This window comes from Camelus bactrianus, chromosome 35 (assembly GCF_048773025.1).
Source record: "Camelus bactrianus isolate YW-2024 breed Bactrian camel chromosome 35, ASM4877302v1, whole genome shotgun sequence".
NCBI classification, from domain to species: Eukaryota; Metazoa; Chordata; class Mammalia; order Artiodactyla; family Camelidae; genus Camelus; species Camelus bactrianus.
Genome location: NC_133573.1, coordinates 29,753,460 through 29,897,638, shown reverse-complemented (window position 1 = coordinate 29,897,638; position 144,179 = coordinate 29,753,460). Strand labels below are relative to the sequence as shown.

Sequence of the window (144,179 nt, the reverse complement as noted above, 5' to 3'; positions counted from 1 at the left end):
CCTCCCTCCCAGCCCTCAGCTTCACCCGTGGTCCCTCTCCAGAACCCTGCCTCAGTCAGAGCAGCTCAACCCCCTGGGCCGGTTGAGGTTAGCTCCCGCCAATGTCCTGCTTTCTAGCTCTCAAAGCACTGGGTTTTTTTGTTTTGTTTTGTTTTTTTGTTTGTTTGCTTTTTTGGGGGGTGCACTGAACAGGGCCAAGAGCTGCTTTTCCTCCTTAATTGGCCCCTGGGCCTCGAAGGGTGCATCGTGGGTTCTGGGTAAACGTCTGAGGAACATTTGGGAGGAGAAAAGGGCTTCACTTTGTTTTCCCAGTTTTTAGGTAAGGGCCTAAGCGCAAGCAACTCCACCGTGTGGGTCACTTTAAAGGGAAGTAACGAAAGTCCGTGTATTCAGTATTTCAGTGAACGGGGGGCAGGGGGGCAGGGAAGGGAACAGCTGGAAAACATGGTAAGATTTCAATAGAAACAAGAAATTCGAGTTCCTACAAAAGCGACCGCAGCTGCTACGGGCGGCAGTGGTGGTGGCCGGGCAGACTTTTTTGGTTAGTTTATTTTTTTTTGAACCGTATTTGGGATGGCGGCGTTGAATCTTCCTAATTTCAGTATCAGGAAGCGGGACTTCCCCGCCACTGGGCAGCTGGGCCGCTGGGGTTGTCCTCTGGGCCACTAAGGACACGGTGCATGAAGATCATCGACTTTACGTGCAGCCAAACAACGTAACCTGAGAAAAAGGACGTTGATTTGGTGCCTAAAGCTCTGAGCTCCAGGCCCAATTTGTCATCACTTGGCTCTCAGATTTGGAAGAAATTATGTGAAGTCTCTAAAATAAAATGTCTTAATTCAGACAAAGAAGAGACTAGATGTCCTGTGAGGGTCTCCCCCAGACCCACATCCTTCCTGGCTTTCTATGCAAATACGTAGACAGCCCAGGTACCACAGCGATCAAAAATCAGAGTGGGGGGGAAAGGACAAAAATTAACACAGCGTATAGAGAGCTATTGCCAAGCCAAAAGAAAAAAAAGACAATTCAACAGATATTGGGGGAAACTGTCAACAATTACCACACCGAGAAATTAATAAAAGATCTGAAACGGCCAACCAACAGTGGAAACGGGTTTAATCTCAATAGTGATGAAAGATACTGGAATGCAAAGGAAGGCGACAGGCCGACGTTCACTTACTAAGTTGGAAAATATGTTTTAACAGCCTGACGTGAACTGTTCCAGCACACTGCTGGTTGCACAGCCTCAGAGTCTTCTGAGAGGTCAGTTTGGCAGTGTTTTTTTTCAGCGGAGCTACAGGGGATGAAGCCCAGCCCGGTCCTCGCACGTGGTGGGCCAGGTTCCCTCAAGGCCCTTGGGCACCCGCCCCCATCCGAGCGGAGCCCTCCAAGTCTGTGCACCCTGCCTGGCGCGTCCTCCCTCCTCCTGAGCCAGTGGAGGCTGCGGGGAGTCAGGCTGCCGAGAACCCACAGGGCCACATCCCACCACCACGTCTCCACTGCCGCCGGGGCCGGGCCGGGCCGGGCCGGGCTGGGCCGGGCTTCCTGCAGAGAGTCCCAGGGCACCCGCGCTCTGCACACCTCCTCCATCCTGTCAGCTGCCGCCTGTCAGCGCAGAGGCCAGCGTCACCCCACCTGTAAACGCCTGCTTGAAGGCAGAGACGGATAGAGCCTGGAATCTTCCTCCCTGAGACCCCTCACCACTAGGCTCCCCCTGGGCCGCAGACAGGAGAGGCCCCTCCACCCCAGGGGGCTGGGCGGGGACGCGCTCCAGCAGTCAGGGCGCAAGGCCATCGGCGTGTTTCTGAGTGTGCACCTGCGTCCCTGTGGCCTTTGGGTTCCCAGATCCCCGAAGGGCCTTCCTGGCCTCACAGCGCTGTCTCTCCATCAGCTGTGCGAGCCTCTTCCTCCTCCAAAGGCCAGGCTTCCCGACTCAACGCCGACCGAGACAGCCACGCGGCTGCGAGTCACGGCCTGAAGCCAGGGCAGCGGGGGCCGGCCAGGTGCCCCTCAGCCAAAGTCCTGCTCCTCTGTCGGGCCCTTGGGATAAGAAGGCCCCTAGCCAACCACTGCAGTGGGCCACAGAACAGGCGCCACACAAAGCATCAGAGACCATAGCTCCTAATCCCAGGGTTATTATTGTGGACAAATAACTAAATTTTTAAAAGCAGTTTTTCCCCTTTTCTAAAGCAGAGTAAACTTATGTTTCTCCTTTGATGAAGTTCATAAGGGTTGAACTGATCTAGGTCATTACAAGGCAATTTGAAAGTTGCCACACCCAACAATACAAACCAACCTGGCTTCCTGATAATACAGAAAAGCAGGGGTCCGAGTGGCATCTGGGTAGGAACGCAGAGTCGCGCATCCGACTGTCCAGGTGACGTCCCAGCTTTGTCACTGCCCGCCGTGCAACTGTAAAGAAGCTAACGGAACTTCCGGCCTCAGCTTCCCCCGCTGTAAACGGGGTGACAGAACGTGTCTCCGAGGGCTGCTGGGATGACTTAGAGCGAGTCTGCGCCCGCTCACGGCAGCGTCCAGCAGGCGCAGCCCTCGCGGTGTCAGCGGTGGCCAGCCCTGCCCGTTGGTATCAGGGCACCGCGCTGCCCGTAAGTGTAACACAAAGCACAAGTCGCATTTATCACCGCAAAGTGAGGAGAAATACGGCTGCCACTTTGATTTCACAGTAACTGGTGAGGAAACAGACATTATTCAGATAGAGAATAAAAGCCACCAGACGGGTTTTTTTACCGTACGTTACTTCAACGCCCTGGTACATGGAATGTCAAACACGTAAGATACTCCATCTTCATCTGATGCAAAACAGGAGTAAACCGCACAATATCTGAGTGTAGCTTGTAAGTTACGGAAGAAATCGTGAAACCGTAGTCTCGCTGAGTCTCCAGGAGAACTTCTGGAGGTAAGCGGTGCAGGTCAGGTTAACAGACGAGAGAGCCGAGATCCCCGGAGGGTGTTTTGCCCCAAGATGAACACAGCTGTTCCCCAGACTCACTTCTCCCCAGAAACTTCCAAGATCAGTGCAGTGTTTGGACTGAGAGCACTCACGGAGGAAAAGCCGGCATCTCAAGTTACAGGGTTTACGTCAGACTAAGGAGGACACCATCCCTGTGTGTGTGTGTGTGTGTGTGTGTGTGTGTGTGTGTGTGTGTGTGTGTGTGTGTGTGTGTGTGTGTGTGTGTGTCGGTCGAGTGGAGCAGTGGGGGGCTGGATTATTTTTAAGTAACACTGCCATGGAATGATTTTTATACGCTTCCGTGGTAAATGATGGGTTGATTCTACACAATTAACCATTAGCAGGGAGCAAGCTGTGAACAGTAACATAAGTAACAATTCATTGCTTTTCTACTCTCATCGGGGGTGGGGGTGCGTGTCTCATGCACCTTCCCTGCCGCACCCCAGCCCCTTACTCACTGAGGAGGTGGGAGCAGCTGCCCCGCCCCCAGCTCTCAGGTTTGCGGAGGCGAGGGACAGGGGTCCGAGCTGTCCCAATCAGAGAGGAGACCTGTGGGAGTGACCCTCGTTACAAGATGCCCCCAGGGACACGCTCTATTGCTGTCATCCTATCAAGCCCCCTCTCCCTATTTTTTTGCTAGTCTGGAAACCTACTTCCAGACCAAGCAGGCAGCCTGAATGGAAGTAGTGAGAAAATTAATCAGCAAAATCTTCTGAAATCGGGCACCTGCTCTTCTTTACCCCCAGGTGCTGGCAGGGAGCAGTGACTACTTCCCGTGAACAGCTGGCTCAGCGACCTACTGCACGCTGGGAAGAGGGGGTTCAAGAAGAAACAGCCTGGGTCTGGTCTCAAAAGCTTCTTCATCAAGGATGTCTGTGCTGTATTTTTTTTTTTTTTGAAAGGGAAATACTGCAGAAGAAATTCACGTACAGTCTTGATCTACCAAATGCATTCTGCAAAGATGTCTATGCTCTGCAGGAGAGCACAAAGGAATACGCAGCTTCTGGTTTGTCCTGAGCACCTGCAGATGTGACTGGGATATGCAGCTAGCTTGTCAGAGCAGCAGGCAACTGGGGTCCGGAGGCTGGACGAGGCCCAAGCCACCCTCGAAGAACAGACTCCCCCATCTCCCCAGGGAGGGGACGACCAGGGTGCAGCAATGAGGAAGGACAGCCGCCGGGCGGGGAGGCTGGGCGCAGAGACGCTGTGCTGTCACTGGGCCAGCTGGGCCCCTGGGCTCCAGGGCACACCCTGGGACCCTACCAGGAGCACATGTGGGGCCGGGGCTGCTAGTGCTGGAGAGGAAGCTGGACCAGTAATGGGGCCTCCCCAGGCCTGGTGTTTCAACACACCCACGGGCTTGCAAGGACACAGCCCCAGGCAGGAGGGCCAACACACAGCATTGACAGTGCAGCTACAGCATCGTCCCAGAGCGTGGCGTGACATTGGATGGAGAGACTGCGTCTGGATGCCATCGTGCTCTGCCTGGTTTTCCTTTGGAATATTGCAAATGAGAATGAGGACATAGCAATTCTCCTACCTGCAATGCAATAAAAACAGAAAACAACTTTCACCAAGGTGACACTTTCTTGTTGTTTTGGATTGTAGTAGACAGACAGTTAGACGCAGGTCTAGGAGCCAAGGGCAGCGCTCCGTCAAGCCACGACGGAGTTTGGATGCCTTGGTTTTACGTGCTGTCCTTTTAAATCTGTGCCAGATAATCCTTGTGAGTCCCTAGCTGGCTCAGGGTTGCTGTCTTGGTCCCAACAGGCTGCTCCAACAGAACGCCGCAGACTGGGGCTTATGAGTGACAGACACTATTTCTTCCAGCTCTGGAGCCTGGACGCCCAGCAGCGTCGCTGTCTGGTGAGAGCCCGTCATGGTTCACAGATGCCATGTTCTCCCTGTGTCCTCACGCAGAGGGAGGGGCGGGGGTCTCTCTGGGGTCCCATTCAGGAGGCTCCACCCTCTTGACCTCATCACCTCCCAAAGCCCCACGTGCTGACACCGTCACGTTAGGGGTTACGTTTCACCATATGAATTCTGGGGGGGACACAAGCATTCAGTACATGGCGGGCAGTGACGACGTCAGATTTTCCACCACCCCCAAATGGCCAAGAAGGAAGAGCAGTCACAGCCCGCACGAGCATATCCCCGCGTGACAGTGGTGGCCCTGCAGGTCTCTGAAGACGCAGACCACCAGCCCGCTGATTCCAGGGCCCGGGGACGTCAGTGATAGTGGACTCAGAAACAGGTGTCCTGTACCCTGACTTTTTTTTTCTGGTCCAACAAAGGAGACACATTTTTATATAAAAGAACACGTCGATGGGGAGGACTTGTCAGGTGAAGGAACCATTCTCAGGAAAAGCGCCGTCCCAAGCCATGGGGAAGGCCCCCTATATACTCCAGGGGGCAAAAAGGATGTCAAGGGGACTGGGCTCCCGGCCGGGGTCCCTCTGCCCTCTTCGTGGTGGGAGGGCGCAGCTGGTGCTGTTATGGCAGCCGGGGCCGAGGAGACGCCCCTCGGGCAGCCGGGCACACGCAGTCTCATTTATTCCCCGGAAATATCAATGGAACCAAACGCTTTCAAACAGGGCTTTCCAAAGCTCGTCAGGAAAACGGCGAGTCTCCGGGCTCTCTGTATTTTATATGTCCGGCTCATGAAGCGTCAGGATGATGCACGGCAGTGAGGTCACTGGATGGCAGATGTGCCCGCGGGGACGGCAACTGCGCGTGGTCACCGGGGGCCGCTGTCTGCAGCCCCTGCACAGCTAAGCAGGGGACTGGAACCCTTCCCAGACGGCTGTGAAGGCGCTGCTCTGCCATTAGGGAAAGATAGACACCCCCTCATTCGCAGAACAGCACCCTGACATTCTTAAAGACCTGGGGCCTGTCCCCCACCCTGGGGAGGGGGCATCTTTCCTGGAAGCACCAACCGCCTTCACATGCCTCATCCGGACAAGGGAGGTGCCCGGGCCTCCTGTGCCACTTCCCATGAGCGGATGTGAACGATCAGGTACCTTAAGTGACACTGGCGCTGGCCTTCAGGATGTGGGGGATCAGGGAGCAGGGCTGCCACCACCAGCCCCGGTACTGCAAATGAAACACAGATCGGTGTCTGTGTGGGGTCAGAAGCCTCACGAGAGTCTGTTCTTTTTCTGCCAAGCCCCTCACGGAAGGGTCCGAACCGGCGTGATGTGCACTGACAAGAACCCCCCCTCATCCTTCATGGGCAAGAACTGCGACAGCGCCTTGCTGGAGCACGTGAGGCTGCGTGCAGTGGAAAGAAGGGGACAGGAACCGCCCCTCGTTCCTGGGTCAACTGTAAAGTCAGACAGAGAAGCCAGAGGCTGAGGGACTTTTGAGACCCCAGTGCCATTTGAGATGTGGTCACTCAAATCCAGGGAACGCTGGTGAACACAGACAAGGATGTCCGGCGCAGACTGCCCATGGCTGCCCCCAAGTCTACGGTATAAAGGAAGGGCCCTCAGTGGACCTGCCTCCCAAGGGTCCCCGTCTCTGCCTGTGCGCCCACCCCACAGTGCACACACTCCAGCCTCTCCCCCCAGGGAGCCATGGGCGCCCCCAACATTCTTGTTCTTTCTTAAAAACTCGACTTTATGACAACATAACTCAAATACCATGAAATACATTCATTTAAAGTATATGACTCAGTGGCTGCTGGCAGGATTATCGCTGTTTCCAATTTACAGAGGAGGAAACCGGGCCAGGGAGGTCAGAGCCCTGCTCCACGCTGCACAGAGGTCCAGGTGCGGGGACCACATCTGTGCAGCTGGAGTCGGGCCCCTGCCGGTCGGGGCTGATCCTCAGCTGTCTGGGTCCCGCCAGCCTCCTGCCCGCTCTCCCCGAGCATCTCCCACCTTCCCTGGGTGGCTCCCACTCGCAGTATCTTGTGATTCCTTGGCCCTGGCGGGTTGGGGACAGTAAGGCAGGAGCACTCATGCTCAAAGACAAGGAGAAGCTGTTTCTACAAGGTGAGGGTCATTTAATCAGATGCTATTAAATTAGTAAAACCCTACGTGCTGGACGCTGACAATCCAATTAAACGCACAGAGTGCAGTTCATTACATAACGGAGTGGGCTGACTCTCAGGCAGGCGCGTGTTGGGTGCCCACCAGCTGGCCAACCACTTGTCTGCCAGATCACGTGACTGGGGATTAAATGTTTCCTCACACAAAACCCCGAACGCCTTCCAGCTCGGCGGGTCTCCCGTGGGCACGCTGACCTCGGCACGCTCTGCTGCAGGCTGTTGATAAAGTTATGATTGCCCCCTGCCCAGCTGTGACCTGGCCAGCCTGGAGGCGGACATGCCTGCTTGTCCCAGACACGTCCGGTCAGACACCACGGGGAGCTTCCCGGGAGGTCCTCGCTCCTCTGGGGGGCGCTCCTGCGGCGTTTCAGACACCTGACGGCGCAGGCCTGTGGGCCAGACGCAGGGCTTGCAGGCGTGCTCCCCGGAGGAGCTCCGCACGCGCACACGCACACGGAGACGTGTCCCAGGACACTCGCCGCGGCCCGACTTGTCCTGGAGGGAAGCCGCGTCCCCGGGCAGGAGGATGGGTCCTCGCAGACGGTGCCTTTCTACAACAGAATTTTCTGTTTGTTAAAATGAGTGAATTGGAGCTAAAGGGTCAGAATAGATAAACCATAGAAAATACGGAATAAACAGCGTAAGCTGCAGAATGCTGTGGGCTCATGCTGTGTGGGTAAATTTTAACGCCCTGTTTATGAATATGCGCCCTCACATAATGCAGAAACGCCACAGCAGTACTGGCGCTGAATAAACACCCAACCGTGGTAGGCGTTCTCTTTCAGAAAAGATCACATGGAAGAATTGGAGACGCAGAGATGGGAGATTTAAACTGTAATTATACTGGTCTATTTCTTTAAAACAATAAGAGCTAAGGTAATGATGCAAACTGCTGCTTTTAATGATGCGAGGCATTGAGTCTTCATTCCATTTTCTCCATGGCTTTTCATGAGGCTTGAAATAGTTCGTGATGGAGAAAGAGCTTCCTGTGACCGAAGTATCAGGCATTCAGTGCAGTAAGACTCATGCCTGCGCGGAAGGTACAGGCAGCCAAAAAAATAAATGGATAAAAGGGGCATCACACGGAACACCGTCCGGCCGGCGCCAGCAGCCGCACGGGTGGAGCCGGGGCTCAGCACGAAGCCTGTCTTTGATCTGAGCAGACTGTCTGTGACAACCTTTCTCTCGAGGAAAACTTACTCCCCAAATAACGCCTTTCCTGACTTTTCCTCTTTGCAAATATGACGTGCATACGATCCAGCATGCCAAAGTGGAAAAGGGCAGAAATACAAAGTGCCAGTGGGCTTGGAGAGACGTCCTCCCTGGGGGTGCCTGGCTGCAAACCTTCGGCTTTTATTGCTCGTTTAGAATTAATTTGGCTGGTTATGTAAGAAAGAAGAAATCACAGGTGGCTCCGCGCTCCTGCCAGGTTTGCGAGAGATTGAAGTCTTGGCTTGAGGATGTCACCTTCCACAGCAGGGCGCGACGGCAGATTCAGCTGGTGGCACCCGATTCAGGGTTTCCTGCTCGCGTTTTCTCCCCTAGCTGTTTTAAAAATTGCTTGAAATGCCGCTTTTTCAATTCACTTCAGGTTTAGATAAATTTGGCAAAAGTCAGAGAAACAGTCAGTAGCCAAACAAATGGGAATGGTTTAAGCCACTGATCCTAAGCTCCCAGTGGGTAAGGACGAAGCCTTCGTCTGTTTCCCAAAATGTTCAGGAAGTATTCTTTGATGCTGATTAGCACGACTCCAAGGATCCGTTTAGTTCCTGCAGTGACAGCTTTGCTCATGACGGAGAATCCGTCCAATGTCCCTTCTTGACGTTCCCTGGGCCTGCCTGGAGTGCTCCGACACTTGTCCAGCACAGCGCTCCTGTCACGGGGGCAGTGTACGTTACTAGTGATGGTCAGAGGCCCAGCCTCCGACACAGACGGAGGCTGTGACCTTGTGAAGAGGTCAGCGGGACACACAGGCCTGAGACGATACCAGCCGTTGTTTAAACAACAGTTCTGAACGAGGCGCACGGCAGGCACGTCCGGCTCCTCGGGCCACGTCTCAGCCCACGGGTGGCTCTGACTCAGCTGTGGTGCCGAGGACGGCGTCCCGCCTGAGTACATGAGGCAGGTCCCTGCTCGGTGCGTGAGCGGCTTCTCCAGTGTCCTGGGACACGTCGGTCCCCCGCGGACACAGAGCAGATGTCAGAGGGGCTCGCTTCCCGAGAGCCCTCAGCCGGCGGCGGGCGCGCGCCGGGCCCGGCGCCTCAGGAGGGCGACTCGGGGGCCGCCCTGCACTTCGGGGTGGTTTTGCTTGGCTGGGCTCTGTCTGGCTCTGACCCTGGGGCTTGGTGTTTTATTGTCAGTTTCATTTTTTTCAGAAAATGTTCTCCCTCCTTTCCTCTTCTTGCTGGAATGTGACTTGCACGTGCCTCTCTGTCCTGCACTCTGCGCATTTTTTCTTGACCTGTCTTCAGCTCACTAGCTTCTCCTCACCTTTCCTCAGCTGCTGTTACTAATTGTGGTTATTGTGCTTTTTTGTTCTAGAATCTGCCTCTGGTTCTTTGCTGGTAGTTCCTCGTTCTCTGACTCCTCTTTTCGCTCCTTAAACACATGAATCATGTCTGCTGACAGCTTCACCTGAGTCCCGCTTCTGTTGTTCACTGTTTCACTTCATTTTTGTTTTCTGCTCTGTTATTTCTGATTGAGTGCTAGACATTGTGTATGAAAAATATGAAAGCCTATCTGCTGCCCAGAATGCTGTTTTATTCTCTAGAAAGAATGCACGCTGCTGTCTCTCCTGAGGCCTCGCTGCTCGCCGTGCACACGGCCACCTTCTCACTGAGTGTCCGAATGGTCTCCCCTTTGTGTGTACGTATTCCTGGGGTCTGTGTCCAAACTTCCTGTGCTTACATACACCATATTGGATTAGGACCATCCTAGTGGCCTCAACTTAACTTAATCTTCTCTTTAAAGACCCTACCTTCCAATGCAGTCGCACCCTGAAGTGCAAGGTGTTGGCGTTTCAACATGTAAAGCTGGTGGGGGGGGCACCATTCAGCCCTGCCCACAGCACTAACCTGCCGTTATCAGAGGGAGAGGTTTCTCACTTGAAATGCAAAGGGACTATTAATCTCATCACCCTCAGTGATTGAATTCCATTTTACTAAAACAACTTATGTGTATGTACACAAAAGCCAAAAATAGTGTTTGAAGAAAAAAATATTGTAATCTCTGTATATTTGTGTATATAAACTCTCAGATTTCCTGTGTTCATACACATTCCATCTATGTAAAAACATAATTCAATTAAATTTTTGGCAAGATTGACAAATTTGCATAGAGAAAATGAATTCCACTGAGGCAATCTAATTCATTTCTGAACTTTGTGCAATATTTAAATAAAAATACTTATTTGTCATGAAATTATTCTATTTGCTATTATCTTTCTTCCATTTAAATGGTTATTAAAGGTTGATTCATTGATTGGTATTTTGCTCCTATCCAGCTGTACTGATTATCACAAACCATTGGACAAATAAGAAGGATGTTTATCAGATTTTCCTCACAAAGCCATCAGAGAGCGGGCTCCCCCCACCGCCCGCACACCGCTCCCTGACCTGCTCGCTCTCCTCCAGTTCAGAAATGGGGCGCCTAGAGCCGCATAGCTAAGAGGTGTCTATCGGAGGGGCCCCAGATCGAGGTGTGGAGAGGACGAGGCCCCAGCGGGGCAGGAGCTTAGAGGCCAACACGGGGTGGGGGCAGGGGCATGAGCACCCCACTCCCTCCTCCTCCTGCTCTGAGACCCCCGCTGCCGTCCCCCGCCCCGGGGCTCCCCAGAGCCAGAGCCGGAGGCCCATTCCTGCAGGCCACGCGGCTGAGTTTCTGGGGCGCCATGCAGGGCGGAGGAGCATCAGAGTGTCGCTGGCGGCAGGCGTCACCCTGACGTCTCACACCAGGTGTAAGTTCCATGAGCCCTGGTCCGTCTCTACCAGGTGGTACAGTGCTCTCCACGCTCACTCCAGCCTACGAGAATGTGCCATGTGGTGGCTTGCTCACTGGCCTTCTCCTGGTTCGAGACCCTCGAGGGGAGGCCAGGCCTTCTGCGCCCCTGACCTCAGGGGGTTCGGGTCTAAGTCTGATGGCAGAGGGAGTGCCCTCGGATGGCTCCTGCAGTGCTGGGGGCCAGATACTGGCAGACTCAAGAAGAGGGGCTGGAAAAGACCACAGCACAGAGCGGACATCTGAATAGTCCTAAGGGGAAGGAACTGTTTGTTTAAGAACCAAAGTCTGAAAACAAGCTTTAAGAGCGCTGACAGAAAAGTGCCGGAGGTCATCTGTACACAGAATCGCATTTCTGTCGAACGCGCCTTTAGGGGTCACGTGTGCTGTATTTACACAGCCCTCCACTCAGGACACTCACTCTTTTCATTCTGTGCCCCGTGTTCCGGATGATCCCCTGGGCCCCTGCCCACCCGAGGGTGCGCTAGTCCACTTCCTGTCTTCTCTGCAGGGATCCACGTGTCTCCTGTGATGAACTTCATTGTGATTCATTAAACCTGCTCATAAAAAGGCCCTGGTATCCCCTGGGGCGAGTTCATTAAAAGAATCTCTTTGGTTCAATTATGAACCATTTTCCCTGCATCTGAAGGCGGCTCCTGAGAGGCACCACAGCAAGGAGGCCTCACAAGGCAGATTTGGGAAGCAGGCAGCCAAAAATCAGGGCCTGCACGGTAACTTCTGAATAAAAACTCCGCCGTGGGAGAGGCAGCGCCATATGGCTGGCTGGTGGTGCGCTACACTTGGCGCCAAGCACTTTCCAAGGACGGATGCGCACAGACGGTAATTACCCCTTGCGCATTGTGCTGGGAGGTGCTACCGGAGGCCCTGCCTGAGCGGGGGGTGCGGCTCCCGTAGACAGGAGACAACCTGTGTTGTCACCCACTGCAGGGCTGCTGACACGTGTCCTGAAAACCAGCTTGGAAGAGAAAAATTTAGATCTAAGACATTCCTCCTGTGTCCCCTGTTCTTCCAAAAGTAGAGGAAATCCTCCTCTGAGACAGAGACTTCATCCCTGTTTCCAGCTCTCGGTTTCTCCTTGCAGAGTAACTGAGCCGGGGCCACTGCCCCGGTTACTTCCCGATGACTTCAATAGGAATATCAACACTGACACATTTGTGAGAGCCACGCGCAGACACGGCAGGAAGAGAGAGCTGGTTTTCAGAACGCACTTCACGGGAAGTGCTGGGGTGACATTTGTGTGCCATTTCTGCAGCTTGTCTCCACTGCAAAGATATGTTATCCCCGGCAGTATTTTCACACTCAGGGAAACACGCGCCATTTGCCCCGTGTCCAGCGTGCCACGTTTCTGAATCGGAAGGTTATTTCTTCATCTGATCCTGCGGCCGTGGCTGCCTGCACACTGGCGGGGTGCTGCCAGGGGCTGAAGTCTGCAGAGCAAAGGGAGGGGACAGGCTGTTCCGGAGTCACAGCTGAGACCCTGGGGCCCTCGGAGGAACAGAGCGGAGGACGGCGCAGGAGGGATCGGTCCTCCTCCCTCCCTCTGCTGCTGCTCCCCTCCTGCTCTTGGGCCCCAGTGCAATCTCGGGGGGCCCTGGGGACCCTGCCCATGCGCTGAGCTCTGCTGTCCTGCCGAGCCTCGTCCTCTGCTCTGTCCTGGCGCCCCCACCGTCCCCGCTCAGAGCTGCCCAGGGTAGTGCATCCGCCTGGCTTCTGACCTAGAAGAGGGCACACCGGAGGCGTGGGAGGTTTGGGGAGTAAGTTAGGCTGCTGTCGTAAGCACGTACTCTCACTTTATTTTTCTTTCCCAAAATTGTGTGGACTGTTCGAGGTTCTTTTACTTTCCATATCAGTTTTAGAAAAAACGTGCCTATATTTGCACAGCCTGCATTACAGTGGGCGGGGACTGTGACAGGAACTGCACACACCAGTCTGGGGCCAAATGGCACCTCTGCTGGGTGGGACCCTCCAGTCCTTGAATGCAGCGTGGCTTTCCACTTAGTTAGGTCTTCTTTGACTTGTAACACAAGTTTTGATTACACACAGCTCCTCTGTTTTTACAGACAGCTTGAAATTCAGGAAATCCTCAGCAGCAGCCTTGGAGTTGTGTCCAGTGGGGTGCTGGGACCAGCTCACAACAGCTCACGAAGCCCAATGGTGCACATTTCTCTCCGGTTTGCACCATCACTGACCCTGGAAATTGGCCATGGACAGGGGACAAATGCTACAAAGTGGGTATAGCCGTCGTTACCCATCTCCCCCTCTTCAAGTCAAACCTTAACCACAGCCCTACTGATTGCTAAATACAGTCCTGTTGGCTAAAATAGACCTTTGGATGTTCACACACGTTGGGCTATTTGGTCATTTAGGCGGTAATTCTGGTCCCAACAGAGAGTCTAGAAATGGAGAGAGTCACTCATTTGGAGACAGAGGATGAGCTGCGCCTCCCTTCCTCCTCCCACAGCCTGTGAGCACCCGGTCCAGACAGAACAGTGCAGTGGGCGCAGTCCCACTGATTCGGAACCTGCCCGCCTGCCTCCACTCAGTCTCAGGATGCTTCCTTGGTCTCTGACTTCAATCAATCTCTTTATTCATTTGTATTTTAATATTCTACTTATTACAGCATTAATGCCGTAATTCCGAAATACATTCAGAGCTTTCAAAACATGGGGGAAAACAACGTAACAGATGGCCCTGTGCTCTGATGGCAGGGACCGCGACGGCAATGGTGAACGTCTGCACGGGTCGTCCTCCCCGTGTGCTAGGATCTGGCTATTTAACCACCTTGTCTTCTCCTTTATCGCTGGTTTTCCCCCAGAATGTGAGCTTATTTTTTCACTTAACCACAATTTGTGAATATTTTTCTTTGTCATAAAAACACGTGGTATGCGAACCCTGGGAGACTTCCTCATAGCTGCAGACACATAAAATCACGGGCAAGGAGCAGTGAACAAACATGCCCTGCGGGTTTGAGCATAAAGTAAGAGGACGTTCAGTTAAAATGTAGCAGAAAAGACCATCACAAGATTTTGGCGAAGAATTCCCAAGGCTATGATTATGGTTAAAACACAAGGAATATCTTAAATTTTTACAGGTGAGGGCAGAATAAGGAGTCTGCGTCGGACTAAGGGAACCGTAGCGTCTGCTTGGTGGTGACTGTTATGACGGACAATTATCATGATGGATCAGGACGCGATCAGTCTGTCCTGGACGTTTCCAGTGCGATCCAGTCTGGGGGCCGGAGAGGGAACCAGACAGCCTTCCGAGGCCCCTCCAAGCCTGTGATTCTGTGATCAGTCTGAAAAACTGATGCTCTAAATTGTAATCATTCCCCCTTCAGGGCCGACAGCACGATAAAGGCCGCTGTGGAGAATCACGAGCTGCAAACACGCCCGCGGTCACTGAGACACGGCGGTCTCCTGTGAGCCCGCGTCTGTGCTGAAGCAGCTTGGCTCAGGTCGCGTCCTCTGCGGCGCCCACGCCGGCCTCCCGCTAACGGACCAGCAGGGCTCTTCTTGGTCTTTTTTTCCTTCCTTTTTCTTAACTGGACAAGGTGCTCTCTGTCAAACCTCCCATTTCACGTGAGCCCAAGGAAGGTCTATAGTCACCCCTAGTTTCTAAGTAGGAGCCTGAGCCCCGAGGGCGTAAACAGCGAGCAAGTCGGGGAGCCAGGCCAGGTCTGTCGCGGGCCCGCGCCCACCTCCCAGCACCCCCCTGCCCCGCATGGGGCCTGTACACCGGCGGCAGAAATCAACAGTGCTGTCCCCTTCTGGATGGACACAGTGCCCTGCGGCACCACCCTCCCGGCCTGGCCTGTCCCCCCTTTCAGCCTCTGCTCACTCCTGGCCTGGAGGCCGACCCCGGTCGCTGGGAGCACGGCAGGTGAGGCGCCCCGGTGGCGTCGCTTCTCCCCCGACTCCGAGCCTCGCAGAGCTCTCGTTATCAGGCCGCTGCACAAACGCAGAGACACTGCCGCAGAAATCTAGAAAGTGAATGAAATCCAGCCACGGCACCTGCATGTTCCCGCCTTCTCCGCAGTGACTCAGAGTTCCAGGTTGTCCCGAAACTGGAACAATGCCATTATTAGCTGACAGTCTCAGAGATAAAAATGAAAGACAGAAACCCTCACTTGGGTCCGCGGGGGACAAGCACACTCTGCCCCTGCCAATCTCAATGAGAGAGTCTGTATCAGACCCGCGATCCTATCACGGAGTCGGCGCACCGCACTCGGCCCGCAGTCTCCGGGCGGGCTGCGGCGGGCGGAGACGTGGTTAAGGACAAGGCATCACAAGGCAGGCTAGTGACGTCAGGAAGGAGGTGGACAATGGCTTGCTCTCTGGATGAAGGACAGATGTAGGCCCTTGTCAGACCTGGGCCCAGTCACTGAAATTGCAAGTCTGCACACAGAAGTGTGTCGTGGAAATGCTGTTCCGGTACAAATGACACGTTACAAGTAAACCAGCAGGTTGAAGAGGCACCTTAAATAAACCTGATCAGGGTTAATGATTTTTTTCTTCTCTAAAAGGCCACTTAAAAAACCAGATTAGTCCTATCTTACTTTATGTGGCCGTATGAACAGGGAGCTCTTTGCTGCAAGCTGTTGACAAGGTTGTGACACCTCTCAGCAGACGGGCGCTTTGGGAAGCCCAGCCAGGCTCCAGATTCACCTCCAGTGTAACTGCCCTGAGCAGTCAGGTCCGCCCCCAGCCCAGGAATTCAAGTTCACAAATGGCTAAAATGCAGGAGTGGGTGGAGAGAAGGACCAATGATTTGCTCCAGGAAAAAAAAAATAGAATTTTAAATGCACCATGACTTTCTGATAAGCAAAGGCAGTAAATACTACTGAACAATTAAAAGGAATGCTTATTTGGAATCAATCCAGCCTAGAAAATGAAAGGCACTGCAGACGTGACAAAGCCCCTTGCTTTCTATCAAGGGCAGTGGAAGGAGGAACAGGGGGCCGCTCAGCGCGAAGGCGGGCGGTTTCTGGAACTGCACAAACGGCCCCGAGCTACATGGACCAAATTCTAGGAAACCGGGCTCGTGAGACCTCTGGGCTCTTGCCTCCATCCCCTCCCCCTGCAGACGCCGCTGCCCGCATCAGCACCCTCGATTTCAGAGGGCCACGGTGCCAGTCTTTATTTGCTCATTTACAAAAATGTTTCCAGGGTGAATCCCTGTATTTAAAAAAAAAAAAGTGGCAGGGCAAGGAATCGAGGCTCGGAGGAGACTTGTTAAGCAGTTTTCTCGATCGCACGGCAGGCGGTGGGAGCAGGGCTGGGCCCAGAGAGAACCGGACGCCAGTCTCGCTCTGTCGGGAAGGGCCGTGGGCCACTGACGGTGGGCCCGGCGCCCGGGCGACTTCTGCCTCTGACGTGAGACACACAGGGCGGGGGCGTCGAGTGGAGACGGAGCACAGCGCCCCCGAAAGCTCAGCACAGAAACGGGCTCGTCTGAGCCCAGTCGCCGAAAGCTGGCGTCACTGTCCTCACCCCGTCCCACAGCCCAGCGAGGCAGATGCATCGCAGGGAGTCCCGTTAGTGAAGACGCGGAGCTGAGGTGGAGTAATCGCCCTGCACAGGACGCAGGGGCCCTCGGGGTAAACGAGCCAGGGCTTCTCGCCCTCAGCGACCTGGGCGGCCCCCCGGCCAGGCCTGGTGCAGGGTTCCGCCCTCGCTGTCGGGGACCCCCAACACCTTTCCAACGAAGGACGCCCCATCTTCACTTCGCATTGAGCCCTGTCATGTCACAGGCTGTGCTGGCGGGCACAGAAGTGCTTACTGGGGATGAGTGTGTGGCTGTGGGTACCACCAGCCCGGCCCCTGGGAGGTGAGTTTGAGAAGCTCTGGATGAGGGTGGCGGGGTTAACAAATGAAATTCAACAACGCACAGACCTGCTCACGCTAAGACGTCCTTCTTGTCCACCTGAGATCCGAGAGCAGCTGGGTGCTCTGTGTTTACCCGGCACCCCTACTCGAGGCCTCCCGCCGTTCTATTATCCCGGGAAATCAGCACAATTCCTGAGGTTTATCCAGTCTGGGCCTTGTGCCAGATGCCTCGTAAGTGTCCTGTGTCACCAGCTCATCAAGGCTGTGGACTCTTACAAGGGGCTGCTGTCATCACACTTTTCAGGGACGAAAGGGAGGCACAAACAGGTGGGCAACTCGGGGAGGATCTCATGGCAAGTAAGAGAAGGTGCCGGATCTGCACCCGGCCGTCTGGCCTCCGAGCCCAGCTCCTCCGTCTCCGTGGCCAGCGAGGACCTTTGCAGAGGTGACGGGGTTGGATAGAAGCTGACCCGGAGCAGACGCAACCCTGGCCAGTCCACGGGCATACCGGCCTCTGCCGGGACCTGACAATGACCCAGAATGAGCTCAAGAGACAGATCATGGTTCCCTTGTGATGGCTGTGCCGGTGTCATGAAAAGGGCTGGTGCCTTGAAAGGAGACAAGTGTGTATACAGGATGCATCATTCTCAACATAGCTGACTCAAGAGCAGCTCAGCGGGGATCACTGAGGGTAGCAGAAGCTCAGGGAGATTCCTTCAAGTGCTTTCCGAATACCTCAGGCTCAGGAAAACCCAGCCTTTTGTGCCAATGGGTTTTTAACTTTTAGGCTGAAAGCCACGTTCATTTGAAAAGAACTGTAGCCCACGTATGCCAGTCACTCACACATAACTCACTGATACAGTTTGTCAGCTGCTGTTCCTATACATGTTCTGAGCATTTTCTGCTGCAAATCATGTACAAAATTCTTACATATTTTACAGTGCAAAGTATCTGTGCTAATCTCCCAAGGGAACTACTACGTCACTGTTCTCTGTATCTTTTTGCTGCGGTCCGCGCAGTGTCGGCTGCGGGGTGCGCTGTCGGGCGAGCTGTGACTGTCCCTGGTCTCCCAGCCCTGCTCCCTGACCCGTGGGCCGAGCGTCCCAGCGTGGCTCCGGCTGTCTCGTGTTTGTGCTCACCCTCTTCCCGGACGTACCCCCAACTCCGCCCAACGTCTGTACAAATGCGACCCCGACCAGAGCCTAACCTAGGTTAGTACTTGTGACACCATTGGAACTATGGTTTCAATAACGAGTCCTGGAGTTCACTTGAGCTCTCGCACATTTCTTCTGTGTTTTAAGATGATAAAATGATAACTTTATAGAATAGATTTATGGTTTTAGTGAATTGGATATGTTTTTTCTGATTATTTAAATGTGGGTATTCATGACTTAATATTTAAAGAATGTGAACTGTTTAACAGAGCATAAGACTAGTTAATCAGGTGTTTACAAAGCACGTCGCCAGCCGAGCCGGCCTCACAGGTTGCAGCTTAACCCTCTTGGTTAACAAGCCTGTCAGTGTGTCCAGAACCGTCGTGGATTTGTCGGGGGACGCAGTGTGACAGGCGATGAGTCTGAGGGAGGCCAGGCCAGAGAGGACACTGGTGCTGAATGGTTTCTGAAAATGCTCACTGTGGAGAACTGGTGTTTCAAGGAAGACTCATAACGTTCTACCAAATGGAGTTTAGAGGTCAAGGTGACTTGGGAAACGCGGGCGCTCGGGCTTCCGTCAGGGACACGCGAGGCAGCGCAGCAGGGCCAGGACGCTGTCCGGGGGGACGGGAGGCGAGTCACCAGTGCCAGGCAGGATTTCCTCGCAGCCACATAGAGAAAAGGCAAAAAGGAGGCGTGGGCAAAATGACCTCTAACAATGTATTTTACCCCAAGTCTTACCGCCTTAACCTGTAATCGATACAGAAACATTCTTTGCTTCCTGGCTTCGCATGCAGAGCTCTGGCGTCCATCTGCCCGCTCGCGACCCCCGTGGGACCAGGCCCCGCTGGGGAGGCTGTGACTCCGCCGGCTCACACGGGTGGTGCCTGAGCGTCTCCGCGTTCCCCACGCGCTCATCTGGGTGATTTGGGAAACACCGGCGTCTCACTAGCCGCTCCTGCACACTGAGCTCATTTTACCTTGCAGTCCGCCTGACACCTTTCGACAGCCCCCTCCCCTCTTGAGCTCAGGGTTGCCAGGCTGCCTTCAGCGCCTCAGGGTCCCGGGGTGCCGTCTTCCCCATCGACTCCTCACTCCCTGCCGTTCTCTGGGGGGCTGTCAGGAGCTGCAGTGGGGGGACCTGGCCCTGCCCCGCCAGCTCCTGTCCTGCGTTCCCCTGAGAGGATGCACCTGGGGGAAGGGTGGACGCCCTCAGGACAGGTGGGAGTCTTCCGTGTGGACGTCCCAGGGCGGCACCTCCTCCAGGGGTGAGGCTGACCGGCTCCACGCCGAGTAGTCGAGGCTGCGTCCCGGAGGAAGGGGGTGCACCCAGCTCTGTCTCGGAGGTTTGCGTACTGTCAGTAAGACACCCCCAAAGCAACGGGCTAAACAGAACTAATCCAGTGCAATTAAAGAAAAAATCAGGGAGAGACTCACCTCACAGATCCAGCGATCTGAGCACTAAGAGCTGCTGGGAGAAACCTTGTGACAGAACCCTCCGGAAACTGCCTGAAGATTCCTTCTCAGACATGCTCTTCGTTTGCATGTACGCATAACCGAACCACTCTGGGGTGCACCTAAAACTCACTCTATCGTCAATCAGCTGTTCTCCAATAGAACAAGTGTGAATGCTCTCTGACCTAGAGGAATGACAGTGAGGCTCCTAACCCAGGGAAAAGGAAGCGCTGAGGAAACTGGTTTGAAACCAGAGATGCAGTTCTCAGGTGGCGAGCGGGCAGAGGGGAAGGTTGAAAACGGGGTTACTCCGAGCTGCGAATGATCCTGATTTAGTCATTTTCTGCTTAAAAGGGCACTTCGGCCTTTTTCCAGACCCACATGTGTTTCCTGATGGAAGGTGGCCCGGGCGCATGGCTACCAGGCTAGATCCACCAGACGCTGATGGAGCCCCGAGCCCAGCAGGGGAGGCGATGCCACCAGTTTTCACGGACCCCATGGTCTATTTTATCGGGCACTGCGCCTGCAGGTGTATAATGCATAAATTATGCAAAACAGTTCCAGCCTGGTTAATGAGCTTGCCCGAAGGCTAATTTAAAAAGTGCTTAGCTAGGGCCTTCTATTTATTTTCCCTTTATGCACAGCAGCATTTCAGTTACTAGCATTAATCAGGCTGAAGGGTCACCTGTATTAAAACATCAAGGACTTCTTTACACAGAAAGTGGCGTGCCCGGGCGCCGGTTAGGGTTAGGATGGGCCATGGCACAAAAGGGCTTCCTGCGACACGCGTGTCTTCGTCAGGGGTCTCTCCTACTTGGGATGGGTTCCCGGGGACAGAGAGTCGTGGGTCTGGGGCGTTGCCTTCTCCTGGTGGACAGCAGTCAGTGCCCGCGAGGTCTGTCAACACAGCGAACACCACCTGTTCACTCAAGTAAACCATCTTGATGTTCGACGCCCAGAGCCTGATTTCTAGCCTGGCTGGGAGAATTATTCATGCTGCCTTGGAGAAGTCACTTAGCTGTGTCACCGTCAACTATAAAATGGGGACACCAGCATGTGCCACTCCCACTTTGGGTGAGAATCAAATGAGGACAGATACCAAGCTCCAGGCTGACAGGTGGTCACACGTAACCAACCATTCAGGGCAGTAATACAGCAACTGAGTTGTTTGATCTAGAAGTTCAAACACCCGTCCATGGGGCTGACTACCATAAACACCTCATCAAAAAAATTAAGCACCACAAATGCCCAGTGGGCACAAGCGAAGATGCTTGACATCACTGATCATCAGGAAAATGCACATCCAAACCTCAGGGGACACCCCACACTCACAGGATGCTACCCAAAAACCCAGAACATGAAAGCATTGGTGAGGATGTGAAGAAATTAGAACCCTGGGCACTGCTGGTGGGAATATAAACTGGTGCAGCCACTATGGAAAACAGCATGCAGGTTCCTCAAAAAATTAAACATAGAATTATCACATGATCCAGCAATTCCACGTTTGGGTGTTTAACCAAAAGAACTGAAGGCAGGGTTTTGAACAGATATTTGAACACCCATCTTCAAAGCAGCACTATTTACAACTGTCAAAGGTGGTAGCAAAGCCAGGGTCCCGTGGCTGCCGGGGGCCTGGGGCAGGGAGGATGGGGGTCAGAGTTTAATGGGGAGAGAGCTGCAGCTGGGGAAGATCAAGGAGTTCTGGAGAGGGACAGTGGTGATGGTCGCACAACCACGTGAATGGCCCTAGTGCCACTGAGTGTACGCTTAAAAATGGGTAAGGTGGTAAATTTTGTGATGAGTATTTTGCTACAATTAAAAAACATAAAATAGAATAAAACTTATCCATGTTTCAAAAGGCTGAGGTCGCGGGGAGCTTCTCTTGTTCTGTTTTCTGTGACAGCCCGCTGCTCATTCCCGTGTGTCTTCATCCACCCACCTCGTCAGTGAAGCTGTACTGAGCGCCTGTGTTACAGCAGATGCTGTGGCTGGTGTGGGTAAAGAGACAAGGGTGTCGCATCTCCCCCCCCTCAAAGCCTAGAAAGAAGAGGGTAATCGTAGGACTGATGAGCCCAGAATCATGGGACAAGTGCAACTCACAGAAGCACGTGCAAGATACCGAGACAGTAAAAAGAGAAACAGGGATGAGATGAAGAAAGGCAATACAGAAAAAGGCATCTTCCAGAAAAACCAACACAGGACCACAGGCATCTCATTTTTTGCTATATTTAAAAAACCAAAACAAAACTGGACTTATCCTTTCTGCCATATGGTTTAAAATTTCTACTAAGAAAGGATCACTGACTTGCTAAGGATGCCTAACCTAGTTCCTACAGTATTTTGTGCATGAAGACGCTGGCCTGAAAGCTGAAGGGCAGAGTAAGACTTCACATGATTAAATTAGTGGCCAACATGGGTCACTAGGTTTCCAGAAGTGCCTGTTTCTTTACATTACACTGCCTTTTCCAAGGCAGCCAGACGTAAATCTGTGACCAGGGGGCCAGTACTTCCTGATGCCACGTGATCTCACGTTTGTACAGACAGCCTGTCATAAACCTTGCAAATCATAGGTGGTGTCGGGCCCCCCTCTTATGAGGGGGTAGGTACATTTTCTGACTTCTGAGAGGACAAATGACTTCATTCCGGTGAGAAGAGACAGTCATGATCTGTGCTGCTGACATGAAGATCCAGTCCACTTACTTGGCTCTAAATTCGCTCATTCATTCCTTTAACAAAGAGTCACCACACACTCGGGGTCAGACGCTGGTAAATGCAGCCGGGACACTAATGAAAGGACAGACATAATTTTGTCCCCAAGAACCTTACCACCTGGTGAAAGTAAATTCTATCTTTTGAATTGGCTACTCGGGGTGATCACAGGATCTGGAAGAGGCGGCAAACCAGCCGCCTTCAGGACGCGCGGGACAGATGTGGCTAGAGAAAGCTCACCCCTTTTTTTTTTTTTTTAAAAGATCTATTCCTAAGGGTTGTCCTGAAGCTTAGGGACAGAAGCAAGATTTAGGAAGGGCTTCTAAGAGATATTTTAAGGAAAATTATATTTAAAAGAAATTTTGTTTAATATTATGCATGAAACACGTTGATAAAAACTGAAAAATGTATATTGGATTTCATTTATTTTTAAACTTTTATGGAGAGGATCCTAAACATTTTGCTTTATCCAGTCTTCAACTTTTTATGTAAAAGGTAACATTTTACCTTCATGTTTTAAAGGATATTGAGGTAGAATGTATTGTACTGACCTGATGACAATGTGCAGAGTGTAAGTTGTTTTGTTTAATAAGTGACCTCTCAGGCTTGCTGGTCATCAGTGTCACCTGGGAGGGCTTCTTGTCTTGTGTTTTTCATCTACAGATTTCTGCCTCTCATGCCCCAAGTCTTCCGAATTAAGAGTCTCGGGGTGGTGCCCTTGTTGGGGACATGAGAATCTACGTTTCTTAAGAGAAATAAATGAGATGAGAGTAAAGGAACCTCCTCCGGGGATTCGGATGGAAACCCACCCTCAGAAACTGTCCGTTTAGATGATAAGACTTCTGCCAAGCACCGCTGTCGCCCAGGTCTTAGCTAAAGATGAAGCAGAGCCCCTCTTCTAAGCTGATCGGCGGACCTGGCAGACGGAGGCCGTCTCCGCAGACGGGCGCACGTCCGGAGAACCGAGTCTTCTTTCTCTCCGTGACTCACGGTTCAGTAAGTGGCGTCTCTCCCCCATTTACACTGGTGGGAGGACCATTTAAGTGGTGAGGATGAATTTTACAAAGCTAGGGTTTCTCAAGGTTTTAAACAGAACCATCTGAAAAGAAAATCGCCACTTCGGGCAATATTCCCCCCAAATCAAATCCTCACACGTGAAGAACGTGTGTGTTGCCATATCCTCGCACTTTAAACGTTGGCTGTTGTGCTATTTTTGTTTGAAGTCGCAAGAGAAGGAAAATACGAATACTGAAGCCTGAGCAGACCCGCTCCGGGGGCCCCTGCGAGGCGCCCTCCGGTCAGGCCCCAGGCAGGGCTCTGGCCATGGGGGGCTCAGCCCAGCTCTAGCAAGAACCTTGGTGGGTCAGCTTAGTGCAGCTCTCCCGCCGCCCACGTCTGACCGGATTCCTCGTCCTCCACCCCAGGCTGTCTCATCGCCGGCCGCCACCAGCCTTCTGCGAGAACCCTGTTGAGTTGTTCCAGCCGGAACCCCCAGCCTTGACGCCGCACTCCACCCGCTGACCCCACCCTGCCCCTTGTCTCTGAGCCCCAGCTTGTCCTCATTCCCCCGGCAGTGGAGCCCGAAGTCTCCCCCTGACGGCAGACCCCCACTGCAGTGGGCCCTTCCCGAATAAAGACTTTCCCACTGTCAGAATGAGTTTCTGGACAACACTCAAGCAGAATCTCACACTTGGTCGAGGGCTTAAGTGTTCCTGACACCTGGCACCTTTAGAGCTGGGAGACGAGGGAGCCACGTGGGTGGAGAGATGACGCTGAGGGAAAGGTGATGGGTTTAGTTTGGGACACACTGAGTTTGAATGTCCAGCAACGTGGCATCTGAGAATATCTGAAAATCTGGATACAATCCAAGGGAGAGGGCGACACAAGAAAGGGAGATTTGACAGCCGTCTGCCCAGAGACCTGCGCCAAGGTGCTGCTGTGGCCGAGCGTGTCCGAGGAGGAGCCTGGGGGTCCTCACCTTCCAGTCAAAGACCGCCAGGACACCCGGTGGTCAAAGGAGCTGCAGCGGTGGGGGCATCTCAGGGAGAGGCTGTCAGAAGGACTCCTGGACTGGGCTTAGGCAGCTTTGGGGATGTTGGAGGGGGTGGGGTCCAGTCTGGACTGGGTACTGTCGGGAGGCGGGGACAGTTCGATGACTGGGGATCGTGATAAATCTTGTCCAGGAGCCGAGAGGAAGCAGCAAGACTAGAGCTACAACTAGGAAAGAAGCAGCAGCCTCCGCTGTTTGCCGGGAAGGTGGAACATGCGGTCATTTTTGCGGCTTGTATTATGCTCCTGTTCTGTGTGTTCAGAAATAATGAAATGGAGATCTTGTTTTTGTCTTGCTGCGTCCTGGTCTTGGAGTGGCCTTGACTGATGGTGACACTCAGGGCAACAGTCACACCCCCGGGGAGGATGCCAAGGCCCAGCTCAGGGTCCAGGCCCAGGCTGGCTGGGCTGGTTTGCTTTCCCAGGGGGCGGAGAGAGAGGGGTCAAGACAGCATGTTGGTTCCCCCCACCTTGTCACTTGAAGCAAAGAAAGAGAAAGAGAGAGCAGAATGAGAAGACCTGAGCCTGCAACAGCCTTCCCCATGTCACACCCCGAAACTCGTGCACCCCTCTGCGGGGAGCAGCCACGCCACCCGCGCCAGCGGGGTTATCTGCAACGGCCGTCTCGTACAATGTGTGTCGTCTGCTACCTGTGACTCCTGCAGAAGGCCCTGTAAATCCATTTTATTTAATTAATTGCAGGAGGTTTGTAGTCAAGCAGCACCTACTAAGACTCCTTCACTCTGTTACTGGCTTGATCCGTTATCAAGACTTGAGTCATACTTACGCAGCTGCAGCAATGTGATAAAATCATCTCTCTTTTAAAGAAATTTTCCATCTGTCCCCAAGTGACCGATTTCTCTCGGTCCATCCTGACCTTGTTGGTTCCTGTTAAAATTGGATTTTAACACTCTTTCCTCTTGCTCAGACGCTCAGGGGACTCCGCCAGGCCATCCACAGTGGAAGAGGGGGCCCCGATGCCTTCAAGAGCACTTTCCAGACCTGGTTTTCTCAGCAGATTTTTCAAGTTCCTACAGAAGCCATGGTTACTGCTCCTTTCTCCTGGGGCTGATCCTATGCATTTGCATGGGGTGGGAATCTGGCTCTTCGGCAAAGTTGCCCACTGTTTCCTCGCTTGCATGTCAGCTTGTTTTGATCTTGACCCCCGCCCTCCCCTTGTCTGCTCTGCTGCACCCTACCCCCTCATCTCGGCATCCAAACACGCCTCCTCTCAGCCCTCCCGGGACACCCTGCCCCGGGGCTCGCAGGGTCTGGGAGAAGCCTGGACACTCCAGCCTCCCTGTCTCCTTGGGAACCCCACGACTCTCCAGGGTGAGCTCAGAGACAGACATCAGGAGAGGGCGACCTGGCCCAGAGCGGGCTGCAGCCTTCTTGGCTGTGTCCCACCCGCCTCCCGGCCCTTTTTCCCCTGGGAAAAGCCTTCCGGGGAGTGTGCAATCTGTGGGTGTTTTCACATCAGGACTTTGCACCGATTTCTTTGATGGCCCCATTAGTTATGCTCATGTGGATCTAGCATTTGAAGTGTGAGGACAGTAAGCACATGGTTGCCATAATGAGGCCATTGTTGCTCCATTTCTTTAGGGCAAGAAAGAGCCTGTGGACCGCTGGTCCAATGCCAGCAGCAGCCCTGCAAAGCCCCTCCCTCATCTGGGTCCCTGTACAAGAAAACGGAGACCCGGAGCGGGCTGGAGCCATCCTCAACTCAGCGGGAAGATTTCTTTGGAATCTGGGCAGTTTGGGAGCCTAACAGATGCACATGAGGCCCCTGTCATTAAGTCAGGCCCTTCCTGCAGGGCCTGCAGATGGAGCCCAAGGGCTCCCCGGGGACAGAGTTGGTGCAGCACACGTGTGTCACCTGCTACGCCAGAATTACACGGAATCAGTCAGTGGCTGACGTGGCTCATAAAGGACTTACACATGCAGGGCACGACCTCCCCGCTGCCTGAGTGCAAGCCAGTCGGTTCACTTTAACATTGTGGCCATGTGCTTTGGAACTTTGAGCTTTTCTGCAGTAAACTGGCCCATAAATGAAAACATACGGATGGGAGAGACCCCAGGTGCTTTAAATCAACAGAGATCTGGCTAATCCCTGGATTTTGATATATTTGACACAAGCAAAGTTCATTTAACCTGGGGCCAGCCTCGCACCTGATGCTAGCAGGCTAAGCAACCTTCAGTCGCCTGAGACTCCAGCTAAGCGTGCCCCACCACCGCCCTTGGGGTGTCCACAACCACGCCATCCCTTCGCCTGGCCTACTTCCTAGAACGCCACAAACACCCTAGGCTTCCAGGTTTCCTGTCTTCAGGTTTTCAGCTGGGAAGTTCAAATACGGATCAGGCAAACGGAAAAACGAAAAGCGTCCACTGTGTGTAAGAGGAACATTTTAGGTTTCTATGAATCCGTACTAACAAAGACACACAATTTATTCTAATACAGTCGGGTGCTTATTTATGACACGGACATTCCTGGAGGTAGACTGAACGCAGGTCTGTTCTACACGCTCAGCTTCACCCAGTGGAAACCCTGCAGTCACTTGGGAACTGGTCTTATCTAAGAGACAAATGAAGCTGATGAAAAGCAGTGACAGCAGAGACCGCCGGCTTTTTCCTCGCCAACTCAGCGCTTTTTTTTCCTGTTTCCTTTCATGTTTGGGTTTTTCTTTTCATGTATAATAGCTACAGTTAAATTTTATTCTGTAACACCACCGTTTGAAAGCATCTCAACAGACACCAAGTCTCAAGGAGATCACTTGATATTTAAAAGTGGGGAACCTAGATTCATAATCAGAAAATCTTTTTGTAGCTGAGCCCTGTGAAATACATACATAATCCACGTAACAAGTTCAGAATACAGAAAATGTTTCTTAAGTTAGAAATATATTCTGTAAATGTTACAGTTTATTCTTTCCCTTTCATTTTACCGTTAAGATTGCTTTAAAGTAATACAAACTGCAAAATAGAGTTTAGGTGAAAAAAACCTAAGTGAATATAATTAGTCTATTAATTTTTTCTTAAGCAATAGAAAATGCTTTCTCAAGACCGTGCCAGGCAAGAAAATCATCACAGTACATCTAAGTGAAAATTACTTTAGGCGAAAAAACTATGCATATTCTTTATAGATGAATATGCAAAAGAATCACACAAATACTTCACAAAAATCCCTTAGAGCAGGTTTTATGGAAATGTTATTTTTTAATTATGAGAACAACTGTAGTACATTGCCCAAACAGTAATGGAAGTTCATGTCACCACCTGCAAAGATCCTGACTTCACCTTTCTGCAATCGGAAAGAAGTTGCTGTAATTAATTTACAAATATCTGCGTTATCCTCTAAGGCACAGCCACTTCAAACTTTACGTCTTGTGACTTCCTTTCTCTTTAGGGCTGAATCTCAGCACTTTCCTTTTAAGTAAGTCGTTTGGAAGAAAAAAGAAAGTATTGCACCGTGAATCCCATGACTCTTAACATTCTTTCATTATTTCAAGTAATTTGAGGAAACCCTCCCAAATCTTCCCTTCTCCTGCCCTGGGTTGACCACTGACTCTGTTCTCCGTGGGCCCCTCCCGCACGGGTAATCTGGAAGGGCGGGGCGGAGGGCGGGGCGGGGCGGAGGGCGGGGCGGGGCGGGGCGGGGCGAGGGAGGACGAAGGAGACCTCGCGGCCCAGCGCCCCCAGGGCGCCCAGCAAGCCATCTGCACGGGGTGGGCGCGGGGCGGGCAGCGCACACGGCCGCGGCCTCCCGCTCCCTCCCGGGCCGGGCCTCAGCCACCCTTTCCCTGCCCTGCCCGGGTGACGCCCCGGCCGGACCCTCGCGGGCTCCTGGAGACGCAGGCAGGACCACACGCGCGCACATGGCACCGCCGGCATCTGCGAGCGCACGTCTCATCTCTACAGGGGGGAACCGTGGTCTGGGGGAGCTTAGGAAGGGGGAGCTGAAGCCGAACCCGCCAGACAACAGAAAGCATCTTCTCCCACGTCTCGGAGCCTCAAGCACCCCCCTACACCACTGGGCCTCAAATAGTACAACTCGGAGGGGCCGAGGGAGTGAGGGGCGGGCGCACCCTCGGCGGCTGGCTTCCTCCCCTCCTCAGGCAGCTTTCCGGTCACCCGTCACCCGGGACACTGCGCAGCCCTGCAGGGAGGCCCCCACGTGAGACAGATCCAGTGGGACGTGGACTTCCCTGGGGCCAGGGTGACCCTCCCAGTAAGAGAATAAACACTCATGGCCTAAATTCCCACTTCAGAGACAGCAGCTTAGCTTAGGGTCTGACCTTTGACATACATCATAGCAATACTTACCGGACCAGTCCCCTAAGGCAAAAGAAATTAGAACAAAAATGAACAAATGGAACCTAATTAAAACTAAAAAAGCTTTTGCACAGCAAAGCAAACTGATAAAATTTTCAACTGATTAAAAAGAGATAACCTATGGTATGGGAGAAAATCTTGCAAATGATGCAATATTTGAATTAATATCCAAAATATACAAACAGCTCATAGAAATACATAAACAATCCATCCCTAAAATGGGCAGAAGACTTCAAAAGGCATTTTTCCAAAGAGAACATACAGATGGCTAATAGGCATGTGAAATATGCTCAACATCACTAATTATTAGAGAAACACAGATCAAAATCACAGTGAGGTATCACCTCATGCCTGTCCGAACAGTATCAGCAGAAAGTCTGCAAGTAACAAGGACTGGCGAGGATGTGGAGAAAAGGGAATCCTCGAACACTGTTGATGGAAATGTAAAGTGCAGCCACTATGGAAAACAGTAGGGAAGTTCCTTAAAAAAAAAAAACAAAAATAGAATTACCATATGATCCAGCAATCCCACTCCTATGTATATACATTCAGGAAAAACAAAATTTCCTATTTGAAAAGATGCATATGCCCCACTGTTCACAGCAGCGCTATTCACAACAGCCAAGACACGGAAGCACCCCAAGTGCCCATCAACAGACACTGGACAAACAAGATGTTATAAATATATAAATGGAATACTACTCAGCCATAAAAAAGAAATTCTGCCATTTGCAGCAATGCGGAAGGACCTAGAGAATGTTATGCTTAGTGAAATAAAACAGAAAAAGAGAAATACTATATGATATCACTTATATGTGAAATCTAAAAAACAGTACAAATGGATGTATATGCAAAATAGAAACAGACTTACAGACACAGAAAACAAACTTGTGGTTACCAAAAGGGAGAGGGGAGGGGGAGGGAAAATTTAGGAAAATGGGATTAACAGATACAAACTACTACATATAAAATAGATAAGCAACAAGGATATACTGTACAGCACAGGAAATCATACCCGGTATCTGGTAATAACTTATAACGGAATATAATCTGAAAAAACTGGAATCACTATGCTGTACAGCAGAAAGTAACACAATAACTATAATTTTTTGGAAAAGTCTTTCAAAGCCTGAAATTTGATTCTCATCCCACCCATGTGGATTTTCCACATCTTCCCGACAGGAGCCCTGTCCGTGCATCTTCCTGGTTCCTGGCCCTCTGCTCAGCACAGCTGAGAGCCTGGAGCTGCTGACCCCCATTCGCCTTGAATGAGCTTCTCAATCCTACTTGTCATTCAAGGATCGATCACCCTGCACTCTGGCAAACACTCCATCTTCCTGGAATCTTCAACAACCCCAGCCTGAACTCCTCTCTCGTCTTACATACATTGGTGTTTATTTTATGCACAATTTAGCATTGTATGTGGAAACATGAAGGGGTCCATGACAAAAATATGAGGGCATCTCACTTACTCCTCTGGGTTCGGCTGTTGGTGTATGAACTGCCTAAGGCACACGCTGAAATTGAAAAAGCAATTCGATTTCTTCCTATTTCCTGTGCACATAAAATGTGGCAGACGCCTAATAAATATTTTATTAGAAAAGAAGAAAATGAATGGATGGATGAATGAATGAATGTGAGCCCTGTGCCTAGGTACTCTGATTAATTAATTAAATCCAGTTCTTGTCTCAAGGAATTTGCATTATGAAAGGGAAGATAAACTCTTTGCAATTTTCTTTAATGCAGAACAGAATGGCCACAATATCATAAATAATCTGGGGGCTGACACTTGAGAAAGACTAATTATGATGGCCTCAGAAAAGGCTTCATAAATAAGGCAGGACTTGAGTTCACTTTGAAAGGAGTTAAAAGGTGCAGTAGTCTCAAAGAAGCTTCCAGAAGAACATCCTGGGAGGATAAGTGTGGGACAGAGCGAAGTGTGGGTCTGGGCGCCCCTGCGCTTGTGAGTCTGGGTCTCGGTCCCCTGTCCTCACCCTCACGGGGCGCCCAGGGGCAGAAGCTGCCGCACATGTACTCGGCTCCATGCACACGGGGACTCTGACCCGAGAGCCAGGGGACGGGCTTCGGGAGCATTTGGGAGAGCTGGGGACAGTCTGGAACAGCAACTGAGGGCACGCAGCCCGGGGGGTCCTGGCAGGACTAGAAGGCCTGACATGGGGCTGGGGCCGCCAGGCCCAGGACGAGCTCCAGGCCTCCATCAGTGCACGGCCGGGGACGCCGGGGCTGGGCCGCAGGCTAACTTTGCGGATGCATGCAGAGCCGGTCTAAGGTGACATAGCCCTCTAGTGACAGAGGGGGCACTAGAACTCCATCTCCAAAATCCCCTGTTAGCCTAGGTACGCCCCTGCCCCTGGTGAGGCGCCACCTGGGAGTGACAGGAGTTCGGGGTAGAAAGAGGGATTACGGCATGGTGCACAGTTCTGAGACAGGATCTCACAGCTGGTGATGCTAAAACGGTCTCCAGATGTAATCCGTATGAATTTGACAAATATTAATTTAGAAAAAACTAAGTGCCAGGTATTCTGGAGGATATAAAGCAAGTTTGCAAGAACTTGGCCCCACGGAGTAGGGAGTGGGCTTGGGGGCCAGGGAGAGCTGGCTGGGAGGGAAACGGCAAAGCTTTCAAACCAGTTGGGCTCATCCAGTGACAGGGGGTCAGAGTGAGGACGGAGGGGCACCCTGGGGCAGGCAGGCCTTCGAGACCTGCCGCGGGTGTGGACCGAGGCGGTCGGAACGGGCACGTGGAGACATGACCAGTCTGTTGCGGGGGGAGAACAGAAGTTCAAGACGGGAGCACAGCTGACTCGTCAAACACTTCTCCAGTGATGCTCCTAGTGGTACTCGCTGGTGAACGAGGAGTGTGGCCAGACGTCCCGTCCACCAGCCCAGGGAGCAGGTTACTTTTATGCATGGCTGAACAGAGCTACTTAGCTGACTCCAGGTCTGAGTTGTGAAAACCCAAATACAAGCTCGTATGCAAACACCAACACGGGTTCCCGACAAAGGTGTCTTTCTAACTGACGGGACGGGGCTTTCTTCCCACCTCCAGGTCCTTTCTCCCTTCCCTCCAGCCTCTTCCAGGGTGGACATCTTTGGCAGGGTGAAATTCTGAAGAACCAGAGGTCTCCAGGGATGTACAGGGCTGGTGTTTTCGATACTTGTGCTGCCCCTGCAGCATGGGGTCAGGATGAGGACCAGAGACGCTGGGGTGGACTCCAAGGGCCCTGGGAGAACAGAGGGGCACCCCTCGAACTCTGAAACGACTAATGGGTGATCAATGTGGGAAAGTGAAGGACAACCGTGGCGATGATCTCAGTGCTAGGTATGCACACGATGGTCCAGCAGGAAGGTTTTCTTGCTGGTAATGGAAGTGCTTACGTGCCTTCCCAGATGCTTACGGATGTTTTGAGTAAGTTCTAAGATACAGTGGGGTGATTTGGAGCATTACTGGCCAGCGAGCCAAGAAAACTCAGCAGTGGTCCAGGAAAGGCCAGGATTACCCCTCTGCTCCCAGTCATGACTGCCTCAGACAAAGGTAGTGCTCGAGTGGGAATAAAGTCTACAACTCCTTAACCCTACCTGCCTCTGAGAGTTGGAAAAGCCCCCCATGGAAGGAGGGCTGTTAATCACTCGGGATCAAAGAGCCACCTCCAGGCAGGGCTCCTGTTAAAACCAGGCCTTCTGACTCCTGGCCAGTGTGTTTCCCTGGGCCGCCATTCATGACTCGCCCACGAGGCACAAATCCCATCACGTCACGTGTCCTCTGAGTGAAGCACCGTGAACCAGGAGAAATGAATTAAGCACCACCAGTGTCTAGCCATCATTCACAAAAAAAACCACCATTCAGATTTGGGGTTCTCTGGTGACCATGAACGTATCTCACTGCCAATTATCCTGGGTGATAATTTTCTTCCTGCATGTGCAACGGTTCCTCCTAGACTCGCTTTACAATCTGGTGGACGTTAAGTCGCTATTACAGCAGGGCTCCCTCCACTTCATTTTATTTTACTGCCACAGTTATGGGCTCGACATTGTAGTTACATTTAATTTCACTCACGCTCAGGGTCTGTTTTGGTCACCTGTTGCCTTCCTCCAGCTTCGCAAATCGGCTTCTCTGTCGAGGGCCAAGCGCAAACAGCCCGGAGCCCAAGCGGGAGGCTTGAGGTCGCATTTCCAAGGAGGCGGCTTTCTGCTGTTTTAATAGAGCCCTGACACCCAGGCCTGGTAACGGTGAAGGAGTCAGATTCACACTACCTTTCCTGCTCCTTTTTCTCTGCTCCCTGACAGCCCAGCATCGACGCCGTTGTGTTAACGGCGTGTCTATAACGTGTAAACTTGATGCTTTGACATCTGTCCTTAAAAAGCTGGATACTAAAAGGTCACCAGAAATGAAGGGTAAGTCCTGGGCTTCCTAGTTGCACGGAGACGCACGCGCCACCTGCTGCAGGCCTGTTGTAAGAGGCGTGCGCCCAGCTCAGCGTGGAAAGCCCCGGCATTGCCAGGCCACCTCCAGACCACGTTCACAGAAAGAGCCATACCGGGCTGGCCTGGTGGCCGTCTTGTCCCAGCAGACTGATAGATTCTGCACTGCGAACCGCAGGTCAGCGAAACAGAAAACTAACTCCCAGAGTATCACTTTCTCCAATCAGAGGTCTTGTTTAAAGCAAGCCTTTCCAGAAGCACACAGAAAGAAGATTTATAATCAGAGCACAGTAAACGAGGCATTTACGTCTTGTTGGCAGGAGCGGGGAGCGAGGCACCGAGTCTCCATAGAGAGACTCACTGCACAGGAAACAGAAGCAGCACATGCGTGGAGAGGTGGCCTGGGGCATGGAGAGGCGGCCTGGGGCGTCGTGCTGGGCCCTGTGTGTCAGCAGACACCAGACCAGTTCCTCCCCCTTGTCTGACAAAATCTGGTTTGGGACCAACAGCTGACCCAGAACATGCTGCAAACGTGGGAGGTCATGGCGTGGCTGGTCAAGTGAGAGAAATGTGAGTTCACTGCCCCTCTGCCAACTGTCACACCTTCCCTCCCTCGCAGTGGAAAACTTCCGTTTCCTCTGTCCACTCAGCACCACCTGGCAGTTCTGGATGCTGCCTGCGCCCACCGGCCCCTAACACTGACCCCTCAGGGGACATTCAGTCCACTGCGACAGCAAACATCACGTGGCCTCTGGGATGCTCCAGCTCACGCTCGGGGGAGAATGAGAGTGAGAAGACAAAAACAGTTATCTTGGGATAAGTGTAAAAGTGATTTTGACTGGACAGGCCTCTGGAATGTGTCCTGGGGATCCTCAGGGGTCCGGGGACTGGCCCTGGGGAAGCACCATTCCAGTCAAGTCCCAGATTGATCAGCAAGTCACAGAGCAAAAGACTCAACACCAGGGTGCCCACCTCCAAGTCCCACCTCTAATCGGGGCGCCTTCCCGGCCAGCACTCCGGGGGGAAGACCAGGAAAGAGGCCGGCAAACTCAGCTGATTTGCCACCTCACGACAAACTGGAATTCAAAGACGGAGTTTCTGAATCTCAGTCCTACCTCCTAGAGTTACAAGGATTATTTGTAAACTGTAAGTTGACAAAGTGCTTTAACAAGACTGCCAAGTATTATTATTTATAGTGTCCTAAAGGTTCCTTCCAGCTCGTCAGTGTAACTGGACAAACTCCACCGGGAGGGGCTGAGCAGAGGGAGGGCGCGGCCCTGCAGGCTGCACTGGGGGGGCCCCGGCTGCAACTCCCCCAGCCTCAGAGACCCTGGGTAAGTGCCCGGGCAAAAAGAGCCCATGTCTGTGCCCCAGCTGGCCCTGCAGGGGAGAAACAGGCCGCGGTTTGGCACCCGGGAGGGCAGAGGAGGGCAGACCATCAGGTGTGATCGTGGAACTCGGGAGCAGGAAGTTTTGGTTTCAGGAAAATTGGGGAAAGTGAGGTTTTGTTGGTGTGAAGCAAAATTACTCAGTGTGTTATTCCAACGTCAACTCGGGAAAGGATGGGGAGACCCAGTCAGGAGAGACGGCAGGCAAGGTGAGGGTCTGCTGGTTTAGGGAGGTCCTGGTGTGGCCTCACCACGTGTCCCCCGGCGCCGCGGGGTCAGTGTAAGCGCAGCTCGGCAGGCAGCAGCCAGCTGGGCGGGGCAGGACCCCCCCCCCCCCCGCCCCGGGCCATGCTGGGCGGGGCAGACTCCCCCGGCCCACACGTGGGCCACTGTCAAAGCACTTGGACCCCTTTGCTGTAACTGTCTTTGGCTGGGGAGCTGGCTGCCTCTTCTCCTTTCAGGACGTCTGCTTTGCCAAAATATAGTGACTAACCCACCCCACCTACTGGTGCAGGAGACAGTCCTCCAGGAAGGAGAGAGTGAGAACATATTTCGGACACAGTCAAGCTAAATGGAGCTGCAGGGATCACTTTTAAATGTGCTGTGTTGTATGTGAAATACCCAATAGAAGATGTCACTTCAAAGTTTCACACCCCAAACATGTCGGGACTCTTACTATGTTGTCACGGCAGCTAACATTTAGGTCCAGCTACTGACAGATACGTGATGTCACCGGTGATCTTGTCAGCTCCCATCTGTGGCATGTTAACAGTTTACCTTCCACTGGCACACACTGTCTCTGTCACAAGGTCTCCTGAAAAGTGGGGCAGCTGTGTGAGTCATGGAAGATAAATATATCCTGAAGTGACTATTGTTTCCAGCCCCTGAATCATGGCAAAGGACATTTCCAGTGCAAACAGATGATCTAAGTCTGTGCGCTGTCAATAACGCACCTGCAAGCCGTGTGATTTCCCAGCAGTCAGATGAAGTCTGCAAACAACCTTGTATACGAGATCCAAACAGTCCACATCCTATGAAAACAACATTCACCTGTGTTCTGAACCAGACCAATGTTCGTTTTTTTAAGGGAATATACCTTCTTTTAGTTCGCGATAGCCTGTATTATTGTAAACTTCCATACACAAAATGCACTAGTAAAAATTCTTTTGGTATACCAGCAACCTGCATTACACAAAACCGATTGAGAAAATAGATTAAAAATTAAACATTTATGGCCCGAGGAACTGCTGAACAGACGATGCTGAGAACATCTGTAACCATAAAACCTACAGTCTTGAAATCTGAATTTGCTGGTCGTCCTTACTTAATTACTGCGCACAGTACCTTGCTGGGGCCTGATAGGGCAATGGCTGGGCTGTGGGAAGTGTTATCCCCTCAGGGGTTTTCCTGTGCAAACTCTAGAGGGGGAAATCTCGTTCCAATACCCACGTGACTCCCAGGACGCTCACACGGAGTCAGGTACACCACGCAAGGATCACCGACTGCAGGGTAGAGAGAAGAACCACGGTGCTGACCTCCTGCGTGGTGTCGGCGGTGTCCACTGGCTTCCCATTTCCAAGCCTGTGAACGAAGTGTAAGCACTGTTTGTACTCAGGAGAGCAATGCAGCTTGTAGATCTGTGGCTCGACGGTAGAGCAAGGCTCTTCCTCCCCGAGCCCAGCCCATCTGCTCAGAAGGCGAGCGTCTAGTACCTAGAAACCATGTTTCGGTCATTGGTGTGCCCTCCACGTGCTTGGCAGGGTAGGGGGCAGACCCCCAACACATGCTCACAAGGGCCTGTGCAAGAGCACACAGCTTTTGCTTGATTCTATCCGTATATTTATGGTTTCACTTCTGAGTGGTAAATGCAAAATATTCAAGGTTTGAAACTACCAAGTTCACCAAAGTTCTTAATCACAGACAATGTACGTCTTCCGCACGCACGTTTCCAGGTGGCTGTGTGTAGTGGGTTTCTGGGCTCAGTGGGAAGAAGAAACCATGACCATCTTGCTGCAGAACAAGAACCAGAAAAGCAGGTTTTAGTTCCAGTTCTGGCACCAAATACCTGTGTTATCTCAAGGTCTCAACCGTAGTTCATTTCAGTCATCTTTGGATGGAAATACTTCTCTCACAGCGTGGTGTCATGAGGATGAAACAAGACAACAGGTATGAAAGCATTTTCAAAAGTTTCATGTAGACTGCACGCATTTGTAACATCTTTATTATCTGCATAAAGAAATACTTTCATGTTGCCCTGAATTATGCATGAATTATAGGAAATGCATCTGACGAAACAAATCTTATCCTGAGGTTGGAAATGACAGTAAAATCGTTCTCCTAGATTTGTTTCCAGAAACAAACAGAACTCTGCAAATAATATTCATACACTAAATAATCACCTGCCACATCAGCGCAGGAACACAGGAACAGCAGTGACTCTGTCTCCAGTGCAAAGACAACAATGACCATCATGAAATGACAGCGGGTGAGTTACTGGACTCTTACGTAGAGATGCACACAGCACGCTATTAAGTGCCTTTACATTTATTCCCTCACTCCGTCATGGAAACCACACGAGACTGTACGAGATACTATTTGGAGTTACAGTGCTTCTTCTCATTCTCATTCGTCAGAAAAGCGGCACCCTAATCACGGCACTTGATGGAGTCATTCTTGATGAAGCAGGGAGTTCCAATTTGATATAATTGGCTCATTGACCCATCTTGCCCTGTAAAGGAGAGGTGCCTTTCAGAACAGGTCCAGGGATGCTGCAGGCTGCGGTAATTCAGAGTCAACTACAGATGGTTTGAGTTGGGCCTTTTCCGCACATTCATGAAATCTGGAGATTCAAGGAAAGCAGGGAGACTTTGTGAGGATGGCGGCCGTGGCCAACATGCCTGAAAAGACCGTGTGTGATGCCATCTCACCTCCGGTTAGCAGAGAGCTAACCACAGCAGGATGATCGCTGTCGCCCACGCAGAGGCCCTTATTCTTAGCCCACGTTTATGGCAAACTGGACGGCATCGTGTACGGTGAGTGTTATGTTGGACTCTCTCCCCAGTAGTCATCCACTGGATCCACCAAGGGGAAAGCGAATGTTCTCTGAGACCAGCGCTGGCCCATGAGCAAACTCGGCACCACGTGGGGACCTGCAGGCCCTGGCCCGGCCCAGCTCCACCAAATCAGGATTGTTCAGGAAGTTCTCCAGGTGATTCTGATGTGACATCAAGTTCAAGCAATCTACTTGAGGTGACAGAAGTGACCAGTGTTGTTACTCCATTCCTCCCATAGGAATGCACAGGATGTGTGGCCTTTCTTCTTTGTGCAAAAATCCAAGGAGTGCAGGCAGGGAAGAAGAGAGGAGAGGTCAATAAAAACCCAGGTCCCTCAGAAATGAAGCTTCTCCTTCTTAGAACATGCGACAGCCTTGGAGGCGCCTCGGGGGAGCCAGGTTTCCGCCCACAGTGTCTGATGCAGGAGGCCAGGCTCCGAGAATCTGCATTTCTGACAAGGCCTCACGTGACGCTGGTCCAGGGCGCACACTTTGAGGATCCAAGTGTCTTGGAGGAAGATGAAACTTTTAACTCAGTTCTTCTTAGCTTTAGGATTGGGGAGCACACTTACACCAACAAACACCACATGTGCTAAACAGTCTTGTCAGGTGGGAAGAAATGTCAGGTGGGAAGAAACGTCTGGTGGAAAAGGAGCAGCGATTTGGAAGGTGGGAGAGGAACAGCAGACAGAGTCACAGGAGGCAGGCGTGTGTGGGGAGGGAGAGAGCGGAGGTGAGGAGAGCTCTTCCCCAAGGAAGAGCATTAAAAGAAAAACAAAGAAAACGCAAAACCTCTGAAGTGCTGGAGAAGCACAGGTTTGGGGTTGGAGTCAGCGGAAACGTGAAGTCTGTTCACCGGGGAGTCAGCTGTTAGAAACGCTGGCTGGAGCCATGGCCTGAAGGTTCAGGTCTCCCGCCAACCTCACCTGTTGAAGCCCTAACCCCCCAGTGGGATGGTGTTCGGAGGTGCAGCCCTTGGGAGGTGATAAGGTTCAAATGAGGTCATGAGGGCGGGGCCCCCATGAAAGGATTAGTGTCCTTACAAGAAGAGGAAGAGCCCTGAGCTCCCCTTCCCTCAGCCCTGTGAGGATGCAGCGAGGACGCAGCAAGGACACAGCCATCTGTGACCCAGGAAGCGGGTCCTCACCAGACACTGCCGGTGCTTTGATCTCAGACTTCAGCCTCCAGAGCCGTGAGAAATACTGTCTGTGTCTCCAGTCTGTGGGGTTTTGTTGTAGCTGCCCGAATGGACGAAGGTAACTGATTTATTAACCATTATTCACAGTCAGCCTGCTAATTCTTAATCTTTATAAGTTGAGAATAAAATTATTGTGTTATCTTCCACTTTAAAAAAATTAAATGTTTAGATAGTGCCAGAGTGCACATAAAAATGTATATTCTTATATGCATTTTTTTTTCTATAAAGCCTCCACAATTAAAGAGATTTAGGCCATTTAAACTGTTTTCATGTATTGATATTTATTTTCTATCAGGTCCTTAAATTCACACAGATTTTTATTTAGCAGAAAGCAGACGTAAGTGACCACATTTTTCAATAAAATCTATTTCTTTGACTGTTAAGATATAATGAAAACACAAATTTAGTGTGCATTTTAGGGCCCTTTGGAAACACTCACCCAAAATGTCCTCATCACTGGCCCTGCACCTTTTAAGAGCATCCATAACTTGCATTAGTTCATGACACTTTTTAATAGATGGGTTTAAGTCAATTACCATATTATGCTAAAATTGAAAAAAGTGTATATTTCTGTCCTGATAAAGGAACAATCTGGATGCGCCATGTTTCCACATCAGCCTCAGTATCAAAGGTGGGGTCTCTGAGATGAATCAGAGCCACAAAAGGAAGGAATTGCTGAGAAAATGGAGGTGACGCCTACAAATAATGAGGAGGATGGTCATTTAATGAGAAGAAGCACTTGAACTACTGAAAAAAATGCCTGTGTTTCAAAGCAAAGGGTTCAATCTGGTGTATACAGACCGAGGTTTTACTACCATATTTTGGGGGCATTTAAACATGGCCATGGCTGCTGGTGAGCCATCAGGGGCTGGGGGCCTCACGGCTGGTCCTGGGGATGGGCACTCTGCCAGAATGACAGGCCGCGAGCCCTCTGCTCTGCAGTCTGGGGCAGGGCGCTCACTCACAGTGCTGCCCGAGGGTGCGTGTACACACAGCACCCCGCAGCGCGGGATGAGGGTGATGGCGACAGCACTGGCAATCAGTGCACCTTTAGGGGTTACGGGCACGTGCTTGGGTTTGGGTCACATCACACCACCAAGCACAGAGCTGTGGAAAGGGTGACGTGCGCTCAGGCCTAAGGCCTCAGTCCGCCTGCGACCTGGCGCTGAGGGTTAACTTTGACTTGGCTTTAGACCCCGGGTCCTGCATGGAGTCTCAGCTCTGCAGTTTATGGTGCCAGTGACCTTGGGGAGTCTTACAGGGGAGGAAAGACTTCCCTCTCCCTATGGGTCTATGAAATAAACTGGAAACAGTTCATTAACAAGAGAAATGGTATGCACATTTATCCATCTTTAGCATTACGTGCCTAGGGGCTTCACAGGGCAAAACAGGCAAATAGCTGAATACCCAAACGGCGGTAGAATGTGGGAGCTTACGTACCACCCTAACGGGCGAAGGGGAGGCGGGCGGCAGCTCCTAGGGGAGAGGGCAGAGTCTTAGGGAGATGAGTGGGCTCTTAGAGGACGGATGGGAGGATGGCAGTTTGTGACAGTCTGGGCATGGCATCCACTTCTAGGCTCCTCTCCTGAGGCAAGAGCCAGTCTCCCTGGTGGTGCAGCCCCCAGGAGGGGGCCTGTAACACCCCCGTCCCCGCGGGGGGCTCCGTGTTCAGGCAGGTGCGGGGACTTCAGAGCACGTGCTCCTGCATCCCTGCCTTCAGCTCAAGAAAACCAGCTCCGAAGCGCATGTGGTTGGGTGGCAGACCCCAAACCCCCTCACGCACTTATCTCCTCCTCACTCTCCTCACCTCACAAATGGCCACTGGGTTAAATGACCTGAAGATCCCTTCCTGCTCTAAAATAAACATTTTAAAGAAACCATTCAACCAAATAATGAGAGTAAGTTCACAGCCTTTCAACTTTTCATAGATGCAAATGGGAGCCTGTCACAGAAGAAAAAAACAACCAATAACTAAATGGCCATTCAATATAAAAATTATTTCCAGGCTATTATTTTTTTAGAAGCAATAGAAGCCTGAACAAAGAGGGTGCACACTTCTCTTCTGTACTTTTTTCTATGAAATAGACGGCAAATATTAAGTAAAAGTTTCCTATGTATTTTAGAAATGAATGTGAAAATATCTTCACAAAAAGAACATCCACTCCCAGGCTGCGGCCTTGTGAGAACTGTCTGTGCCAGCTGGGCCTCAGCTGGTTCACTTTGCAGCTGATCATCTACCAGGCGTTTGTGATGGGGATGTGAACCCGCCAGGAGTGCTGGGCTCCTGGCCGGCGCTCTGCAGTAAGGGAGCCTTCAGTCACTGCTGGTGTAGAGACGCAGAGAGAAGGCTCTGTCCGTGTTTGGAATAGAAAGATGACGTGGAAAATCCCTGGGGGAGAAACAAGCATTTGGGGACATTAAGGAAGCATTTCAGTGGTGACCTTTAGCCAGTAGAGCCGTGACCACAAAAAACAAGAAGCCTGCTCTGCCTGTGGTAAGCGGAGACTTGCTCCGCACTGGCACAGCGCTACTGGAGCAATTACTCCATGATGCATTAGCCCACACTCGCCAGGGTGACTAAGATAACGCCACTTTGTTATTTCATATGGGTTTTCCTAATTGCAAAACTCCTTATGATTTATTGTGCAGCCTGTGATTAGACGAGGCTGAACCAATCGATACTCTATTAATTGCAGCCACTGTTTTACATGCAGCCTAAAAATATCTGAACTCAGAAAGTTGTTAAGTTATCTCAGCCAGTGGCCAAAATTAGACACATTTTTCATAAGCAGGAGAGGCTCATTTCATCTAAAGAGGAAGCCATTATGCCAAGAAGAACTGAATGCTGTTTATAGAAAAGCAGACAGATTACTCTGGGTTAAAGAGAAAATCATTCAATTTGTTGATCACACCCTGTGTTTGAGTAGCAGGGAGAGACACTGTGAGACCAGCATTCGCTCCCAGTGGATAATATTTCAGAAACAATCAGCAGAGCCCACCCACTTTTCCTGAAGATGTCATTCAGCGGAACACCAGTGTCTACCAGGGTGTCCCTGCAACTGGGCGCACGCGCCAGGCGGGCCTGCTAAATCAGCCCTCGCTGGGCAGGGGCAACCTGGGTCTTAGGAATTTCAAAACAAACTGCTTTTAAGACAAATTACTCCCCCTAACGAGGACAACTGGAGCAGTCAAGGCCTTGGTGGCTGCTTGGTAATGTTCGACTTGCTGCATGAATGCGAGCTGCACTGAGTCTCTGGGAAACCTGTGAGGGAGACCTTGTACCCTGAAACACGTCTCTTTGGCATATTATTTTAAGCTGGTTGTTTTCTAAGAAACAGCAAACATGAGAAAAACTCTGAAAACCAAGTCTGAATTACTCTTTCCTAAGAAACATTTGTATTTACAAGGGAAAAGCTCCCTCTGTAGGGGTGTCTGCCTCTCAGCACCCGGAAGAGGAGGCTGGAACTCTCACCCGGGCAGGAGGCTGGGCCTCCAGTCTGCAGGACAACCTGGCCCCTGTTGACTGGGCCCCTCCTGGTCGCCTCCTGCACCGACTCCCCACCCTCCACACCCTCTTTTGTCTTTAGCTGAAGGTGGGATTTAAGGCGAAGCCTCTGGCCCCGTGGTGACTGACTCCATTTCCTGGGTTTCTCCCATAGACACGTTATTAAACTTTTATTTGGTTTTCTCCTGTTCACCTGCCTTGTGTCAATGTAATTCGTAGATGAATCAGAAGAACCCAAAGGGCAGAGGAAATGCCCCCTGCCCCACACTTTGCCAAGGCACACAAGGGTCGGGGCACGGCCTCTTCCAGGCACAGTGCCCCCACCGGTGACAGAGAAGGCCCATTCCAGGGTCAGACGGATACGGTCCTTGCAGGGGCTGATGAAGAGGGAAAAGGACAAGGAGAAGTTGTTCCTGAGTATATCTGGGTAAATATCGCTCTTCTTACATCTCACTCTCACCCAGGAATTAGGAAGTACGCTTTCCTGCTGTGTCCAGATTTCCAGCAGGCCTACGCCACACTGTTCTCAGGGGCTGGGGAGGGACTGAAACAGGACAAAAGAGGGGCTGGGGAGGGCCTGGGGAGGGGCGTGTTGACTGGAGACAGGCACCCTGCTGAGATAGCTCATCTTCTGTCGAAGGGCAGAGCCACTGGAGCAGGCGAGGCATCCTCTGCCTCAAGACCGGGAAGGAAGCAGCCAACTTGGGGGGTGGGCACAGGTGAGGGTCTGTGTCCCCCGACCCAGGGGATGAATCCTGAACCCCAGGGTGCGGGTGTCAGGAGGCAGGGCCTCTGGGAGGTGATGAGGTCGTGAGGGAGGAGCCCCATGATGGGACCAGTGTCCTTATAAAGGAGACCCTGTAAAAGGGACCCTCCTACACTGTTGGTGGGAATGTAATTTGGTGCAGCCACTATGGGGAACAGTATGGAGGTCCCTCAAAAAACTAAAAGTAGACTTGCCATGTGATCCAGCAATCCCACTCCTAGGCATATATCCCAAGAAAACTCTAATTCAAAAAGACACATGCACCCTAATGTTCACAGCAGCACTATTTACAACAGTCAAGACATGGAAGCAACTTAAGTGTCCATCGACAGATGACTGGATAAAGAAGATGTGATCTATATACATATACACACGATGGAATACTACTCAGCCATAAAAAGGAATGAAACAATGCCATTTGTAGATCATGGATGGACCTAGAGATTATCATACTAAGTGAAGTAAATCAGACAGAGAGAAACAAATAAAAGACAAATATCATATGATTTCACTTATATATGGGATTTAGAAAATGATACAAATGATCTTATTTACACAACAGAACTAGACCCACAGACACAGAAAACGAGCATGGTTAACAAAGGGGAAAGGGAAGGGAGGGATAAATTAGGAGTCTGGGATTAGTGGATACACACTATTGTACATAAAGCAGATGAACAACAATGCCTACTGTATAACAAAGGGAACTATATTCAATTTCTTGTAACAACCTATAACAGAAAAGAATCTGAAAAAGATTATATATATACATATATATATGTATGTATAACTGAATCACCATGCTGTACACCTGAAACTAACACAATATTGTAAATCAAGCACACTTCAATACACACAAATAAATAAATAATAAAAGTGATCCCGGAGGCTACCTGCCCTTCCTCCAGGTGAGGCACAGAGCGAAGACACCATCTGTGAACCAGGAGGAGCCCCCGCTAGACACCCAATCTGCCTCCAGAGCTGTGAGAAATGCTTGCACAGTCTATGGTGCCTTCTTGTGATGGCACAGAGGGACTGAACGGGCAGAGAGCATGAACACTGTGGGGCCGGGGAGCACAGGCTGCCTGGAGAGTGGTCAAAGCCACTGCATGGCCAGGACCCACTGAGTAGGTTCAAGGACCTCACTTAGGATGTTTCAGAAGGAGCTGAAAATCTAGATTTTCACATGAACTTCTATGCTTTTAAAATTTGTTGTGCACTCCAGGTAGGCCTACAGACCAGAGGGGGGCGACGTGAAAGGCTTTTGCACCTGGGAGGGCCCCAGGGCCCTGCTCGGTTTCCAAACCAGAAATCCACAGGAGCAAGGAGGTGGGGACGTGCAGGCATCTGTGTGACAGACTAGCAGGACCAAGGGAGGAAGGGGGAGGCGGGCTGCCTGGGCCTGGCCTGCCGCAGGGGTGTGCACATCCCTCGGGAAAGTGACACACGTTCTGTGCATGTCCCACCCTCTCCCCCTCAAGCGGGATCTCCGCTGTGACAGCGAACCCCAGCTCCTAACAAAGCAGATGCCTGTCTTCTATTAATATTTTTCAAATGGTCATTTTTTTTTTAACAACAGAGATAGTTCAGGAGAAAAAAGATAAACGTGTATATTTTCTTTAAAAAAGAATTTGAGGATGAGGGTCAGGAAATGGGTCCTTCAAAGATATGTTATAATTATTATGATTTAAGTAACTGCAGGTTTTTGGGTGGGAGTCTGCTTTTCAGATTTAATCTCTTTGCTCTAAAATAGTTCTTTTTAAGTTTAAATTCTCTTAGGAAAAGAAAAAAAAACCCTCAAACCTTTAAATTATGTTTGCCTAACAGATTGAGTTATGGTTGCGGGTGCCAAACAGAACCATCATTTTCTGTGAGAAAATGTTTTTTCAGAGAATATTCTAGGCATTGCCATTCTCCAACTCCTCGTCCTCAGAACCTTGATATCATTGTTTAAATAAAGCACTGACTAGGGTGCCAATTTTAAGCTTAGAAAAGATTATGGTAAATGTGTCTTTCTTCTCGAAAGTTGTGCGGTCTTGTTGGTGAGCCTGGTAACTTACTCCCCGGGGGGAAGACCTGGGGTTCCACTGGACGAGAAAAGCCGGAGAAAATGCACACCTGTTAGGAAAGTTCCTAACCCACAAATGAGGAGTCATTCACACTCTGGAGCGTGCGGCGGAGTCAGACAGACTCTCAGGGCTGACCTGCACTGCGGGAGTGAGTGGCTGAGCCCCTGCCCTGGGTCCCAAACCGAGCGAGAACACACGGAAGGAGCCCGGCGGAGGAGCAGCTGCGGGCAACTAGCCGAGGGCGTGGGAAGACTGGACGGGCGCTTTAGGAATCAAACAAGCACGGGTGGTTGAAAGGCGGTTCATTAAAACAAGAACATAAAATTACAAATGAAAATTAAGTATACATAGAAATGCCATAAGTAAATAATGAATATAAATGTATAAATATAATAATAAAAGGTGAAAGCACATATAAATATAACTAGTAATTTCTTACTAATAAGAAAAAAGAGCCCTAGAAAAGGGTCAAAAGTCTCTGTCGACACTTCACAACTGAAGATCTCGGAGCGGCTACCAAGCACACGAAAGATGCTCGGCATCACTGGTTACTAGGGAAACGCAGACGAAACCCCAAAGAGGTACAGCTGTGTCCAGCGACACAGCTCAACATGCAAAGGCCGGCAGGCCTGTGCTGGTAAGGACGGCCGGGACACGGAGCGCCCACTCACTGGTGGTGGAGATGCAGCCTCACTGCCAGGTGCCCACCCAAGAGAAACAGAACGTGTATCTACACAAAGCAGTGCTGCCAACAAGCAAACACTGGACGTGCCCAACAGCCACGGACTGCTGAGCGGACAGACACGCTGTGACACCATCCTACCGCAGAAAGCTCCCAGCACAGGAGGGCCAGCACAGCCACGCACACCGCACCAGGCTGGGAGAGGTCAGACAACGCTGCACAAAGAACAAAGCAGTAGTGACAGAAGGCAGGTCCATGCTGGTCTGGGGAGGGGGCGGGGGACGGGGGCACCACGATGGGAACCAGGACGCACTTGGGACAGCGGGACTGCTCTAGGTCCTGTCGGTGGTGCTGGTTACACAGCTGCACTCAATTACTCAAATACAGCCAGTTGCGCATTTTTAAAGCATCATTGAGATTAAAGCATTCAAAGGTATAATGTTACAGTTCAGAAAACAGGCATGAAGTCAGAAGGTCTTTGAACACGAGCGGCTTCCTGAGTAATATTTTCTATCTCCAGGACAGTCTAATGCTTCATATTAATATCTCTCACATTATATTTTGGTTTGGAGGAGCACTGATGTCTGACAGGAGCTGTAAACACACCAAGTCTTAAACCACAAAACCGTAAGAAGAAAACGAGCTGTCTCCAACTGCCCTCCCGGGGAGCAGGACGCTTACTCCAAAACGGAGTCAGAATCTTTTGGAGCTATTTTCTTGAAACTGTTTTTAGGACTCTGAGTACATTCTTGTTTCTTTCCAAGAACAGACAGTCTTTGTCTTGGAAATTGAGCTGAGGTTTTGCACAAGTCATTAGGAGTTTAGCCTCTTGAGTTATGCGGGTAACTGACTATTTTAAAGGTGGGGGGGCGCTCACTTGGCTGCTCACTGGTCTGCAGCCTCGGACCCCGGAGCCTTCCCCAGCCCACGAGCTTTCAGAGCGCAGGTTCTCAAAGTGCCCGCACCTGCCCTGGGCATCTGTCTTTGTTCACCACGAACACGTCTTCAGTGCATACAAGGAAGGACGTTAGAGCAATAGTGGGGAACGGCATGTGGAAAGAAAACAGTCAGAGGATCAGAGCCTTTCGAAGATGGTGCCGTCACTAAGCAAGGGGACTGTGAGGCTGAGACTTGGGTTCTGGAGATCAGTTTTGCGTTTGGTTGTAGTCACTTCAGTTTAAGTTCAAAGGAAGCATCTGGAAGGACGTTAGAAAGAAGACATGATCTGGAATGAAGTACGTTCTGAAAACAGCGATTCACCACATAGAGGTAAGAGCAGAATAAACCTTCAAGGGAAAAGGCCACAGAAGAAAAAGAGGGCTCACACCGGATTCCAGGAGACCCTGCACTGCCCAGCAGTCTTTTAACCTGCTCCTCCCTCCAGCCCTAAAATGGGAGCTGGAATTTTAAATAAAAACATTTTGATTTTCTTTACATGTTTTTCACATATTCACATACAAGGTTAACAGGGAGAAAGGACGATGCTTCTCTTCCTAGTGACCATGTGAATGTACAGCCAGAGACAGAGTCCCCCCTCAGGGGACCCGCGCACACCCGGCGGGAAACACAGGTGGACTGACGACACGACGCGCGATGTCGCTCACAGGTGGGAGCGCCCAGCAGGGCTCTCGCTGGGGGAAGCCGCGTCTGCGATCAGATCCCAGACCCACACCTGGACCCGGCAATCGCAGACAGGAACCAGAAGGATGCAGTCAGCCCGCCTCGGGTGTGGGAACATTTATAGGACAAATGAGCCAGTTTCTTCAAATGACCCAGCAGAGAGATGCCATGAAAACACAGTGGCATGAGGCACAGGAGTGTTACAGACTAAGAGAGACGAAGGAAGTCCGCCGACCTTTGAATCATAAGTGTAAAAAAAAAAAAAAAAAAAAAAAACCAATGATAAAAGGGTATTTATTTGAGGCAATCAGTGAAAACTGAACATAGAATGGGCATTTGATATTATTAAGGAATTAGGGCCAAATTCATTGACAGTGGTCATGGAACTGCAGGTATGTGTAATAATATTTTTGATACATAATAAAGCATTTATGGACAAAGTGAATGATATTCATGATTCAGTGTGTTCAGCTTTAAAGTTTTACACTTAAAAATGGTAGAGATTGATGAAACAAAAAAGGAAGACATTGAAAATTGTCAAAAGTGAGTTAAAGAGTGCATGGCAATTTACAACACTATTTTCTCTAATATATATTGTGATTAAAAGGGCCTGTAATAATGTGTTCCTTAAAATGGCAAATAAATCAAATTACACCTGTCTGGGAGCCGCAGTCACACTCATTTGGTTGGGAGGTGGTGGGAAGCACTGCTCCAGCAGAGTGGGGACTGAGGGCAAGACCTTGGCACCAGGCTGACAGGAGGTCAAACCCTGGCTCCTTCCTGATGGACTGTGGGGCCTGAATCGCATTTCCTGACATCTCTGAATCCTCCCAGCAGCTCGAACCAACGCCCAGAACACAGCAGGCACTTGGTACTTGTCGAATGAATGCACAAAGCCAGAGAGAAAGCTTCCAGCAGGGACACTGGCAATAGCAGTATTTTGTAAATGCTCACTGAGAGCAAACACATGATGACAGAGGTGTGGGCTGGGCTGGCCCTGCACACTCAGCCCTCTGGCCTCGGCGGCAAATGCTTCCATGAAGGCAGAGACAGGTGAGGGGGGATGAGGTGCAGGGTTTGCATCAGGCTCAGCAGGACCTCCACGTTTGGACAGGGGAGGCTGGGCCGCGTTTACACTGAGGGCGCACCTTGAGAATAGGGAAGGCCCCTCCCGCTGCGGCGGGCGGCAGGCACCAGGGTGTCCCTGCAGCACCTGGCGTTTAGCTGTCTCAAGGCACCGCACTGACCTTGTCTGACCCCCTGACCTGAGCACCTTGGACGGCAGTCTGCTTCAAACAAAGGTTCTCCAGGTGGGGTGGGAGCTGCAAATCACTTGAGGGCTTTTCAAAAGGCCCCCCCATCATGATACGTGCACGTGCACGCACACCCACGTGGACACACACAGACACGCATGGCTGAGCCGGTGAACTGCGGTCACCGGGAGCCGGCTGTTCCTCTCTCTGGAGCATCGGTCCATGAGGAAGGCTGGAGGGACAGCGGCAGGGACTCCAGCTGAGGACCCCTCACATCACCGCATCATTCCAGCCTTGTGGTTCAGGAGGAGGTAGCTGTGCAACGTCTTGGAAGGCAGGCTGGACGGAGAGCGTCTGCACTCCTACACCCACAAACGCTGCTGCCTGGCGGGGCGCAGCTTCCTGCCGGCCCAGTGCTGGAGGCCCCTGCCCGCTGGCCGCGTTCCCCGCCACGCCCGCCCTGCTGGGTGCCCTGGCCGCCTGTGTTGGGGTCGTAGGGCCCTGCCTGGGGAGAGCGCCCACGTAGGGTGTTACATGAGACCTGGGGCACCCTAGTGCATGAAGGTGGCAGGGGCACGATCCTACTCTTAGCGATGGGAGTGCTAACTGTCCAGGCTGTGATGCGTGCACAGGATTCCGGAAGCTGCTGGGTATCTGCACAGAGCTCACCATCTCCGCCCTCCTGCTGTGCGTTGCCTCAGTATCTCCAGGCCGTGACTTCTGCCCCACGGCCGTCTTCGTCAGCACCAGCACCAGAACCAGACCCTCTAAGACTCTCCCTGGTCAGCCCCTCCCCTGCTCAGCCTCGCCTCTCCTAGTCCAGCCCCTGCTTACTCTGTACCTTCACTCTAGAAGTCTCCTGTTTCCTTTCTTCCTAATCCTTGACAGCTCAAATTTAATAGCCCATAGAAGTCAGAGCTTCATGCAACTCAGTATCAAAAAACCAAATAATCCAATAGAAAATGGACAGAAGACTTCAAAAGAGACTCTTCTAAAGAAGAGATACAGATGGCGGACGGGCACATGGAAGATGCTCAACATCGCTAATTGCTGGAGAAACGCAAATCAAACCACAGTGAGGTGTCGCCCACAACTGTCCAAGCGGCCATCATCAAAAAGTCTACAAATAACAAACGCTGGGGAGGATGTGAGAAAGGGAACCCTCATCCACTGCTGCTCGGAACGTGAGCTGTACAGTCACTACGGAAAACGGTCTGGAGTTTCCTTAAAAAGCCAAAAATAGAACTGCCATGTGATCCAGCAATGCCAGTCCTGGGCATACCTCTGAAGAAAATGAAGTAGTAATTCCAAAAGACACAAACACCCGAGTGTTCCCAGCAGCATTATTTACAACAGCCCAGATGTGGGAGCAACACATATGCCCATCAACAGATGACTGGATTGAGAAGATGTGGCGTGTGCATGCATGTGCGTGTGCATACGCGCGCGCACACACACACACACACACACACACACACACACACACACAATGGAATGTTACTCAGCCGTAAAGAAGGAATGAAATTCTGCCATTTGCAGCAAGGTGGATGGATCTAGAAAATATGTTTAGTGAAACAAGACAGAGAAAGACAAATACTATATGATACCCCTTATATGTGGAATCTAAACAAACAGTACAAATGAATGTATATGCAAAATAGAAGCAGACACAGACACAGAAAACAGACTTGTGGTTACTAAAGGGGAGATGTGGGGGGGACAAATTAGGGGTGTGGGATCAAAAGATACAAAGTACTATACACAAAACACAAGCCATGAGGATTTACTGTATGGCACAGGAAAGTACACTCAATGTCTTTGAAATAACCTATAATAGAATATAATTAGCAAAAAACAAAAACCCTGAATCACCATGCTGTACATGTGAAGGGGACACAATATTGTAAATCAGCTATACTTCAATTAAAAAGAGTTAAAGCTTCAATCTCCCAACTGCAAGAGGGAAGGACCCCCTTCCCTAGAGGGCAGCGGTTCTGAGCCCTGCGTCTTGCAAGTGGGGGTAGAGCTGGGAGTCCTGGATGCTGGAAAGAGGGGGGAGGCGTGGACTTGCCTTCCCAAATAGGTTGACAGCTTCCCCTGTGGCAAGGAACAGGAAAAAGAGGGGTGGGGGTGTCCCTGGTACACTGCTGTTTGCCCAGCGCCCTGAAGTGAGCTTTCAGCCTTGCCCTCTGGAGGGAGGCAGCCGTACCCATGGAAGCTGCAGGCCCCTGACCGGTGAGAGAGACAGATGAGGCAGCCAGAGGTGAGCAGGGGTGAGAACGTGACTATTTGAGGACAGGGCCCCTCATCTGGGTGGGGTGCAGACAGCCTCCAAGGAGACCGTACTTGCCACCTCCCACCCCCCTTGAGGGAGACCAGCCTGTAGCCTGGGGAGGGCTCCGCTCATGTGAAGGGGAGGGTCACACACACTCTGCAGGGCCAGACGGTCCTGGATTAAAATCCAGCTTCATTACCTTTTAGATGTATAACAACAGGTCAGTTATTTATCTTCCAAAAACCTCACTTTCCTCATTGAAAAAATGGCATTAACAACATTATTTGTTCATAGTGACTGTTCCATAAATGTTAACAGAGGGGAGAGAGGGAGGGAGGGCGAAAAGCAAAGGAAAGCAAGCCATCACTGGCCTCCACGTGGGCCACGCTCAGCCAGCAGCGAGGCTTTGCTGGTGAGATGCAACCCACGGGAGACACCGTGCCCTCCACTCTGTTATCAGAAGAACATTCTGCAAACAACCTTAGCAGCGTTCAAAGCGGAAGACCGGGCTCAGTATTTCCCCCACTCCCTAGCGCAACAATGGAAGCTGATGTTTATAAAGCGGGGAGACGGGAAACACCAACTATTGCTCACTAATCCAGAGACAGAGTGGAACAGATCCCAACAGAGGATGCAGAAGTCTGTTCAGTGGCTCTCACTCACCTGCTCAATAACACAAGAACAAAAGGCAGGTGGTTCCCGAGAAGGCACCTGTTGAACACAGATAAAAGGGAATCTTGTGCTGCTTACTCACCGGGTAATTCCTCGTGCGAGTCCTCACTACAGGATATTATTGTGACAATGTTTCAACTAAGGATTAGGCACGGTGGCAAGGAGAACGTGCGTGCTCGCAGGGTTCGAGGGGAGCGGGAAGCCTGATCGGGGGGCCGGGAACGGGGGGAACACCCCCTGGACAATTCAAGGGTTGAGGACCCCCCGCAATGTCCCCCAAACACTCTTAGCTTAACTTCTGATGGACAAGAAAAACTGTTTTGCTTGTGTGGGATTTTTTTTTTCTGTCCGGGATTATTTCCATCATCTTTTTCATTGTGTGAAAACATAGGATCACATTCAGACGCAGTATTTCCCTAATATTTTTGGCTAAATTAGTTCCTGGGAGAACTGACAGCAGACGGCACAGTCGGCATTAACGACAGTCAAGCATGGCTGTCGTGGTCACAGGACTGAACAATTCACTGCCTTCAGTACTTTGTCGGTACTGAACGTTCCAGGCTGCTGGTCTACATTGACGAAATGTCTCTGATTATTACTAAGTTGGTAATTCTCTTTTCCTCATGTGGTGTAGCCAGTAGAAATGGTACGCTTTCCTCTAAAGCATCTGGACCTAAGTTTTACTAGGGACATGATGACCCATTAGCCTGTGTTGGCCGACAGCTGGAATAAACATTCTCACCCTGTAGTCTGGCTATAACCAATGCCAAAGCGGTGAGAATTTTTGTCAGACAGTTGCTTGACATTATAAAAACCACAGCAGTAACAGGCAAAATCCCAAATATTTGTTTTTGTAGAAGTCAAGTCTGTTATACTCAATTAATTTAGTTAAAGCCCTTTGTCAGCGTAGCTCTAACTCCCGCAAGCCTGGTATTCCTAAATCTTTGCTTAAGTGCCTTGTGTCAGGCCACAAAGTACCTTATTCAGAAAGAGCTTATGTGTTGTTGCGAACAGGAAATTTAATGTACATATATAAACACACCTGTTACAAAGTATGACTGCATGGTTCCTCTGAATCTAGTTTTAACATTAACCAAACGAAAATAACATCTTTTTATGAGAAAGTTTATAATATCTTCCATTGCTAATTTGACATTGTTTTCCCCTGTTAAACTGCATATAAACTAATTCCAAATAGTCAAAGAAATAAACTGATTTTTTAAAAGTTTTACACAGTTTAAGTCTGCTCTGTCTCTTTATGAATTGGATCGGCTCTGTAAGTGAATGGTTTGTCATGGATAAGCATCGCACTCCACCAGCCTTTTGGGGAGCCACGGCTAATGTGAAGGAGGATAGACACGCGCACACACACACACACAACGCCTTGCCCAGCGCCGTTTCTTGAGAGCACCAGAGGGAGAGTCCTGGAGGTGAGAGGGTCCCACCATCTCCCACAGCCTCTCCTGGCACTTGGCACTGCTTTCCAGCTGTCCTTCAGACTTGTCACTTTATCCTCAGCCTCATGCTCATCCTTTTTGGGCAACTAATGTGGACTCAACTTCCAACTTCAAATCTTCTCCAGTTTTGCTTCTAAAGAAACACAAATCCTATGAGGGCTGCCAGTCCCCTCATCTGCAGGAGCCCCAGGCTGCACTCTGCTCTGGGCTGTGCCAGCCCGAGGCCGGGGCTGACAGTCTGTGCTGGTGGAGATGACGCTGTCTGTGTCTCATGGGGGTGAAGAACCATCCTGGGTGGAGCAATGAGAAGGGCCCAGGAGAAAAGAGAAGCTGACTTGGGGGCAGAAGAACAGGTAGAATCAGGCAGACGCAGGGTGAGGCTGATGGCAATGCTGGTGATGGAGACAGCATGAGAAAAGAAGAAACATGGTGCGTCTGAAAGCCAGGTGCCAACCGGGGTGCTGGGTGTGAGTGAGCTCCTGCCGTGGGACCAACAGTCCCCAAACTTGCCAGGTTAGAACAGTTCCTGGTTTCCGTGGTTCAGCGTCTCTCACAAGACTGCAGTCAGGTATTCCCAGGGCTGAGGCCCCGTCTGTAGGCCCCACGGGGAAGGATGCACTTCCCAGCAAGACTGGAGACAGGCATCGAGGAAGCAGCGCCTTCTCCCGCGCCCAGGAGGTGGAGGTGCCCCGGCAGCTCTGCGCATCAGGGTCTGGCTGCGGGCGCCCCGGGAGGGCAGAGTGGCACATGGTGGGGGCAGCATGCAGAGGGTGGGGTTGGCAAGCAGGGGTGGGGGGGCGGCCCACAGGGGTGTGGCTCTTCCCCCTCCTGTAGGAGCTTCAGCTTCAGCCACTCTGACTGTGGGGCCAGGTGTGCATTCAGGTGCACGTGGAAGGGCACTTGCTTCTCCTTTAGGGCCCCCCACCCCCCCATTCAAACGCTGGGAGGCAGCAAGGGATCCGGCCTGTCCTCAAGGTCCCCGCTCAGCCTGGGAGTCCTGCTGCCTCCTGGTCCCCTCCTGGGTGCATCATCCCTTCCCCCTCTTCGCCCTCTTTGAGGTAGTTCAGGCTCCAGCACCAGGTGCAGAGAGAAGTCGCACCTCAACCAGCTGGGACCGCGACGTAAAACACCCCAGAAATGTAGGTTCTTGTGTTTCCTTCCACACGAGATTTCACCAGCCGACCTGTAAAAACAGGCATTGCTAATGAACGTGTTTCAGCTGGGCAGGTGGGCCTAGACCCTTAGTTCTTGTTGGGAAGAAAGCTCCCTCTGCTCCCTTAGGTAGGTGACTGGGGGCCTGCGAATTAGCTGAGGACAGACAGAAGAATAGGAGAAACACAAGCCTGACTGGTACGTGTCTGTGTGTGCTTGTAAGCGATCGGCAATGTGATGAAGGTTGATGTACCGATGTAAAGAAAAGAGGGTTTAGGACTTCGGTAGGAAAGTGTGGAAGGTTCTGATGGGCAGCTGACTTCTCACTTCCAGGCGCTAAATCAGCTTTCTTCTGAGCAGGAAACTCCCTTGGAGGGAATGACTAGAAGCTGTAATTTCTGGAGTATCTGCTTAAATTTGGATTACATTTCTTCCTGTGGCTGCTGACTGTTCAGATGTTTTCAGCTTAAAGTCATTCTCAGACTGGAGCACGTATCAGAGTCTCCAGGGCCCTGTTAAAACCCAGGTTGCTGGCCCCAGCCCCAGGCTTTCTGATCCAGTGGGTCTGGGGCAGGAGGCCATGAAGCAGAACTTCTGCCCTTGGAGAGTCACTGACGGTGATAACTTTTGTCTGCTGCTCCGAATTACGGCCTCAGAAGTTAGTAACTCTAATCTCTGCAATGTCTTCAGTGGAGCTGCCGTCATGATGTGTCCATGGCTGGGATGTGGTGGGAAGAGTGGGCTGAAGGCCAGCATCTCGGGCGCGTGGTGCCTGGTGTGGACAGACCACAGACACTCCTGGAGCCTCGTGGGCCTGAAATGTAGCGTGTGTGTGCGCGCACGCGCATATGTAGGTTTGGGGATCTGTGAGCTAGACACACTCCCCCTCCCACGAGCTCCCGTCATGGGTGTGGGTGTGGTCAGGACACAGCCCAGGCTGCTCCACCTCCCTCACCCTGGCTGGTACACAGAGCTCTCCCAGCCCAACTCAACTGCAAGCCTGCTGTAGAGAACACTATGATAAAGAAGTAGGGACGATGGTTAAAAGGACCCCATTCACAAAAAGGAATAAAGGGAAGAGACACTGTGTGGCAATTCCCTCACTAAAGTCTGGAGGCCCCTCCATGCGAGGCTGTGCTGATCTGAGACTCGCAAAGGTGCCTGATGGAAACCTAACGCTGGCTTCGCTGCACAGGCCACTCCCCCCACCAGAGCGGAGCGTGCGCTTCCGCGCGGAGCACCAGCCACCCGGGGTCTAAACGAGAGCAAACGCACAGGTGCCACAGGGGGAAGTGCTGAGAGCGGCGGGGCCAAGTCTCGCAGATCCTCCGACCATGACGGGGAGGAGGGCAGACCCCTGCACCCCCATGCCCCCCACCCCAGCCCTCCCCCATCCCGTGCGGAACTACCTTCAGGCGCTGTCGCCGCCCCAGTTCCACCCCGCTGGGCAGGGACGTGGTAAACATGGGAGAGCCTGGAAGGCGTGCTGGGAGGACGGAGAACTCACCTTTGAAAAGAAGTTCTTTCTTTTCATTTAGAAAAGTTCACACCAGTGGAGAGAGCGTATTCAAATACAGCTCATTACATCACCGCCGAAGCATTTCTGTCTGGCCGGCGGAGCCCTGCGAGCGGGAGAGCTCAGGGCTGGACACAAAGCTGCTTCCTGTCCCCCATTCAGAGCTGCGGCCCGTCCGCGCCAGGCGAGGCGGCAGGGGGAGGCCAGCGGCCCGGAAGCTTGGGAGCCGGGCAGCAGCCCTCCTCCTTTTTCTTTTTGGTTTGCCGTGTTCAGGGATATGCGGCAGAGGCTGTTCCCCCGGTTCCACCCGGAGCGGGACGGAATTCCGTCCACGGCGAGCGCTGAGTCAGCAGCCCGCCGCCCGGCCGGACTCTCTGCGCTCTCGATCCTGCGCCGGCCACGTGCCCCGGGGGGTCGTGCCTCCCACGAGCAGAGCCAGTGGATGGGGACTGCCCCTTGGATTCATTTTAGGTGACAGTTATGTCTCAAGACAGTTAAGCAACATGAAACCCCAACCAAAAAAGTCACATTCACAACAAAAACTGGAAGAAACTGGGCTTTGGTGCCCACCCGTTGAAAGTCTACATTCGCTCTTCAAAGGTATCACCTAAAAAATACCAATTTTGAAAGAGATTCTATGATGTCTCTTAGGGGAGGGTTTAGATTAGCAAATGAAAATCCATTCTCATCCCTCAGTTCAACCAGAACGTACATATTCTGGGGGTGGCCTATAAACAGGTCCCTTCCTCCCTTGTTCTGTGACCTTGGCCCCACCCAAGGGTACATCTCCTTCCTTAGTCTCTGTAACTTCTGGAATCCTAACCTCTTTCTCCTCTTTATCTCACAAATCCTTCCTCAAGCTCAACCGGGGTGTTTTGGATCAAGAATATGGAAGAGAAAAGGGTGTCTGGCATTATTATTCTGTTACCCAAACAGAGACTGTGAAGGAAAAACCGGGCTGGTCTAACAAGATACTCACAAATCTAAGTATTGGAATACTGATTGATCTGAGTTCTGCTAGACTAACTTGCAAATCTAGGTTAATTAGTGTTGGTTTGCTGTTCATGGTTTTTTTGCTAGCCAGCTGGATTTTCAAAGATACATATCTGGCTTTGGAATGTTGGTTTGCTGCCTCCCTGCCTCCACTTTTGTGATGATAATGCTGCTAAAGCTGTTCCATGCCTATTGGCCGAATACCCCAATCTTGTACTTTACCCTATAAAACCTCATGCGCACATCTTGGAGGTGCTCAGAGCTTCGGAGCAGAAGCCCCTCTGAGCCCGCCGGCGTAATACATGTGAGTACTCCAACCCTCCGAGTGGTGCTTGTTTCTTGACTGGCCTGTCGTTTCCGTAACAAGACGATAAAATGTGAGTACACGAATCCTGAACTATTCTCGTAAATGACACACAATTCCGCAAAAGAGAGTGGCCTGCGAGTGTGGGCTGCATGTATCCCTCTGGAATGAGAGCCCGATCCCCTGGGCTCCCCCTCTGTGAGGGTCCCCAAGCAAGGGGACTGAGCAGGGTGGGCGAGCCCCTCACTGACACTGGAAAGAAATTGGAGGAAGAGCCCATAGAGGGGGGTGTAGGCCCAAGGGGATTAGCTCGGCTCTGGTTCTTTACGACACAGTAATGGAGTGATGCCGACTGGAGCTTGAAAAAGAACATCTGTCTTGGGGAGAAAGCACCCCAGGGCGCTGAACCCCGAAGCGAGGAGGCAGTGGTAAGGTCCCCAAGGGCAGGGTTAAGCTGTCCCTCGGTGCCTGTTCTGAGTGGTGCCCTTGGGGAGGTCCTGTCGCTTATCAGCGCCTCAGGTTAGCAGAAAAAGAAACTCACCTCTCAGAGTTATGATAAAGCTAAATAATTTAGCATCCATAAAGGCCTCGGAGATGAAAGGCACCATATAAATGCAAAATATTGTTTTATTAGGAGCTGCCATTGGTAGAGGGAAAGTCAGGTCCTCCCTGTGATGGGTCTCCGCTTCGGCTGACCCTGAGCGCTGGGCTCCTGTCTCAGAGATCAGGACACTGAGCTGTGCCCCCCACTTTGTTTCATCTGCTCCACCTAAGAGCTAGCTGTGCTAGTTTCTCTTCAGGGACACCCCTCCTTCCACGCTGGCATTCTGCAGCAAACGGAACAAAGTAAGTGGCCGTACATTTCCAAAGAGAAGTGATGCATCTTCATTACGGTAACTCCGCTTTGTGTACAGGCTTTTTCATGAAAAGAAATAGGCATCAAAATGCTAATTTCAGTTCAAAAGGCAGTAAGTTGCTGCTGGCACTTCAGCTGAAGCCCAGCTGTTAAGTAGGGAACTTGTCTTTCAACCTGGGAGAACTTCCCCAGCAGGCTGCCCTCCCAGGTTCAAAGGGTGGGTCCCCCCTTCAACCCCAGTAAACAAGATTAGAACCTCACAGCGCCACCACCCCCCCCCCCATCAGGAAGCAGGTCCTCCAGACCGGCTGCAGGGCCGCAGCTCTGGTCCGCCAGCTACCCAGCCAGGAAGAGAACCCACGTGCTTCTCCACGTCAGGAGTGTGACCAGAAGGGACGGGATTTCACAGCTTCTGCAGCTCGGAATTCTCACTTCTATCAATAGTCACATTTTCTTTAACCGGATCTGGACGATGGCTTGACAAAGAATCGTTATATTTCCTGTACTAGGTAGTCTAGGGGGAAAAACATTTAATGTTTTAAAATTGGATTTTCTGGATTATTTTTTATTTATTTGGACAATAGGAAAAATGTTTAGTTTAGGACTATTTGGAAAAAAATATACTTGGTCCCACATATGTAAGAATTCCAGTAAAAAGAAAGATGAAGGTAACCTCGACAAGCAAACTGAATAATACACGCTGTCTCAGTCCATCAGGGCCGCTGCAAAACGGTACCACAGACTGAGCGTCTTGTAAGAAATCTCTCTCTCACGGCCCTGGAGGAGGGAAGTCCAAGATCCAGGGCCAGCCAGGTCCGGCTCCTCTGAGAGCCCTCCTCTGGGTGGCACAGCCACCTTCTCCTGTGTCCTCCACATCCTCACCCGCTAAAGATCTCTCCGGTGCCCCTTCATAAGGACACTAACCCCATCACGGGGGCTCCACCCTCATGACCTCATCACCCCCCAAGGCCCCACCTCGTAATAACCTCACACTGGGGTTTAGATTTCCACCTGTGAATGTGGGGGGACACAGACGTGCAGCCCGCCGCACAAGTGCTAGGACCCTGTGCAAGTGCTTGCTGGGTTAAGTGTGGGCTAGCTCCCAGTCGTGGGAGTCAGAGCAGGCTGAGGAGGAACGGATTCCTGGCTTGGCACCTGGGCTGTCCCTCCCGTGGGTGGGGCGGGGCAGAGGACAGAGGCCGCCTAAACCCTGTGTCCTCATCACAAGACCCACAAGGCCTCGTGTGTAAAACGCGCAGTGTGGGGCATGGCACCAAAAAGATGTCTGCTACCTGAAGGAAAAGCCCAAAGACGTTGCTGAATAGCCTGTGCTCCAAGGATGATCATAAATTTCTGTGTTTTCACTTAGAGACATCGCTGGTGCTTGTGGGAGCTTGCAGTTGAGGACCCCAAACAATGACCTTGGATCACGTGTGTGGTTGAACAGGCCACCTTGTGATATTACATTACGGTTGAATTTCTAAGTCCGATGAAACGTGACCAATTTGTTGAGCACTGTCTTAAATGTTTTATATCCACCATGTCATTTACCTTCATCTTCACTGGCACCGTATGATACAGGAATCATCACTGTTTTACTGAGAAACATAGCAAGGCTTCGATGGATCAGTAACTTGCCAGGGATTGGAGCAGGTAATTCAGAACTGGAATTCTAATCCAGATCTTTCTGCATCCAAAGCCCTCTTCCCTCCTAAAAACACTCTTCTTGTCACTGGCTAGAAAGTGGAGCCTTCTGAGAATGTAAACTGTAGAGGAGAAAGACCTTCCCACCCCCTCCCAGGTTCCATGGCGTAGTCTGTGAAACAAGCAGGAAACAGGCAGATTAACAGGAAGAAAAGGCATACACAGTAATCAACTTTTACTATTATGTGCACGAGGGCATTACAGTACAAAAAGCGAATGCCCCAAAAGGCCTTGAGATTTGAGAGCTAATATATCACCTTAACAGGGGAAGGGCAGGGGGTGTCGCCTCGCAGGGCAGAATAAATGGTTTTTAGAGATGAGTGGGCCCTTAGAAGAACAGATGGGAGGATGGTGGTTTGTGACAATCTGGGTGTGGGCTCCAACTCTAGGCTCCTCTCCTGTGACAGGAGTCAGTCTTTCTGGTGGGGCAGCTCCTAGGATGGGACTTGTGACACCCGAGGTCCCATGGAGGCTCTGTGTTCAGGCAGGTAAGGGGACTTCAAAGGACGCACTCCTGCATCTGCGGTTTCTCACGTGCCTTTGGGGAACCACAGGGAGCATGACTGCTGGACGTTATAGTAGGTTTTCATCTGGCAGTTTGCTTGGAGACGGCCACACTGTCCCCAGAAAGGCTGCAGCACTTTGCAGTCCCACCGGCAGTGCTGAGCGCTCCCGTTGCTCCGCCTTCTCACCAGCACCTGGCGATGTGGGCGTCGTTTCCACAGGAGTGAAGCAGTATCTCCTTGTCATAATTTGTATTTCCCTGAAGACATACGGTGAGGAGCACCTTTTCATAAGCTCAGTTGCCATCTGTGTACATCTGTGTGTCTTCCCTGGCGGCGTCTGTTAAGGTCTTTCATCCATTTTTAATCCTCTTATTGTCGAAGAGTTTTGCTCTTTTCAATAGAAGCAGCAAGGTTATACTTTTTATAAAGAGCTCTCCCCATAAGCAGCAGGGTATGAAGATAATGCACTTCTGTCTCCTTTACGATGCATTGCACTCACTTTTCATATTTTATCCAGAGGACTGTTCAGTCAGTGATTTATTAAGTGCTCAGAAGGTGCTTATCCCTTCGACTTGGCCTCTGACTTCCCAAAGATGGTAACTCTGCTGATTATGTAAACCCACGCATGTACTTACACCAGCAATTCAAGGATTCATGGTTTTGTGAAAGGGTAAATAAAATCGACAACCCTCTGGCCAGGAAAAGAAAGAGGACCTAAATAAACAAAATAAGAAATGAAAGAGAAGAAAAAGCAACTGATACCACAGATACACAAAAAACCGTAAGAGAATACTGTGAACAACTATATGCCAAAAAATTGGACAACCTAGAAGAAATGGATGAATGTCTACAAACATATAGTCCACCAAAACTGAATCCAGGAGGATAGATAATTTGAACAGACCAATCACTAGAAGTGACATAGAATCTGTAATTTAAAAAAAAAAAAAACAAAACTCTCTGCAAACAAAAGTCCAGGACCTGATGGTTTCACTGGGGAATTCTACCAAAGAAGAACTAATACTGATACTTCTCAAACTCTTCAAAAAGACTTAAGAGGAGGGAACACTCCCAAACTCATCTATGAAGCCACCATCACCCTGATACCAAAACCAGACAAAGTACCAATAAATAAAATTACAGGCCAGTATCTTTGATGAACATAGATGCAAAAATGTTCAACAAAATATTAGTAAACCAAATCCAACAACACAGGAAAAAGATCATACCCTACAATCAAACTGGATTGTAAGGATGGTTCAACATACGCAAGTCAATCAGTGTGATACACCACATCAAAAAAAGAAAGGACAAAAACCACATGATCATCTCAATAGATGCAGAAAAGGCGTTTGATAAAATTCCAAATCCATTCATGATTAAAAAAAACTCTTATCAAAGTGCATATAAAGGGAACATATCTCAATATAATAAAAGCTATTTATGACAAAACCACAGCCAACGTAATACTCAAGGAAAAGTTGAAACCCTCCCTGCTAAAATCTGGAACACGAGAGGTATGCCCACTCTCACCACTTCTATTCAACATAGTATTGGAAGTCATAGCCATAGCAATCAGACGAGAAAAAGAAATAAAATGGATCCAAATTGGAAGAGGAGGTAAAACTGTCACTATATGCAGATAACATGATACTATATATACAAAACCTTACAGACTCCACACAAAAACTACCAGAGTTGATAAATTATTTCAGCAAAGTAGCAGGATACAAGATTAATGTACAGAAATCTGTTACATTTCTTTACACTAACAATGAAATATCAGAAAAAGAAAATAAAAAAGCAATCCTTTCTAAAATACTTAGAATAAACCTGACCAAGGAAATGAAAGATTTACATGCTGAGTACTATAAAACATTGATAAAGGAAATTAAAGCTAATTTTAAAAAATGGAAAGTTATCTTATGCTCTTGGATTGGAAGAATTAATACTGTTAAAATAGCCATACTACCCAAAGCAATCTATATATTTAATGCAATTCTCATCAAATTACCCATGACATTTTTCACAGAACTAGAACAAATAATCCTAAAATTTATATGGAATCACAAAAGACCCAAAATTGCCAATGCAATATTTAGGAAAAAGAACAAAGCTGGAGGCATAACCCTCTTAGACTTCAGATACTACTACAGAGCTACAGTAAACAAAACAGCATGATACTGGCACAAAAACAGACATATGACCAGTGGAACAGAATAGAGAGCCCAGAAATAAACTCCAGACTTTTGGTCAATTAATCTTTGACAAAGGAGGCAAGAACATACAATGGAGTAAAGACAGTCTCTTCAGCAAATGGTGCTGGGAATACTGGGTGGCTACATGTAAATCAATGAAGTTAGAGCACTCCCTCACACCATACACAAGAATAAACTCAAAATGGCTTAAAGACTTAAACGTAAGACAGGACACATGTATCTCCTAGAAGAGAACACAGGCAAGACATTCTGTGACATAAATCATAGCAGTACTTTCCTAGGTCAATCTCCCAAGGCAATAGAGATAAAAGCAAAAATAAACAAATGGGGCCTAATTAAACTTATAAACTTTTGCGCAAAGGAAACCATAAACGAAAAAAAGGACAATCTACAGAACGGGAGAAAATATTTGCAAATGATGTGACTGACAAGGGCCTTATTTCCAGAATATAAAAACAGCCCATTCAACTCAATAACAAAAAAACAAACAACCCAAGCGAAAAAATGGGCAGAAGACCTAAACAGACATTTCTCCAATGAAGATATATAGACGGCCAATAGGTACATGAAAGGATGCTCAATATCGCTAATTATCAGAAAAAATGCAAATCAAAACCACAATAAGTTATCACCTCACACTGGTCAGAAAGACCATCATTAAAAAATCCACAAATGATAAATGCTGGAGAGGGTGTGGAGAAAAGGGAACACTCCAACAGTGTTGGTGGGAATGTAATTTGGTGCAGCCACTATGGCAAACAGTGTGGAGATTCCTTAAAAAACAAAAAAAATAGACTTACCATATGATCCAGAAATCCCATTCCTGGGCATATATACTGAGAAAACTCTAATTCAAAAATATACATGCACACCAGTGTTCACAGTAGCGCTCTATACAACAGCCAAGACGATGGGAGCAACCTGAACACCCATCCACAGATGACTGGATAAAGAAGTTGTGGTATATTCATACAAGGGAATACTACTCAGCCATAAAAAGAATAAAATAATGCCATCTGCAGCAACATGGATGGACCTGGAGATCGTCATACTAAGTGTAGTAAGCCAGAAAGAGAAAGAAAATACTATATGATATCGCTCATATGTGGGATGCAAAAAAATGAGACAAATGAACTTATTTACAAAACAGAAACAGACCACAGACATGGAGAACAAACTTATGGTTACCAGGGGAGAAAAGGGGGGTGGAGGGATAAATTGGGAGTTTGGGATTTGCAGACACACACCACTATACATAAAATAGATACACAGCAAGGTCCTACTGTAGAGCACAGGGAACTATATTCAACACTTTGTAATGGCCTATAATAAAAAAGAACATGAAAAAGAATAAATAAATAAATAAATAAATAAATAAATAAATAAATAAATAAATAAATGTGTGTGTATATATATATATATATATATATATATGACTGAATCACTGTGCTGTACACCAGAAACTAATACAACATTATAAATCAAATATACTTTAATTTTAGCAATGTCTTTTAAAAAAGGGAATTAAGTACTGATACAGGTCACAACATGATGAACCTTGACAATGGCATGCTGAGTAGAAGAATCTAGACACAAAGGGCAGTGTATTGTATAATTCCGTCTGTGTGAAATCTCCAGAACAGAAAAATAGAGAGAGCCAGAAAGCAGGTTAGTGGTTGCCAGGGCCCGAAGGTGACAGAGGCACTGGTGGATGACGGTTAAGGGCACAGGGTTTCTGTGTGGGGCCATGAAAATGTTCTGAAACTGATTGTAACTGAGGGTTGCACAACTGTGTATATACTAAAAATCACCGAATCGCATACTTTAAGTGGATGAATTGTATGGTATGTGAGTTTTGTCTTAACAGAGCAGTGATTTATAAAAACTAAAAGCATGGTTAGTGCAGCTCCTCCCTGTGTGACCCTGTTGGGAGGTGGCCCCGGGTCTGGGCGCCTCTGCAGTGCCTACTACAGCAGAAGTGTCAGGGGAAGGAAAGGTGTGTTCATGTACCTTGTCGTCCCAGTGTGGCACAGGCTTCGGGTTCCATGCACGACTTCACGCCCTGTGCGGCAGAGTCTCACAGTCTGCACGTGGCATCTTGTTTGCCTCCTCCGCCAGAGCCCGGGTCCAGGAGAGGACCTTCACCTGCTCCGCTCACGGCTGGGTGGTCAGCAGCTGGCGAGGGCCTGGCGCACAGCCAGAGCGCGGAAAGCCTGTGGACGACTTGTCCCGCGGTGGACGGTGGCACCTGCTCGCCTGGTAGGCTCCTGACCACCTGGGGCCTCTACGGAGAAGCTGGGTTCCCTGGACGGTGTGCGTCTCCGGGAACCCTCTCCGGCCATTTCCAGTTTACTCCTCCACCTCATTTCATGTGCCACTCCTCTTCCTCCTAGTCATGCAGTTCTCATCCCAAACTCGGACTGATGGTCAGGAATCATCCGTCACAGCAGAGGTCAAGGATCACCAAGGAAATCTGCCAGACTCCTCCCCTCCGACAGCTTCCCCTGCCACCTCTGCAGACAGCCCAGGGGAAGGATGGCGGCGGCCACCGGGATGAGCTCGTGCCATCGTGCCTTCTGAGCGGCGCGTGGGGCAGGTCCACAGACACGGAAGTATCGACCATGAACTGAGGAAATGTATTTTCCTCTCCTTCCTCCTGGGACTGGAATGACTAATTAGACCAACATGAAATTAAAATGATTTCAAGATCGAAACACTGGGGGTAGGATCTCTCGAAGTCCGTTTTTCATCACTGAGCTGAAACTAAATTATGCTGTCAAACGCCGTATTATTTCAAATTAGCCAAATTAATTAATCTAACTCAGTCCTTGGCTGTATTAATCATCTGTTTTAGAATTTTATGAGAGAAAGAACGTGACTTGTTCAGCTTGGTGTGTGTGGATGAACCTCACTGACAGGTAGCTTGTCTTCTGCTCCAGGCTGGTGCTTTAAAATCTCTGCAGTAACAGAAGCCCCTCAAATACGATAATATTAAGTCTCACAGGTTCTTATTTTATTTTGCTTGCATTTGAAAATATCTACCTTCCTAGTCTTAAGATTATAAGAAGTAAGTGGTGTTTTGTTTTGGTTTCAAGCACTCAAACGTGTCAAAAGACTGCCTTGTGCACATCCCATTTTTTATGATGATTCTCTTTTAAATGCCAGAAGCCTACAAGTGTATGCTTAAGAAGAGATTTCTGTTGAACTCATGTATGAGACTTGGGGATTCCGGATTCTCCAGAGAGCACCCAAAGCCAGACGAAGGCGACGTGAATTACACCAACTCCTCCGATTCCTCACTGTCTCGAATGGACCAGGACAACAGACCCCTGCTGCCGAGCCCCCTCGCTCTGCACCCTGCATCTGTTCCTCACAGTTTATAGAAAATGCTGTCCACGGGGAAACAGGGCTTGTGATTACTAACAATCCCACAGCAACGGTGATGTGCGCAGGCCCTGGGCTTGGCCACGTCACCTGCCTGAGGTGGGTTCCCTCGTGGTCACCATCTGAAAGCTTAGGCAGCCCAGGCTGGAAGCCTGAGTTCACGGCCATCTCACCATGGCTGAACGGCACGACGATGGCAGACACACAGACGAGCGCTGCCACGTTTGCTGCTGCTCCAAAAGTCTGAATGCCTAAGCCATCTGGTAAAACCGGGTCCCCCACACCCCTCTTCCTGGAGGCTTTCTCCCCCGCGGTGTGCAGAAGCAGCTCCCAGGCAGCTCCCACCTGCCTTCCACACCTAAAGAGGGGGCACTAGGAGGACAGCGCAGGCTGTGCGTCCCCAGCATGTCTCCAGCAGGGTCCAAGCCAGCAGTCCCGATCTCTTTCCGTTATCTTGGGCTGTTACCTTGTGTTCACTTCTCTGGACCTCAGTTAACATAGAATTCATGGCTTTGGCTTAGAAACCTACAAAGTCCACGGTTCCGGTCACGTGGGACCTGAGGAGCCAGTAGGGGTTGGGGGGGGCTGCTCTCTGCTGTGACTTTCCCCACTTCTCACTCACTCATGTGACAAGGGCAATAAAAACCGGGGCTGGTTCTATGGGCATGACTGCTAGCGAAGCCGGTGAGAACAGTCTGAATTCCTTTGACACGTTTCTTGGAAGGGTCCCACTTTTTATTAACATTGCCCATTTCTGCACTTCCATGTTCTGGCCGAGACCCAACCAAGAAATGGAAAAATACCATGAGAAAGTGAGCGCCAGGGCACTTCTGGCCTGGCGGGACACAGGAAGTACAGCAACCTTGGGGAAAACATGTTTACATGTTTTTCTGGCTGTGTTTCCACATCCCTCTTAGAGCTGGGAGCGCGATGTTTACTGAAAGGTTTGGAATTAGCCTCAAATGACGGACCCACAGGTTGCTCAAAATCGGCTGGGCTACCACCCAAACTGCTCCTGCCTTACTTTGGGAGCCAGAAAAGGTGGCCTGTACTCCAGGTTCCAGAGGCCCCGGGAGGCATTTCTGGGAGGCAGTGGGTGAGAACAGGGCCTCTGCAAAGCTGCACCGAGAAGCAGAGCTGACGGTTTTCCCCACGGGCGGTCAATATTTGTCTGGGCAATGACCGAAGTATGAAGTTTGTAAATATCAAAAAGTATTTTGGGATTTTGTTTGGCTTCTGTCAGGAAGAGCCTGAAAAGGTGCCTTTTTAGGATTCACAGGCAGGTAGGGCTTAGAACGGTCACAAATGGAGTTCTCCCAGCAAAGCCACACCTCTCTCTGCCCTCAGTTTTCTTTTAATCAGTAACTATCATGTTTTATCATATCCAGCTCGAAACTCTGACAAGTTTTCCAGGACCAACCCCACATTTCTGTGGTTATTTTTGTTATTTATGCTGATCCTGACATGTGAGTGACTTTTTGTTCCATGATATCTTGTTCTTATTTTAGTCACACTTAAGGTATATTTTTGATGAAAACTGGTTGCAAGATGTCAGTCTGGCATTAAGACTCTGCTCTGATAGCTCTCCTCTGTACCCAAGGCAAGCATTCCAGAGTTGTGCTCACAACACATGCTTCCTGAAGAAACGATGAACCACATAATTTTTTGGCGAAATCATGCTTTCACTGGAATCATAGTAAAACCAGTATTTTGAAAAAAACATGTCAACCATTTGAGAACTCTTCAGGGGATTTCCTCATGTGAACGTCCAGCTGCAGTGACTGACGACCACAGAGACATAAGAAGGGTCTGCATCTGCTCTTCTCTAAAGGTGTGAGAACCACGCCACGTGCTGGCGGCTGCGGAACAGTCACTCAAGGTAACTAAAGGGCCGTCTGTGGAGCATCCTGGAAGCTGGCCCGCGCTTTTCACTGTGAGGCGCACATCTTATTAGATGACACTGCTTCACTCCATCTGTTTTAATAGCTGTACGTTCGGCAGCTTCCTGTGTATCTCACTGATTTCACCACCTGTCAGTGAAAGTCACTTGATGATGCCTGGCTTACGGGGACAAAGACCTAGGGCCCCACCACGCGGACGTTCATGTGAGGGCTCTCTTCTTTCAGACGGCAGTGCACTCGGAAGCTAGGATGCTGTCTGTGTGCGCCTACACACAGACACGCGACATGCCCTGGCACACACACACACAATTTTCGGCGTCCAGGACCGTGGCCCTTCCCCAGGGCTGAGGCATGTCTCACTGTGAGTTTTGTGGACAGGCAGAGTCGACCTTCCACTAAGGACCCAAAGTCCACCTCTGCCCTTTCTCCAGGCCACACTCCCCGAACAGGGAACGGGCCAGGGGCTACATAATCCATGTCTGACACTTTGGATACAGAACTAGTGTTACAGGTTGAACTGTGTGCCCCCCTAAAATTCATAGGCAGGGTCCTAGGTTCCGTAACTCAGAACGTGACCTGATTTGTAGGGAAGGTCGTTAATTAAAATGAGGTCATTAAGGTGGGCCTCACTCCAGTATGACTGGTGTCCTTATGAAATGGGAAATCCAGACACAGACACACAGGGAGAGGATGTCTATGGCCATCCACAAGCCAAGAGAGAGGCCTGAACAGACTCTCTTTCACAGCCTCAGGGGTAACCAATCCTGCAGACACGATGACCTCAGACCTCTGGCCTCCAAGTGCAGACAATGCATTTCTGTTGTTTGAGTCCTCCCGTTAAGGCAGCCCCAGCTGCTAACACAGCGGCGATGCAAAGTAGCTGGAGAAAGAAGGGATCTCAGTAACCCCAGAGCGGCACTCAGCCCCGGGCCCCGCGGTGGGCGGGCCCTGGGGGTGCTGGACCGCCAGCCGGGGCCCAGTGGGCAGGCGGTGCCAGCAGCACCTCGGGGACCGGCTGTGCTGGACAAGTTTGGCCGAGGCCCCAGTTCCTTGCCTCTGGTGGCTCCTGCCCACTTTCTAACCACCCACTGGCCCTTCAGAAAGTTATTTTCTTCTTAAACCATTCAGAGTCTGCTGGCTGCAACTCACCACCTTGATGGCTATAGAAACTGGGACCAAGGGTGGTTGCTCAGCCAGCGGGCTCTAGGGAAATCTGGGGAGTCTGGGGTTGTTTATCTGAGGCAGAAGACACACAAATACAACTTGTATTAAGGGGGTTTAAAGCAAAAGACCAGTTTCCTTGCTTCACAGAACACTTCTGACACCAAATGTATAGGGTTTTTCTCTCATGCCAGCCAGTTTTCCAACTGTCCAGACACCAGCTGGGCATCCACCAGTCAATTCGATTATGATGCTGATGATCTGGACAGAGTGAAGACCCTGCGGGTAAAGGGCTCGGCCCCACAAGATCCCCCAACCCCGCCGCAGACGCCCACTACAGGTCCCAGGTTGTCCCTGGCTTCTGATGGGCTGGAAGTCGGACATCCTCACCCCGCACCCCAGCTTCCATAATTTGCTATAAGAGCTCAGAGGATTGAGGGAAACACATTCACTGGCTGATTATAAAGGTCGGGATAAAGGACCCAGATGAAAAGGTACAGAGCAAGGACTGGAAGGGCCCCATGAGCAGGAGCTTCTGTCCCCATGGAGCTAGAGAATGCCACTCCCCCAGCGTGGATGCGTTCACCAACCCAGGCGCTCTCCAACCCTTCTTTAGGGTTTCTGCGGAGGTCCCGTCGTGCAGGCGTGGCTGAATCAATAGGTAGCCATTGCTGGTTAACCTCACGTCCAGCCCCGCTGCCTCCCCAGAGTTCCAGGCCTCTAAGCACAGGCTGGCTCCCCTGGAAACCAGTCCCCTCCTGCGGTGCTTCCAGCAGTCACCTTAACACAAACTCAGGCACGGCTGAAAGGGGCTTGTGATGGCCAGCCCTCCTGTGGCCTCTGCACTGCGGGGCTGTGTCGGGCGCGGGGCACAAGCACATGTCACCTTGTTGTTCTCGTCACTGAGGTGTTCATGAGGGTTTCAGGAGCTCTGGCCAGGAGTCAGGGACAAGGCCCAAAACACATATGCCTCATTATACCACAGCGTCACAGCGGACAGGAGCCCAGCAGCCCCCGACGTGCGGCCACGGGACAGCTGAGCGGACGGCGTCCGGGCCTCGGGGCGCAGAGTGCCCGCGGCCGGCGCGGTGGGGCTCCCTGCTGCCGCCACCGCGGAACAGAACTAGGGCGTGGCGAGTCAAGGCTGCCCAGGGCCCCGGGCTGCCTGCCTGCTCCGGGGGACAGGGGACAGCAAGCCCAAGTCCTGTAAACAGTATCTCTTCTCTTGTAGCCGCAGAGCTATCATGGCGGAAAACCAAAAGCACGCTTTAACTTTGCATGTTACTGCGTCGCAGCGTGTGACAACTTTGCAGCTCGTCCACGTGTTTTTGTCTGAGAGGGGCGGCCCAAGACCTGGGACGGAGCAGCGCGTCTGCCCTGTGTCCTGTGCCCTCGGGCTCAGAGGGGGCTTCCCTGCCAGCGGTGTGGGACGGCAAGGCCCCCGCCATGGGCAGCGACGCGAGAGCCAGGAGACGGCTTCAGCCTCGGGGATTTCGGTGCTGGCTAACTCATTCCAGAGGGACAGCTCCTGAAGCCACACTTTGCTGGGATAAGTGAAAATGCTTCTCTGTGACAAACGATGCTTGGTTCCAAGAACCATGCTGGACGGCACTCATTCTCACCCACTTCTCAGGCTTGAATCAGGCCACAGCCTCTGGGCCACGGGCCTGAGTGCCAAGTCCACAGGCCGGAAGACTCCGAGGTAACCTGGCACGTATGCAGGCCTGGCGCGTGCTCTTCCCAGCCTCCGCTAAGCAGACCTGCAGGCTCTCTCCAGGGTGGCGCTGTCCCTGGAAAGGGAGCACTTTCGAGAGCTCCAGGGGCAGGTTCTGAGTTAGAACCAGTCCCCGGGCTGCTAGGACCCCCTGTGCCTCCCTGGTCAGAGGAGGGATCCTGGGGTGATCAGGTGACAGGCGACTGGTGACCACCTTGCCAGACTCACTAGCGTGACTTTAGAAGAGGCACCGTCAGAGCCCACAGCGGCTTCCGGCCTCGCCGCGGACACACGGTGACCGGGAGGAGACACAATGCGCTCAGCAAGAAAACTCATTTAAAAAGAGGGCAAAGAGCCAGATGCGTTGCCGTGACGCACGACCAGGACACCGAGGAGGAGGAAGCCGAGTGAAGGTTAGTGGCCGCGATTCTTTTCCCGACTTGGAAGATCTTTTTGTTTTTGTTTTTCTCCTGTGTTTCTGTGTTTTCTGGAAGAAGAGGAGGAAGTCTAGTTAAAACCCGGTGACACAGTGACCCTAAGAAGAGCTGCCAGGCATGGATTTACAGCCCAAGAAGGCCGTGCCACGTGGAACTCAGCTCCGCACAACCAGAGCAGGATCACAGCTGCACTGGGCTCGGTGGGGACTTGCACGGGAACTTCCTTGAAGGTCGCCTCTCCCTCTGATTTCTCAGGGTTTCACTGAGGGTTGTACTAGGTCCTATTCCACTCTGACATGCAGAATTTATCCAGGAAGCAATGCAGGCAGGTGGACAGTAACAATCAGGTCTCAGTTACCGTGTTGAGAAATGCAATCACATCCCACCTTCACGGTGTGGTTACGAGGACCAGCGGAGGCCACGTGTATAAAAAATGTTCTTGGCACGTGGCAGACCCTCAGGTCAATTTATATATGCTCGTAGGTGCTTGCCTTTGTCTCAAGAGTGAGTGACGATAAACCTTTTAAGACAAATGGCTATATTTCAAACAAGGACAGACCTGGGAGGATTTCAGTTTGATTATTTGGGTCCAGGAGGTGCTAGAAGAGTGTATTCTGGAAAAGCTGTCGTGAGAAGAACGAAGTACGTGGGTAACAGCTCTGAGGTGCTCTGTGTGTGCGCGGCCGGAGTGGAGAGGACGTGGAGGTGGTCAGACGGACGCGGCCACGGAGACACGAGGCAGGGCGCTGGGAGGTTTACCAGTGAGAATTCAAGGGTTATCTCGAATCCCCCAAGAATGACATCAGGGGAGAGAGTGGAGAGGAAAATTATAATCCTGGTGCTAAATTCATCGTGAAAGTTAGGAGTATGCCCTAGAGTTTAAGATTCCAGCAAAAAGAACTGAGAGCATCTGGTATCAGTGGAGCTTGGATTTCAAATGAAGAGGGGCGGGAGTCTGCTCCGCATCAAGGCACTTCCTCCTGGTCTGTGGCCCTGACGCCCTCCTCCCGGCCGGTCTCCATCCCTAGGGCTTTGCTGAATGAACTGTGGCTCCGGTTTCCAACGTCCCTCTGCAGAGACCTGCTGGTCCTCTCACACCTCAAGTCTGAGAGCTCCAAGCCAGGCTCATGGTCGCCCCCTCACCACCCCCGCTTTCTCAAAGCCCTGCTAACCGGGTGTCCCTTCACAGCTCCAGCGCCACACTCGGCTCCTCATCGACCACTCAGACCCCAGGGTCTTCCTTGGCTTTCCCACCACTTGTCCCCACAGCCAGGCAGGGCCGATCCCGTGGGCCCATAGCCGCAGCCTCCGCTCCGTCTGTCTCTCACTGTTTCTTCCCTTCGGTGCTTTCACAGTCCTGCCTTCTTAGGTGCTGGTGTTTCTCCCTTCTCTTCCTCCTCCAGTCTTACTTACATATAAATTATAGAATAATATTCCAGTAAAATGACCTAATAAAAACCTTCGATTGCAGAACGTCTTTGAATGGCTCCCCATTCTTGAAAATAAAATGCACATTCCTTTGCTCGGTGTTCCAAAGGACTTCAAATTCACACCGTGTCTGACTTTCTGACGACTGCTCTCCGTGTGCGCTGCAGCACAGCCAGACCGAGTTACTCGTTGTCCCTTCGTCTACGACGGTGTCCTCTCCCTGCTCCAGGCTTCTGTCCCGTGTGCCAGCTGCCCTGCGCTTCCTCGCCACTTCGCTTTCTATACGACCGAGCTTCTAACCTTCCTGCAGACAAAGCCCAGGCACTGCCTCCTCTCGGAGCCTTCCTTGATGGGTCTCTCCTGTCAAGACGGAAGAGATTCGTTTTCTTCCTTTGAAGTGCACAACGTGACATAAAATTACCTCCTGCAGATGTGATATCAATATTAATCACATTCATGAACCGTCTGCTTTTTGATGTAGTTATTTCTATACAGTCCTCAAGAATTAAGGATTTTTATTTTTAGTATTTGACAAAGCAACTATTTTGACACAATGCACACAGAAGATAAAGCAAAGCCCAGCAGGTCACACATAGTAAGTGGTTATTTACATATAATCAAGTGAATTTTTAAAATCTGTGGAATATATGATCTGCTGTTAAAGTAATGCAAATCTAACACTACATAAATATAACTGAAGACATAATTTACCGAGAGAAGCTGTACCAACAGCCAAGAGGCCCATATACAGACGGTCAACATCATCAGTCAGCAGGAGAATGAAAATTAACACCAGAGTGAGGCACCAACGCACGCCCCCAGGAATGCCTGCAATCAGAAAGTCAAACCGGAACAAATGTCACGGAAGATACAGAGAAACTTGAACTTCTCATGTTACTAAACTGCCACTTTGCAAAACAGTTTGGGAGTTTCTTAATGTATTAAACATAAATTTATCATAAGACCCAGTAACTCTGACCCTAGGAATCTACCACAGAGAACTGCAAATACATGTTGACACAGGAACAGTTGTTCACTGCAGCTTTCCTCGTGATAGCCAAGAAGTGGAAACACCCCAAATGTACACCAGCCAGTGACTGGATAAATGAAATGAGCAACAGCCATATAAGAAGACATTATTCAGCAGTAAAGACAAATTACATATACATACTACAACTTGGATGAACCTTAAAAACATTATGCTAAGGAAATGTTCCCAGGCACCAAAGATCACTTAGTATGTGATTCCCTTTATATAAAACATCCAAGAAAAGGCAAATGAGTAGAGACAGAAAATAGGTTCCCAAGACCAAAGCTGGAGGAATCACGTCCCCTGATTTCAAACTGTACTATGAAGCTACAGTAACCAAAGCAGTATGGTGCTGGTGCTAAAACACACACACAGATCAACGGCATAGAATTGAGAACCCAGAAATAAACCAACATGTATTTAGACAATTAATTTACAACAAAGGAGCAAGGGAAAATACAGTGACGACAAGGCAGTCACTCCGATAAACACTGTTGAGAAAACTCAACAGCCACGTGCAAAAGAATGTAACTAGACCACTATTCTATGCCACACACACACAAATTAACACAAAATGGACTAAAGATTTGAATGCAAGACCTGAAACCATAAACTTACTAGATGAAAACATGACAAGTAACCTCGCTGACATCATTCTTAGTGAAGTTTCTGTGGCTATGACTCCAAAGGCAAGGGAAACAGAAACAAAAATTAACAAATGGTACCACATTAAACTAAAAAGCTTTCTTTGCACATTGAAGAAAACCACCGTCAAAATAAAAAGGCTGCTTACTAAATAGGAGAAGATACTTGCAAATCGTATATCCACTGATGGGATAATACCCAAAATATACAAAGAACTCAACAACAACAAAACACCTAATTGAAAAATGGGCAGAGGACCTGCATAGACGTTTTTTCAAAGAAGACATACAGATGGCCAACAGGTACATAAAAAAATGTTCAACATCCCTAATTATTAGGGAAATGCCAATCAAAACTACAATGGCTGTCATGTCGCACCTGTCAGAAAGACTATCATCAAAAAGACCACAAATTACAAAAGTAGGTGAGGCTGTGGAGAAAAGGGAAACCTTGTGCACAGCTGGTGGGGCTGTGAATTAGTGCAGTCACTGTGTCAAACAGTATGGAGATTGTGCAAAGAACTAAGACTAGAGCTACTATCCCATTCTGGGCGTTCGTCTGTACAACACAGAAACACTCATTTAAAAGATATAAGCACCTTGATTAACAACAGCCAAGACAGGGAAACAATCTGAGTGCCCATCGATGGATAAATGGATAAAAAGGATGTAGTTATATACTTACAAGGGAATACCACTTGGCCATAAAAAGGATGAAGTTTCGCCACTTGCAACAACATGGACGTTATGCTTAGCGAAATAAGTCAGATGGAGAAAGACAAATGCCATGTGATTTCACTCATATGTACAATCTAGAAGACCAAAAAACAAACACATTAAAACAGAAACAAACACACTGATGCAGACAGAAGATCAGTGGTTACCAGAGGGAAAGGGGGGCGGAGCGTGGGTGAGGGTCCGCTGTCTGGGGATGGACGGCTTGCGGTGGTGCCACTCTGCAATATACAGGGTGTTGAACGACAGTGCTGCGCAACTGAAACTTACAAAAGAACAAAGCAAAAGAAAAATAGATGGTTCAGTTCATGTCATGTGTATCTTACATATTTAAAAATGTAAAAATTTTCAAAAAGGAAAACAGTCCTGGTGCACAGAGCTGGGGGTGGGAAAGGGGGGTGACTGCAAATGGGCAGTGGGGCAGTTTTGTGATTCTAAATGTGGACTGTAGTGATGGCTTCACAACTCTGTAAATTAACTAAAAATCATTGAATGGTAGCCTTAAAATGGGTGAGTTTTATGGTATGTGAATTAAACCTCCATAAAACTGTTAAAAAATATAATTGAACTTTCAGATCATACAACCTTTATCCATTGGAAGAATAAAATAAAACCTAATTTGTTTTAAACAATATTCTAGCAGAAACATGTCAAGTACCACAAAGGGATAAAATGCAGAATCTGTCTAATTCTAGCTTATTACATTTTGATGGGACAGCTGTTTGGACCAATGTAACAAAACAAAAAGAACATCTTCTTTGTACAAGCCACTGAAGTAGAAATAAATTTTTAAGGAAAACCACACTGAGTTATTATTTTTTAAACAAGTTTTGTAGGTAATCTTAAATCTTTACCAATTAGGTTAGAAAAAATTGCTTTTGCTAAGACTTTATTGGATCTCATCCACTTGTTTGGTCACATAAATGTCAGTACATAGCAGTCTTTTACTAATTAATTATTCATCCTAAAGTCTATTAGCAAATATTTACCACTTACAGCCTAATTAAAACTGAACCCAGGTGACTATTAAGTAGAGGTCATTCTAAAGCTCTTCTCAAGAGAAATACAGGCTTGTTTGTAGGAGAATTGCCAAGAATTACCACTCGGGGGTAGTTATTCAGAGATCGATAAGAAATTCAGGAACACAGGTTAACATTCACCCCTCACAGGTCTACTGTCGTTCATTTTTATCAAGCGTCAGACTCACAGAAGCCGGGGAGGACGTGCATCCGCAAAGGGAGGGCGGGCGTCCAGGCGGTGGTGCGCAGAGGGCACTTCCACCACCAAGCGGCACCACCCTAAGCGCCAGTGGTACCAATTCCTTTGAGGACGGAGGCTCTCCCCACGTGGCCTGGGCCCTTGAGAAAGTCACAGGCAAATAACAGGGTGACTTCCTGATTTTACAAGATGAGGTTTTCTGTTCTTGGACCTCCAGAATGTGTGCAGGGCTCCCTAAGGGGGACCACCACAGACCCGTCTCTTCTCCCAAGGACACAAGAGGAGTGTCAGCTGTTCTTTCTTCTGCCTTACGTATATCTGTGCAATTCCGTCCAGGCTTTGCTGTCCCTTGTGTGCTGCCTTGCACACCTGTACACCCGGTAACGAATTGTTCTATAATACTTCATTCCTTCTCCCTCTTGTCTACGTGGGTGCAGGGCCGTCCTTCATTGGCAGGACTGTCTTATTTCCCCAATGCTATGATGTCAATGTTTTAACACAAGTGGAGACCCTAGTGTGTTTCCTGGTCAGGTACTGAGCTTCCCTCTCAGTTAGCACTGTCAGTCCTCCCACAGCCGCTCCGTGGGGTGTGCCGGTGCCTCCCTCTCCACCCCGGATGCCCAGGGCTCTGCCCGCCCGGTTTCTCTCATGTGACCGCAGGGCACCCTCCTGGCGGGGTCACCATGGGTTGCACTCAGAGAGGAACCAAAGGCGGTGATGCTGATGTGCTGAGGGAGGGCTGTGCAGATTCCTGAACTGCTGGCCACTGATTATTGTCCTTCTTCCTTCCTAAAATGCAGTCTCATAAAAGGCAAAGTCTTATTTTAAATTCTGACTCCTGTCTTACCTTCTGTACTAGCCACTCATTTAAAGTGGCCTTAAAAATCAAAATAAGCTGCACCAAAAACTTGTAAAGGGTCACAGGCATGTCACCGTAGACGAAACGCACAACGCAGCAGCACGACTGGGTACGTTCGCGCAGGACAGGAGGTGATCAGGGGACGCGCGGAGGAAGAGACACCTCCAGGAATTTTACAGTGTGGCGAACAGCGATCACGGAAGAAAATCAAGACAATTTGTCAATCAAGACAAAATGAACGATCCATTTCTTGCCTAACAAAGTTGAACGTGAAAAAATTTGAAAACATTGTTTTGGTGAGTGTATTAGTTTTCCGTTGCTGCTATAACAACTTGCCACAAATGTAGTGGCTGAGAACACACACTTACCATCACACAGTTTTGGGTTCAGGCTCTGTCAAGGTGTCTGCAGGACTGTGCCCTTTCTGGAGGCTCTGGAGGGGAATCCATTTCCTGACACCTTCCCCTCACTTAAGATGGGGTTGCAAAAATGCACCCAGGAAAGGTTATCCATCATATATATTTATTCACTGTATGTACATCTAGTCACTAGCCACGCTTGGAAGTCTCTGAACCCCAGTCGTTAACACACTGTACGTACAACCTGAGACCAGTCCACAGAGAAAGAATTCAGGAACGGCACACTGCTATTTCCTCTGTGTGGGTGCGGCACACACACGCTTCAGACGCCCCCCAGGAGAGGCTCGCCCTCGACTGAGTTTGGGGTTAGAGATGAGCCCCTTCCACCTATGCCCTCCTCCTGCCCCCACTATACCTGGGTTTCTTTAAATAGGCTGTGCTTTCATCCAAGTGTGACGCACACTGAACATGAGTTGGTGATTTTTGATGGTCCTTTCTTGCTAATTTTATAAAAAGAGAAAACAGCCACTTAGGACAAAAGTTAAGTATCAGGACATTACTGCCACATATCAACCACTTACCTCTAATGCAATTGCCTCTAATAAGGTTTTCATTGTTAGGAAATGACTCTATCTGAAAATTACATCTCTCTTGACTAGCTCCTCAGGACAGATAAATGCGAGGCACTATATGCTGATTTTACATTATAGGTATTTTTAAATTGTGTTGCTGCTCTCGACCTGACATTAAAATACATTCCAAATAAGATTTGTTTTTAAGTGGATGAGCACAAAAGACAATACCAAGATTGGTCTTGGACATTCCTAATTGTTTTGAGTTTACTGGGCTATTTCCCTCCATTTAAACGTTGTAGAAATGGATTTGCTTTAAGGAAATATTGTGTAAACTAGCCTTGGAGCATATAAACTTGGATGCTGAACTTGACTCTGACATGAAAGTCCCTTTCTTGTGACAAGTCATGATAATGCTGGATAATCATTATTGAGTAAAATGGAATAAAAGACCCTCCGCACCACCCCGTAAGGTCACGGACTTGCACCACTGGAGAGCTGGACAACCCCTAAGGGACGACCCAGTCTAACTGCCTAGTTTTATGGATGAAGAATTCAGTGAAATACAGTTTCAGTTGATCAGAAAATGTCTTTAACTGAGCAGAACTGCCAGGAAACAGTCTCTCAGTTCAGGGGGCGGGGGGTGGGGGGTTAAAAACGTAAGTCACCAGGCAAACAGTCCCTCTCAGGCCGTGCGTGTCAGGAGGACGCGTCTCTGGGATCCTCCCCAGGTAGCCCTCTCCCAAGCGAGGTAAACCGAGGTGAACTGAGACGCGTGCAGACAGGAGGCGCAGGTGGCCAGGGGCCCATTGCAGAAGGTGACTTCCTTGAGTGGCAGTTAGACAGTTTCACTGAGATCCAGCCAGGAAAAGAAAAAGGGTCTGACAAAATGGATGTGAAGTCAAGTTTCCTTTCCTGTAGTTTTCAGTGAGGCTTGGCAGCTTGGAATTTTACAAGCAATTTCCTCCCTTTCTGTCCTGGGTTATCTTCCCAGGATGGTTTGCAGTTACTCTCTAGGCATTGGGAACCAGCCTGGAACTAACGGGTTGTCCTCGGAGATGGAGCAGATCCTGCAAGCGGGGACCCGGGGTGTGGCCTAGGAGAGAGGGCACCAGGAGGAAGGCGGACGGCCCCTTGCAGGTTTCCTCAGAGACGAAAGCTGCGGCGGGACGCTGGCGGGGACCACTGGGAGTGCGTGTGGTCTCTGCGGGAAGGCGTGTCTTGGTTGGGGCCACGGGGGCTTATCTGAGGCCACTTACAGTTGACCTACCCCCATCTTGCTCAGAGGCGGAGCCGCCAAACCCCCCGCTGACTGCCGTGTGCACCTCCACACGCCAGCCCGGTGGGACCCGAGGTCTCGCCCTGCAGATGACACTCACGGCCTTGAGTCAAGCATCCACCTCAGCCCCGGAGCTCAGCTGATGAGTCTGCCCCTGCAGGAAGACGCCTGCTGACAAACCGGGCGTCTGACCCTGCCTGCGCGAGAGCAGCCCGCGTCGGCTCGCTGAGGTACCCGTCCCGGGGCTCTGGGGACTTGGCTTGGCCTGTCTCACCCCAGAGGTGCCCGTCCCCAGCTGCCTTCCACAGTTTCCATGCGGGGTAGGATGGGAGGCGGGGGCAGACATGCCTCTGTGAGGGGCAAGGAGGCAGGTGGGAGTTAGGAGGCTTTGGAGACTTCCAAGAGGGTCAGAAATGAAGGAAGTCAAGAGTTTACCTCTTCCCTCACAGGGCAGGGGCTTGAGAGTTAAACCGACAAAAGGCAGATCAGCAGGAGAAAGGCAAAGTGGCTCATCTGCTATAGATTTAGGTGACACAGGAGCCTCCATAAGGCACAAAGACACAGAGAAGTGACAAAGCAAAGTGCTTTTATACTGCGTTGAACAAAGAGAGGAAATTGTGGAAAAGCACCTACCCTCTATGGGGAGGCTGAAGGAAGGCAGAGCTATTTTAACAAGGCCTGTTTGCACAGGAATCTCTCGGCGTGACTAGATGGAGAGCACGGCACCTTCCTGCAGGTCCAGCAGGGTCATCCTCCACGTGGGGTCACCTCCCCCGCTTCCAGGGGAAAAGGGAGATCAGAGCACCCTCCGTGCACCTGGTGTTTTTTGTTTAAGTTAATTTAGCTCAAAATAGTCCTTATGTGCAGGTGGCACACTGTGGGGCTGCACGTCCCGCCGGTGTCCAGAAGGATGCAGACAACACTGCACATCTGCTCAACGGCTTCCGCGTGTTCAGGCACCTGGACACACAGCTGTGCATTTGCTCTTCACAACTATCCCGCAAGCCTGACCAGGAAGGGGTCTCTGCTTCCTTTCCCCAGCTCAGAAAAGGGAGGCTTACTGCAGCCAGAAAGTGGAACCAGACTTAGAGCCAGGTGTCTCAAATCCGAGCCCAGAGCCGTTCCTACAGTGAAGATTGAAGACATTGCCTTTAAAAGATCCTGAAACAAGGCATAAGATAATGACTCCAGAGGTGTCGTCCCGGCTCGCTGATCCCAACTGGATGAAAAGGCGGAGAAGGCGGGCTTCCAGTCCTCGGGGGCCCTGGGCTCTGGAGAGCTGGTGTAGACGTGCTAATGCAACACCCTGACGTTAGCACCGCGGTCCCCACAGGAGGCATCCGCCGACCCAGAGGATGGGCTTCACCAGTGGCTGGATGAGCAAAGCAGGATGCCAGGCGCCTCCACTTTCCAGAGATGCTCGAGGGGGTGTGGTTTCAGAGGTCACTCACCATTTACAGGTGACTGTCTGCTCTTTAAACCCCAGGCAGCCTCAGTCTCCTCTGGACCTGACCCACTGGTCCTGCGAGTTCCAGCCTTCCTGGGCTCCTCATGAGACGAGGTGGCCACTCGGCTTCAAAGGCTGAGAGGAAGGAGTCTGGGCTTGAGGCTGCGATCTCCAGGAAGGGACAAAGGTGCACGCTCACGTCAGACTTTCTCAACGCCTCCTTGACCTTTGGAAGAGAAGTAATCATTTTTTTAAAGCATTTTTTCACTTTCACTTATTTACTGAAGTACAGTCCATCTGCAATGCTGTGACAGTCTCTGGTGCACAGCAGTGACTCAGTGACGCACACACATACATCCATATACATGTATCCTTCTGCATATTCTTTTTCCTTATAAAAGTAGCCATTATTTTAAAGTAGCCAAAATGTTGCTTTTCCAACAGTAAATAACCACGATGCCAGCGATGTGAGCATGCACCCCCTCTGAGCTCTCTGGGGAAGCCCCCCAACGTTGTACCTTGTCCGCCCTGCCCCCACGCAGACAGGGACCCCCGGGAATGAAAACCCGCCTCTTTCGCTTATCCGCCAGGATGCTTTGCATACTTGACCCACAAAATCATGCTGGAGGTTGTGGCGCTTCTGCTTCGAGGCTAAGCTGGCCCGCTTTGAGGGGAGATCAAAGGGCTGCAGCTTTCCGAAGTGCAGTTCAACTGAACATTCCAAGAGTCAGGAGGGCAGATTAAAATAGGATTTTGCTTGCAATAACATTTGGAGCCTGTTTCTCATTGCTGAGTGTTAAATCCAGCCAGGAAGCCTGGTTTGCAGGAAGCGTCCTCAGCTCCTCTGCCCCCCAGTTCATCTCAGAAGCAATACGACTTCCTCTTTGATGGAGAGCTCCTGGTGCAGGAGCTGCGCTTTCCTTCCAGCAGGGGATCCCAGCCTGTGTCAGGCCAGGGCTTCCTTCTCACAGCAACAGCTGCAGGACAGAGCCAACGCCTGCTTTGGGAACGGAGTTTACAGACAAGTGCAGAGGGACGTTCCAGTGTGCAGGGCGTCGCCTCATTCAGCACAGACAATCTGAGATGTATGTTTGCAGCGTATCGGCCACTCACACCCGTGAGGGTCTCCGGTTTCATCATCATCATCATTCCGACTATTAACTTGCCTCCTGTCACTGAAAATCAGGCCAGAAGCGGCCACTTCATAAGAACACAGGAGAAGTGGCCTCGAGGTTGCCCCGTCCGGCGGCTGAGCCGGAAAGGCCCGCAGGCCCTGATCTGCTCTCACGGCACCGCCCAGCGGGTCCCGGGGCCCCCTTCCAGAGGCTCAGGAGGCGGGCGTCTCTTAATTTCTCTTCCTTCCACACAATTCAATGTAATTTAAGGCAACTAGAGCACACAGTACTGGGTACCAACAAGAACCCCACAAATGCTGCTTCAGAGAGGCCCGGCTCCAGCGAGGAGGGCGGCCCCCGGCCGCTGAGAACCCGAGGCCGGAGGCTGGGAGGCTGGCTGTGCGCGGCGGGGCGGGGTGAGCCCCGCCCCAGCATCCGAGCACATACTCACCAGGGACGCCCACTTGCATGTGAGGAGACGCTAAAAGCCTGGCCCAGCGTCACCAGCGGGGGAGGGGAGGGTAAAGCTCCGGTCACGGCTGACTCCGAAGCCAACCCTGGCTGCCCGACGGCAGCCCTGACCCCAGCAGGGGTCCGCGCACGACAGACCTAGCCAAGTCCGAGCCAACTCGGCGGCCGCTTACCAGAATTTACGCCACGTTCCCAGTAATCTGGTCTGTGTCATTTATTCTGAACACACGTACACTTAGGGACAGACATACTGTCTCTTCAAAATGGAATGCTGCCTTAGCCCCTGCTGCGGGTGTTATATAAAATACGATAAATGTACCATATGTCCGCCCTAAAATTAGACCAGAAATGAACTTGGAAACACATATGGTCTCCGGGCTTTGCCTAGGGGTGCTTTTCAGTAGCACGCCTTGTCTCTGGCACCTGGTAACCTTCCTGTGTCTTTGTCTCGCTTGACAATGTGGGGGTAATTACAGTGCTCACTTCTCAGGTTTGCTGGAAAATCTCTACCTTATGGTGACAGACTATCTGATCAGTGGACATGCTCATTAAATTAAACAAGAATTAAGCAGTAGACTTAGAAAACTTCAGCATCTTCCAGCTCTTATTTCCCACTCAAGGTGACACGAGTAGAAACCCACCCTGGTGAGTGCTCGTGGTTTCTGGAGGTGCTGCAGGGGTGCTCATTGAAAGGGACACGCGTGCCGAGGCCTCAGTGACCCTCAGGACCGAGGTAACAGGGCATGCAGCCGGGCTCTGCCTCCTTAGCTGACAATGGGCCCACAGATGGCTCCCCTGGTGATTATATAAACTGGAAGGGCCATGTTACAGCCAGACACACCAGGAGACAGGGGCTGGATGTGACTTTAATATGCTGGCACAGTATGACTTTGGAAAGTTACCTGCATGGTTTACCCTTTCACTCTTACTGAAGAAGGATAATTTGCTTCAGATTAAAGTCAAAACAATGAAACTGCTCATAGAAAAATGGCCTTTCTTGTCCTTACACGTATCAAGGAGATTCTTAGGGAAGAGAACCCAGCAGGGATTCCATTTAACTAATGGACTGAGCCCACAAGTGGCTGAAAAGCCACCGTTTGCTTGTATTATTCCAAGCTGGTTCTGTCCTGGAAGCCTCTGAGTTTTCAAGGAGTCACGATGGTGGGAGAAAATTTGTTGCATTCAGCCTGGTGACATTAGCTTTTTTTTTTTTTAACTTAAAGTTTATATTTCCACTTTTAACATTTAGCAAGACCCTTGTTTTGATGTAATGTCATGAACATCTGATTCTGTTGGGACTGCGAACTTGGTTTAAAATCTTGCTTCCACACCTCAGACAAGGCTGAGCTCTCACGGTGGTGCTGATGGATCTCGGTCTTCTGTTTGCTTCTTTCTGGAGAGGGCAAGTCCCTCAGCCACTCCAGAGCTTTAGTATTCCCATGTATTTTTACATATTCTTAACTGCGTCCACGTTTTAAGATGCATCATGGGAAAGCAAATGTCATTAACTTCTAAAGCATCATCTGGAATCATGTGTGTGGCTGATAACACAAAGCGCAACAGAGAAACACGAAGATGAAAATAGCAGGCTTGGTCTAAGTAAGTCATCTTGGGTAACTGGCTGCTTCTAAAGCAAGAAGACATAGCAAGTAAAATGACTGCAACAATGTTTGCTTCTCAGCCCTCATGTGCAGGCGGGGATCTCGGCTCTTACACACGTGTGCGGATAAAACACTCTTGGAACAGTTATTCTAAAACTGCTGCATGGCCAGTCTGGTCCGAGGTAACGATTAAAAAAAAAGATGTCCTTTCTCTGAGCCACTTTTATTTTCTATTTCTGTGATGATTTCTTGTCAAAAGCTGAGAAGGGTCTGTGATTTTTACCTTCCTTGCAAGCTGAAATGTTAGCCTGCCACAGGTTCATGGTTGCAGGCAGAAGATGTGAGATTGCCGGGTCAGAGGTAAAGGACAACTTATTACTCAGAGAAAGTGCAGCTGCCTGAACACCGTCATTGTTGTCGTGCTGGTTCCTTAAAGTGCCAGTTCGCGTGAAGCACCATGAAAAGGGCCAGGCGACACCAGCACATGCACTAGGGAGCTAGACTATTCAGGGATCCGGGGAAACAGAATCAATGGGTGCTGCCTATGTGCATATCTCTAGACAGACAGACAGGGGATAGATATGGACAGACAGGGGATGGACAGGTAGATTTATTACAGAAGTGGCTTATGTGACTGTGCAGGCTGGGAAGTCCTTCGATCTGCCGTCTGCAAGCTAGAGACCCAGGAGAGCTGGTGCTGTGGTTCAGTTCAAGCTCAAAGGCCCAAGAACCAGGGAGCTGATGGCTTAATCCAAGTCCAAGGCTGGAAGAAGATGAGACAAGAGGTCCCAACTCAAACAGTCAGGCAGGAGAAAAAGGGGTGAATTTCTCCTTCCTGTGCTTTGTGTTCTGTTCGGAGCTTCCATGGACTGGATGGTGTCCACCCACGCCCAGGAGGACTGCCTGCTTCACTCAGTCTATGGACTGATGCTAACCCTTCTAGGACACCCTCACAGACACATCCAGAAATGATATTTTAAATGCACACTCCGTGGCTACTCAGGTCAACACAAACTTAGCCATCAGTTGCATTACAGGCGTGGAGCCCCTCAGTCTCTCATAACAGAGCCTGTCCTTCCGGCGGGGTGGGGCGGGGTCCCATGCTCCTTCGAGATGGTGGGCAACTCACCCCTTTCTCAGAAAGGGACAGTGTCACTGCCTCCCACAGCTCTTCACCCTGAAATGTCCATCCAAAGCGCGTCTGGAACAAGCACTGGCTGGGCCTCTGTCGGCGGATGTGGGGAACCACAAGGGCCGCAGGAAGAGTTGTCTCAGCGTCTCTTTCTTCTCCTTTAAATCCATGGAATCACATCAAAACTGGAAGCTCAGACAAGTGACTTGCATCGTAACGAGCACAACCTCCTTATCACTACCTCTCTCTTCAGGCATGTTTGTATTTTAAAATCAGAACTGGTGCTTGTGGACTTGGAGGCATGCTGTTGCTGGTACAGAGACCTCAAGGTTTACAGGGTGAGCTGTGCCCGGGAGCCAGGAGGCCCGCCTGTATGCGGCCGCAGGGGCAGACGTGTGACCGTCACCAGTTCCCTGCCCGCACGAGGCAGCTGGTCTCAGTTGAGACCAGATCTTCTAGCCCATCGCACGGTGAGAGGCACCCACACCAGTGCGTTCACTGAGGACCGTGAGCAGAAGGGATGAGTACTGCTGAGAATGTGCCCTGAGACCCATTCCACACTCTCTTCCCTTTGGCCAAAATGAGAATGGTCACAGGGTAACCTTAGAAGCTACGTGTGGAAGATGGCAGAGTCTTTGTGCAGAAGTGGACGTCTATGAACGCACCTGCTGGCTTAGTTTTCTCATGTTGCCTTTTGTGATGAAGCCATTGCATATTTTAGGACAGCATTTATATTTACTTTAGGGCTGCTTGTTACAGCAACTAGCCTACCCTGACACAAGTGCACTGCATTGGTTAGGAGTGACCTTGAGAAACGTAGATCACTTTCTCTGCTGCCCCAAGAGTCTCCATTCTGACCTTGGGAATCTGGGTGACATCTTGTGCAGAGATTTTTAACGTGTACCTTCTGTCCTATAGCAGAGTATAAAGTCAAGTAAAACGAACAATACAAGGAGGGTGAAGATAGCAGAAATACTATTGCTACAACACCTTCCACACACTTGGCAATGCAATTTAGGGCGGTCCTAGGACTGAGGAACTTCAGAGTAGAGATCCCACCGTTGGTCCAACATCTCCGTAGATCTCAGACAGCAATATCTTTGCCTGCCAACTTGTTAAAGATGAAACATTTAGCAAAACTCAAATAATAAAAACAGTTGGCGGCGGCTGGGTTTGTGTGGTATATTATGTCTAACGATAATCACAAACGCCCACTGCAAAGCGGAAGAATCTCCCTGACGGGGGTCCCCAGTGCCCGGCTGGGTGCCCTTTAACTAAGAAATAGATGCATGACTAGCTAACTATGGTCCAGACTCTGTGCACCGACACAGAGCAAGGGGCGGCAGACTTTTTCTACAAAGGGCCAAACAGGAGATATCTTGGGCTTTGTGGGCCAGTCTCTGCAGAAACTGCCCAGAAGCGCCGAGGCACCAAAGGCAGCCTGAGACAGGATGAGAGCGAGCGGGCCATTCACAGAAACAGCCTCTGGACTGGATCTGGCCCACGGGCCCGAGTTTGCCAATTCCTGATCTGAGGGACCTGCACTCCGGCCGGTGTGTGTGGAGAAAGTTCCGTGCTTCAGCGAAAACCCGTCTCCCAGGGCCCGTCCTTCAGGGCTGTCAGGGTCCAACTGCATTGGCTGAGATTTGCTGTAACTCTTTGTAAGTTATCAGTAAGTGATCAGACACAGATCCCATCCTTTCTGTTAGTGACTTGACTGGCTCCCTTCCCTGCTCCCTGCCCCCCAGCTCTGTGCCCGCGTCCACCTAGCCATCCCGCACGCCACACGTGTCTGTGCTGTTGGCGCTTTTCCCTTGCGTGGGTTGTCACATCTGCCTGGTTCCCTCATATAATAGGAGTTAAATACATTCTTTAACATGTGTCACTTTAAATTAGTACCAAGTAATGATTTTATCTTTTTCTGAGAATTACTTTTTATTTGTGTGTGTGTTGTGTGCGCGTGTTTAAGATCAAGAGTGACCAGCAGCTCGGACACGAAGTCCTGCCTGAAGGCTGACTCAGTCAGGCATTTCCATACACGTGTGAGACCAGTTGTTCCCTCCCCGGTCTCACAAATAGATGGTTACAGCAGCCGATTCATGCAGCGTTTCCCAAAAGTGCTTTCATAACCCTTAGCTCATTTGTTTCTTTCAACACCTTCTAGGCTTTGTTAAGACAAATGACTATCACAATTTCATCAAGAAGGAAAATGTGACACATGCAAACTTCACAAATGAATTTCTGCGTCTCCTTGGGAAGAAAAGCTTGTTAAAGATCAGCACACATCTCTCGTTCGCCTTCCTGCCCTCCGTGCCCGCTGGGCCAGACGGACACCCCTCCCGCCTGTTCCACGCTGGCCGGGGCTCACCCCGCGCGCCATCCTTCCCCAGGCGGCAGGAGCGCACAGACAGCTGAGCCCCGGGGTCCGCTCGGACTGGTTTGTTTATCTGACCATGGGACTCATTCAAAAGTTAACAAAGGTACACTCTTCAAACTTTAAGTTTCTGTCATCAGCCAGGTAATGTCACGAATATTATAGTCTTATGACTATCAAGTTGATACGCATTTTAAAAACAATCTCCTGCTGACACACTGTCTCCTGGCCGCGCAGGGAGAGGGGATCTGCCAGCCCTCAGCTGCCGGCAGACACAGGCCCCATGAGGAAGAGGAGCCGCCGCTGGCCCGCGAGGAGGGTCCACAGTTGCAAAGTGGAACCTGAGGCAGGAAGTCTTTCAATGTTGCTTGTAAAAATTTAAGTTCAGTATTAAACAAACTTCAGGAATACAAACTTAACAGAAGGGACATGCGTGCATATAAACAGGGGGGTCTGTAAAAGCCGATTTCAGCTTCCACACGAGAGCCCTGTGCAGGAGGACAGAATGCAGGAGGGAGGGCTCCGGGCCTCCCTGGCTCACAGCACCGTCACGGAGCACTGCCACCTCCTGTCTGGAAGCGGGAGGCAGGCGGAGGACCGCCTCCACCTCCTGCGGGCCTGTGCTGCTGTGACAACAGGTGGCACGGCCGGGCACTTTCCAGAACAACTGCAGGTGACTTCTCAGGGCAAGCACACAGTGCTTCCATTCTAGATTCTATGTTTGACAAGTAGCTGGTCTTGCTCATAAGGCTGTATTTCAACTACCTGTAGTGCTAAGTTGCCTGGGGATTTGAAAGACGTCAGGAGACTGCAGACTTGAGAGCCACATCCCGGAAGTTCCTGCAGCGATCGGTTTTATGTTGCTGAGAGTTACGTCTGCATTTGTTACTTTAGCTGGAGCCAACTAATGATACACTTTTTTTTAATGTCTGAGGAGCCACTAGAGACTCTGTTCTTAAATATATAAAAGTTACCATTTGTTTGCTGTTTTCCCTCTATCACTATTACAGGGTTATATTACGGAGTATGCATGGGTGTAATTATACATTCTAGCATTTGTACATGGCTGAAGATCATACGAAATAAAAATGATGAGATTCAGGTTTCTCTTGACTTAAGTCATTTAAAATATAAGATACTTAATGTAACTTTTTAGTTGTTCACAGACTACTAAGTGTAAGAAATTATTTTACTATGTTCAAGAATAAAATGAAATTTTTTATACACTTGTTGGCAGGTTTTCTGCCTTTATGATAAGCTGATAAATATGTAAAGGGAAATTAAGCACATATGGTTTCTTATCCACTGAGTCCAGATCACAAAGAATTGTGAGCAAGTGCTGTATAAAAGACCCCAAATAGCCAAGACTATCTTGAGAAAGAAGAACAGAGCTGGAGGTATCACTCACCCTGACTTCAGACACACAGATCAATGGAACAGAATGGAGAGCCCAGAATTAAATCTACACACTTATGGTCAATTAATCTACCACAAAGGAGGCAAGAATATACAATGGAGGAAAGACAGTCTCTCCCAGTAAGTGATGCTGGGGAAACTGAACAGCTACCCGTGAAAGAATGAAATTAGAACATTCTCTAACACCATAAACAGAAATAAACTCAAAATGGATTAAAGACCTGAGTATAAAACCAGAAACCATAAAATTCCTAGAAGAAAACATAGTCAGAACACTCCTTGACATAATCCTAGCAGTATTTTTTAGATCTGTCTCCTAAGGCAAAGGAAACAAAAACAAAAATAAACAAATGGGACCTAATTAAACTTAAAAGCTCTTGCACAGCACAAGAAACCACAGACAAAATGAAAAGACAATTTACTGAGTGGGAGAACATATTTGGGAATGATAGAACTGATAAGGGGTTAATATTCAAAATATACAAACAGCTCATGCAACTCAACATCAAAAAAAAAAAAAAAAAAAAAAAACAACAATCAGAAAATGGGCAGAAGACCTGAACAAACATTATTCCAAAGAAGACATACAGATGGCCAATGGACACATGAAAAAATGTTCAATATCACCAATCATCAGAGAAATGCAAATCAAAACCACAGTGAGATGCACATCATACCTGCCAGAACAGCTATCATCAAAAAGACCACAAATAACAAATACTAGCAGGGACGTGGAGAAAAGGAAAATCTTGTGCACTGCTGGTGGGCATGTAAATTGGAGCAGCAGCTATGGAAAACAGTGTGGAGGTTCTTCAAAAAACTGAAAATAGAGCTACCATATGATCCAGCAATTCTACTCCTAGGTATATACCAGAAGGAAAGGAAAACATGAATTCAAAAAGACACATGCACCCCAATGTTCACAGCAGCACTATTTACAATAGCTAAGATATGGAAGCATCCCAAGTGTCCACCGACAGATGACTGGATAAAGAAGATGTGGTGTAATGGCATACTACTCAGCCATGAAAAGGAATGAAATTTTGCCATTTGCAACAATGTAGATGGACTTGGAGGGTATTAGGCTTAGAGAAATAAGTCAGACAGAGAAAGACAAACACTGTACAAAATGATTTATATGTGACATCTAAAAAATACAACAAATTGGTGAATATAACAGAAAAGAAGCAGACTAACAGATATAGAGTGGTTACCGGGGGTGGGGGGGGAGGAAATGGGGGAGGGGCAAGATGGGGTAGGGGACTGAAAGGAAAAAACTGCCTTATAAATAAGCAACCTACAAGGGTATATTGTACGACACAGGGAACACAGCCATTATGTTGTAATAACTTTCAGTGGAATACGATCTATAAAAATTCTGTACACTTGAAACTTACATAATATTGTAAAGCAATACCTCAATTTAAAAAGGTGGGGGGAGCTCTGTACCTTTTATAAGAATCCTGTTGAATGTCTTTCATAAACCCTTAGAGAAATCAGAAATAGAAAGCTCCAGATTCCCAGGAACATGGAAAATTTGACCCAAAAAGGTAAAGTTACATCCTACACTTGGAAAACAGGAAATTCTAGGTGGTTTCTGGCAAAACACACATGCCCCGCCCTGTTCTTGCTGCGTGTGCTAACGTTTTCCTAGTCCGCGCATCCCTTTCACCTTGGGAATTCTCTAAAGGCTGAGATTCCTGCTCCTGAATTGGAACAGTAACATCAACGGCAGCAACAAAACAACCTTCACGAGAACAAGCGAAGGATAACGTCACCGTGGTTCCTTCGCAGAGTCACACATTTCAGGACTCACCCTGCAGGACAGGACATCTCCCAGGCCCTGGGGAATCACCTCCCCAGCGGGAGCAAGGGAGTTATCGTGCAGAACAGGAAGCTGTGTGTGTGAGTGAGCGCATTTGTGTCTTAGGCATGAGGGCTGGGGAAACCGCGTCACCAGGCGGGGCGGCGCCGTGCGTCTTGGAAATGCGTGTTTCTTTGTTGTGATGGTTCCCCGAGAGATAAGAGCGAGCAGCATCCCTCCCCTTCAGACCAGAGGCAAACACCCAGCAACAACACCAACACCAACAGGGAGTGGGTGTGCGAGAAATTCCACTCGCATGAAGTGTGCTGGGAAGGGCCTGGCCGGTGGAAAGCAGGTCTGGCGCCGCTGCTCTGCTCGGCGAGTGAGCTGGCGCGGCACCGTGGGTGTGTTTTCACTGTTAAAGAACTTGTGTGTGTGTGTGTGTGTGTGTGCACGTGTGTGTATAATGATACTTAGCTCCTAAAATTAAAATAAAAACCAAGCACATGTCCCTTGACCCCCCCCAATTCGTTTAAACTGAAATTGGCCAAAGTGCAGCCGGCGCGGCGGCCGAGGGGCGCGTGAAGACGCCGCAGCGCGGCGGCCTCGGGCCGGTCCGCGCCTCCTTGCCTCCCTCCGTCCTCCGACAACGCCGAGGCCTGCGCGCAGCTGGCGCCTGAGGAGCCGGAGCCCCGTGACCCATCACCCCGCTCCCTCTCCTCCACAGCAGGGCCCGAGCGTCAGGGGTTTGCGGTTATGCCACCCAAACAGGCGGGCACTGGGTGGCTTGTCTTTTGTTTAATTTGTGACAAGATCACACAGACATTTCAACAGCGTTTCAGGAAGTGCCCTGGGAAGTCCACAGAAACGGGCTGAATCCTCTAACCCAAGAGCCCGCGCCACATGTGACTGGACCCGGCGCCACTCTCTCAGGAGAGTTCGCAGCCTCAGTCAGGGCCGGGCAGCAGCCCTGCAGACCCCAGGGCTCCTCCTCGTGGCGGAGCGCGCAGGGGGCCCAACCCCGCGCAGGCCTCAGGAGCCCTGGTGGCTGTGGGCGGACGCAAGCCCAGAGGGAGACGCTCTGGTGGGACAGCGACCATGAGGTGCCAGGTGTCTGCGAGAAGGCGGCGCCCACCCCTCCAGGTCCTCGTCTCACACGGCGCAGGCCAACCAGTTTTCTGTCTTTTCTTTCTTTTTTTTTCTCCCTTCCTCCCTCCCTCCCTCTCTCCCTCTCTCTCTTCCTTCCTTCTTCTTTCTTTTCTTTCTTTCTTTCTTTCTCTCTCTTTCTTTCTTTCTTTCTTTCTTTCTTTCTTTCTTTCTTTCCCTCTTTCTTTCTTTCTCTCTTTCTTTCTTTCCCTCTTTCCTTCCTTCCTTCCTTTCTTTCTTCTTTCTTTCCTTCTTTCACTCAGGATCAGCACATTTCTATCTAAATCCACAAAGCAGACTGTGTTTCCTTCGGCCTGGGACCTGGCCCTCAGATTAGAGGTGATGGCAGTTTGTTTGCTCACATGGGAGCCCACAGAGAACTTGGCTTCTTGCTTCATAACAGGATTGGGTCTCAGGCTCCCAACAGTTAAAACCAGACTTCAGAAGAGACTCAGTCAGGAAGAATGAAAGGAACCCAGGCGTGGAGGAGCTGTTGGGGTTTTGACACTGTCTCTTTTCATACAAGAGTCACATTTCAAGGAGGGAGGTGTTTCCCCTTTTAAAAAATGCTCGTGAAATGCATGACTCACTGTGCTATTGCAAACAGCCAAAGAAATTCCACGGAGCCTGGGGCGGGACAAACCACAGCTTGCAGAATATTTTGGACATCGCTGAGCCAGCTTTTCCCTGCACGGGTTCAGAAGGGCTGGGAGCAGAGGGTCCCGCTTCCGTTCCCAAAGGCATCCGGATGTTCCGGTCTTGAACAGAAACAGATCCCGCAGGACACCCTGTGAGCACAGCTGCCACCCGACGGTACCCCGCCTCTGACTCCCTGGAAATGCTGGGCTTTACCAAGTCTGCAAATGTCTTTCTCTTATGTGAAGAATCTGGTTCAGAGCATGCTGTGGGCAGAGAAGGGGGAGGAATACTAACACCTCAATTATTGAGAGCAAAAGGCAATCAGGGTTTGAGAGCAGTGACCCTGAAGGCAGGAGGCGCTCATTTCTAGCTCCGCAATTTAAAAAGAGTCAAAGTCGAGGTCTCTTTCCCTCTGCTGGACACCACTTCGAGAAGTGGTGTTGGCCACATGTGGCTGGAGTTTGGACATGGGCAGATGCCAGCCCTGTGCTGCCAGGGACTGGGGTTTCCAACTGCCCAGCGTCAACACGGACAGATAGCCACCCCTCCTCCAAGGGACAGATTTAGCTTCGAGAACAGTCGGAGTGCCGCAGATGCCCACAGAGCAGCGCCCATTTCCCTGCATGGTACACGGGATGCTGAAGGCCAGCGTGCTGCAACCTCACCGTGGGGACACGCCGCGATGGCACGCAGTGGTGACAAGCACAGCAGACACCCCCACTGGGATCGATGTCCCAGCTGGGTGTAGGGAATTACTCTAGGCAAGCTCACACTTTTCAGGAGTGAAGCCTGAGAGCGGGGCTCCTGTCCCCCAGCCCTGGAACAGCGACTTTAGGATCTAGGCAGCAACAGATCTTTGATGGTATTCGACTTTCTTCTGGCTCAAGGCCGACACTGAGTTTCAAAAGGAATCCTTTATTTTGTTATTTTACTAAGCAATAAAAAAATGTGTTCACTGTGTGTGTGTGTGAGAGAGAGAGAGAGTCAAAACTACAGAACAACCAACACAGACATTTTAGAAACCTTGTGTCTCAGAGCCGAGGAACAAAACCACCTGACCAGGGACCAGGACAACTCGCCACTAAATGCCACCAGCTGACCCTCCTGTAGAAGGCTCTCCCTGGAGTGTCCAGGTTCCCCCAGGCTGTCCTCCTCTGCTCCGTTCACACACGACATCACGCCCCCTATATCACGACTTCCCCCTTTCAAATGCATTCTCCATCAAGTATCTTTCCTAATCAAACCATTTTTCAAAAAAAGTCCCCAAAATGTTTTGTCTGCAGGCATCCTGCCGTCTCTCAAAAACTGAGGCCCCAGGAAGCCGGAAACTCGCCCCGCAGCTGTTTCACAGACAACCCCTCTGTATGGCTCAGAGCCGCCCTCTGCCCCCAAGAGACACACACCGACATGTTTTTGTTAAAAAATGGGTTTGCAGCACTTAATTTCCATTCATTATTGAAAACAGTATTTTTGTTTTTGTATCCCTGGATCCTCACTTCCAGGAGGCCGTTTTTCTGTCTCTGTAAATGGCTCATCTTTGATGTGAAAAGAAGTAAATTGTTTTTATTTGGTGTATTTCTTCTCTCCAAGCTGGAAGTGTTAAATTGTGAGCCACACACGGAGCCAGGCCACTGCAGAGAAAACGTTCGTTATTAGGAGATGAAGCTGGCGTTCTGGTTTCTGAGTGACTCAAAAGACTCGCTCTGCATATACTTACAAACCCACAACCACAACTGAGAATCCTCAGCAGCAAATTTTTGCTGGGATCGGGGTTGGGGTTGGGCTCTGAATACGGAAATTATGTGCACGTTGGCTTAGCTTTGCAGGGGAGGGATACCCAGAAGGAAGGTTCTGGAAGTGAGAGCAGAAGCACTGTGCTGAAATATGTTGGCGGCAAACAGGGACAGGGACAGGCAGTTTGCGGTGGATTTACACTGTTCTGGGGATGGAAACAATGAGAGGTTTATGAAGCTTGTTTACACACCCAGAAATGCATTTGGCTTTCAGGAGCAGAGTGCTGTGGCAAACGGCTGACATTCAGCGACTGCCCTCCACACAGCTCCGTTCTCAGTGGCTCAGCAAGTTACGGAAGTCCTCCTCAGTTTCAAGGTACCAGGAGCCATAAATCCATATTCAATTAGCTCTGAGTGAAATGCGGAAGATGATAGGGTCTTTGTGCTAAAAATGAAATCCAAACGGGGCTGGTTGATTTATGTCCAATTCAGAGTTGTAATTTAATTAAAACGACATACTGAATTAAAAAAAAAAAAAACAAAAACCTCTCTGGCAGAGTCCTTCCCACGTGAAATTCAAACTCAGTGCCTGATGGCTGAGGAATCCCGTCTTCCATTTCACTGTAACATTGCTTAATATGTTTACTCACTTCCCTTCCCACAGCTTACTTTCTTAACTGGCTTGTTTCTCATTAAATCACTGGATTTCTTAGTGACTCAGAGTTGTAACGCTCAAGTTTGCATACAAACCCGTCTCTCTGTCTCACTGGGTGACTTACATGACGGCTCCTGGAAGATTAACTCTCTTCTTCACCAGGCCTGGTTTGAGTTTAAGAATAGGATATTGAGGCAAAGTTACAAATGAAAAGATAAATAAAGTGATAGATTTTAAAAAACTGTGTCAGGAGTTGAAACTGAGAAGTTAATATAAAAGTGAAATTTTAATAATGCATCTGGAAAATGGAAATTTCCCATCATAACCTTAATTGTTGTGCCGTCATTACAAGAAAACAAAAGAATTCCAGTCAAGCAAAGCTTCTTTCTTCTTCCCTCTAAGAAGTGCAAAACATAAGTAAAATTAAGTTATAAAATAATCTAGTATCATAAGCAGTTAATGAACTATTATTAAGTAATTTGAAAAATTTACTTGTACTTTCATAGATGCCCAACTTCCAACCTCCAGGACACCTAACAATTCATTTCCACCCAAGTGTAAGTGACCATAAAATGCCGTGTAACTGCCCCCTGTGCAGCCATCACTCCAAACAGCACATGGGACATTGCCATCACCACGGAAAGTTCTCCTGGGCCCCTTTCCAGTGAATCCTCCCAAACCATCATTTCTGGTTTTCTTCCCGCTGGCTTTCTTTGGCTGGGGACATGCTGGAGGTCCCCGTGCTGTGTCCTTCTCCCCAGGGTGCACAGGGCTGCTGGGGCCAGGGCCAAGGCTGGGGGCGCAGCTGGGCCGGGCCCACCGGGATTCCCGCCCCACACCCCGCGAGCCCGAGAGCAGCCCCAGTCCCCGGTCCCCAGGCAGGGCTCAACGCTTTCCTTTTTGGCTCTTCGGTGTCCTCTGTGCTCCAGGTGGTTTTAAAATCCTATGATTCTGGAAACCCTGGCTGTTTCTCACTGTTGGGAGGAGAGCAACTCTAGCACCCTACGGGGAAGGCCGAGGCCCACCCCACTCTCCCCACCGGCCCCAGCAAGTCTGTTGGCGCCATCTGCCAACACTGTGTCTGTCACACTGCGGTGATTCGCACAGGACTTCAAACTTTCTCATTGTCACGTGTTTGTTACGGTGGCCTGTGGTCAGCGATCTCTGCCGTCACTACCGCAGCTCGCTGCCCAGGTGACCGAGCACGGAAAAGAAGCGGCCGCGACAGAAATCCTACTGAGCCACACGGCGCAGAAACTGCGACCGTCACCCCGGGCCGCGGCCACGAAAGGGAAGGAGGCCCTCGGTGGGGCACACTTCCTTTAAGCCAAAATCATGGGTATTTTAGGCCCCCTTTTAACAAAATCACACAGTTCTGTCAATGAAAGTGCCCAAGGCTGACTGCCGTTTCCCACCCTGACTGGACGGTCACTTGTGCCGGCGCCTGCTCAGGAAAACAGTCCTGCGCTTCCCTTGACCGCAGTGTGTTCACAGAGTGAACTTACGTGCACATAAGTGTGCTGCAGCACCACCAGGGTCATCGCAGGCCTTCCCACAGCGAAGGGGCTGCAGGCGAGACGTGAGGTTAACTACCGGCCCAGGAGCGCCCACGGGCCTTTTACGGTGGGCGAGTTCGGTAGTCCTTGCTTACTGGGAATTAGGGGCAAATTGACTTTCAGGCAAACAATTACTAGCAGAAGTCAAATTAATATAAAGAACTAGAAACCTCTTTTCTGCACGGGGGATTGATGCTCAGAAAAAGTCGAGTTGACTGTGTGTGTGTGTGTGTGTGTAGGGTTTGGAACGGGGAGTCGTCGTAATGGGCACGCTGTCTGCCCGCCATGGCGGGGCAGGGACGGGTCTCTCCTACAGTGAAGTCCATGAGAAATTTCAGAGCATCTATGAACTAGGTGTCACCAAGCCCTGAGGAGCGGTCCTGTCTAGAAGGATCTCACCAAGGGGTGGCCTTGCTGACACCTCCGCAGGGAAGGGGTCGTTTCCCCACTGAGCACCGGGATCCAGCTCTTTCCTGAAAGCTGTCCTCTTCCCAGCGGGCCGCTCTGCCTGACACAGACCCTCTTCAAGCCTGCGGCAAGTCTGGAGGAGGAGGTGGACTGTCGGGCTGTGTCCTGGACAAACTGGGAGCCTGTTCCGCTTTCTCCACCGGGGCCACCAAAGCTTCTGTCCCTGGCTCTGACCCCTACTTCGCTGGGTCCCCTGAGCAGTGCCGCTGAAGGCTGCAGTGGGCCCACCATCCACACCCATAAAGCACTGCCAACTGCCATCGGCCCAGACGGCTAGGGTCCAAACTTGGGATTCTCTGACCCCAAACCCCAGCTGCTTGGACAAGTGCACCCCTACCAGCTCTGGCTTCCTCTGCCTTCTGGTTTCTGATAGAATGAGCTCCAATCCTACTGTCCCCATGCTCAGCATCTGACTGAAACCCCCAGGTTTAGAGTCCCCTCACTCATACCCGCCGCCGGTGCTCCTGGGGATCCTAAGTCCTCCAGAACCACAGACAGAGAAACAACGCTGTGTGCTTGTTTTTATAAAGATTCTGCCACTCAGAGGCTGGTGAGCAAGAGCTTCTGCCAAAATCTTGACCTAGGAAGCCTTCTTCACTGCTGTTTTCGGCAATTGCCCCAGGCGATGAGTTTATGCAAATAATCCCAGAGGAGGTGCGGGGCCTCTGAGAACACTGGTGATTACAGTGTCAAACCCAGCATTTTCAGTGATGAAGCCTTTGGAATGTAATCTTTGCACGGCCTCCTTCAATCTCCTGAGTAATAAACAATCATTTGTGATCATTGCAAATAGCAGCCTCTCCTCCATCCCAGAGAGGCTGTGTGGTAGAAGGTCGGAGTTTCTGCCCCCAGGAAGGGGTCTTTGGACCAAGCCCCTCATCCGTCTTGGCCGTCATGTCTGCATCTGAGAAATGAGGCTCTTCCACCCGTCACCGTCGCTTGAAAGCTACCTTCTGGGACACATGCTCTTCCAGGCAGCGCCACGTCTATTTTTGTTTCTTCTCTTCCTCTCAACACCCAGTCAACATGATGCCACAAATGTGGCTAGCTGTTCGAAATGATTTAAAGAACTGAACACCAGAGACAAGCTCCAACCCTCCTGGGTATATTTGGAGGCTCTTCTCACAAATGTCAAGGTTCTCTGCGTTACAGTAGGCTCGTGTTAGCTTCCCATGGTTTATTTTGGGCATCGTGAAATCTGTAGCAATTAGCTTCTCACAAGTCTATTTTGTGCTGAAGAGTCTGTTACTTCCCATTCCTGTGACTTCTTTGGTTCCACCTTCACCGTGACTGGCTTCATTCCCAGCCTGATCTGACCGCTTTCAATTCAGAGTTTCTCTTTGCTTCTGTCTTCTAGGCTGTGCTCAGTCCTTTTAAATGCTATCTGGTAAGAAACCAAGTGCAAATTAGGAAGATGCTGTGGGTTAGTGAGCTGTAAACATGACTTAAATAGAGAAGTGTTTCTTTCGACAGGGAATGGGAGAATATATGCGTAGAGAGAATGCTAAGATTGTAATTTCATACATTCTTTCTGAAATGTGTGCATTTCTGTCACAGGGACCAGAGACAGAAATAGAAAGAGGAGGGTAGGACCCTCTAAGTAGATTACTGTTAACAGAGATAAGAACGGAATTCTTTGCATTGAGAAGGCGCCTAGAGGCAGTGCCTCCCTTAGCATCCTCCCAAATCCCTTATTTTTATTCGTCCAATCACTTTAAAAACCTTGGTCAGACTGCCGTTTGAGACAGGAATCCCCACTTAGGTATCTCATACAGGATTACATAAAGGAAATAAAAATTATGTCCCTCGGAGATTAGGAAGAGCATGAGGAGTATTAGGAGGGCTTAAGGTAGATGATCTAATGAGCATGGAAAGGCTTCCCTCTTCAAAACAAAAAAGCTGGCATTAATTAGAACTGTTGTGGTCTGTTCTTTAAAAACCTGGTAATTTTGCCTGAACAGGAGAGAAGCATGCTAAGCTCCGAGAAGGAAGTTCCCAGCTCCTAGGAGCCCGCCGCTGGAGAGACCCGGCGCGCGCTGGACAGCGTCCGGCGGCCGCAGCGAGCTGGGTGCCAGCGCGCCAGGCCCACTGAGGCAGCGTTTCCACGGCAGAGCTGCCGTGTGCCTTCAGCCTTCGGCTCCCGCGTGCGGGGCCGGGGCCTGCTTCTCCGGGGAACCTCGCTGGTGGGGCCCCGCGCTCACTGTCCAGGCTCGGGAGGTCCCTGCACACATGGAATGCGGGGCCCTCCCCGCACACCCCGCTTCTCTGGCCCCTCTTGTTCCCATCATCAGGCCCAAATTGTCGACGTCTGTGCTGTCATGCCGATTTTACTTTTCAAGTTTTCAAATAAATCGCGTTTGTGTCCTCCCCCTTCAAGGTAGAGACCAGGTCCGGAAATCACCTGCCGAGCATGTGTGGTCACAGCCACCTTTCCCTGGAGCACCTCCCGTGCCTGGTCTGTGCTCACACGGCCAAGCCCCCTGCGCGGGGCGGACCGGGGGAGGCGCACGGGAGGCTGGACCTTCCTGTCCGTCCTGGGCACAGCTCAGGACCCCGGGTCCCACGTCCTCGCTGGCACACATGCCTGCGGCCCCCTGGGGACACTGACATCCCCGCTGCGCACGCTCGGCCAGGCTGCGCCGGGCTTACTTACAAGCCAGAGCCCAGGCTTTGGCCAGGCCACTTGCTTTTGCTCATTCCTCCTCTTTCTACGGGCTGGGGATGTTCACTGGCAAAAGTGCGGCTGCCAGTGGACACTAGAACTGGGAGGGCCTGACGGTGTTTTGGTTGAGCTAAAGTGAAGCCGGGGCCCTTGCAGTGACAGCTCAGGGCTGTGCTCAGCAGCTTTGAAGTCTTCGTTCTGACAGTGCAGGTCAGGCCTTCACAGCGTCACAGCAGCTGTCACTACACCATGGACTCAGGAGGGGAGCTAGTTTGAGATTCTTGATGCCGCGTTCGATCACAGTTCCTCATCATGCTACCAACGGATTATTGACCTGAATGAGTCCTTGTCCAACCAGAGGTAGGAAAAGTTTCAAGTCAGAGTCTTAAAAATGTATTGTTTCCAATAAGCCATTGTTTACCACCTTTCTCTTAAGACAACACTTAGCGGTGTGGTCTGGTCAACACCTTACTATTTAACACGCCCTGATTACACTGATGATAAATTTGAGAATGCTGCAGACATGGGCACCGTAAGTAACAGACTGGGTTCTTACTTGATTAAGGTGCAGAGTGACCCCCATGTCCAAAACACATTGTATTTTTATTTCTTGGCAAGAAATACATGTTTCTTCCTAGGACAGTGGGATTTCTGACTGGGCAGTGAGCTTGAGATTCAGCGGCCCTCTGGATGATGCAGAGTAAAGTGAGTTCTATTCAGGTGTCTTCTGTTTAGGGGAAGGGGGCCGGCACGTGGCAGAAACCAACCAAGCACTCAGTCCACCAAGAACAAGTGTACGTGGAGCAACGAGAACGCTCGTCACAGCTGGTGGGGCTGCAGAACGTGCAGCCTCTCTGCGGGACAGCGTGGCGGTTTCTTACAAAACTACGCAGACTCCGAGAATACGACCCAGCAAGCAAGCTCCTTGGTATTTACTCAAATAAGGTGACTATTTACATCACATAAAAACCTGCACATGGATGCTTTATTCATAGCAGCTTTATTCATACTGCCACATACTGGAGGAAACCAAGATGTCCTTCAGCATGCGAATGGATGAATAAACTGTGGTCCTTCAGGTAATGACATATTACTCAGTGATAAAAAGAAACGAGCCATCAAACCATGAAAAGACAGATGCATGCTACTAAGTCAAAGCAGCTAATGTGGAAAGGCTACGCACTGCATGATCCCAACTACAAGGCGTCCCACAAAGGTACAGCCAAGGAGGCAGTAAGAAGCTGAGTGGTCGCAGGGGCTGGGGGCACGTGCACAGGTGGAGCAGAGGGTCTCCAGGGCAGTGGGACCACCCTATTTGGGACACTCCCAGTGACTACACGACATTACACTGTGTCCAGACCCACAGAATGCACGGCACCACACGTGAAGCCTGACGTCAGCCCTGGACCCTGGTGACAATGACGGGTCAGTGTAGGTCCATCCACCGTAACTGGGTCCCATCTGGTGGGGGTGTTGACGGTGGAGAGGCTGCGTGTGAGGAGGTGGCTCAGGGAGCACACTGGTAACCTCTTTACCTTCCCATCAGATTTGCTGTGAACCCTTCACTGCTCTAGAACACACAGTCTTTTTAAAACAGCTACGGAGGATGGGGTGCGAGCGCAGGCACTCAGAGGCATCTGCTCATGTCCCACCAGCGCACCCCTGACTTTGCCTGCGGCCGGAGGGCAGCTTCCCGCCACACCGTCTAACCATGGCTCAGTGAGGCACTTGGGGCCTTTTTTTAAAAAATCACATCAGCAGAAATAATTGATCACAGGTGTCTCTGTAACTGAGCCACACTGGGAAGTGGCACCACACCGATGGCCTCAAAGCCCCACCACCCGGGAGAAGGGGGCTCGGCAGCTCAGAGGGCAGGCGGGAGGCCCTCTCTTGAGCCATAATGTCCACGAGTTCCTTGCCCGCTGCTTTATAACTGGCTTGACAACCGGCTCAAGCCTGTGTGGTCTGCCCCCAGCGTGTTTATCCAGGCAGGGGACTTGGATTATGTGCATTTCACATTAGGTTTATATTTAAACCAAGGTCCTTGCAGTTTACCAAAAAAGTAGCAAAAAGCAAAAGCAAACCCAAAGCCTGCTGTCTGGCACCAAGATGGGGCCAGCCTGACGTCATCGGTTCATGACTCCACAGCCCGGAGAGGAGGAGGAGGCTGACGGCGGCTGAGAGGCACCAGGTTACTGTCTCCATGGCAACAGGGGCTTCTGCATCACGTCGGATTTGGGAGAAGGGCTGCCGACTGGACGTTAAGGATCGTTCTTTTCATCTTGTTCTGACTTCTGTGTAAGCCACAGCCATTTCTCCCCACGTCAGCACCCGGTGCTGTTTCTCCGTGACTCCCCAATTCCTAGGCTGACCCAGTTCATCCTCAGTTACTCAGAAAGGGGGATGGATACAATGCCAGGTGTGACGGATGAGGCTTTGGAAGGGAGCCAGAAAGGGCGCTCCATTCTCCCAAAACAGCACCTTCACAATGGCACGACAGTGAAGACTTAAAGGAAAAAGGTGGTGGAAACGCATCAAAGTGGAGGCACAGCCCCTGAGAACGGAGGTGAAGAGGCGTGTGCTGCCTCCCCAGCTCCCCCACCAAGGGCCTCCTCCCGGTCTTGTCCAGGTCTGCACCCCTCCAACAGAGACAGGACCGTCCATCCCTGCAGCTGGTGCACGCTGCAGAGCCCTGCCGGGGGAGAGGGACGTGTCAGTGTAGACCCTCTCCGCCCTCGTGCACGTCACAGCGAGGCCCCCAGTGGACCTGCTTCCCTTGTGAAGTGTGGATATGATGGAAACGTTCTGGGTTCAAATGTAGGCAAGTTTGTTCTGTGAAAGTGGAAACTTCATTCTGGCAGAACTCAGAGTGACAGGCTGACACTCACTTATGAATCGAGGGAGCTGTGAGGAGCCCAGGTGCCTCCAGGGCCAGGTGGGACATAAACCTGTCAAGGGTGATGCAATTAGGACTGGTGTGGCTTGTGGCTAAGGGCACTTGCCCTCCTTAAATAATGATAGCTGACATCCACTGAGTGCATATCCTTTGCCAGGTGCTCTTCAAGAATTTTGCTTATTTACTGATTTAATCTTCACAGAGAATCCTCAAAGAGAGTCTTACTAGGCCCAGTTTAAGATGAAAACCGAGGCACAGAGAAGGTAAGTGATTTTTGAAGGTCACGTGGCTGGCTGGTGGCAGAGCTGGGTGCCAGGGCCAGGGGATCTCCCTCCATCGCCCACTGCGTTAGTCCCCCTGGACTACAAACAGCAAAATACTCTAGACTGTTGAGCTTATAAACAACAGACACTCATTGTAGCAGTTTTGAAGACTGAAAGTCCAAGATCAGGGCATCAGGAAGCCTGGTGTCCAGTGAGACCCGCTTCCTGGCTCATCGGTGGTCCTGGCTCATCTTGCTGTGTCCTCACCTGGAGGATGGGGGTGGGGCCCTCTGGGGCCCCTCTATAAGGGCACTAACCCCATCCTGGGGCCCCACCCTTATGACCTCATCGCCTCCCAGAGGCCCCACCTCCAGACACCACCACCTGGGGGTTAGGTTTCAACATACGATTTTGGGGGGACGCAACACTCAGGCTGCAGCACCCACTCCTATGTGTGAGGCATTGGGTTGAGAAAACTGAACAATGTGATCACAGGAGATTCTGGTAAGAACAGATGAGAGGGTATCTCAAGGAACTCAGTGACAAGTGGCATTGATGGGGACAGGGAAGGAGGAGAGCTGGCAGAGACCGAGCACGGCCAGAAGCCACAGACCACAGCAGGAGGGCCGGGCCCGGCGTGCTGGGAGCGGGGGCGGCGGAGCGGGCAAGGGCGGGCAGGAAAGGCCAACGAGCTGGACCTCAGACGACAGGCAAGAACAGAGGACAGAGGGTGAGGCTGTTCACCTCCCACTTCACACACTTCTTCAAGAAAGCGTAACCTTCGACCTGGAAAGGGTAAAACTCCCTCAGGATGAGGAAACTGGAGCCCAAGAGAGGGGAGGAGACAGGAGCACATGGCTGGTATCTGTGAGTGACAGCCTCAGGGTGCTGCAAGACCGGGCACCAGTGCCGGTGACACCTCTCGTGTCCCATTCTGGGCACTTGGAGAGAAAGGGAAGGCACCAGAAGCCGCAAGACATTTGACTTTCTCCTGCTGTGGCAGCGGGACATCAGTGGGTGTCCCCACCCCGACCGGGGGAGGGCAGCGCTGGACCCTGGGAGTTAAACAGCATAAGGCTGGAGTGTTTTGCTTTGACTTCCAAGGTAGGCTGTGGGAGAGAAGGAGGAGAATGAGAAGTGCTGGGAAGGCTGGGGGAGGGCTGGGAGGGCTGGGGAGGGCTAGGGGGTTGGGGGAGGGCTGGCGTCACAGGCACGTGGCCAGGACAGCCCCATGGGGCCCTGCATCCCTCTGGGAGGCCTGTCTGCAGGTTCCCCCAACAACCTGGCACCCTTTTTGTCCCCATCAGCTCATTTTCATTTTGCCCCAGGCCCAGCAAATGCTGCAGCCAGCCCTGGGCTGAGAGGACAGTGAGCAGAACTTTGCAGTGTATCAGTGGATTAAAACTGAGTTGTGTTCACGGAGAGGTCTACTTGAAGTGAAGTATAAGACGTAAATGGTTGAGTTGATCAGGAAACTTTCAGGTAGAGAAACGGGAAAAATGGAAAAGCAAGACAGAACAGTAAGAAGAGACTAAATTGGCAATTACCAATTTAGTAATTGAGAAATCAGTGATATGCATTCGACACCATGACTGAATTTAAGTTGCTGCCAAGCGGCTAGAGGAGAGGGAAGATATGAAGCATTCAGGTAATCCACATTATCCATAAGTAATGCACGTTAAATTTTCAAAGGAAATTTGTTATCTATTGTGCCTGCCTTTTCCCCAGGGACTGAGGTATCAAGGTGCAACGTCCCCTTCAGTATTTATGTGGAAAACACTGGGTGATAAGGCGAAAGCCTTCCTGAACAACACGCCAACAGTCAACGCGGCTGGTTTCCTTAGCGCGTCCCTCGGTGTAGCACACAAGCATAACACCAACAACAGTCTGTAAAATGGGGCCACTGAGGACCAGATGGATGAAGGCCAAGGGCACCGTCTGCAACTGCCCTGGTCCCACCCAGCGGTCAAGTCTAGACAAGAAGACTATGAACTACATGTCTCTTGGGCAATCCTCCAGAAACATTTCTCACAATCAAGCTTTTGAAACGACTTGAAAGAACACACTTTAAGGTTATGGTGACAGCAATATTGTATAAGTGCGTAGGCAGGCCACATCACTGATACACCCTCGTGGAACTGACGGACCCACCCAAGACCCCAACTTGAACAGAGAGCTGCGGCTTTCACGTAGAGGCGGAGTGACGGAACAGTGCCGATGGCACAAATACTCATCTTCAAAGACAATCGTGGGTCCGTATATCCCACCACATGCCCATAAATGAATGACCCAAGCTGCGAAGTCTAAATTATAGGACATAAAAACAGGGTTCTGAAGTTCAACCGCCTGCCTAAGATTCCAGTTTGTATCCTCAGCAAGTTACGTATCTAAGCCCCGACTTCCTCATCTATTGACTGGTGATAATGTTAGCGCCCAAGTTTTTAGAGGTGCTGGGAGAACGAATGAGGAATTTATGTAAAGGATTTCACACTACAATGAATCGGGGCACACAGCCTGTGACCCATAAACACTTCTAAGAACATGACTATGATGGTTTCATCTAGAATATTTTAAAAGTGTCAACAGCAACTGTTCATGTGAACATTAAAAAAAAATCTCAGAATCACCTCCATTATGATCAGCTTCCAAGCAGTGTGGCTTCTCAGTGGACCTTGGAGGATAAGCGAGTTGCCAGATGTATCTCAGTTTAGCCAAGTGATCTGCTCTGCTCCACGGAGTCACTGCCTGCAGACCAGCTCAGTGACAGGGCTAGAACAGCTGACCAGGTGCCATTCCTCCCTGGTGCTGCAGAGAAAAGAGCTTCACGTGTCTCGTGTGGAGTCAGGGTAACGGGGCAGGCAGAGCACTTTAGTTCACTCTCCAGTGCTTTCCAATCAAGATGAACTTTTAAAAAAAATCGAAGGGCTGGGGAACAGTTTGGTTCCCACGACCCCAACTCTGCTGGATGCTCTTCCTTCGCCCTAACGCTCCCTCTGAGAAGAGAAGAGGTGGGTTCTCTGTAAACTAAGCCCCTGCAGCTCTCACTGAGTTGGAGGAGCGTGGACAGCTCTGCCAATCCACAGGCCTTCCTGGGAGCAGATTACACGACGACCAACTGCGTGCAACTTCAGATACGGCAGGGCTGTGCATCTGCGCCACGATCTACACCTTACCTTGTAAGGTGGGCTATGCTCATGGACACAGAAAGTCCTGCTGTGGTGGGACACACAGAGTTACTTGCAATGACTTCTGTTTGCGTCCAGTGAAGCCATGGCTGAGTTCAAACCTTGAAGCCACACCACCAAGGCTAGAATCATGATTTGACAAACTCCTAGCTGTCATATTCTAGAGAAAAGACCTCACCTTACCTATGAAGTGAGTGTGATGGTATCATTTTTGTCGTGCAGATTCAATAATGACTGTGTACAGAGCATTCAGCAAGTTGGCATCTATTAAGCACTCAAAAGCGAGAAGAGTTACTATTACAATTTTGCTCCCTGGTTAATAGTATGATTCAGTGGCCCGAGAAATGCAGGCAGCAGCAAACTGGCGAGAAGCGATCAGCAGGTACAGCCTCGCACCACGGCCACAGCCGAAGGCACCGCGGCGAGCGCTCAGTTGTCACCATGACTGTTACTGTCATTCAGTCTAACCTGGAGACGTGTTTGCAGGAGTTTAATTTTATTTAAAAAATTGGAATAAAAGTACAATACAGACATCAATTCTTCAGCAAGAGCTTATATTATCTTAGTGGGATATAAAGAGATGCAGTGTTCTGGGAACAAAACTGGCGCTAGAAGCCGGAGATTGGTTGTTATTAATGGTTACCGTCTAGGCAACCGGTCTGTGCACCAAACATCATAACAACGAGTGACAAGATCGCTCAGCCTGTGCGAGAAGCACCCCTCAATGCCTGCCCTGTGGTGCAACTCAGGAAAGGCCGATCTCCGTGAATAAAGCACCAGCGTCACCAGACGTCGGCTTTGCTCAACGCCGCTTCGGCTTAAACTTGTATCTACAGTGACTGAATCTGCTGATGCCTAGAACGGCCTCTGACAAAAGCAGCTTTGCAGTCGTAAGCCTGATACAGTCTAACCTCTATCCCGCAGTTTTCTCACTGAAACAACAGTTTACAAAAGAAGCTTTAACAGTATGAGCTTTCCTGGGAACACCATCATGCTGCAGCCAGAGTGGGTCTCTGTTGTTGTGAGAAGCCAATGTTGTTTCCAGGAATATAATGCAAACAAACTCTACGTAAATAAATTTCAAGTAATTTCTGCTTAGGTCCTGGGAGCAGAATGCAAACAAGCGCTGTGCTAGCTGGTTGCGAGCACTAACTTTTCTCGATTGACTTCTTTCTGGGAAAGGTATTTGCTGCACCAAATCCCATGCATGGAAATCACCGCGGTGCAGGTAAGTAGCGTCTTACAGCCGGCTGTGATTTAGAGGTGTCGAGGTGCTTTCACGTGCAACATCCCGTTTGCTCTCACAGCGACGGTGGTGGCGGGCCAGGGATCATTCTCCTCGTTTTCCTGTGAGCAGATTAAAGTCTGGAGAAGCTAAGTGGCTGCCCGAGGTGGTAGCGCCTCTGGTGCCTCCACCCCTTCGCACGTCTCTCTCCAAGCCTGTTACTACAGCTTTCAGCTCCTTGCCTGTTGGTAGCTGGGAGGAAGCTAATCTTTCTGGTCCACTCAAATGTCCATTTTTTTGGCTAGGAGTGGATTACCTCTCAGAACGCTTCCACCGTGGAGGAGATAATTACATGAGGCCCTCCTGTGAATCCTCTGCCTCAAGAAATAACCCCTGCAACACTCAGCGTTCTCAAGACTCCAACTCATGTTTCAAAGCCTGGATGATAAAATAATGGGTAAGAACTATCGTCCTTGTTTGTTAACACCGGAAAATGGACCGTGTCCCATCTGCAAGGAGGCAGCGTGGACTGCTGTCTGTGACACAGTCATCAAAGCACGTAGCTGGCCGGCCCACGGTTCTGGCGCCCACCGTCCTGGCGCTTTTCTCTCTGCACCGTCCCATCCAGACTTCCTTAAGCAGCTGTGTGGGGTGGGAAATGTCTTGTTTCCTGTTAGGAGTACACGACGGTCAGAGAGAATCTGTGAATTCCAGCTGGTGCAAGTGCGACCAGACTGGACTGCTCTCTCTGGCTTTGACTGGATGGCTACTGACGTGTTCTGTTTTACTACGTAAAAATATATTTTACTTATAACTATGGGACTTACCGGAGTACTTTCCAGGAAAAGCATGTTTCAAGCCACGGGAAAGGAGGTTGTGGATGAAACCACACTCACGATTCTTACTCATATGGCTCTTCCGGGTGGAGGAGGCGGTGGAAGGGTGAGTTCGTAGCACACTTGTTCTTAACGCAGCCCTGCAGATTCCAAATGGGCAATCAGAACAGGGGAAAGTGGCTTCTTGTCTTTCGGGGCAGCTGTATTTCCTCAGGAAAGTGACTTTATCGTGCTATTCCACGGGGGAAGAAGTAAACTGTCTCCAAATCAGCCTTCTTCACTGTGCAATGCTGAAGTCAAATGATGCTTGGCTCATAAATGAGTCACCACACTGCTTTGGCTATATCTTTCTTTCTTCCCTACTTTCTGGAGCAGCTGAAGCCCGAGGGACACAGCGGGGGAAGGTGGGAAGTGAGGGAGGAAAGAAGGAGGGGAGGCCGGCAGAGCCGCAGTGGGGGTAAGGGAGGAGTGAGAGTGTTCACCGTGGGCTCCCTGGCCTCACCCACGAGGCGAGGACAAGGCAAACTAACTTCTGCCCCGTGCCCACCGCGTCAGCCTCCCGGGAAGGCGGGCTGCGGTCACTCGGGCCACACGGCTCCGAGGGATGTCTCGCCTGGATGTACAGGCGACTCCAAGGAGTGGCTCTTTAACGCCCCGCCGACGGGTCGAGGATAAAATCACAGTACGGATGTGACTCACTCGTGAATGCACACAGATGAACCTGTTCAGGCTGAAAACACATTCAGCCACACTCGGCTATTTTGGGAAGTCAGCGGGGAGCCTGCCCGAGGGGCAGCTCTCACCCTCTGGGCAGAAAGGCAACTCCATCCAGCCTTGTGCCCTTTACATGTGAAGTCTTGTGGGACACATGCTTACAAAGCCCAGCCCTTTCTGAAAATCAAGGAGAAATGAGAAAAAAAAAATTAAGTGAGCAAGCTGTGACCTAGACCCAAGGCTAGAGCCCAGCAGCGCCGGCCCCCAGCTCTCCCCGCGGAGCTCGCCGCCGGCGGGCCCGGGGGCCGGGCACCAACCGCACCAGCGCCCGCTGCGCTGAGCCGAGCTGGGACGGCGGCCGCCCCGGCACAGGCCGGCCCGCTAAGGGAACGCATCTTCGGTGTCTTCTTTGTTGTTGGTTTTGTTTGGTTTTGATGATTATAAAAGTAGCAAGGGATCAAGGCAGGTTTATGTATAAAGTATAATGAGGAAAACAAAAACTCCTTCATTGCCATAACCCAGAAATAACCGCCCTTAACACTGCCTCCCAACTCGTTAGCATTCCAAACACCCCTCCCAGATCCCAGAAATACCCCCTCGCTCTGGGGGATGATAAAGGGGGTGGTCCCTGCCTCCGAGGAGCGCGCACCCTGGCGAGGGGCGCAGGCGGAGAGAGAAGACGTGCAGTTACAGCCTGCAGCGCGAGTCGGGAGGAGGAGGGCCTGGTGCCCATGAGCAAAAGCAGAGGTGGGAGGCGTTCCCGGAGGGAGGGCTGGGGGGGGGGGGCTTTCTGGGAAGACAGCATCCCAGTGGAGAGTGAGAGGTGGGGGAGGGCCTTTCTAGGCAGAGGGGGTGCAGGTGTCACGGCCCAGGCCTGGGGAGAGGAGCAGGTGGGCTTATCCGGGGAGCAGAGGGGGCCCCGGCATCCGGAGCTCACAGCACAAATGCAGAGCGGCAGGACATGCCTCGTGTACACTCGGGTCTCGCAAGGTTCTGCAGACCTCATTGAGAAGTTCTTTTTTTTCTTCCCTTGTCTTTTTGTGGTATAATATGAAAACTAAACAGAAGAGAAAACGAACCCAAGTTTGGCTAAAGTAGGTAGAGAGGTGATTTACTGAGCTGAAGACGGCTGTGAAAGAAAAAGGCGGTGTGCACATGGGGCTGAGAGATTTGGTTTCTCCTGTCTACATGAGGCAGGCAGTGATTTTAGGACATTTTAGGATTGTTGGTTGACACAGAGTGTGTGAGGGGGTGAGAGCTGGGAGCTGAGGGGAGAAAGTGCAGCCAGACATACATATTTATAAGTCCCTGGCACTTACGGGACACTTACGGTGAAGGAGACGGGTTACTTCGGAACAGAGTGCAGACAAAGACACAGAGAGGGTACAGAATTGTCCTCTGAAAAGTCTACAGCTGGAGGTCAAGTTAAGAAGAAGCTGCTGAAGAGACAGAGGAGGAGGGACCAGGGAAGCATATGGATGTCAAGAGAGCCTGAGTGGAACCGGAGGAGCTGAAGGTCGATGGACAGGACGGACGCATCTGCCTCGGCTCACCCCAGACTGGCCGTCACTCACCCTACGCTGGACCAGGAACCACAGATCTCACCTCACTAATACTAACATTACAGTGTGCACCTGCCCATCCTCCTCAGCAGTGTGTCAGATGCCTGGGCTGCTAACCAGCCCTCCTCTTGGCTCAGACTTGACCAGTCTGGCCCCTCCAGTGCATCCCCACGATGTGCCAGAGAGAGAGGGACTTTCTGAACCACCTCCTTATAATGTCACTCAAGTGCTGGAGGCCTGGCAATGCCCGCCTACTTGACCCACTGTCTCTCAGCGTAGAAGTCAAACTCTTTAGCTTAATGCAAAGGGCACTGATGGGCACTGAGGTCACCTCCCGTTTGAGGCTACTGTGCCAAGATTACTATGAGCACTCTCACACTTATCTTTCAGGACTTTTGTGTCTTTGTTTCTTCGAATGTGCAACTGGACTGAAAATCAAAGATCTAATTTACCTGTTTTAGAAAACAGAAAAAGAAAATCCAACCAAAATGAAAAAGTTTAGAAGTGAGGGGTTTATAATAAAGATGAGAGAAGCTATCAAGGAAATATACAGCAGGCAGCAGAGGAAATCAATAAACGCAAAATCTGGTTCTTTGAGTCAACTGACAAAATAAGATAAAACAGCAAAACTGATGGAGGGAAAAAAATGGAAAAAGCGTAAATGCATAGTATCCATAATGAAAAGCGCGGGCACCTGCAGGCCCGAGGGCACTAGCCCAGCGCAGGGGAGCCGGCCTCCTGCCGCTGAGGGGGCCGGCTGCCGCACACCCGGCGCCTAACAGCACAGAGCCCGGCTGTGCCAAGGTCCGGGGGGTCGCGTGCAGCTACAGCCAAGGTGGTGGCTGCATGTGTTCCCCACGGAGGCTCTCGGGAGAACCCGCTTCCTTGCCTGTTCCAGCCTCTGAGGCACCCAATCCTCAGGCTGTGCCCAGTATCAGGGTTCCCGTCACCTGTGCTCTGCTTCTCCTCTGACTCAAACTCTCCTGCCTCTTTCCTTTACTTAAAAGGAAGTTTATAATTATATATTGGGCCCACCCAGATAATTCAGGATAATCTCTCCATCTCAAGATCCTTAACTTAACCACATCTGGAAACTGCCTCCTGCCATGTATGGTAACATATTCACAGGTCTGGGGAAAAGGAAACAGGGATAATATGAACCATGTGTTGCAAATAAATCTGAAATTTAAGATGACATGAACAAGTTTTTGAAAACATAATTTCCTGGAACAAAAACAAGAAAAAACAGGTATCTTGGTAATTCTATTTTTCAGTGGAATTGGATCTACAATTTAAAACATTTCCCAGTAAGAGAACTCAAGTCCCAGAGGACTGCAGCATTAAATCACTAAAAATACTTCAGGAAGAACTCACGCTACTCTTACACAAACTTAACCAAAGAAAACCAGGAAAAGCAGGAATACTTCCAGACTCTCTGTGAGGCTAGCGTGACTTCAACGTCAAAATTCAACAAGGGTATTTATAAGATAGGAAAATTACAGGCAAATCATTCTCATAAACACAGGAACAAAAACCCTGGACAGAAAATTAACAAACCAAACCAATGATGTAGAAAAAGAGTAAAGCATCAGAATCATTTTGGGTTTATTACATGGATGAGTGTTTGGTTTAAAACTGAAAACTGAAATAATGTGGTTTATCATATTAACGTGTTAACGGAGAAAAGTCACATGAGATTCTCAATAGATACAGTATTCTCTTGGTATCTTCAGCACCCACTCATAATAAAATCCTTAGCAAACTGTATATAAAGGGAGCTTTCCGTACATAGTAGAAGATGTTTACCAAAAAAGCCCAGAAATTATACTTGAGAAATAAAAAAAAACCTTTGACAGCTTTCTGCTTCTGACTGAGAGTTGACTATAATGATTTCTACTCAGCAGTGAACTTGAGCTCCGATCCAGTGCAGTAAGACAAACAAGAGAAATAAAAAGCACAAGACTTTGAAAGAAAACTGTCATTTTACACAGACAGCACGACTGTACAGCTAGAAAATTCATTAGAATAGGCAGATAAACTATTAGAATAAGTAAGTGAACTTAACAATGTTACCCAACGGACTGCAGATGGCCACAAACAGATATTCATGAGCATGTTTTCAGGACCTTCATTTACAACAGCCCCAAACTGGAAACAGCACAGAAGTCCCTTACAGATGTATAAGGGTGTATGATTCTCAATAATCTGAGTTACATTCATACAAAGGAATTCCTAACGCCATGAAAAAAACTAATGTATGCACACCCGTCAGACTGTTTGACTCCATTTATATGAAATACAAAACTGGTAAGTGTGTAAATCTGTAGCTGTCAGAACAGTATTCCTCTCTAGAGAGGTTATGGTTGGAAAGTTCCGGGTGTCGGTGATGTTCTAAGCTCGACCTGGATGTGGTTATATCTATGTGCTCGCTTTTTAAAAAACGTAGTGGACTGCACACTTACGGTGTGTATGCTTTACAACATGAATGTTGTATGTAAGAAAATCTGAAATATTTTATGGCTGAACGAGTAGAAGAAATGTGCTAAATAAATACATTATATCTGTAAACAACCATGTAGTTACATGGGAGAACGCATTTGGTGTAAGAGCTGTAACTTTAATGTTGTTTTATTTTTTTTATAGATTTTGAGTTTTTCTGGACTTTTCACTAAGGCTGTGTATGTACAGAAACCAGGTACCTGAATTTAGCCAGCTGGCTCAGGGCAGGAGCTGGGAAACCTGGGGACTATCATTGCCTGTTCATCCACTTTAAAAGCAATCATACAGGTACAAAGATTTTTTTTAAAAAATGACCGTGGAATCTGAAATCTCCTGGGAACAAGCTGATTGGGATTCAGACGACAAAAGTTCTGACTCAAAATCCTGTTACTTGTTTTTGACTGGTGACCCTTCCCAACCCTGCAAAGCTCCATTTTTGTTCCCGCCTGAGCCCCAAGGTTGCTGTAACAGCATGTGCTGAAAGAAGTGTTTGCTGGAAAGAGGACACATAAAATATGAATGGAATTTTGCCGATAACATTTAATGTGCTGGTTACACCACATTCACTTACCAACAGGGAACCAAGCCTGCTCTGAAGTCCTCAAATGGAAATCACCCTTTGTTCCCTCAGGGACAAACAAAGCCACCGTTCCCATAGTAACACTGTCACGTGATGTCAGAAATAAGGACTAGGCCTTGAATGATAAAACAAAAGAGTGTTGGCTAGCTAGCCGGGAAAACATCATGAAAAGAGCAGTGTATGCATACGCACATATTGTATGGTATTTTTTTTATACTTGAGAATTGTAAATACTGTTTTTTCCAAAAAGCATTTTTTTCCAGCAGTCAGTATTTCTTTTGATGTGTCCGATCACTTAGAGAATAAGGGGGTTTTTTGGCTTTTCTTAACAATCTATTTTTGTCTTATATATAGTTAAAAAGAAATTGAAGACAGAATTCTTTGCCCAAATCATGGAGATGTGACTTTGGCCCTTAGGGAGGAAGGCACTGAGAAGGGAGGACCCAGGAGGTGAAGGGCTGTTTAGCAAAGATCTAGATGGAGTGACCATGCAGAGATTTCTTACATGTTTTTAATAATTCAAAACAAGCAAGATGTTACAGAAATATACTGTGGATTTTTTTTTTTAAAGAGAAAATGTCTTGTGAAACTCTAAGTTAGTGGTCAGTGGAGTTTGACTTCTCTCCCCACCGCTTCCAGGGAAAGGACCAGAAGGCCAAGGTGCCCCTTTGCCCCTTTCAAGTCCTCAGTGATTGAAAACTTTCCACCTTATACCACTAATCAGAGACACTGGTTCCTCTTCTGCTTAAAAAAAAAAAAAAAAAACAGATTCCACAGAGAATACGAGGTACTGATTTAAGGGACTGAGACAGCTGTTGAACGTGCAGGTTCTTCCGTTAACCTGCTGTGAGTGCCATGCCCAGCCTGCAAAAGGCCTCCTCATCAGCCCCCTATTTGCTAAAATATATCTTTACACTGTAGTTTTGTTTATGAAATATGTTTGTTTTTCAGAACATATGTTGTTGGAGAATCCAACATCAATGTATTTTGCCAAGATCTTTAAAATGACTAAATTCACATATGCACACATACATGTAAACATATATATTATGTATATATGTACCAATGGTATAATAATATTTATGATTTCTGTGATATATAAAACAGTAATAAATCTTGGGTCAACTTCAAAACCCATGGAACAGTATCTGTTTCAAGCTACATGAGCCAAGGGGAAATTGTTAAAATAATGCATCCATACATCGTATTTTAAAATGCTTTTCACTGTCTGCTCACATTTACTAGACATGTAACACCCACAAACTACTGAGATAATTAAGGTCGGCGTGTAACACTAGCAGGAACAGCCGCACTGCCCAATGGCCTGCTGTGACTCAGGAGCTGGATGGGGTGCTTTCAAACCACTGCCGCCAGGAACCCTCACAGCGCCTCTGAGCGGGGGTGCTCCTACTCCCCAGCTATCGAGGCAGTGATGGGCCAAGCCTCTGGCTGAAGCAGGCTGACCTGGGTGTCACACTCAGGTTTCGCTGAACACAGAAACAAAGCTTTTCAACGTTTCTCCAAATACTGCCTCTGGGACTAACAGAGATCAAACAACTTAAAGACCAACAGACACTTCCCGCCCACATCTCCACTACGGGCAGTTTGATGCTCAACTGATGACAAACACATCTTACAGGAGCAGTGCGTAATGCTTAGGTGTAAGATGTCTGCGACTGGAAAGAGAAAATAACGTGCTCAGGGTGAAATGTGGTCACTCCCCATTGTCCTTCAGCACCTCCAAACGTGACAGTGAGCTCCCCGCTGGGGGCCAAGGTTTGCCTTGGAAAATATTGCTGTGACCTTTCCTGCGCTGTTGCCCAGGAACATGGGCATCCTGACTGTTAGCAGAAGGTCAACAATTGTATTTAAATGGAGTGAACCCCGAGCATCTATAAAGCACGCACGCAGTCTACTGTTACTTCTTTGTGGGAGGTTTATTACAGGGTTTGGTATGTAATCTAAATTAGATGTCTGAAGAAAAACAATGCTTTTAAAGTTAGGAGATTTTAGAGAATTCTTTGAGTGAGATTCTCTTTTTAAGATTCCATGAATTCCCTTTGAAGTTTTTTGTCTGAAACTGAGTCTTATTTTTTTCCATTCTTTTAAGAAAACCTTTCCTTTCAACCATCCACAACAAAATGATTCTCTTTTATGTTTATGCTAAGTTGGATGTAATTATTTTATAATAAGTCCATCTCTATAAACAGCCCTATAATTTTAGACTTTTAAATGTCATTACCACAAACACAAATCTGCTGATTCTCCCCCGGGCTGGCTTTGAAATGGCATTTAGAGTTGGTGTGACCCTGTAACCTCTGTCACCTGGATTACCTTGGTGAGTAAATTCTGTTAGCAAGTTGCTCCGGGCTCCACGCTGCAGTTGTTCAAATTCTTGACACTGAGGCTGTGTGCAAACTGCCCACTTGGAGAGTGGAAAGTGCCCCTTCATCCTCCTTGAACCCGGGGGGAAGGAGACACACTCCACAGAGGGTGTCTGTGCAAGCGGGCCGGCGACAGCTGAACTGTGCTCACGGGGCTCTTCCCAGCAGTCAGGGCGTCAGAGGTGGAGGGTTAGCAGACACTATTTTAGTCCTTGGCACCGTCTACGTCATTTGGCCCCACATTCCCCCGCCTTTGAATCCCAGAGAGATTCTGTGCTGAGGGGCAAGTCAGCTAGCGCTCTCTGGACACAGCGGCTGCACGTGAATCAGCTCGAGCACGTGGTCTGTCAAGCACGCCCCGCTCTGCTTCGCTGCTCTGCTAGGCTAACAGGAGGGGAATCCGAGGTCCTGTTTAGCGCCACCGATTTGCAGGCGTAGGGCAGGTGAGCCTTTCTGACCCCTTCCCACGCCATCTCTACGGGACCTGGGTCCATCTTCCCTAGACAGGTGACTTCACCTCTCCAAGACTAGTCAGAGCAAATGCTGGTGACAGCACTGCTGACAGCTGTGAGGGCTGGATGAGATAAGGTTTATAAAGCACTCGACACAATACACAAGTGTACCTCCAGTACTAGTGGAACACAGGGTTAGTCTGAGCACGTGTGGGAGATCACATTTGCGTGACGTGGTCCAGTCTGCTTGTGATGGGCAGTGTGCACCCTGATGCGGGTGAAGGCCCAGCTGTTCCAGAAGGGTCACATGGCAGATGGACCCATCAACCCATCTCCTGGCCCCAGGCGCACCCTAGTCTAAGGCCCGCCTGCGTTGGGAGAAGGGCTGGGAGGCCAGCAAGCGGTGCCGCCCGGGGGCTAACCAGGGACCATGTGCATAGGACTACGCGTAAGACTTATTTCTGAACACACAAAGTATGGGAGTCCTCAAGCTGTGTTTATATGTGTGTGTGTGTTTTCAGGAGGTTTTGGAAAATATGACAATCTCAATCCATTAGATTTGGACTACTACACCATGGGGAAAACCACACAGAGGCAGTTACTAGGATTTATATGTTTTCCTTTACACACAAAGCCAGAAAAACAACGAACTGCACAGAGAGAACTGAATTCTGGTCCTGGCCCCGCCACAGACAGCTAGCTACCCCCCAGGCACATCCTTTAAATCTCAGTAAGCCTCTGTTTTCTCTTCTGTGAAATTAGTGGATTAGACCACAGAATCTTTAAAACCTCCTCCATTGATAACATTTCGAGATTGTAAAAAAAATGCCTGACATGTATGTGGAAGCTTAGGATGCCGGGCAGCGTCGGTGGTGCTGTGTGACCAGCAGCTCCTCCCCTCTGAGGAGCTGCCATAGCCGTGAATGTGACCAGGAGCCACGTTCTCCTTTAATCACGTGGTGACTGAAGACCAGCAGAGGACATCCCAGAAGCTGTGTGAAGCATCGCAGGGGTGCGAAGGAGCCCTCAGGCACAGTCTTAAGGGCACAGCTCGATTTCTTCTGGCTCCTTAGTCTCCTTTCCTAAATACAGAAATCCTTTGTAAGTTTTCAGCTTCCTTGGACATTTTTTTTAGTGATTAAAATAGTGGATTAGATTTTAAATTGTATTTCCAGCTCTCCTCTAATGCATATTCTTCTGTTTCTACGTCTGTCTCTCCAGATACCAATGGGAAATATTTTCATCTTATATGAGGCCTGAAATTCTAAGTCAAAGTAAAGCAAGGGAACATGATTTCTTTGGCTAAACCATTAAATCAGAACAGGTAGAAGCTTAATTTTCTCTTAGAGGAGCATCTTATATTTCTCTGATGTCTGAAAGTAGACTTTTCACTTTTAGGAAAGTATCAAATTCTAGAAGAGTAATTTTTACATAAACGTTCTCTCTACCACTGTTCCTTGTGTTTTGTAGGAAACCCCACCTCAGCTGCCTCCAGGTCCTGAGGGCTCAGAACCTGAACTTAAAGCAGGAACCCTTTCCCAGCCTTTTCGGCCTCAGAGACTCGCTTCGAGTTCTCACCACACTGCTTGTGGATTTTGACCCACAACTGATGTCAGTGTCCCCAGTTTGGACCTGGGTAACCCAGATTTGACCCAGGGAAAAAGCAGAGGGGTGGATTCCGCCGGGGTAGGCACATGAGTGTTTCCTACACACTCTTCTCGGTCTTGATTTGTTACTTCTCAGGAGGGCTGCCAGACGGAGAACCAGGAGGTAAAAAGGGGGGGTGTGGTAGGGCTCCAACACCAGTGACTGAAGACAAATTAGCCAGTGCACAAAGCCTGGGAGCGCACAGAGCATCGGCAGGACCCTTTCACACATTTAATGAATAAAATGGATTCATTTTCCTCATCTGAAGTATATCCTGTACCTTATTTAAAACAGTTGCCTATTGACTCAAAATTCTTAGTATCAGCGCGTGCCGCCTTCTAGCCTGACACAGCTTCAGTAGCAATTGAATGTACATAACATAGTCTTGTCAGTGAAAGGGCAGGACAGATCTGTGGGATTTGAGAAAGCGAGGAAGAACAATAATGCAGACACCTCAGAGTCTAAGCTGCTTTTTAAGCCACATGCAGCTCAGGGGACAATGGTGGTGCAGCCATCAGTACCAGGCACCAGGACCAGTGCGGCAGGTAAAACGGCCGTGGATTTTGGTTTAATGATGGAAAAATCACAAATGTGAGAGCTCCTTTCGAGAAAATGGTAGGAAAAAGGAATCTAAAAAGCACCTGCTTGGGAAATTCTTCAGGCAGGTCCCTGGAAAACAGTCAACCCTGTGAGCGCCTCAAGGTCGTTCCTCCAGCCCCAGTGTCAGCAGTGGCCCGGAGGTGACGTGTGTTATTCTGACCTGGGCCTTCACGGGAAGGCACACCGCCTATGTCACTGACAGGGACACCACCACCCCCCCCAAATGCCCGGGGAAACCTACGGTGAACACTCAGAGCAGTCGGCTGTGGTTTCCTATTTAGTTGGGTTTATTTACTTTTTTTCCAAACTTAAGCTCCTATAAGACGAAAAGGCAGCACTCATCCAAGCGTTCTTGTTAATTGCTCAGGAAAACAAACAAGCAAGCAAACAGAAGTCTACAGAACGTCAGCTCTTACGGGGACCGTGGGCGAATCCTCAACCGCCTCCCCCCGTGCGAGGGAGCGGGCGCTCCCAGCCGGGCCCATGTGACGGGCCGCTGGGGCCCAGCCACCTCCCCGCTGCGCCAAGGACCCAGGAGTCCCAACCTGTGTTTTAACTCATTAAAATGTTATGACTTGACTGAACTTTTAAAAAGTGGTAAGGCAAGAAGGGCACTGTTTCCTGCTGCCCCGTGTCCTGAGGAGGTCCAGGGAGGGCACGTGTGAGAGCCAGGGTGAAGCCAAGGCCTCCCAGGCCTCCAGCCACTGCGCTGCATTTGTGCAGGAGGTGAGCGGACACTTCCATGCGGTTTCCAGCACCGCTTCAGGTGCACTGCTGTGACACCTGCGACTCAGCCAGAAACAAAGCAGAAAGCGAGATGCAGATGACTGTCCCTTCACAGGCTCCTGCCTTACTGGTCTCGAGCGGAACTAGGATACGTTCCCGGGGAAATACAGCCACGTCATGGCTTCCTCCATTCAACTCTTCTTCCTCAACGACGGCAGAGCAGACCTGGATGTTCACCTCCGCCCTGAAGCTCATGAAGGGGAAGGAGAGGTCCTGGCACCACCGTGGAGGCAGCTCACCTGCTGTTAAACTACTTCTCAGCCTTTACTCAGGGTGTACTTCTCTTAAAGTCCACGCCCGCGGGCTGTGCCGCCCCAAGCCTGCTAAAGCCATCGCAGACCGACTGTGGCCTTTTACGCCCCGGCTTGCCTAACACAACACCTGAATGATACTCCTTTTGTCACCAGCATTACTAACTCGTGCGTGGCCGCAAGTCCACAAACCTGGGGCTGGAGACTCGATTCCACAAGAACAGACTCGTTTTCAGAAGAAAGACGCTGGAAGAGGTGGTTTACCCACAAGTAAAATACACCCATATGCCCCGCCTTTCTTAGGAGCAGATACTAAGAAGACTTTAGGAGGGAAGGAACAAAGTGCTCTATAAAGAGTGGGCAAGAAAGATCAAAGACGTGCTTTGACCAAGGACCATACAGAATACAACGCCGCTCCCGAGCTCGGGCAGAAGGAAGCGTCACAGAACAAGCCCCGCTCTTGTCTGCTGATCAGCAGCCACCAGCTGGCTCCCCATTCTCTCTCTGTGAGGCCTCTGCCGGGAGAGGCATCCAATTACCGATTTACCTTCTGCCCTCAGACCTGGCCTTCTGAAAGGAGCTTTTGTTGTCCCTGCCTGGGCTGGTGCAGTAGCTAATTGAGATGAAAGGCACGAGGAGCTTCTTTTAGGACCAAAGCCATTATGTTATGTCCGTCTTACCAACTGGTCAAAGAGGAATGTTCTTATTGATTTTTCCCCTAAATACACATACATATTGTTTGGGACCCATCGGGAGTGATTAGTTCTGAAAGCAGTGCATTCTGCCGGCTGGGGCACGTCGCAGTGATTGGCCATTATTCCCCTTTGCTTCAGGAGTGGAAAGTCAACAGCGCCCGGACAACACCGCTCTGTCTGCGCCTTTTACAGGGGGGCAACAGGCACGAGACGCGGGATGGTGACACTGAGGGCTGTTGTTCTTTCTTCAATTAAGGGAAACATCCACCTTGAGGTCATTAACAGGAAAAGGGCTTCAAACGCAAACAGAAAGTATAGAGGCATTAAAAGAAAAGCATTTTGTAACAAAGGATGAAAAGATTAGGAGCTGAACATTCACAGGCGTGCTGGGGGCACATCTGCGGCAGACTGAGCGGGAATGAGAAGAGGTCTCACCGTTGGTGGCACGGGGCCAGCCATCGGGGACTGCGAGCCGGGTGGGGGGAACATGGACACACAGCTTCCTGTGGCCCAGGTGGGAGGGTGTCGGGTGGAGGAGAAGGCTGTGTGAGAGCGGGATGAGACGCAGGGGAGCCCGAGAAGCAGGGAGGCTAGCTGGAGGCCGCAGCCTGAGCGGTGGGCACTGCCGAGGGCCGGGAGTGTCCTCAGGCAGAAAGCGAGGATGCCTTTCACCAGCTCTGGGAGGGAGGGGGGCCTGTGGTGGGCTGTACTTCCCCAGTGCTCTGCTGCCTGCTACTCTGAGTAAGTCCCCTCCACGCAATCAGGAACAAAATTCAAACCCCTTTCCGGTGGTCATTTCACGCCTTTCTGACTGGCCCCAAGCACATCATCTTTACCTTGTGCTACTGTTACAGCTGTGCACGTGGAAGGGTAACTGTGAAAGGGGCTCTAACTGTCACCCGTATCTTTCCTCCTTTGCCCTTTTAATAAGAGACCCTGTCTCCCACCTTCCTCCCCCTCCATAGGATCCTAGAAGGCGCAGCCAGGGTGAACCCGGGATGGCTTCTGGAAGGAAGGAGAGCAATCAGACACGGTCAGTATGCACTAGGCCTCGCTTCCTCCCACCACGGGGGCCTGGGCCTGCTGCCGGGGCCCGGCACGCCTCTGTAGACCAGAGAAGGCAGCCTGCAGGAGGTGAGGCAATGAGACAGAAAGGACCTAGGTCTCTGGATGACCTCAGGAACAGAGCTACCTACAGCCCCTGGACCCCCACCCGCCTCTAGATGGAGACTTCCGTTCCCTGGGAGCCATGGTGTCAGCCCAGCCAGTGCCACAGCAGACATGGTGGTCATTGAAGCAAGACCCCTTCCACCTTGGACACAAGATTCTAAGACGGCAAACTTGCTTTTGACCAGAAAACATGGCACAGTAAAGGAAGTTCCCCACCCAGCCTGTGATTGCTGAGTATTCTCCCAGAGTCACACGTCTGTGACTTCGTCTTCCACTTTAATGTATTTGGGAGGAGAGTCAGGGAGTCCTCTGGCATTACGTCTTCTGCCATAGATTTCAAAGGAGGAAGGCAAGGGTTAAGCTGCCCTGCTTAAGTTCAGGTGCCCCTCAGTTGGCCACAGGGCACTGAGATTAAACATTACATCTGCGCGTGTTCTGATGAGACTGGCATTGGAATCAGAGGACTCTGTAAAGTAGACGGTCCTCCCTGACGTGGGGGGACATCATCCAGTGCATCCAGGGCCCGAACAGAACACAAAGTGGAAGAGGAGGAATCTGCCCTTTTTCCTTCCTCATCTCTCATCCCCTCCTCTCCTGCCCTCGGGCTGGGAGTTACACCATCAACTCCCGGGTCTCGGGCCTCGGGGCTCAGACTGAACTGCCCCACAGCTCTCCCGGGGCCCCTGCCCGCAGGCGGCAGGGCAGCCTGCACAAGTGACGAGCCACTTCCTCAGAGTGCAGCTCTGTCTCCCTCCCTCCCTCTCTCTGTGTACACACACATACACACACACAACCAATAGGATATTTGCTCTTGTGTGTGTGTGTATTTCTATTGGCTCTGTTTCTCTGAAGAACCCTAATATTGTTAACATACTTAAAGCACAGAAAGTAGGCATTTTTATAAGCAAATCAGTTGAATAATTTTGCCTCATGAAAATCCTTGACCCGTTAAAGAAAGATAACAGTTCTTTTATTGATGTCTCCTCATTCTTATTCCACTTTCTCAGAAGTCAGTGAAGTGCAAGGACAGTTACTGTTACTCTGCAAATGAGAGAATAGAAATCTCCCAGGACGTTCTTCTAGCAGAAAAAGAAAAACAGTATTGAATGGACAGGGAAGAAATAAAACTAGTGGTAAAAACTTAAAAAAAAAAAAAAGAAGAAGAAGAAGAAGAAGTAGGACCTGCATGTTTACAAGGGAGCTGCCAGATGGGCCCGTGGAGGCCGGGTGGGAGAGGCTGCCGGTGCTCAGCGGAGGTCAGCAGCTCTGGGGACGGACGCTCCGCCCCGGGACTCATGGGAGGGCCACCCGACACTCGTCCGGGGGCTTCTCGTGAGAGGCAGCAGGGCCCACTGTCAGGGAAACAGCAATCTGCTGACTCCCACATTCCCAACGTGCTTCTAACCTGGCAGGTGCCTTCTGGAACCTTCGGGTTTGAACTCATTTAGCAAATTACCCCTGATTCTGTCTTATAAGCATCTTTCCAGAGCTCATCTGCTTTCCATCACACGTGAAATCATGGCTCCAAACCACCTGTACCTTCCCATCTCCCTGTCTTCCCTTAAGCATTAGGCGTTCTGGAACTTAACCCTCTCATCCTCATTGCTTCTCACTGCCCTGGAGTGTCCTAGCTCCATCGGACTTTTTGTTTTGTTTTTTCTTTATTTACCGCAATGTAGCTACTTTCAAACACAAATGATAGTGGTAGCTTCCAAACCACTGAGAACTTCTCCACAAAAGAGGGTGTCATTAAAGCTCAATGCCAAGTATTTTTCTAAAATAAACATTTATGGAATCTCCTGTCTTCCCCATTTCCACCAACCTTAAAATTCTATCAGGAACGAAGATCAGGTTTGTCTGACGTTATCTTTCCCACCAACGTCCGTAACAGTGAGGGCTCCACCGGTCTCCGCGTGGTTTCTCTGTTGCTTGCTTGTCTCTGGTTACAGGCAGCAAATGCAGTTCCCAGCGGGGCATAAAATAAAAGGGATTCACTTTAAACTCTCTCCAAATCCACCGTGTCTACAGGAGCGGACACACAATCCGTGCTTCCGAGGGCTTGTCTCAGTGTTCTTTCTGAGATGCCCACTCTAACCTCAGTGGACTGAAAACCAGGCCCTGAATCACAGACAACATACTCACAGCAAGTCAGCATCTACCCCACGGAGGCCTCTTGTCATCCCCCAGCGCTGCTGGCTCTCCCCCACTGGGGCTGCTACACCTTCTACTTACAATCCATTCAACCAGCACTTGAGCTGGACCGAGCCCTGGGGCGGAGGCTACTCTGCAGATGAGCGCACACACCCCGTCTCACAGCCTGCCCTGCCACGTCTCAGAGCTGGAGGAGGTCTCGGAGGTGATCTAACTGAGCCCTTCCGTCTGACTGGTGAGGAAACTGAGGCCCGAGGCCACACAGCTAGTAAACAGCAGGCGGGGTACTAGTGCGAGCGCTGGAGACCTGCAGCAGAGAGGGGGGCGCTGCTGCTGGGCAGGGCCCTGGCCAGCCCGCCCGCTCTGCGTGTGACCAGGCATGCCCGTGCCTGAGAGACTGTGACAGAGGGAGGCGAGCCAACTGGCTGCAAAATTTCCTTCCTTCTGTGAAATTCTGCTCTAGGTAGAGACAAAGTTAAAAGTTTCACCTCATACAGACAGTGAAATGATGGAGAAAACGTTTAAATCAACTCAAACTGAGCTTGCTTCTAATAATTCAACCAGGTACACCCAGTAAGCATACTGTTTCTAACAAAGATTAATCCTTCATTTTCCCACTTACAATGTCTCTGAAAGAGAATGTTCTCATATTCCTTAGGCATTTGGAGCTATTCTGGAAATATCGTTTTTCTATGAAACCTTACAAATAGAGAGAACACGGCACCGTTCATGTAGTTAATCTTCTAAATAAACTGGAACTCGCTGCATGTGATTTTCTTTGTGACTAAGCTATGGTCATCTTCCCTTGGTGTTTATATTAGACACTCTGGATGCCCACGTGATGAAGTGTCCTATAAATAGTGCTTTCTTGACAAGGGCTCACTTCTTCAAGCATAAACCTTCCGGACACTGTGCCTGCACTGTGGCTTGTGCACAGAGTGATCAGTGCGCAAGCATCTTTTCTAAACAATATCACGTCATGGAGATGACACTGCACTGCAAAGAGTCACACTTCAGTGCCCTGGGGGACGGATGAAAAGGAAGAGAACGCTGCCCTAGGGCCCATAAAGAATGACTTGTCGTGCTTCTGTGGACTTAAAAGGCTAGTCTCCAGGAGCGTTTCCCCCTTTTCCTATGATATTTGTTTTAATTTGTCTAAGATTGGAAAGAACTACATCAAACAGGAAGAATATTTCCTGTGTGTTATGAAAACATGGTAGGTGATCCGCCAGGTCCTCCCTCTGAAAAGCCCTCCCATGTATGAGCATCACCAGGGAACAGCTGTCGCTCAAGGCCGCCCCCTGAGTAGTGTCCCTACAGCGCTCCCTCCCACATCCCACGTGGTGGAGGAGGCACAGGCTCGCCCCCGGCCGCCTGTCCTCTTGCCCCGCCAGCTTCCATCTCAGTGGAGCGGCGGGTACGCGTCTCCTCTGCGGAGTTCTTGGAACCCTTCCCCATGCCCCACTGGGGGGCCACCGGGGGAAGACACATAACCTTCTGCTCTTCACAAGTGCTCAGCCAGGATGTGGTGTGCCAAGCACCCCAGTCTTCAGGAGCAGTTTCTTTAGAGCCCAGTTCTTGTCTTGGGGTCACAGAGTACAACCCCCAAAGGGCTAAGAACTCAAGGTAAATCTTCAACTCATGTAAAACGTATTCCAGAACTGGTGTTCTAGCTTCTGTAGGCTGGACGGTTTGTGGGGTAAGGAGTGTCGAAGGCCAGGGCTCTCACATCTTGGTCTGGGGGAGGGCATGGTTCTGGCCGCCCTGCAGCATTCTCTAGAACGTTCCACTACACTCGCTAGAATGTGGGGCTGCTTAGTACCTTTGACCTTGGCTTTTGAACTTTAAGAGAAATTCCTAGTCATCAAGAAAAGTCTTACTCAAAAGCATCACTCTTTAAGGATGAGGAGACGGCAAGGGAGGGAGACACAATGGCTGTCTGCACTTAAGCAGGTCATAGTCTAAAATGGGGGTCAAGGTGTAGACCAACAGGTAACGTGGGGCCGTCGCTGTAAGAGCACTGAACCACGTGTCCTGGCAGGAGGCGTCTTAAGACTGAAATACACACTGGGGAGTTGCCCACACCAAGAGAGGCTGCACAGCCGTGAGGCTAGCCCATCACCAAGCAGAGGAGCGCAGGGAGAAAAAAGGAGGGGGCCCGACCCTGAGCCCTCAACAGTCGGCACTCCTGGGGCGCCTGCGTCCCAGCTGCCGTGTCACAAGCTGATGAATACATTCCGTATGTCAAATTAAACACCACCTCTCAACATTTTAGACACCAGTCACCCATCCTCAGATTTCCCAGGGACTTAATGTGGATTCTTGGCAAGATCCCTGGAGAACAGGGTGAGGTGGCACTCTCCTAGTGGGGTCCTGCCACCAGCTAGAAGTTGGTCCCAGACACTGGCTGCAGCTTCAAGCTGCTAGTTCACACAGCTGAGCTCTCTGCGCTATGATGATGCTGTTCCCCAGGGGCTGACATATCAAAGCAACTGGTCTAACATTAAATGAGGGAAGGTCCCCACCATGCATGTGGGTTAGGAAATACAGCGCAGTAAAATGTTTTTCATTCAGAACAATTTTTCCTGAGTCAATATTTCAGAAATAAACTGAAATATCTTTGTCTAGTTTCTGAATTTCCAGAAATCTGAATTCTGAGCAGAATTTCTAAAAAACATGCCCAGTACATCATCCGAGAGCCCAAAACCTGGCAGGTGCATGGCCGCCTCTCATCTCTGCATTTGACCAGCACTCAGACATGACCACCAGCTCCAAATTCCCCTTGGAAACAGGGGTCTGGGCTGGGTGGGTCATGTTGCAGCTGTCATGCTAAGAAATCTTGAATTTCACACTCCTTATCGTATACTTCTCATGATGAAGTAACACCCCATGTACCACCAGACACTCTTTAGCAAGTCCTAATGATCAAAACATTTATGTAAGCTTCTGACAACTAAACAGATCCAAAATATGGTAATATGCTCATATCCTAGTTGTGTGACAGAACTAAAAACAGAACTGCCAGATGACCCAGCCATTCCACTCCTGAGCATATAGGTCTGAAGAAAATACAAACACTGATTCAGAAAGAAAACACGCACCCCAGCGAGCGTGGCAGCACCGCTTACAATTGCCCAGATGTGGCAGAAACCTAAGCGTCCATCAACAGATGAGGACAAAGAAGAAATGGCATATATATACACAATGGAATACTACTTAGCCATAAAAAGGAAATATCACCATTTGCAACAGCGTGGACAGACCTAGAGAGTATTATGCTTAGTGAAATAAGACAGAGAAAGATAAATACTCTACGTTATCACTTATATGTGGAATCTAAAAAAATAAAACAAACTAATGAATATAACAAAACAGACTCACAGGTATAGAGAAGACAGCAGTGGTTACCAGTGGGGAGAGGAAAGGCAGAATGGGCCAGACAGGGGTAAAGGACTGACAGACAGAAACTACTATGTACAAAATGAATAAGCTACAAGGGTGTATTGTGCAGTGCAGGGAACACAGCCACTGTGTTGTAATAACTTTAAATGGAGTATACTCTATAAAAACTTTTAATCACTATGTTGTACACCTGAGACTAATATAATATTAAGTCAATTATACTTCCATTTAAAAAAAAGAAATAGGATTTTCTTTTTAAATGAAAGACAGATTTTCTGCTTTATTTGGTGTCTTATCTGCCCCCTCACTGCCGTGATTAGACTCAGGAGAGTGCTGAGGGCCACTTGCCATATGGGGCCAGTTGTGGTGAGTGAGGGGCACACCTGCCAATGGGATCCTGAGTCACAGACAGCAGAGGGACAAGAGCAAAGCAGGGAGGGCAGGGGTGTTCTGGAATAGGGAAGCCTGCTGGGTGCTTGGCCACATCTGGTTCTCCCTCGGAGGAATGATAGCTCTTTGCAGCCGTTCCTCGGAAAAACTGAGTGAGTCAGAGAGGAAGGAGGCAGGACACCCAGGCAGCACACTTCTTAGGAAACCAAAGCCCAGCCACAGCGCCAAGTGCACTATTCCTGTTAGGCAGCAACAGCCTCCTTGCCGGGCAGCGTCCCTGTAACTCCATCTGGTGAAACCCAGGGGCAGCAGTGCTGAGGGGGACCGCAGAGCGGCCCGGCGCAAGCCCATGGATGCTCCAGGCTGACATGGGAGGCTCACGGAGCTCCACCTGAGAGTCCTCAGGTTCAAGCTGGGGCTGGACGACCCGGCGATGGATGGTTAAAGCCCTCCCGGGTTGTGAAATTCTGCCACGGTGCTCTCCAGGGAACCACGCGTTCCTGGAGAACCTGAAAGAACTCCGGATTGGCTGCCCCAGGAGAATTTACAGACTTGGCCCCACAGCCTCCCCTGCACCTGCCGAGCTGCACCCTGGGCTAAGCCCGAAGAAGGGCAGGGCGGCGAGAACGGTCACTCTGCACATCCCCTAGACATGTCATCTGCTAAAGACATTCAACACTTTAAAAACTCTATGAACTTTACTATTTCTAAAAATATCATGCCAGCTTCACAGCTAAATAAAAACTCCCCTTCCAACGATGAGTCCAGTGCATTCTGCATCAGTGGCTCCACACCCTTCAGAACCTGAGTCGCTGCTCCAGCAGACTTACTGTGGTGAAGCTGTTTTCCCACGTCACTGCTCCAGTAGGACTCGTGTCTACGAAGTTTCTAATTTCCCTGGAGTGAGATGGATGCTTCAAAGTCAAAGCAGAAGGATTTCTTTTACTCTATCGTGACTTCTGAATCCTTTTCAAAGCTGGCTTTTTGACTGTGAAATCAAAGTCTGCTCTATCCAGTCTCAAATACTTTTTCTTTTTTCTATCTACCCAGTTAACTGATGCAAACTATGAGTATCATTGGAAGCCACAAGCCCCGTATTTATCTTTTCCAACACTTTCAAGTGTTATTTTTTCTATTTCTTCACCTCCCACCAATTATAAGTTGTTGTTTTTTTTTTCCAAAATGGGTCTGTCCTCCAACACCACAAAAACATTCTTGACTTTATCATTATTACTCATTTCCTCCTGGTACTGATGCCTGCCAGGGACTTCCAGGGCTCCACTGCAGACATGCAGCTCTCCCGTCTGCCAGAGCGGGTGCCTTTTGGATGGCACATGGGTGGCTTCTGTCATCTGTATAATGCCACATGAAATGACTGCTAGTTTATAATATTTTGGGAATCTGAAGAGAGTTATTGCTGTTACTTAGATTAAAATTTGAAATGTCATGAAAAACACTAAAAATGAGGAAGTCAGAAGGGAAAAAAAGAAATGTGTATAGAGAAGTTCTTTTAATTTTCAAAGGATTATTTAATAATTTAGTTCCCAGCTGGTCAAGTAACCAGGATCACTGTGACTTCAAACCCATCTGAAAACAGTTGGGGGCATACATTATAAACGGAAATAAAAAAAAAAAATTATTTCCCTTCTCAGATCATTTTTGCTGTAAGATAAGGGTAGAAGAGAGAAATAGACAAACACATCATGGCGTTATACTAGCTTCAGCCTTCATCCCCAAGGCCTGACTTAACAAAAGGTGAACAAGACAATTAAAACACCACAGATGTTCTAGGAAAATCTCTCCAGTAAAGTGTGACTAGTGTGACAGCGTGTGAGCACGTGCAGTTTGGGGGTATTTCCACGCCTCTGGGTACCGTATTGCTCCCTTTAGAATCAGTCAGGTAGGGATCTGTCACCTCACACCGGGCTCCCTGGAGGGGGGCTTCCCCACAGTTAGAGAGCTATGAAACACACTGTCGTAAACCAACAGTACATCCATACAAGGGAAGCTCTGCCCTATTACCCCAGCACTGGGATCTTTTAAGTCCAAATGCAAATTCACATTTAAAACATGGGGTTTTTTTTGTTTCACTTGAAAATTTTATTTCCCTGAATTACTTTTTCCTTAGGTGCGCTTTTTTTTTCGTGTGTGCAATGGATTATCAGAAAAGGCCAGCAAGATGAATGTTTTCCTAAATTTGCACTTTTTGTTTTTCTTTGTATACAACAGTTCTTTTGTTCTGAATACAAACGCTTTCATTACATCTTGTGACCTAATTGATACACTGAATTAAGATATTCTATCTATTTGTAGGCAGTTATAGGGAGGGAGTCTAAGGAACACACGTGGGTGACAGACTAGCAATTTTTCTGAAAGGAGAGCCAGAGCTAAGAGCACATTTAAGCAGAACACAAGCCATAAATGCCAATGACTGACATCTACTAACAATTAATACATGGTCACAGAAGTAAGTTAACAAAATTTTAAATGGTGGCAGTTTCTAAGCAGGGACCCCAAACTAATGACATGCGGCCATCAGTGCATCAGCTTATCCTTAGAAGGACAACGAAGGGGGTAAGAACAGGGGAGCAGAAACATCCCTGAGGCAATGGGAAGAAGAGAAAGCTATTCCTCAGCCATTAACAGATCCAGGTTCAAATAATCGCTTTGCTCCCTAAACCTTTCCACACATTTGCTGCTGAAATTTTATCAGCCGTTAGACGCTGTCCAACCCAAGGTAACAGTAGGTCCAAGACAGTCAACCGTGACAGCTGAGTGACTGAAATCACAGTCCTAGACCACCTTCCAAGTGTTCATGGACGTTCACACAGACCCATTTTCTCTGGCCATAAGGAGGCCAAGCCGCAGATTCCAGAGCCCTGGCGGGGCATCCTGCAGCTTCTCCTCGTTTCTGTGGCCGGCCCTCTAGGCCTTGCAGCAGGAAGCCCTTCCACATGAAGGCACCCACTCTCCCCCTCTGGCCGTCTTCCACGTTCAGCAACCTCTGGTTCAAACAGAGCCTCTCAGCAGAAATTGCAGAAAAGCCATTGTTTGTCCCAGACGTCATCGGCTTTCAGTTTGAATGATGTTTTAAGAACCTATTTTCCTAACAAGAAGATTGTTTTGAAATTAGCAGGCATCGGTTTAGTATTCTGTGGTCATTTTATCAGGCTGTTCTCAGAACACAAACCTTACTAGCCACAAATCCCCTTCCTGAAGTCTGGCTCCAGAGAATTCTCAACGAGTAAAGTGTGTGAGGCCAGACACTGCCTGTGCTCCACGTGCCCTCATGAAAGAGAATGTGGTCAACCCAAGCCCCATCCCGTCAGGCCATACTGCCCTCCAGGCCGCGTGGAAAGCCAGACAGACGGTCCGGCAGGAAGAGCGTGGAGGGAGCTGTGTAGATGTGTCAGAAGTGGAAACGATGGTTCATTAATTCCATGGTCAACTCTCTCTCAGGTCTTAGCATTGTCACTAGAGAGGTCTGTCACCCCTTTCTTAAAACCATCTGATACTCTGTGCTAGTAACAAAGACCACTGTACTCAATTACTGTTCAGGCAACGTGACAACACTCAAATGAGCTTACCTTCTCAACTAGAGTTCGACGCCTGCACCAAACATTTACGTGTCATGTAAACACAGTTCTTTCGGGCAAATCCTATTGCCTGGGGACATCTATTTCTCAGATAGTCCTGGGTCCACCTCATCTCAGAATTATGAAACAACGAAACAACCAAGCTCCCTCCCAACCCGTGTCAGATCTCTTCGCATCCATCTTTTCTCAGTTCAACTTTGATTATTTCTGCATGCACAGCATATACCACTGTGAAGAAAATAACTTCTTTTGTAGAAGCTTAAGGTAGCTAAGTCTTTGATGTACACTGGTAAGCTATTCTAACCCTCGCCGTGGCTGCATGCACTCTCAGCTCCTTTAATATTCACTCCTCTTGGAAAGTGACCCAATTGATCTTGTGAAGATCTAAGTAAATCTCGTGTCTACTACTGGAATAAATTGATGTGCATCTTTTTAAGGATGTGTATAATACTACTAGTGCTTCTGTAACAGTAACATCTCATTTGCAGTGCCAAAGATGTGTAATTTATTTGCAACAAGAGGTTTAACATTCTGCTTGGGGAAGTGTTGCTCTTTGTTATTTCCGTTGTATAGAAAATGTCCCGTGATCTAATTCTGCACAAAACAGTGACTTGCTTGTTTGTGTGCTCTGAGCGCTGAAGGGAAATTTCATACATTACAGCAGTTATTCAGCACCTGTGAGCGATGCCGGACATTCTTCTCAACAGGCTGGAATGAATATTGATCGGAGATGGTCTGTGGCTGTGTCCCGACGGCTCTCCTCAGGGCACAGACTGTTCTACCTCTCTGTTGAGATTTGACTGGGCCCAGAATACCCAGTGAGTCAGGCACCCTGGGAACCCTCGGGGTGAAGAGTGTGTAGGGCCTCTAAGTGTTTCTCACCACCTGCCTGTTCCCAGCCCCATCCGGGATGGCCCCTGCCACACCTTCAGGTCTTGCTCAGTAGGACCTGGTGATCGCAGTCCAACCAGAGCTTTGAAGCCGGGCAGGACTCTCCTGGCTGAGCCTCCCCGGCTGACTGATACCCCTTCGGCGGCCACACCGTCTGCAGTGGGCTCATGAGCACCTCCTGCCGCAGGAAGCAGGTGAAACGACTGCAGCCTCACCTGCACGCCTGTCCCGGCCAGCCGACCTCCGTGGGGACACTTCTCAGAGGCGTTTACTTACCTCCTCTACTCAAAGGGAGATCAGGCCCCAGGATCACCTGGACGGGGCTCTGCTTCCTCTCTCTCTTCCTCACTCTCCAAGGCTTCTCTTCTCACTTCTGAAGGCAGGTTCAGAGACAAATAGCTTTCCTTGCTATGAACTGACTTCACAACTGAAGAAGAGGGCAGAGCACCTCCTGGGAAGCTAAGTGAAAGTGAGGGACACAGAAGGGCAACAGACCCGGGGCACCAAGGCCCAGCCTCAGGTGGGACCTGGGACGTCCTGGGCGACGGTGCTGGCCTGCTTTCATGCCCCAGATGGAAGGGCATGGAAGACTTTAAAAGACATATGTGTACTATGGGTCCAGGGTGAGAGAACACCGATGGCCGGGCCTAAGGAGCTCTCAAAACGTATCCGTCAGAACGTCTTCTCCAACTGGATATGGTCCGGTTTGAAGTGGGTTACACACTGCAGATCCTGGCTTCCCTGTGCAAAGACTCAGACAAACATAAAAACCCAGCATAACACCTAGCCCAACATGCTTACGGTGATGTGATGTTTTGAAATATTAATCTGCAGCCTTATGAGTTGTTTAAAGTTGCAAAATGCATACTTTCTTTTTAAGTTGAAGACTAATTAACTACGCGATGGAAAGTGAGAACGCTGTGTCCTACGCTGCTCCTGAAGGTAGCCCGTGGCCGTCCGCACCACCAGCCTCCCTCCTGAGTGTGCCGTGCACACCCACACGCCTCTCCCATCCTCCCGATCAGCTCCCTCCTGTTCACCTTTGAGTCATTCAGAGCCTCACACGTTCAGAAACCCAAGAAATAGAGGAAAGAGCAAAGTCTATCTGATGCTAACAATGTTGACTAACGTATCAGAGCAGGACTCTAATGACGTAAGTTACCAGACATCAGCTCAAATGATTTGGACCGCGTGTTCCTCATCAGCCCTGAGCTCACGTAAGGCAGGCCTGTGTTTCGTCCTTCTTGGCCCGCTCACCTGTCATCGGCCGGGGCCCTGCTGGGCGTCCCAACAACTCAGTGAGCAAAACTACTCGCATGAGGGAGTCATGAAGAACCACACATCACCCAGTCATGTGGATTAAGCTTTAACTCTTTTACCCAATTATATCTGCATTATATAGTCAAAATAAGAATCACAAACAAAGAAAACAATGTTCTATGTTTGTTCTCCACCTTAAAAAAAAAAGATCTCACGCTTAATCAGTTACAACCTCTACTTCACACTAAAGCGGGCAGAATTCCTAAAATAATGACTGACCAGAACAACCACGAAAAGTGTTTCTAATTTATTGTAATTCAGACCTAATCTCTACAGAAGCCAGTGGCAGGAATCTGAATTGTTTGAGGTTTGGGAGAGGTGAGACTCAGAGCGACAAAGACTTGAACCTAATAGTAAGGTGGGAAGCCCCATAAAAAAAGACCTGCAGGACCCCAGGCAGGGCCACTACTCTCCTGCCGGCACCATCCGGTTCCCTGGCCCAGAGGCTCTATCTCACTTTTTGCCTCTGAAGCGGCTTACTTACCCCTAAAATTCTATTGGCTCCCTGAGCTCACTCCTGATTGGTTATTTCCTTCACTCCTGATTGGTCCATTTCCCTCACTTCTGACCTATAATTCACTTGTAAATATGTAAAGGTGTGAGCAGCTGCTGACACCCCAGGTGCTGTGAGCGGTGCCTAGCCGCCCCCAGGCCATTTATTTTGGTCCGTGCAGCTCTTTACGGCCCCCACTCCTGGAGAGCAGGTTACAAGCTCCGTCTGCAGAAGCCTGGACTCTCCTGAGGGCGCGGAGGCTGCATCTGACTTGGTCTCATGCTTCTCTTTTTACCTCGTTGTGTTTGGGCCCAGGTTTTAAGAGCAGCACTGCCCACAGATCACCTTGACCGCAGATTCGACCCCAGAAAGGGCAGAGATCAAACCCAGCACGAGCAGGTTTGGTAAAAACATTCTTAACTGAGGAAGGTGGGCTGTGGACCTGCAGGAGCCAGGAAGTCGGGCTTTGTTGGACCTTCATCCTCTTCACACGGCTTGTTCCCCCTTCACAAGGCCTCACACACACCTGTCCATGTGCTGCCTCGGAAGCTTCGCCCAACAGTGAACAGACTCCGAGACAGCCAGGCCACCTTCTCCTCCCAAGGGACAGTCAGAACCCAGTTCCAGGTATCTCTTGGCTTATCTCTGCCTCAGGAGCCCATAATGGTCCACCTTGATGCCTACTTGTACCTTTCTGTGCTAGACTGAATAGCCCATATTCAGCTTGTGTCCCTCCAAATTCGTATGTTGAAACCTAGCCCCCAAAGTGACGGCGTCAGAAGGTGGGGCATCTAGGAGGTGTGAGGTCATAAGGGTGGAGCCCCGTCCTTATAACAGAGACCTCAGAGAGCCCCCCGCCCCTCTCTAGGTGAGGATGCAGTGAGAAAATGCCGTCTGTAAACCAGAAAGCAGATCCTCACCACACATCAACTCTACCAGCACCTTGAGCTTGAACTTCCAGCCTCCAGGACTGTGGGAAGTAATTCCAGTTGTTTATAGACCCCAGTCTGGTGTGCTGTTACAGAAACACAAAAGGACTAAGAATTTCCATCTGGATGTTTCTGATACTGAATTCAATATGAAACAGGATTATTCATTCCTCTGCAGGAACACAAACTTACTTTCGAGTTAAAAATGGATTCCTTCTTTTACATCCAGAGCACTGCTAATTGCCTTGCACCTTACAGTATAATGAATTATTTATGTCATTTTTACCAGAGGTATCACCTCACTCACACTGGTTAGAATGGCCATCATTAAAAAGACCACAAACAATAAATGCTGGAGGTGTAGAGAAAAGAGAACCCTCCTACACCATTGGTGGGAATGTAAATTGGTGCAGCCACCGTGGAAGACAGTATGGAGGTTCCTTCAAACACTAAAAATAGGTTTACCATATGATCCAGCAATCTCATTCCTGGGCATATATCCAGAGGCAACTCTAATTCCAAAAGATATATGTACCCCAATGTTCACAGCAGCACTATTTACAATAGCCAAGACATGAAAGCAACCTAAATGTCCATCAATAGATGAATGAATAAAGAAGTTCTGGTACTTATATATACAATGGAATACTACTCAGCCACAAAAAATGAAATAATGCCATTTGCACAGCAACATGGATGGACCTGGAGATTGTCATACTAAGTGAAGTAAGCAAGAAAGAGAAAGAAAAATACCATAAGACATCACTCATATGTGAAATCTAACAAAAGGACACAAATGAACTTATTTACAAAGAAACAGATTCAAAGACATAGAAAACAAGCCTACGGCGACCAAGAGGGGAAAGAGGGAGTGGAGGGAGGGATAAATCGGGAGTTTGGGATTTGCAGACACTCACTACTCTACATAAAATAAATAAGTAGCAAGGACCTACTGTGTAGCACAGGGAACTACATTCCACACCTTGTAATAACCTATAATGAAAAAGACTATGAAAAGGAATATATGCGTGTATAACTGAGTCACTCAGTATGCTTCCATCAGAAATTAACACACTGTAAACCAACTATACTTCAATAAAAACTTGTTTAAAAATGAAGTTCTTAGGCATTCATCTGTTTATTTTTTAACTCCAGGCCTTTAATATGGCTCCTACTATATCATCACTCACGAAATTTTTGTCAAGTGAAAACACAAATCAGCAAGTGTCAGTCTTCTCTTAATTCCCCTTCACAACAGCATATCATCTGCAGGGCCCAGTTTCAAGTGCCCTTCGTGTGTTAGCTTTTATCTTCATCATAGGCTTGGGAGAAAGAAGCTATGATTGTCCCCATTTTACAGATGAGAAAGTGAATTCAATTAAATCACTGGGTTTGTTATGTTGAAATTTACATATCTAACCACTACACACCTTATGCTTAGTTGTATATTCCCTCCCTTTCTCTTTATACATCAAAAGCTCCTGGAGACAACGAATCAATCACATAGTGAGGATGACTTGACTCAGAAATGAAACAAGTAAGATCCTGTGTGCTCTGTATGTTACTATAATGGTGGATACACGTCATTATATGTTTGCCCAAACCCACAGAATGACACCAAGAGCGAGCCCTACTGGACATGATGGACTCTGTGTGATGATGACACGGCAGTGCAGGTTCATCGGCTGTGACAGGTGACGCAGCTGCTGGGACGCTGACAAGCGGGGAGGCTGTGCACGGGTCGGGGCATGGGGGACGTGGGAAATTCCCACCTTCTGCTCAATGTTGCTGTGGCCTAAAACTGATCTAAAAATAAAGGCATTAAAAAACACAACTTTATGACCACCAGTTAGGATAATGCAGATTTTCCTGCTCTTTCAAGATCCTCCAGAGGTAGTTGTAAGAATAAATGAATTGACTTATGCTGAAAACACAAAAATCCCCAGAGCCAAAAGCGTTCCCCACGAAGGAAAGAAAATACAAGACATGAATAGCTCCACAGCGACAGAGCAATAGCCATAAAACAAGAGCACTCTTCTGAGTCTGGAATTCCTAACCTTCATCTGCGTAATTGTGTCTGTGTAACTTAATATGCTTTTTAAGCTACTAACAAGATTATTTCAGATTGGCAATCTGAAGCATAAGCATCAAGACTGAGTTTCCCTGGTTAAAAATATGCTACTTTTCTTAGTCAAAAGAGCAGCTTTCTGCTGTTTTTGTCAGGCCTGAGCACAGGCGTGTTCTATTAGCTACGGCAGGTGGGAAATACATCCGTCCTGCCACGGAGCGGGCGGGCTGCTCTGAGGCAAAGCTGTGCGGTTACACACAAGCTCTCTTCACTGGGGTTCTTCTGAGGAAAGAGTTACAATCCCCTCCTTGTGTCCTCACAATGCCTAGCACTTTGCTAGACGAGAAACTTAGCAGACACTTGTTTGGTTTCCAGAAACCGCATCCTCAAGATGCAATCCTAGTGCAGTTTCCCCAGTTACCAATTTCCTTGTGCTCCTCACATCACCATGTCACTTGCCCCCCCAACAACCCCTGTCCTAGACTATCTGTCCTCCAGGCTGCAGCAAACTCTGTTTCTGCATATTCCCTCCAACTGAAGGCTGGCAGATTGCAGGCACAATATAGTCCTTCACAGACAATGACTCATAAAGTGCTTTCAACAGCCCTGAGATGTGTTATCATTTGCACTGTTGGAGATGAGGAAATTGAGGCAGGCAGGGACAGGGTGGCTGATTTCCAAAGACCGTAAGCGGTCAGAGGTAGGGTGGGGGTGGAACCCGGGGACCTCCAGCCCCAGAAGTGCAGCAGTGGCGGTGGCCTCTGCATTGGCAGCATTTGTTTCCACGTGCTTGTTGTTGGCTGTCTGCTGCTGTCGTCAGTGGGTTCATGAGGCGGCGTGCATTCACTGGAAGGGCATCTGGCCCTGGCCCTGCGGTCTAGAACCTGCGCGGTCCTCATCTCTCTTAACTGTTCTAAAGCTCAGGTCAGGGCTGCCATCTCACTGGAGGATAAACTGTAAAGAGGGTCAAAATCCGACCTTGTTAGGATTTTGTTACACAGTAATACCGCAACAAGGACGTTGCTTTTCACATTTATTGCTGTTTACATCAAGGATACGGCGTTTTGCATCTTCATCCAGTTGTTCGATGTTTGCTGATCAAATCCCTGGACCTTCGTGGAAGTGAACCTGATCAAACAAGACCGTACTGTAAGAGAAACTGTACCCTTTTTGAGCATTGTTTTTCTCTTTAGAAAAAAAGAAACAGACTTGGATAAGGACAGCTAACATAATAAAAGGGATGTTTTCTTTTTAGCAACCAAATTATACTTGAATTATAAAACCCTTTGGGCATGACGAGTAAATGCAAGGTCCATGAGTAAGAGTCTTACTTTCCCTGTGACCTAAGATGCCCATCGTCTTCTGGTTCCTGTGAGCCCAGCACATCACTCAGAATGTCAAGCAGCGGGCTCTGCAGCACCTGGGTCCTGCACCTGTGTTCTCCATCCCTGAGGAGGTCAGATCAGGGCCCCACTTCCATCAAAGGCTGGTGTGAGCTCTAAGTGAAAAGCTGCAGAAAATTTACGACCATGCAGGGCACGCTGGCTCCAGGGACTCAATGTGTGACCTGGGTTCCGCGGCAGCCAGCCCCCACGGCCCCTCCTCATTTGCTTGTTCTCTGCTTCAGCCAGACTTAGGTTCTACTGCTATGATCTAATGGCACTGCAATTTTCCCAAACTTGCCAGAACTTTCTGAAATACACTTAAACAAAGTAGTCACCCGGCTTCTTGTTGGTTGGCATTCGCTTGAGGCATCTGTGTCAGAGTGGAAAATCAGTGAGTCACACTTGCTGATCACAGGGGAGATTTCAGTGAAGGGGAAAGTGTGAAGGCTCCCCCAGGCGTCCCTCCCAGAAAAGCTTTAAGCCAAATGTAGGTGCAGATGTTGGGGGACCAGAGGCTTCACCCACACTGACATCTCTGATGACACTCTCACTTACTTGGAAACCCCAGACTCGCCCCACACACGAAGCCATTCATTTCTTCCACCTCCGCCTTCCAAGGCACCAGGAGGTGGGGTCAAGGTGGGGAAAAGCACACAGCAGATGGTGAGCTGAATAGATACACAAAGATACACCCCACAGATACACACAAAGCTTCCTGGTAGTTTTCAAATGTTTTGGGGTTACAGATCCTTTAAGAATCTGAGGAATCACTAAATGTTCTCTGCTGTCTGGACACAGCAGTTGGACACTCGACCTGGAGGACACTGGGTTCTCTCACACACTGCGGTCTGTGTCCCAGTAAGTGGCCAGATTCTTACAGGGAGAAGCGGTCAACAAGGTCACTGACCCAGGGCCCACCAGCCATGGAGAGACCACAATGCTCTGACCTGGCTCTGTCCCTTAAATTCACTGGTGCGGAATCTGACATGGACCGTGGAGACACGGGAAATCTTAACTGTGATGCCCTGGTCCTTCTGTTTTTCACATCAAAAATAGACACTCAGCTCTTATAAAACCCATTTCACCATACACAACTTAAACAGGAAAACCACACACTTCTGGGTCGAGGGTTAAATGAGAAGTCAGAGCTGTGTGACCAGGAATGAGGTCCGTAAGGAAGGGGACAGGGTCTATGCAATCAGAGCTGAACTTTCATGTTAAAAGCAGTGCTAAATGACAGGCGGACCCCGAGGGCGGCCATAATGAAGAGCCCCAAACTCGGGGTCAAACACAGAAATCTGTTTCCTCCTGGTCCTGGGGGCTGGAGCTGGGATTGTGGGTCAGCTGGGCGGATTTCCTGAGGCCTCTCTCCTGGTCGTGGAGATGCCACCTTCTCTTGAGTTCGCATCTCCTCTTCTAAGGACACTCGTCCTATAGCGCCCACCCCCAATGACCTTATTTTAACTTAATTACCTCTTTAAAGACCCCATCTCCAAATTCAGGCACATTCTGAGCTCCTGGTGGCTAGATCTTCAACATCCGAACTTGGGGAGACACAGCCTGCAACTGCGTGTGTGTGTGTGTGTGTGTGTGTGTGCGTGTGTGTGTGTTTCCTTTCCAGATCTTCAGGAAGGAATACTCAGCTGAGTTTGGGGTTGACCCTTCTAAGCCATACACAGTCTTGTCCCGTCATTGGAACTTCTTGGGTTTGTGTTCACGGATCAATCTGGATGATGAACAGTTTGCAGGCTGGTTTTATTGCTTCTCTCAGGGTTTGCAGCCCCGGGCTGGGTACGTACGAGGTTCTCATGAGGGATTCCAACTCCAGTCTTTCTGATTTTGCCATGTCACCATTCTCTTCCTGACTGGTCAAGAGCTGGGTCTGCCTTATGCTCCCTGGGTCCTGGGTTAACACTCTGGCTGAGCAGACCAGGTTTGGCAAAACCTCCTCTGTGCCCTGGCTTCTCCTGAAGTAAGTATGGAGCGCTGAATGGACTCGACGTCTGATGCAGTACTTGCAGGGTAGAAAAGGCTTCTGATGAAGGTTTGTTGAATGACCTAACATTTTGAATTAATTATACTCGTATTTTTCTAGCTGACGTCTGACTCTGCACTGAGATCTGCAGACACCCCACACAGGAGTCCTCTCCTCTCCAAAGGCCTTCTCCACTGCCAAGGCCAAGGTTTACGGCTCGCTCCCTGCTGAGCGGCGAGTGCAGCGTGCCAGGGCTCTCTGTGCCTCTCACTCTCAGCAAAATGAGGCCAGAATGAGACCTCCTTGGACTCTTACAGAAGGTCAGGATGAGACTGAGGGGAATTCCATAGGTTCGAGCCACTTCACCACTGAAACCTCTTTAAAGATCTGTGTACTGACATTTTTGGTGGAAATGATTAATGGTCCTTTGAAAACAAAGTTGGAAAATGTGGACAAAATATGTAGGAGGGAATAAAACTCACTGGTGTCGGCCAAACTTAGTAGCAGCTCTACCATCATTATTGTGGGGGCCGGGTAGGTACCCCTCTTTGCTGTTATGGCAACATGAGTAAGCAATCTTCTTTGTTTGTAAAAAGTCAAACATTTCTATACGGATCATGGTGAGAAGGCTGCCTACTCAATGTGGCGTCCTGCTTTGTTCACTTAGCATTTCCAAGCAGTTTAACATTCTTTAAAACTATCATCAGTGATGACATAATACTATATCTCAAAAATGTACCTGAAACTGTTTAACCACGCTCTGAGTCTTGACCATTTCTGATGTTAACAGTCTGCCTAACTAGCGAGAACCTCACTGTACACAGATTTCTATAGATAAGTCATATTGTGTATAAAGATATATTCCTCGGAATGGAGTTACCAGCTCAAGGGGTGCAGATAATGTTAAGTCCAGTGTTATAAACTGAGAAAGACTTTCTGAGAATTCTGTACCAATAACAGATAGACTCTGACCAGTAGTGAATGACATTGTCTGCCTACCAGAAATTCTAGTGGAAACAGTTTCATTAAAAGAAAGAAAGAATAGAAAAAGGCTTGTAAATTTGTTAAGCAAACAATGGTATCAACGTTTTAAAATTTTGCAATTCTTTTCATTACAGAGAAGCTGAGGAATTTTCCCTTACTTTTCAGTCTCTGCTTTTCTTCCTCTGCGAGTGGCCCTTTGGCTCTTCTCCTGTTGGCAACAGTCTGCCTGTAGCCCTGCTGACATACAGTTCCCTCGTTTCTCATACACCTCATGATTTTACAGTGAATGTCGTTTTGGCCTACTGAAGCTTTTTACTTTATCCAAGTGTGCGGGGGCCCAGTGGGGCACGCGGCCTCTGTCTGGATATGACCACAGTCAGCCAACACCGCTGAGGGCTGCTGCGACGGCGGCAGGACAGGCCAGGACCAGTGCTCCCCAAAGTGGTGAGCAGAGAAGGCGGTGTTCCCGTGATGTTGCTGCTGATCCTGAACAGTAATCAAATCCATTTGTATTTGCTTATAATTTCTTCCCATGATGGTCTTCTTGGAAAGTCCTTTTCTTGACATAATTAAATGTTGCTCAGTTTTTAAAATTATTGTTATTTCTAGTGTTTTCTACAAATTCCATTGAAGTCTCCTTCAATTTACATGGCATGAATTAAGGCTCATCACTGATTTTCTCCCAAATAAGTCTACACATTTTTCAGCATCATTTACTGAATTAATGACCTTTGTTACCCCTCAGTTTTTCTCTGTTAGCATTTGCTTCTGGGAAAGCTAATCTTTCCTAGTGATTAAAATATTTACTCTTCTGCCAGCACAGCAGAATTTGATTTCCTGTAGGTCTAGTAGGGCTGGCTCTCCCCTATTTGTCACTCATTTTTTTTTCTTTAATCTTCCTTGGAAACCTGCATTTTCCTGTGAGTCATTCAATAGCTCATGACACCGTGGCCCTGCCATTTGACAACAGCCGAAGAAGGCTGGCCAAACACCACTGAGGAGCCGGGGGAAACCGCGGCAGCCTCTGGGCGGGGGGCAGTCGCCCTGGGCTGTGAGGGAGACCTGGGCTGAAGCCTCGGAGACGGGAAGCTGTCGGAAGCCTGCCCAGGGGCACCCCCTGTCCTTTGGGTTTCCTGAGTCTGGGTTTCCCGGGTCTGGAGAGCGACTCTCCCCACAATGCTCCACTTATCCTGCCAGTTTCCTGGAGACTGTATCCAACAGTCATGCTCCGTGCGTCTGTCATGCACCGTGAACTTGGTCTGATTTTGTTGGCCCAGCACTATGATCTGTGCTGTCCCAGACAGAAATCACCAGCCACCTGGGGCCATACGGCTCCCACCTCTACTTGGGGTGCAGGTATGGGGCATCAGTCCACGCTCAGGCAAGTACAGAGAAATCACTGCATTTCAGACTTGCTTTTAGTAATTCTTCAACGCTTACACATTGGAAACTTCATTTAGAATCTCTAACAAGAGTAAGATTATGAACTTAACAGCCTTCTAATATGATCTGTGTAACTGCATGAAAGGTTGCCTTATTTTGCTTTCTTTTATATAAGCCTAAGTCACTAAAATAATTTTTCTATTTAGTTACCTGACAAACTAATCAAAATGGGGTTTAAACATTTTATTGTGCATACCCCTTTTACAGGAATTTTTATCTTTATAAAGAAAACAACAAACATTGGGTGTGCTGTTTTTTGTACTTTGGGGGTAACTGAAGTGAGAAAACTGTATGGCTTTATTTTTCCATCCCTCAACTAGAAAAGATAACCCGAATTCCAGCTGGGTATTTACCAGGGAAAAGTAGCTGGATTCACAGAGAACTGCAATCAGCTTCACAGATGAAGGGTGTTATACTCCAGAGCACATGTAATGAATCAAAAAAGAATTTCAAGTACTAATGCAATTAATGTGGAGTACCACCAATACAGGAGAGCAACCAAATCTTACCCACGTTAATTTCTATTTTTTTGGTTTAAATTTAAACAGCCATGTGTGACCACTGGGTCTCACAACAGTAGACAAGGTAAGAAGTTGGTCTCTATCCTGGCCAGACTGCCTGATCCCTGAAAAGTACAGTCGAGAAAGGACTCAAGTAACTTGTCTTTGTCTCCACCCAGTCAGAAGAGCAGGCCGCATCTAGCAGTCGAGGGTACTCAGAGCACCTCTCCCGTGGAGTCAGGCAGAGTCCAAGGCTTAGCTCAGGAAAGCATGATGACTTTGCGGGCAAACACAGGGCACTCAATGAAGGGGAGATGCAAGAAGAGATCGCTTGTGCCAGCTGACACCCAGGCACACAGGAACACAGATCCATCTCCAAGTGGTGTACGCAGCCCAGACCACTGTGTCCACCCACCCCTTCATCTTGTCCCATCTCACTGCTGCAGGAGCCCTCAGAAACCACCTTCACCAACCAGGCTGCGAAATCAAAAAGATTTCCACATCTGCTTCCATGACCCTCTCAGCAGTGCCTGACTTGCTAACTGTTCCCTCCTGAAAGGCCATCTACCTGGAGACGCTGGTGCCACACTCTGCTCACTGGGCCCGGCCTCCCTGGCAGTCACCTCTGACCCCAGACCCCCAGAGCTCTGTCCTGGTGCCGAACTCCTCCCACGATTTCCTCACATCACACACCGAGGTACCTCCCAAACCACCACCTATCGGGACCAGGAACCCTGCTGCGGGCACATCGCGCTCTTCTGGACCTGCCTCCTTGGGCCTGTGGCTAAGAAGTTCCCAAGTTGCCAGAACCCTGCTCAGAGCATTCTCATTCATTGTGCAACTAAACCAGTTTGGGGCTAAACATATTTTAAAATGTCAGCCTACTTATTTGGTCCATGGGATGAGAAATGCAAGATTCTCAGAAAATGCCATGTTTGGTTTGGACTTTGTCCTGGAATGTGGAGTGAAACAAACGCTAAATCCTTCTGGAGTGATATGAGGATTAACAGAGAAAGTTCGAGTAAAAGCAATTGGTAACTTGTAATATGCTGTATTTCACCAAACTTCATTACTGCTATTACGTGTCACCACGGCCATGATCAGAGCAGTGAGATTGTGATGTAACAGATGCATTAAATTGAGATGTGGAATGTGAAAAAAAATAAGGTCTTCCCCAGAATGTCCCAACTGAGGAGGCTACACAATTAACTCCCACCAAAAAACAATTTTTTTTAAGGAAGAAAAGGAAAATGAGCCTCTCTGATGCCACGGAACCCCCTGAGCGACGACGGATGAGAGCCCAGTGAGAAAGGAGTGGCGCGCTCTCAGGGAGGCTGGCTGCGGCTGGCTGGCCAGACCTCAGCGTGGGGTCCCCGGTCTGCCTGGCTGGGGACTGTCCTGGGAGAAGCCCCCACCTGTGCACGCAGCAATGGCCACCTTGGTGACGGTAACACATGAGTCAGTGACTGCTGTTACCTGGCTGCACCTGTTTGGGACAGGGTGTTGAGGCAGGCTCACTGTCTTTACCTGCCTGCCTGGCCACAGGCCCTGTGAGGCCACAGACTGAGCTGGGCACCCGTCCGGGCACCTGATTTAGAACCCAGCTTCTCCCTCCACACATGCGCTGCCAGCAGCATCAGCCTCACCTGGGAGCTTGTGAGAAAAGTGGCGACTCAGGCCGGCCCCCCACCTGCTAAATCGGCATCCACCTGTAGCCACAACCTGACGTGAGTTGTGAGCATGCACCAGCTTCCACCAAAGCGTGAACTCTTAACGT

The 144,179-nt window shown here is 49.7% G+C and overlaps 2 long non-coding RNA genes across 3 annotated transcripts in view; both read right to left on the bottom strand.

Moving 5' to 3' along the window:
* LOC141576036 (uncharacterized) overlaps positions 1-4,507 on the bottom strand; it is a 6,633-nt gene extending 2,126 nt beyond the window's left edge. Inside the window, exon 1 of the long non-coding RNA XR_012504254.1 lies at positions 2,297-4,507. This is a non-coding gene — a long non-coding RNA (uncharacterized LOC141576036). The remainder of the gene's footprint in view (positions 1-2,296) is intronic.
* A 55,118-nt stretch (positions 4,508-59,625) lies between these two features.
* LOC105074454 (uncharacterized) lies at positions 59,626-123,500 on the bottom strand. 2 transcript variants are annotated; one of them, XR_012504135.1, is made up of 6 exons: positions 123,018-123,500; positions 122,698-122,814; positions 115,225-116,808; positions 74,575-74,701; positions 72,927-73,043; positions 59,626-72,575 (listed from the first exon to the last, which is right to left on the bottom strand). It is a non-coding gene; the product is annotated as an uncharacterized LOC105074454 (long non-coding RNA). The 2 variants fall into 2 exon arrangements; XR_835793.3 differs by lacking the exons at positions 59,626-72,575; positions 72,927-73,043; positions 74,575-74,701 and adding an exon at positions 94,712-97,852 and having other exon boundaries at positions 123,018-123,496.
* Positions 123,501-144,179: the final 20,679 nt, after the last annotated feature.